At 40.4% G+C, this 104,220-nt stretch overlaps 5 protein-coding genes and 2 pseudogenes across 5 annotated transcripts; 6 read left to right on the top strand and 1 right to left on the bottom strand.

Annotated features, from left to right (window-relative positions):
- The first annotated feature begins 39,337 nt into the window (after nt 1-39,337).
- On the top strand, nt 39,338-40,634 carry LOC140853470 (uncharacterized). Its single transcript, XM_073248188.1, has 3 exons — nt 39,338-40,143; nt 40,231-40,421; nt 40,498-40,634. The coding sequence occupies exons 1-2, from the start codon at nt 39,472-39,474 to the stop codon at nt 40,264-40,266; spliced, it is 708 nt and encodes a 235-aa protein (XP_073104289.1). The 5' UTR covers nt 39,338-39,471; the 3' UTR covers nt 40,267-40,421; nt 40,498-40,634.
- Nucleotides 40,506-41,861, top strand: LOC140853469 (rust resistance kinase Lr10-like; annotated as a pseudogene).
- An 8,218-nt stretch (nt 41,862-50,079) lies between these two features.
- Nucleotides 50,080-52,664, top strand: LOC140853383 (rust resistance kinase Lr10-like). The gene is made up of 3 exons (XM_073247941.1): nt 50,080-50,942; nt 51,030-51,211; nt 51,285-52,664. Exons 1-3 carry the CDS (start codon nt 50,095-50,097, stop codon nt 52,412-52,414), a joined length of 2,160 nt encoding a protein of 719 aa, XP_073104042.1. The 5' UTR covers nt 50,080-50,094; the 3' UTR covers nt 52,415-52,664.
- Nucleotides 52,665-54,179: 1,515 nt separating this feature from the next.
- On the top strand, nt 54,180-56,920 carry LOC140850970 (rust resistance kinase Lr10-like). The gene is made up of 2 exons (XM_073247942.1): nt 54,180-55,112; nt 56,712-56,920. Exons 1-2 carry the CDS (start codon nt 54,392-54,394, stop codon nt 56,756-56,758), a joined length of 768 nt encoding a protein of 255 aa, XP_073104043.1. The 5' UTR covers nt 54,180-54,391; the 3' UTR covers nt 56,759-56,920.
- Nucleotides 56,921-63,107: 6,187 nt separating this feature from the next.
- Nucleotides 63,108-65,678, top strand: LOC140853382 (rust resistance kinase Lr10-like). Its single transcript, XM_073247940.1, has 3 exons — nt 63,108-63,956; nt 64,044-64,225; nt 64,299-65,678. Exons 1-3 carry the CDS (start codon nt 63,109-63,111, stop codon nt 65,426-65,428), a joined length of 2,160 nt encoding a protein of 719 aa, XP_073104041.1. The 5' UTR covers nt 63,108; the 3' UTR covers nt 65,429-65,678.
- A 1,507-nt stretch (nt 65,679-67,185) lies between these two features.
- LOC140853210 (rust resistance kinase Lr10-like) lies at nt 67,186-77,230 on the top strand. The gene is made up of 3 exons (XM_073247338.1): nt 67,186-68,127; nt 75,479-75,511; nt 76,057-77,230. Exons 1-3 carry the CDS (start codon nt 67,407-67,409, stop codon nt 77,127-77,129), a joined length of 1,827 nt encoding a protein of 608 aa, XP_073103439.1. The 5' UTR covers nt 67,186-67,406; the 3' UTR covers nt 77,130-77,230.
- A 5,163-nt stretch (nt 77,231-82,393) lies between these two features.
- LOC105056414 (L-ornithine N5-acetyltransferase NATA1-like) lies at nt 82,394-85,789 on the bottom strand (annotated as a pseudogene).
- Between the last annotated feature and the right edge of the window lie 18,431 nt (nt 85,790-104,220).

Genomic DNA, 104,220 nt, shown 5'->3' with positions numbered 1-104,220 from the left:
CGTCACATAATACTTGTTGAGGAGCATCTGCTACATTATGATATAGATAAGAAATATACTTGTTGGATATGGCATGGGAGGGTGATCCGAATGAAGTGGTGCACGACGATGACAATACTGAAGATGATAGTGATGCGGCTGGACCTGTCGAACATAGTGGTATAGGAGAATTATTAGATGATTTACATCAAGGTGCTTGTTCAAATATATGTATGAGTACTACTGCATCTGAAAGCAATTCTGATCATGAACATAATATCCGACTTGAGATAGAAGGGACTTCTGAACAGTTTGTAAAGCTTGTAAGGATGCACGAGAGCCACTCTATCCAAATTGTATAAAATTTTTTAAGTTAGAGTTTTTGATAAAATTACTTCATATTAAAATCGTGAACCGATGGAGTCAGAAGTCATTCGATCAAATTTTAACATTGATTAAAGCAGCTCTTTCCAATGGAGAGAGACTTCTGAAATCATATTCTGAAGCAAAAATATACATGCGGGAATTGGGACTTGACTATATTCCTATACATACCTGCAAAAATGACTGTATTTTATTTTATAAACATAACGAACAAGCAACTGAATGTCCAAAATGCGGTGAGCCTAGATACAAAATCGATAATAGGAAAGCAAAGAAGATACCTCAAAAAATTTTGAGATATTTTTATTGATTTTAAGACTTCAAAGATCATATATGTCCACAAAGACAGCTGAAGAAATAAGATGGCATTATGAGCAGTGGGTTCCAAAGGAGAACATGACTTAGCCATCCAGCCAACTTTTTAGTGTGAAAAGACTTTGATGCAAAGCATCCGCACTTTGCGAGTGACCCGCGTAATATCTGGCTTGGTTTAGTGACAGATGAATTTAATCCTTTTAACAATCTGAGTACCTTTTACAGCATGTGGCCTGTGATGCTAGTTATATATAATGTGTCACCTTAAAAGTGCATGAAAGAATCATTTATTTTTATGTCACTATTGATTCCCAGGTCCGAAAGCACCAGGTAATAAAATTGAAGTATATCTATGACTTTTAATCGATGATCTGAAGTAGCTATAGGAAAATGGGGTACAGACATATGATTCTGTGAGTCGAAGTAATTTTAAGTTGCATGCTTCGATTCTATGGATCATAAATGATTTTTCTACATATGAAAACTTATCTGGATGGAGTACAAAGGATATCTTGTATATCCAATATGCAAATAAGGATGCATCCTTCTTACATTTAAAGCACAGATAAAAATATGTTTCATGGATCATCAGTGATTTTTTCCTAGTAATCATTCTTGGAGAATCCATTATAATCAATATTTTGATAGTAAGTCCGACCGACATCCACCACCTAAGGAGTTAAGTGGAGCAAAAATTTTAGAACAACTTGAAATCATTGAAAACGTTCAATTTGAAAAAATATCGAGTACTCGCAAGTGAAAAGCGTAGTAAAGCTGAGCTGAATTGGATGAAGCAAACATCTTTTTCGAAACTACCGTATGAAAGCAGCTACTACTTCGTCATAATCTAAATGTAATGCATATTGAAAAGAATATTTATGATAATATCATCGGTACTGTATTGAACATCCTAGAAAAAATAAAAGATGGTACAAAAGCTCGTCTTGATTTACAGGAAATAGAAATCTGATCAGAGTTGCATTTAGTTCATCGAAGTGAGAGATTTTTTATGCCACCTACATGTTATTCATTGTTTGGTGAGGAAAAAAAAAATTTCTGTAGATGGTTCAAAATCGTAAATTTTCTGATGCATATGCTTCAAACGTATCACGGTATGTTGGAAACAACAACGATAATATCTCTGGCATACAAAGTTATGACTCCTATATGATGATGCAACGTTTGCTTCTTGTGGTCATATGTGACTATTTGGATGGTGATGTTCCAACTGCATTGATTGAGCTGGGAGTGTTCTTTCGAGAACTGTGTTGCCGAAAATTGAAGATTAACTTACTTGAGAGATCTGAAAAATATCATACTCATTCTTTATAAGTTAGAAAAAAAATTTTCACCATCATTTTTTGATATTATGGTGCATCTGACTGTTCATCTTTCAAAGGAAGCTCTTTTGACCGGACCGGTATATTATCGATGGATGTATCCTATTGAAAGATAAAAAAATTATACGCACTTTATCATATTAATTATAAGATGTAAATATATTTTTAAATTTTAAATTTATTTTTATTTATAGATTTTTATGTACTTTAAAAAAATATGTGCACAATAAAAAAAGGCCTGAAGGGTCTATAGCAGAAGCATATGTAGCTACGGAGTGTGTCACATTCTGCTAGATGTATCTTAACGATATCAAAACAAAATTCAATCGTACAGATCGTAATGCAGACCATGAATGGGGTGACAATGAACCGATGTTGTCTATATTTAAACAAATGGTTCGACCTATTGGTGTAAGGAGATATAAATTTATAGATGTGAACGAGCTATCCAAGGTATACTTTTACGTTCTAAATAATTATAAAAAAATTAAAGATTTCATTGAGTAAGTACCATCTTAGCATACTGTTAATATTTTAGTAAATTTTTCATATCGATGTAAAATTAAAAATCATAACTTGTTGCAGTGAGCACAAGAGTATACTATGTAGAGAGAATAATACGGATGCCAATGATCGACATAAGAGAAAATTAGTAAAAATAATTCGGTAATCTTGTAAGTTACATTAGTGATACGTTATTTATTTAATTATAAATAATATTATTTGAACCAATATAATTTTTTATGTTATGGTGTAGATGAAATATAAGTATTTCAATAAAGAAGTGAGTGCGATCAATGAGTTGTACGATTTAACATGTGGTCTCGATCGAAGGGTTAATCACTAAGCATCCTGTATCATTGGAGGAATAAGATTTCACACAAGGGAGCTTGAGATGCAATGATAGACCCAAGAATAGTGAGATTGCTACAATAGAATATGAAGGAGAAGAAGAGATTGAATATTATGGTGTATTGATAGATATCATAGAACTGAAGTATGGGTCCAATAATTCTGTATTCTTGTTTCAGTGTGAATGGTGGGATATTGTAATAAAAAGATCGGTATTCATATTGATTCACACTTTATTAATGTAAATTTTGCACGAATATAGTATCAGAATGAGCCATATATATTAGCAACTCAAGCGAAATAAGTAATATATTTGAAGGATCTAAAGTATTAAGGTAATTGGCATGTTGTATAAAAAATAACACCTAGAGGCATATATGACATACCAATCCGATTAGAGATGGATGAAAATTCAAATTTATATGAAGAGGAAGCTTTTCAGCAAGAAGAACAAATATTAGCTGAGCTTTTTATTGATGAAGAACTTGTAACGGCACCTTTGAATAGGGCTGATCTGCCGTCCAACGAAGTTGAAGCTAATTTTGTATTTAATCTTGATGAGTTGGAGGATGACGATCAGTTCATAAATGACGATGAGATAGAAGATGACACATATATCGACTATTGTGATTTGGAAGAGGATCTACACATAGAGAAAAATATGAATATTGATGAGTAGATCTATATTCTTCGTTCAATCTTCTCTTGCAATAATGGTATGCGATATAATTGTATTCAATAGAATGTTATTTATTTTCCATTATTATTATTCAACATTATATTTATTTATATATCAATTATTGCAGATATGGCACTAGGAGACAGACGACGACGTTCGCATTCACAATCTACCTCGGAGGTTAAGGCTCCTTCACCGATCTTCATTGCCACACCGGCTCCATTATCAAAGGGTCCTACACTGGCAGGTCCCAGTGAGGTGGGTCCCAGTGAGGCGAGTCCGAGTGAGACAGATCCGAGTGGTATTATTATATTTTTTATATAATAAAATTTGATTCTTTTATTTGGATCATACTAATGATTTATTTATTATTGTTTCAAGTCAGTCTTTATCGGTAGTGAGGTAAGGGTGAGGTCCATCAAAGAACCTCGCTCTAGAGCATTGGAGATGTGAGCACCCGAGACAGCATCTCCGTATCGAGATACTAGCCGGCTACACCAGGCCCATTAGGAGATGGTGCGAGCCATGGCAGACTGAGCTGGGCATCATATGTCGCAGTTATGCCTCCGTGACGCTCTTCGATTGACGTCACGTTCTACCGACTCAGAGAGAGATTTTCTACATCCACTTACAAATAAAATAAATTATATTATGAATATTTAATTTGCATAGTATTCTTTTAATATTTGTTATTGACAGGGTGTATTCGACATCATTGATTTTGAATAAAATCATGTGAGGCAAGCTGTGGACACTCATTTATCATTGCATTTCAAGGATTATCGCCATCACATGCATCAGCATTAGTACCATGTAGTGCAGGATCATGGAGAGGAAGCAGCATGGCAGCAGTCTTATGACAGTATCATTATGGATGATTGGACTGTCATATGCCGGCATTACGAGGATCCGGCATATCAGGTTATACATCTAAATTTTTTTTAGAGTTTAATGACTGAATCATTTATTCTTAAATTAAATTTATTATTTATTAATTTGATTGGTAACTGTACAGAGATAATGTGCCCAGAATATCGCAAATTGGATGAGACAGATCGTACCATATTATGGGGCTTCAAGATCGTTCACTCATCACATGGAGCACATAGTAGGTAATTTTTAATTTTTAATTAGCATATAATTCTCTAGTTATTTAATTTTTTTAATTAATTCTCAAATTACAGAGAGATGCTTAGAGTGACGAGCTTCCTGGTAGGATCGATATCTACCAGCGGACCCACCAGTGACGGTCAGGGGAGTGGACGATAAGGAGCCAGGAGCTCTTTGTATGTTTTTTTAATTATTTTTTTATTCATGATCTAATTTTTATTATAAAATTAAAATAACTATAACTTTAATTTTCAGGACCGTATGATAAATATGAGATCCCAGCCTACCCCTGAGGGCTCGACCGCACCCACAGATGGTGAGATATGTGATCGAATGCTTAGTATGAGATCTTGTTATGTTTAGGGTCTAGGGTATGGGATCATTGCTCCCTTATCCTCATGCTCATCTAGGACTGACATCCATTCTGCGTGCGAGACTCCACTGATGGAGGTGCAGAGGCAGACTGCCAAGGATCGACAATAGGCTATCATGGATCGACAGTAGACTGAGTAGCGAGCTTAGGAGTTGGCTGCACACGTCAACAAGTATCAGCAGCTTCAAATCCAGATAATGGAGCGGATGGTGCAGATGGAGCAGATGATATAACTGATGAGGCAGCAGCAGGTCGGTCCGAACTTTGTCAAGTGCTCTTCTTCTCCAGCTCATTTTTCATATGCCGATGCTTGACGACTTTTTCATGTACTTTTTTATTTTTATTTTAAATCTCTTATAATTTTAATTTAATATAATAAAATAATAAAATTTATTTATCAATTTATTATATAAATTTTTTATTTTAATTTTTTATTTTTAATTTATAAAAAATATTTTAGATATAAATTAAAAATATATATTCATAAATTATTTTTTAAAAAAATATGATTAAATTATTAGTGATGAAATTATTTTTGATGAAATATTGGTTGCAAAAAATATTTTAGTATGATAATTTAATTTTTCAATAAATATAAAACTATTAAAATTTTACATATAATTAATAGTGATAAAAAATTATTCATCTCAAATAATTATTAGCAATGAAAATTTTTATCGAAAATTATCATATTTACGATGTAAGCTTTTCATCACTAATATTATTTAAATTTATTATTTAAATTTTTTTTATTAAATTAATAGCAATGAAAAGTTTTCATTGTAAAAAAATATTTTTTGCAATGAAAATTTTTTATCGCTAAAAATTTTTAAAAAAAAATATTTTAAAAAATATTTTAATTAAATTAATAGTGATAAAAAAAATTTATCATTATTAATTTTTTATTTGTTAGCTATGTTATAATTCATCGTAAATATTTTTTTTATGATTAACATTTTTCATTGAAAATATTTTAACGACGAAAATTATTCATCGTAAATATCTATTATTAGTGATGAAATTTTTTTTTCATCATAAAATATTATCAACAATGTGATTATTTATGATGAAATATTAGCAACAAATATTTCATCGCTAATAACTATTAGCGATGAAAATAGATTATTAGCGACCAAAACTTTTCGTCGCTAATAACCTATTTTGTTGTAGTGGTAGTTAGTGGTGGCATAAAATCAGAAAAGCAAAGCAAAAAAAAAAATTGATTCCTCCTCTCAATTTTATTTCTTCGATCTTTACTTATCTTGCCCCTATAATTTTGTTTGTGTAAGTAATACCATGTTGGGTATAAAATACCCCCAGCTGAAGTTCGTAAGAAGCCAACCGTACCGGGACTCTTTCGACTTCCAACTTTGTGCAACATCTTTTCGGACTTCTCCAGCAGCCGAGCTTCAACAATGTTCCCGAACTCCTCCGACGGATGAACTCCCACAATGCCTTCTACAAGTGTCGACCGAACTCTTCTGACCGTCCGAGCTTCCATAATGCTCTCCGGACTTCTCCAATGATAAACTCCTTCAATCGTCTATCAGACTGCTCCAAGTGCTCTCTGGGCTCCACCATCAGCTGACCTTTCACGCGATCGACTGATCTTCGAATCTCTTCCGAACTTCTTCCAGCCACGATCAACTCTAATCCGAACTTCCACTGAAATTCATCAACGGCCGAGCTTCCCCAACAGCAGATTTCTACAACAATCAGACTCCATCCAAGTTTCTACGACGGCCAACCGCCTTTTGGACTTCACCCGAGCTCCTGTGAGAGCCGGACCTCTACCCCAAACTTTTATTGCAGGTAGGCTTCATCCGAACTCCTATAAGGGCTTGGCCCCATCCGAACTTCTACAACGAACAGGCTCCACTAGCAGGATCTCTACTCCGAACTCCTACTACAAGCGGTCTACTCCGAACTCCTACTACAAGCGGTCTACTACGAACTCCTACTACAAGCGGTCTACTTCGAACTCCTACTACAAGTGGTCTACTTCGAGCTTCTACTGCGAGCGGCCCACGTCGGATCTCTACTGTAAGCGAATTCCATCCGAGCTTCTACTATAAACAAATTCCTTCTGGACTTCTGTTACAGGCGGACTTCAGTCGAGCTTCTTCAATAAGCGGTCCCCATCTGGACTTCTACGAGGATCAGACTCCGCTTGAACCTCCACAACGGATAGGTTCCAGACGAGCTTTTACAACAGACGGGCTCCAGCAGTTAGATCTCTACAACGGCCAACCGCCTCCGGTGTCGGCCATGCCTCCCCAGTCATCCACCTCCAATAGTGTCAGTCGGACTTCAACAACGTCAATCGGATTCCCACAGGATCCTCCAGACTCCTCCATTGGATGAACCTCTACAACGTCATCCGAAGTCCACTGCCAGTCAGCCTTCTACCAGATTTCTCATGAAGCCAAACTTCACCAACAGAAAGTCTCCGTCCGAGCTCCTACAGCAAATGACGTCTGCCTGCAGCATCAAAGCCCAAGGCGCCCAACAACCATGGGCCCGTCAGCAACCTCGAAAACATCCGAGCCTCACTTAGACAGAAGGCCACCCCGCTCCACTAGATACCTCAACCGAGCTTTAGCCAATAGGCCCGAACTCTCTGGCAAGTCACGACAATGGCCACTACTCTGCTCCACTTTCTGTAACAGATCCCATGCAGCTCCACCACTCTTTGGCAAGTCACGACAATGGCCACTACTCTGCTCCACTTCGTGTAACGGATCCCACGCGGCTCCATCACACTTTGGCAAGTCACGACAATGGACATCACTCCACTCTTCATAACAGACTCCACGTGGCTCTGAATGACCCCTGACACCACTACTCTCTGTAACAAACTCCACGTGGCCCCGAACGGCCCACTATCAAGTGGTTACAGACGTCGCTGTCAATCAGTTACGCTCTCCGTCTATTAAAAGAGACCCCAGATATGTTTTTCTCTAAGCTCAAAACTTTATCTCAAAACTCTGCTAAAATTCTCTTTCGAGCACTCCATTTTTGTTGAGGCAGAGTACTGACTTGAGCGTCGGAGGGTCTTGTCGGAGTACCCCCAACTTCGGTTGAGACTTCCTTTGCAGGTCTCGACGGTGACCGCGACTCCCTCGACTCCAGCTTCTCCGATGCCGGTGAAATTTTGCACCAACAGGATTGGTGCTAAAGGAAGGGCCCTGTGTCTTCGCAGTACCCTTGTTCTTAAAGGAGTGCTCAACGAGACCGTCTCCGATCATCCTTTCCGATATCCTCTTCTCCAATCTCCTGTCAGATCTCCACCTGATGCCTCCCCAAAGGGCATCCACCAGACAATCCACGGCCTCCGCGGTCAGATCTCAGCGAGCTCCGCAAGCTCCGGCCTCATCTCCGATTTCCTAAGCTCCTCTTCCTTCGGCAACGACAATCGACGTGGAGCAGTTCGACTTGCTGGTTCAGCAGGTCAGGGGCCTCATCGGAGCAGTGCATGCCATGTAGCAGCAGCCGCAGCAGCCGCAGGCATCAGTGCGGCTGGGAAGAGCATCACCAGAGTTTTCGAATCCGACGATCAGATGAGCCACTTGGGCCAGCCGCCCTGTCTTCTCGGGAAAGGAAAAGCAGAAGGTGGAGAGCCCTCCGTCCGATCATGATTCCACCCCCGGAGAATCCCTACCTCTGCCCTATCAGAAGACTCTCGAGGCTCGCAGTCGAGAGGACCTCCTGGATCAAAGATTCCAGGAGATGAACCGATGGATCGAAGAGCTCCGCCGCGCTCCCACTGCTTACGGTGAGGACATCTGTACTGACCCTCCTTTCTCTCAAATAATCATGTAGAAGCCAATCCCGCCGAGCTTCAAGCTCTCCCAATTCGAGAGCTACGATGGGACCTCGGATCCGATTGACCACCTGGAGGCCTTCCAGACCATGATGCTGCTCCATGGCACACCAGACGCCATCCTGTGCCGAGCTTTCCCGTCTACCTTGAAGGGAGCAGTAAGGAACTGGTACTCGACACTGAAGCCGGGTACAATCTTCTCCTTCGACCAGATGAGTCACCAGTTCATAGCTCATTTCATCAGCAGCTGGCGTCTCCGGTGAGGTTCGGAGTCCCTCATCAACATCAAGCAAAAGGAGAGAGAGTCCATTCGAGCTTACGTCAATCGCTTCAATGCTGCCGCCCTGGAAGTCCGAAACTTGGACCAATCAGTTGCAATGGCCGCCCTAAAGAGCGGCCTTCAAAAGAATGACCTCCTCTTCTCCCTGGAAAAGAAGTATCCCACGGACTTCGCTGATCTGCTGGCTCAGGCCGAAGGATATACCCAAGCAGAGGAAGCCTTCAAGCTGAAGGACAAAGAGGCCGTGAAGGAGCATCAGGCGGATGACTCCAGTAAGCTCGTAGTCGAAAGAGGGTCGAGTGAAGCTCGGCCACATTCTCAAACTCCCTTCGGACACAAGCACGTCCAGACTCCTCCCCGAGTGTACTGGCAGAGAAGCCCGGACCACAGAGTTCGGTGGGACTCTCCCCCAGGAAGATTTCACAGCTATGCCCCTCTCAATACATCAAAAACCCAAGTACTGATGGAGGTCAGAGAGTAGCTGCCAAGGTCGGAAAGGATGCACACACACCCCAAAAAGCATAACCCTAACAAGTTCTGCCTCTACCATCGTGACCACGGTCACGACACGAAGGAATGCATTCAGCTCCGAGACGAGATCGAGGAGCTCATCAGACGAGGTCGGCTTGACAGATTTATTCGACGTCGGCCTGAAGGTAGGGAAGATTGGCCAAGGGCCCTATCACAACCAGAGCCACCGAGGAGGGAAGAGCCGCCTGAAGATCAGCCTCCAATCAGGATCATCAACTCCATCTTTGGAGGACCTCGATCGGAAGCAGGCCTTCCACAACTATGGGATTCAAAAAATCTATGAATGTATTACTAATAACTTTTCCTTAAATCAAAGTTCCTTTCATATTAGCGTATCCTTCCTTTTTGCATGAACTTGTGACAACAGGGAGTAACCCCTTCAGACAATCGAAACACAGCCATATTAGGAATAGGAGGAGAACCTCATCCTAACATGAGCAAAGTCGAAGGCCCAGTTATAAAGAGACCGGATAGGGGGAGAGGCCCTTACAACGGCCCTTATGTGCCCCCACAGCCATATTAGGAACAGGAGGAGAACCTCGTCCTAACATGAGCAAAGTTGAAGGCCCGGTTATAAAGAGACCGGATGGGGGGAGAGACTCTTGCAATGGCCCTTATGTGCCCCCATAGCTATGTTAGGAACAGGAGGAGAACCTCATCCTAACATGAGCAAAGTCGAAGGCCCGATTATAAAGAGATCGGATGGGGGGAGAGGCCCTTACAATGGCCCTTATGTGCCTCCACAGTCATGTTAAGAATAGGAGGAGAACCTCATCCTAACATGAGCAAAGTCGAAGGCCCGGTTATAAAGAGATCGGATGGGAGGAGAGGTCCTTACAACGGCCCTTATGTGCCTCCACAGCCATGTTAGGAACAGAAGGAGAACCTCGTCCTAACCTGAGCTGAAATCGACTACGTCAGGAACAGAAGTAGAACCTCATCTTGACATAAATGAAGGTCCGGTCATCCAAGATCGGATAAGGAAGAAAGCCTCCTCTGCGGCCCCTCTACACTCCCACGACCCCACTAAGAGCAGAGGGAAAACCCTCACTCGAAAAAAAAAAGAGAGAGAAGAAAGAAAAAGGGGAGGAGATTAAAAGGGTAAGCGACGAACCACACTAGTGATAAATGAAAAACAAACTATGCCAAAGACACAAGAGACCTCGTCTCAACGAGGAAGGAGATTCTTATCAAAAATCCTCAGTCTCTAAGAGGGAACTCAACACAGGCCAAGGATAAATCAACTTTCTCGAGATAACGAAAAGTTCGGACCCCCGAGCTCGAGCACCGGAAGGAAGCGTTAAACTCAAATAGCCTCGGAACAACCTACGGCCATAAACAAAAAGGGCAAATCGACACGGCGACAACCAGGAACCACTAAACAATGACGACATCAAACAAGACAAAAGACAAGAGGAATTCAGTAAACGACAACTTGATACAAAAATGGACAAGATAATGAAAAATCTCTTTTTTATTTCATTAGCGAAGTATACATTATAAAGCCCTGGGGGCCAAAAAAACAAATACATAGAAGGACGAAAGTTAAAAAGGGCTCTAAGGAAGCTCGGTTTCTTCCAACTTCGAGCTCTCGGTTCCAGTCCTTACTAGAGACTGCTTCAAGTTTTTGACTTCTCCTTCTAGCTTCATCTTTCTTAGCAGCATCTCTCGGTACATCTGGTGGAACTGCTGGCTTTTGCCCTCTGACTCCTGAAGCCTCTTCCTCAGAACCTCAGACTTCGCCTCCGCATCCTTGACCGCATGCTGCTCGTATGTCAGCTGAATCTTCAACTGCTGCAGCTCGGCCTTCCCCTCCCCAAGGGCGATGGATAGCTCTTCCATGGTTTTCCTCAAAGAGCGGACCTCGTCGAAGCCTGATGCAGAAGCAAGCTAGACTCTCTTCGACAACTGCCTCCGAAGGCGGGCAACTTCGTCGGTCGCCATCTTAAGCTTCCTCCGATAGTCCTCTACTTGCCCGCACCAGCCGGTCCGATAGGTATTGTAGTTTGCCTCAGCATCCTGTAGCTACTTTTGAAGGTTGGAGAATTTTTTCGACTAGTCTCGATCGCGTTCGGCCTGAGTCGCGAGCCAAGACGAACTCCTTTCCAGCTGGCTGATCTTCTCCCCTGCAGCCGCCAGCTCCGCTTCAAAAGAGCTGATCTTGGAAGCCTGAGTCCAAGATCGATCGCTGGTGCATTTTCGAAGTTCCTCAAGCTCCGCCACGAAGTCGGCCTTCCTCCGAGTATACTCCATGACTCTTTTTGTGGAGGTTCCGAAAGTGAGTGGCCTCCGCGGTGACTTCCGAATGGCTCTTCCTCAGCTGGTGGAGCTCATCATCCAGCTTCTTGGATTTCTCCATCAAGTGACGAACTTTCCTTCTGAGGTCCCGTATCATCAACTTTAGAGGGATCCCCTGTGGTAAGGGAAGCACTTCGACAGGGTACTGTCATTGGGAGATGAGAGCACCACAACTCAAATCAGTGCAGTAAAACGAAAGAGAAGGAAAGGATTGCGGAAGAAGAAAAAGAAGCCCTCTGTAAAGAAGATCTGATTTCATTAATTAAATGAGTTTTGAGTACAAGAGAAAAAAAAATAAGAAAAAGAAAAAAGAAAACCGCTATGAAAGAAAAATATAAAGTTAGAGGTCTCGAACCTCTGGAACAGAAGTGGGGGAGCTCGGCTCTCCTAGAAGGTGGGCTGCGGTGGCTGCTGCAGTAGAAGAAGGCCCAGCTTCATCTCTGGATGCCTCATCCAAGAAGCTGAGGTCGAGCTCAGAAAACTTCTCGACCATCTTCTCCTGGCAGAGTTTGAATCCTTTGATGAATGCTGTTTGGCTGAATTTGACGTTCAGGTCCCTCATTTCGGCAGAAGCCTTGAACTCCTCCACCGCTTGGACCCTGGCCTCTGAGACCAGGGTTGGAATCTACTCTGTCAAGTCGGCAACTTCGGCCTCTGCCTTCCTCACCATCTCCTTCGAGGCGGCCTTCAGTTCCGTCGAAGCCAGCTTCTCTCTCTCAAGTGCCTCTCAGAGATTGGCTACCTCGGCGGTCTTTTCCTTGAGGCGGGCAGCATCAGCCTGACGACTTTCCTCTGCCTGGGCCGCATCCTTCTTCGCCTTGTTCATCGCCTCAATGTTGGCGATGAGCTGGTGTCCGATCTGCAAGAGTGGCCAGGAGGTCAGTATGAAGGCCGAGAAGTTAATTGAATGGAGAAGTGGAAGGAAGAAAGAAAATAAACCGGCTTACCTCGAGAAAGGATCCCAGAGAGTCCCAAACTCGCTGTTCAAGGTCGGCGTGGATGATCCTATCGACAACTTCGGACAGGACGCACCCATCGACCATTCTCTTTATCAGATCTCTGTTGTTAAAGGGATTCTCCCCTAGCTCCTCTTTAGAGCCATGGGACTCTTCGATAGCAGCTCAATGGCCGCTGATCTTGCGGGCCACTGTTTTCTTCCTCCTCCTCTCAACCCCTAGCACCTCCTCGGGGCAGGCCTCCGGAGTGGAAACTTCGGTGGGAGAACTCCGTGAAGAGGCTTGGGGGACTGAAGGCTCGGCGTCTGAAGGGACATCGACGGTAAGGACCGCCTGGACAGGCGCGACTGAGTTCGTCTCCTCTACCCTAGCCTTCTTCGCTGACCCGAAAGCTGCGGCACTTTTTCTTTTGTGGGCCTTAAGGCCTCTGGCAAGCATCTGAGCTGCTTCGACATCCATGCCTACAACAAAAAAAAAGAGAGAAAGAAAGAAAGATCAGTAATGAAAAAAGAAAAGGAAGAGATGGCGATCGCAAAAAAAAAAAAGAAAGAAAAGAAAGAGAAAGGAAAAGAAGAGATGAAGTACTGGCAGGATCCAGGGGACTCAGGCCGATGTTGAACAGGAGCTGCTCCTTCAGAAGGTTGAGAAGGGAAGGAGTTGGATAATTGATGAGTCTCTGGGAAGCTTGAAGGTCGTCCTCCCTCAGGCTAGAAGCCCGGCGAGCGGAGTCCCTTAGGGAGCCCCAAGGGGGCAACCCCAACCTCAAGGTCAGATATTGGACATAGAAATACTTCCCCTTTCAGTTATGAATAGAAGAGGGGGCACCTTTCAGTAATCCCTTTGTACCGAACTGAGGGGAGAAGTACCACCAGTCTTTTGCCGAGGGGTGACGTTTGAAGGTGTAGAAATACCTAAACAAAGAAAGGGTTGGTTGAACTTCGACTATGTGGCAAAGGAAAAGAAATCCTATCAAAAATCTAAAAGAGTTTGGTGCGACTAAAGCCAAAGAAATGTCTAGAAAATGAAAAAGAGTGACAACGAAGGACGAAAGTGGAAGCCGAAGTCCGGCATGGAAGGCTTCCTGGTACAAGCAGAAACGGCCAGGAGGAGGGGCGCTGGCCCGGTCGGCTGGACCAGGAAACTCCAGCTCGTACTCCGGAGGAACTCCATACTGAATCCTTATCAGTAAGAGTTCGTTCGGAGTCAGAGAGCAGGGAATGGCATCCGGTGCAAAGATCGGATGAGGTTCAACCCTAACTATGGGTTCATCTATGGTACTAGGATTCTGGGAGACTGAGGCAGACGAACTCCTAGAACCGCTAGAGGAGGAAGTGCTAGAAGACATTTTGAATCAAGAAAAAATCCTAAAAACCTCGAAAAAATTGGGAGAAATAAGAAATAAAAAGTTCGTGGAGAACTAAACAGGTGGAATGTGACTGAAGAAAAATGAAGAAGAAAGAACAGCAAAATGACAAGAGAAAGAACCAAGAGGGGAGTTCTGGTACTAACCTAAGCTGCTCCGAAGGATGTGGAGATGCAGAGATGGGGATGACTCGAAGAACACCTAGGGTCGAAAAGGATGCTGAGGAGGGTCAGAGCTCTCAGGAAGAAGAAAGGCACCAACAGGACTCTCAGGCAAAGTGAAACCCCTGGAGGAAGGAAGGCGGGTTTAAATAGACCCCGGGACCCGACGCAATAATGATCGTAGATCTCCTCTGATCGACCTATATTCACCGCGTGTCCCACTCACCACAGCAGGCGGCTAAAAGTGGCTAACAGCTGACAGAATCATTTTTGCACCGTACCTAGAGCAACACTCCAGTGGGAATTTCGAAAAAATCTTTTCGAATCGCCTTGATTTGAAAAGGCTCCAGCACTCACGCGCCAAATGCCAAAATATCTGAAAATGGTTATGCACAAAAATTGAGGGAGCAACTTCAACTGTGGAAATTTTTCTGTACTTCCTTCATTCGAAATCCGAACTCGAAAGTAGGGGGACTGGTGTTGGGTATAAAATACCCCCAACCGAAGTTCGTAAGAAGCCGACCGTGCCGGGACTCTTTCGACTTCCGACTTTGTGCAACATTTTTTCGAACTTCTCCAGCAGTCGAGCTTCAACAATGTTCCCGAACTCCTCCAATGGACGAACTCCCACAACGCCTTCTACAAGTGTCGACCGAACTCCTCCGACCGTTCGGGCTTCCATAATGCTCTCCGGACTTCTCCAATGATAAACTTGTTCAGTCATCTATCAGACTGCTCCAAGTGCTCTCTGGGCTCCACTATCAGCTGACCTTTCACGCGATCGACTGATCTCTGAATCTCTTCCGTACTTCTTCCAGCCACGATCAACTCTAATCCGAACTTCCTCCAAACTTCATCAATGGTCGAGCTTCCCCAACAGTAGATTTCTATAACAACTAGACTCCATCCAAGTTTCTACGACGGCCGACCGCCTTCTGGACTTCACCCGAGATCCTGCGAGAGCCGGACCTCTACCCCGAACTTTTATTGCAGGTAGGCTTCATCCGAACTCCAATAAGGGCTTGGCCCCATCCGAACTTCTACAATGAACAAGCTCCACTAGCAGTATCTCTACTCCGAACTCCTACTACAAGCGATCTACTCCGAACTTCTACTACAAGCGGTCTACTCCGAACTCTTACTACAAGCGGTCTACTTCGAACTTCTACTACAAGCGGTCTAGTTCGAGCTTCTACTGCGAGCGGCCCACGCCGGATCTCTACTGTAAGCAAATTCCATCTAAGCTTCTACTGTAAACAAATTCCTTCCGAATTTCTGCTACAGGCGGACTTCAGTCGAGCTTCTTCAATAAGCGGTCTCCATCTGGACTTCTACGAGGATCGGACTCTGCCTGAACCTCCGTAATGGATAGGTTCCAGACGAGCTTTTACAACAGACGGGCTCCAGCAGTTAGATCTCTACAATGGCCAACCGTCTCCGGTGTCGACCATGCCTCCCCAGTCATCCACCTCCAATAGTGTCAGCCAGACTTCAACAACGCCAATCGGATTCCCACAGGATCCTCCAAACTCCTCCATTGGATGAACCTCTACAATGCCATCCGAAGTCCACTGCCGGTCAGCCCTCTATCAGATTTCTCATGAAGCCGGACTTCACCAACAGAAAGTCTCCGTCCGAGCTCCTACAGCAAATAACGTCCGCCTGCAGCATCAGTACCCAAGGCGCCCAACAACCGTGGGTCCGTCAGCAACCTCGAAAACATCTGAGCCTCACTTAGACAAAAGGCCATCCCACTCCACCAGATACCTCAACCAAGCTTCAGTCGATAGGTCCGAACTCTCTGGCAAGCCACGACAATGGCCACTACTCTACTCCACTTCCTGTAATGGATCCCATGCGGCTCCACCACTCTCTGGCAAGTCACGACAATGGCCACTACTCTACTCCACTTTCTGTAACGGATCCCACGCGGCTCCACCACTCTCTAGCAAGTCACGATAACGGACATCACTCCACTCTTCATAACAGACTCCACGTGGCTCTGAACGATCCCTAACGCCACTACTCTGCGTAACAAACTCTGCGTGGCCCCGAACGACCCACTACCAAGCGGTTACAGACGTCGTTGTCAATCAGTTACGCTCTCCGTCTATAAAAAGGGACCCCCAGATACGTTCTTCTCTAAGCTCAAAACTCTATCTCAAAACTCTACTAAAATTCTCATTTGAGCACTCCATTTCTATTGAGGCAGAGTACTGACTTGAGCATCGGAGGATCTTGCCGGAGCACCCCCAACTCCGGTTGAGACTTTCTTTGTAGGTCCCAACGGTGACCGCGACTCCCTCGACTCCAGCTTCTCCGATGCCGACAGAATTTTGTACCAACATACCATATCAGTGGTATCAGAGCTTGTACAATGAATACCTCGACTCAAATCTCAGTTCCTATCTTAGATGGAAAAACTTATAATCATTGGAGTGTTCAAACGAGGGTGATTTTCGATTACCACAAGTTGCTAGATGTCGTGGAAAATGGTGTTGTTGATCTCGCAAAAAATACAACCGATGCACAGAAGAACACCCACCATGAGAGCAAGAAGAAAGATAAGAAGGCATTATATTTCATTCATCAAGAGGTGAATGATGAAGTTTTTGAGAAGATTGCAGGAGCAACCACATCAAAGCAAGCTTGAGATACCTTGATATGATGTCATACAAAGGTGTGGACAAAGTTAAGAAGGTGAGACTCCAAACTCTGAGACGTCAATCTGAGTCTTCAGAAACTATTACTACTTATAGTAGTTGAGTTCTTGCTTTGACAAATCAAATGAAAATATATGGAGAGGAGTACAAGGAGCAGGCCAAAGTGGAGAAGATTTTACAGTCACTCACTTCCAGATTTGAGCATATTGTGATGGTGATAAAAGAAGCACATGATCTTTCTTCAATGACTGTTGAGGAATTATCCCGCACTTTGCAAGCCCATGAACAATGCATGAATGAGAAGAAAGTTGAGAAGCCTATTGAGAAAGCTCTTCAAAGCCAAGTCCCCATCAAAGGTGATCAAAGTGGTAAAACAAGCCAAAAGCCTGGTGGTTCTCGTGGCAGAGGATGAGGACGTGGTGGCTATTACTACAATAGAGGTCATGGTGGTCATAATAACAATCATAGAGTTGGAGGCAATAACCAAGAAAAATCAAATACTAGCCATCAACAAAACTCAAGAGGTCGTGGCCGTGGACATGGTAGAGGAAGGTATGACAAATCCAATGTTGAGTGTTATTCTTGTCACAAACATGGCCATTATTCAAATGAGTGCAGATATAAAGATAACACTTAGAGGGTTCATTGTGTATAAGAAGATGATGATGATTATGGTGGCGACCATTCACTCTTAATGGTCACTGCAGCTGGTGAAGCACCAAACTACCACACATGGTTTCTTGACACTAGGTGTACCAATCATATGTGCCACAAAAAGGAGCTATTTGCTGATATTGATGAGTTATTTTGCACCAAAGTTAAATTTGCCAATGACAGTACCATACCAATGACTAGAAAAGGACAAATTCTTATTAACTTGAAGAATGGAGGTCATAAGTATATTTCTGATGTCTTCTATGTGCCAGGCATGAAGAGTAATTTGCATAGTATAGGTCAGTTGGCAGAAAAGGGGTATGCTATGAACCTCTATGGCAACCAACTTTCCATTCTTGATAAAAAAGGTACACTCATCTCAAAGCACCTTTGATAAAGAATCGTATGTTTCAAGTTGATATTTCCAGTGGTGTTTATAATTGTCTCAATGCCATAAATGATGAGTCTTGGCTTTGGCACCTTCGCTTTGGACATTTAAACTTTAGAAGTTTAAAAATGCTTGCTAGAGAAAATATGGTGAAAGGCTTGCCTAGTATTCATCATCTAGAACAATTATGTGAGGCTTGCACTCTTGCAAAGCATCATAGATTGCCATTTGCAGCAGAACAGCAGTGTGCAACACAACCACTGGAGCTTATTCATTCCGATGTATGCGGCCCAATGAATATCTTGTCAAATGATAATAATAAGTACTTTTTGATATTTATTGATTATTTTACTTGAAAATTTTAAGTCTATCTTTTGCAAAAGGAAGTCTGAAGTTTTTGATTGCTTTAAGAAGTTCAAGATGCATGTTGAAAAGCAAAGTGGTTATTCTATTAAAGTTTTGCGAACTAATGGTGGGGGTGAATATACTTCCAATGAATTTAATAAATATTGTGAAGAATAGGGAATAAAGCATGAAGTCACTTTTTCTTACACTCTACAGCACAACAGAGTTGTCGAAAGAAAAAATAGAACTATAATGAACATGGCGAGGAGCATACTAAAGGTGAAAGAAATGCCCAATTCATTCTAGAGTGAAGCTGTTTCATGTTCTATTTACTTGTTGAACAGGTCTCCAACAAAGAGCGTCCAAAATATCACCCCTATAAAAGCATGGAGCGGTTTCAAGCCGAGTGTGAAATATCTTAAAGTATTTGGTTCTGTTGCTTATGCACACATTCCGGTAGAGATGAGGACTAAGCTAAATAATCGAGCAAACAAGACTATCTTTGTTGGATACAAGCGTGGGGGGTACAAGCTGTTTAATCCCATGACAAAGAAGGTGATTATCAGTCGAGATATAATTTTTGCTGAAGAAGAAGCTTGGAAATGGGATTAGGATACCCATAAAGATTCTCAAATATGTGTTATATATTTCTATTCTTGAAGAAGAAGCAGAAGCTTCTATCACAAATAAAGAAGCCTCATCAAGCTCTGCTTAAGAAATTTCTTTACCACAGGCTGTTTAAGAAACTTCTTTGCCACAGGCCCCAATAGAATAAGGAAGGCCAAGGTGGCAATGCCAACAATCAGTACACTTACAAGATTATGAGGTAACTCTTGATAATGAAGTTGATGATGATGGAGAATTGGTGCACTTTGCTTTCTTTGCAGATAGTGAACATGTGACATTCGAGGAGGTGATCCAAGATCCTAATGGATGAATGCCATGAATGAGGAGATCAAGGCAATTGAAAGAAACAATACATGGGAACTTACTGATATCCCACGAGGTCACAAAGTAATTGATGTAAAATGGGTTTTCAAGACAAAGGTGAAGTCAAATAGTGAGGTGGAGAGACATAAAGCAAGATTGATGGTGAAGGGATTTGAGCAAAGGCCTGGCTATGATTATCAAGAGGTTTTCTCTCCTATTGCTTGAATTGAAGCAATTAGATTTCTAATTACTTTAGCTGCCCAGAAGCAGTGGAAGATCCATCAAATGGATGTTATATTAGCCTTTCTAAATTGCCCACTTGAAGAGGAGGTTTTTGTCCAGCAACCGCCTATATTCATGAAGCAGAAAAATACAGATAAGGTGTACAAATTGAAAAAAGTATTGTATGGCCTCAAGCAAGCCCCACGAGCATGGAACAGACGAATTGATTCTTTTTTTTATAAGGCCGGTTTCCAAAAGTGCCCATCTGAACATGCTTTCTATATGAAGATTAATGACTTTGGTGATATACTGTTGGTGTGTCTTTATGTTGATGATCTAATATTCACAAGCAATAATCCTAGAATGATTAAAGATTTCAAGAAGTCTATGATGCATGAGTTCAAAATGATAGATCTTAGTCTCATGTCATATTTCCTTGGCATCGAAATAGTTCAAAGAGAAGATGAGATTTTTATTTGTCAAAAGAGATATACTACTGAACCCTTGAAGAAGTTTCATATGCAAGATTGTAATTCTGTGAGAACTGCTGTGGAGGTTGGTAGAAAATGGTCCAAGAATGGAGAAGGGATACATATTGATTCCACTTATTTCAAACAAATTGTTGGGAGTTTGAGATATCTCACATGCACAAGGCTAGATATTTCTTATGGTGTTCGTTTGATTAGCAGGTTTTTGGAATCTCCTCACCCATCTCATATGCAGGTGGCCAAAAGAATCATACGATACCTAAAGGGGACTTATGATCATGGTTTATTCTACTCCTCATCTAATAATTGTGCTCTTATAGGTTACTCCGACAGTGATTGGGGTGGAGATTTAGATGACCGTAAAAGTACCTCTGGCTAGTATTTTATTTTTGGTGCTACAGCTTGTTGATGGTCATCAAAAAAGCAACCCATAGTTGCACTTTCAACTTGTGAAGTAGAGTATGTAGCTGCAACTTCAAGTGCATGTCATGCAATATGGTTGCTCCATATAATGAGACAAATCCATGCTCTAATTGAGGGGCCAATGAAGATCTTCATTGACAATAATCCTGCAATCAACTTGGCAAAGAATCCTATCGCACATAAAAGAAGCAAGCACATTGATACACGCTATTATTTCTTGAGAGATCAAGTTGGAAAAAAAGCAATTGAGTTAGTGTATTGCTAGTTCGAAGACCAAGTGGCAGACATTCTCACTAATGATGCCTTTACCAAGTTAAAGCATATGCTTGGAATGATGGCTTCTTTTCCGAATCAGGATTAAGGGGGAATATTAGCTGTTAATCCCGATTCTTTGGCTTTATTATTTTTTATTTGAATAAGTCTTGGTGAGTTTGTTAGTCCAGATTAGTTTGTTGAGTCTATATCTCTTATTACTATGGAATGTTAGCTGCGTATGCCTAGTCTTTATCTTGTAGTTAGTGGTGGCATAAAATCAAAAAAGCAAAGCAAAAAAAAAAAAATTTGATTCCTCCTCTCAATTTTATTTCTTCAATCTTTACTAGTCTTGCTCCTATAATTTTGTTTGTGCAAGTAATACTACATCAGCAGGAAATTGAGTTCATGGTCATTTTGGTGACTATGCAAGATTTGAGCTAAATGCAAACATGATCATGCGAAAAAGATCATGTCAAACTAATTCATATAAAATATAAATTAAATAGAATGATTAAAGATTTTTTTTGTCAGAATATTTTTCTTGCTTTCTGTAAAACATGTTCTTAGGAAGCAAGCAAACAATATAAAATTCCTGCAAAATATTTGGATCTAAATAATCTCAAAAGTGTCATATCCAAATTTCTCTTCCTCTATAATAGCATGTTTAAAACATCAATTACTAAGTATTATAAAGTACAGATTATGTTTGATGCTCAAAAAAAAAAAATCAACCAGCTATGTAAATTCAGTAGATTATTTGCTTGTTTCCATGCAAAGTTTCAAGCACCAGGGTTCCTCTCGCACTGAGGCCTGGTATGAGATTACCTCCATGCCACCCAAGTTAAAGCAACCACATCTACTTCTATGCACATCAATCCTAAAGTATCGATTCTTCCATCGCTACATCCTAATCTTGTCCTTTAGATCTCAGGTTTGGATAATTTTAAGTCCTAGTTCAAATGATATATCAGAAAGAGATTAGCACAAGCTGTAGCCTTTCTTGTTATCAGATGTTTTAATTATTTCAAAATTCTTTGCAAATGTTCATTTTATTGAAAGCAGTGTCATATTTTTTTTTTAAATATGAATAGGAGGTAGAAGGATGCTACCCTTTTTTTTTTAATTAAATAAAACCTACACAATACAGTTATAGCGGTGATGCTGAGTTGGCACGAGTTACGGCAGTGATGCTACCCCTTTTTTATTTTTTTTAAAAAAAACATACGACGAACAAGGATGATTCTTGATTCGATTGTGCATCGCAGGATTGTACGCTTCTTTCACTATCCTAATCCATTGAGCAATTTGCCTTTGGTTGCACATGACTTCTTCCACCATCCTAATACATTGATCGTGGCAATACAGCATCAACCAAGATGGACGTAATTAAGGGGGAGTACAAGGCCTCTTCCACTTCTGACACCAAAAACCTCGTGTTGGTTACCGAAAGAATAAAAGGATGAAGATAAGACCCATTAACGTACCAAAAACTAACAAATATGGATGGCTATCAAACGACAATCTAGGTGGCTTTCGTTTTAGCAACCACCCCATATCTCTGAACTTCGACTTCCTTGAGATCAAGCATGGCTGCGTCTTCGTGAGCGTGGAACAAGGGGCCACACTTCTCTCCAATAGCCTTGATACCGCCTAGCGTGAGGGAGTTTACGAAGAAAACGTTCGGTCGGAGGATCGTTTCATACCGCCTGCGTCGTAGCACGAAGTCTATAGTTCTTTCGTACGAGACTTGATCGATGTGACAAGTCATCTTCCTTATCAAAGCTATGATTTTTCCTCTTATTTGTCTGAACCATGCCATGCCCAAATAGACCATCCAAATCCCCGGTGGACAACATACCACAGTATTTCACGAACTTCCGATTATGCATTATCCACCATGAATATGCTTCAAGATTTGTGTGGATCTACCAGAGCATGGTCCAGGCAATAATTTCTCATGATTTTCCAAGCACGGTTGCACTAAAAACATGGAACAACCTATGCAAAATTTTTGATTCCAAATGCCTAACAATCTCAAATCAAGCCAGAGATGAAAAATCAGATTTTTAGATATCTTATTTTATCGTTGATATCTATATATATAACCGTGGGCTCCATATGGAACTTATGTGTTTAATTGTATATATATTTTTTGATGAAAACATATATATATATATATATATATATATATATATATATATATATAACCCCGAACTTGGTTCCATCAAATCTTAACCACGTGGTGCTGTTTTTCGCTGCGGGAGGACTGCATCCTATTTCTCATTTTCTTCTCTCTCTTTTTTTTGTACCATTTTTTTTTTTTTAATAAATTTGTTTAGCTACTCTGTGCCTATTGTGCTCTCAAAACAAATTTCGTTAAGTAAAAAGTGTGCTCCAAACATTCTAAATTCAACAAGAAATAGGATAAAATAGCAGGATGTGCCAATCATTTCAAGCTTTTCATGTAGTTGGCTTTAAAAATTCTCCGAGATTGATGCAAGAGTCCACCAGCAACCATAATGAAGCCGCATCTTGCTCTCTATTCTCTCCTCACATGTCTCATCTCCACTGTTGAATTAGTTAGAGGCTGTTCTCCTTTATCTTGAGGACAACTCCGAGACATCAGATACCCTTTCCATCTAAAAGGCGATCCAGCTGAATGTGGGGATCCAAAGTACCAATTTATCTGTGAAAGTAACAAAACTAACTTGGACTATCACTCAGGCAAATACCATGCGACCGAAATCTCATACGAGTATGAGACGATTAATATCTTTTTTGAGAAGCAAGGAAGAAAGGGATATTTCCCCAGGGCGATGTATTATATTTTAATATTTAATATTTACATATTTGTTACAGATTGTAGTTTAGAAGTGCCCTCAGCACCAAACGCCCGAGAAACCAGTGGATGAATACAAAAGGGAGGTAGAAAGATAGAACAGCTACATTATAGTTTTAATGGCAGATTTCTTCTTATCGATCTCTCACCTGTCCTGTCGTTCTCCCTGATAGAAGATCCAGCTGCCCATATGTTTCTCCAATTCGAAGCGTGCTCCTGTATTCGTTTTATCTCTTCATAAAGCTTTGAGTTTTTTTGATCCTCTTGAATCCTTAGTTCTCATTGTCCATTCTTCAAAGACCTTGATAGATTTCTTTGCTGTTTTCAAAACAGAGTATGCTTCGAACCGGAAGATTCAGTTATTTCGTTCTTTCCAGATTATCCAGTGTGAAGTAAGGAGAAGTGAGACAGAGGCTCTACCTTGTTCTTTGTATGAGATGATTAATATTGTCGGTGCAAAGTTGGCAAATGTTAGTTGTCACTTCCCCCTCGAGTCTTGGTCAGCATATGAGAGCTCCCAAGACTTGTACTTCTATTTGGCACGGGTATGGGCTAGTTTTGTGAACCGTACTCGGGCAACGCACAACCTAATGTATTGGCCTGTTACATGCCTGAACCGGAATAGTACATTTGTCTATGTCATAGTAGATAAACAAGCATATGCAGTGAAGTATCTTGAGCCCTACTGTAGACCTTTAGCTATGATTCCTACCGTGCATGATGCTCTTGTCATGAATTCAACAAATATTTTTGTACTCCTACAGAAGGAATTCACTGTATTATGGGAAAGGCGTAGCAGATTCATAAGTCTTGATATCATCCACTCCAGTCTTACAAAAGTATCAAGATACATAGCCATCATTTATATCCATCTATATCCACATTAATCATCTAAAATTGAGCTGCCAGATAATAACCCACAGATCATCTTTACTCTCTTTCATTTTAGGGCCTGTTTGAATAAATGGGTTGAAAATCTCATTAGATTTGTTGAATTAAGCCAATACAATCAATTAGAAATAGAATTATATGGACTAGGCTATACATATCCATAAAGAGAAATTCTTTGTGCACTGCACATGGTGCAGAAAATCTACGCCGTGCACGGTGATTGGATCACGAATGCCCGGGGAGGGGGGAGGGGTGGTGGATGTAGGGGGGAAAGAATTTTCCAATCCACAAATACTCTATATTGGTTTTGTTAGTGGGCCGGTCGAACAGAAAAGGACCTACATTTTGTTATTCCTATGTGATTTGGACCGGCCCACTAACCAAACCGATATTGGGTACTTATGGATATGGTCTAGCCCAATCTATAAGTCTATTTGTAATTGGATGTCAGCCCAATCTAATAAATCCAATGGAAATTTCAACCCATTCATCCAAATGGGCTCTAACTTTTTCATTTTTTTTTCAAGGAACGTGTGTAATCTTATCCATCTCCTCATTTGTTTCCTTCATATGAAATGCAGAGATTTTTTCAGTCATTTTACGAGCAAACAGATCCTCTCTTTGGTCTTCTTCGTAAAACAAAGTGAGATTAATTTCGTTAAATGTGCAGATTACAAGGCAACTTTTACTTCTGTCTATTGGATCACACTTGGCCTGGTAATATTGATTGCGATTATACAGTTCTATATGGTAAGATCCCAAATGATCTTGAGGCTCATAGTTCAAACTATTTTGCTTACTTATCATTATAAATAACTACTTACATCCAAAATCTTTATAGAACTTCTGCTTGCAGTGTTGGCAATAGTGAGTAGGTTTGTATTTGAGCCATTAATTTTTGGCCTTTTTCTCGCCTGCAAATTTTGGAGAATGCGGATGCCGGTCAATATTTCTTAGAAATTTCTTAGAAATCAGAGAACTCTAACCCCAACGAGGTATGCCTACGCCGACATCATTGCAATCACAGGCAACTTTAAAGAAAAATTAGGTCAAGGAGGCTTTGGGTCTGTTTTTCAAGGGAAACTCCCTGATAAACAACTGGCTGCCGTTAAGTTGTTGGGGAATTCCAAGTGCAGTGGAGAAGAATTCATCAATGAGGTCTCTACCATCGGTAGGATTCATCACATAAACATTGTGCGGCTGATTGGATTCCGTTCAGAGGGATTGAAGAGGGCTCTCATCTATGAGTACATGCCTAATGGATCACTTGATAAGTACATCTTCTCCTCAAATGGAACAAGTCATCATTGTTGGCTTTGTTTACCAACTTGATGAGATTTGGGTGGAGATTGAAGTGGAAAATGAGATGAAAAATTGGGGGAGAATATATAAATCTAGGGTTTTTTCTTTTTTATTTTCTTAATACATAAGGCCTCTTATGTGTGAGGCTACAGCATCCTACAAAAGTTCATACATCAATATATAAACCACTATGATAACATGAGCCCAACCATATATGAGCCCATACATAAACCCAACATACAACTAAACCAAAAACTCACATAACTTAGAAATTAAAAGAACAAACATTACATTTTAACACTCTCCTTTAATAGTTATTCTTGAATACCCATGAGATCTCTAAAGTAGATGAATTTCTCTTTGGATAATATCTTGGTAAAAATATCCGCCACTTGGTCTTGAGTCCTCACATATTTTACTTTAACTTCTTTTTCTTCTACCGCATCTCTTATGAAATGGTATTTGATTTTGATATGCTTCGTGCGGTTATGATAGATAGGATTCTTTGTCATAGAGATGGTAGACTTATTGTCACAAAGTAGTATAGTGACTTCTTCTTGCTTCTCACCTACATCTTCTAGTATTCTTCTCAACCAAATTATTTATTGTACCGTCAAGATAGTTGAGATATATTCGGCTTCCGTGGATGACAATGCCATAATGTTTTACTTCTTTAATGCCTAAGATATGACACCGGATCCAAAAGAAAATGCATAGCCTGATGTGCTCTTCATATCATCAATGCTTCCGGTCCAATCACTATCACAAAATCCAAATAACTTCACATGGTCGTTTATGCTTCTTTCATACATGATGCCATAATCTTTGATGCTTTTGATATATCTCAAGACTCTTTTTGCCACCCCAAAGTAGATTTTACTTAGCTTTTGCATGAATCTAGAAAGTAAACTTGATATAAACATTATGTCCGATCTTGTAGTTGTGAGATACAATAAGCTTCCAACAATGCTTCTATATAGTGGTGCATTGGCTTCACCACTTTCATCTTCTTTCATGAACTTCTCATTTACCACCAAAGGTGTTGCCACAACATTGCAATTCTCCATTTTGAACTTTTTGAGAATGCTTTCTACATACTTCTTTTGATACATAAAAATGCCATCTTCTCTTGGCTTAATTTCAATTTTCAAAAAATAATCGAGCAAACTCATATTATTCATTTCATATCTTCTCATCATATCACTTTTGAAAGCTAAAATCATATTCTCATTGTTACCGGTAATGATCAAATCATCAACATAAAGAGAGACAATGAGAATGTCATTACCTTGCTTCTTCACATAAAGTGTTGGTTCACTTGGACTTCTTTGGAAACTTTTTCCATTGAAGTAGATATCAATTTGAGAATACCATGCTCGGGGTGCTTGCTTCAACCCATACAATGCTTTCTTCAATTTGTACACTTTGCTTTCTTGACCTTTGATGATGAAGCTTTAAGGTTGTTCTACAAAAATTTCTTCCTCCAATACCCCATTTTAGAATACCGACTTTACATCAAGTTGGTGTAGTTTCTAACCTTTGTGTGCCGTCATAGAAATGAGAGTTCTAATTGTGTCATGTCGAGCAATCGGTGTAAAAATTTTTTGATAATCAATTTCGGATAGTTGAGAGTACTCTTTGGCTACCAATCTTACTTTGTATCTTTGAATGGACCCATCCGGATTATGTTTTGTCTTGTAGATCCACTTCAAGCCGATGACTTCCTTATCATTTAGTTTCTCCACTAGCTTTCAAGTTTGATTTTTTTCAATCACATCAATTTCTTCTTGAATTGTCTTGTTCCACACTTCTTTATGTATAGCTTCTTCAAAAGTTTTAGGCTCAATCATGCAAAAAGTACAAGTGGCATAAATATCACTTAAGCTTCTCATTCTTGTGAGAGTGGAATTTGGAAATGAGCTTGAGCTTGAAGTTGGTGATGGACTTACACTTGAAGAAGTTTGTGGTGAACCTTCATCCTCATTTTCTTCATTTTGGGCATCATGAATTTCTTCATCAAGAGTAATAATATTTTTTTCAACTTTCTTATTCTTTCAATCTCAAGTAGCCTTCTCATTAAAAAGAATATCTCTTTTTATGATCATCTTGTTGTGCTTCAAGCTAAAAAGTTGATAGCCTTTTGATTTAGAACTATAGCCAACAAAAATATATTTTTCACTTACTTCATCAAGTTTGTGCCTCCTCTTCTTTGGAACATGTGCATAGCATACACATCCAAAGACTTTGAAATGCTTCACCGAAAGCTTTCTACCGGACCAAGCTTCAAATAGTGTCTTATTTTGGAGAGCTTTTGTTGGACATCTATTCATTAAGTACACCACCGTGTACACTGCTTCTATCCAAAAAAAATTTGGAAGGCCTTTATCTTTGAGCATAGATCTAGCAATCTCAAAAATAGTATCATTCTTTCTTTCAGCAACTTCATTTTGTTCCGATCTGTAGCCAATGGTCAATTGTCTTTGTAAACCAACATCTTCACAAAACTTCTCAAATTTATTTGAGTTATATTCACCATCTCTATCACTTCTTAGCACATTGATGTAATGCTCATTTTGTCTTTCCATAAGATTTTTGAACTTTTTAAAGATGGTGAATGTCTCGAACTTATGTCTCATAAAGTACACCCATGTTATTCTTGAGTAGTCATCAATGAAGGTAATGAAATAGATGTTACCGACATGAGAAAGAGTTTTCATAGGTCCACATATGTCGGTATGAACAAGCTCCAACGATGCTTTGGCTCTCCATGCATGCTCTTTTGGAAATGCCTCTCGGTGTTGTTTTCCAAGTACATATCCTTCACAAATTTTTTTCTTATCTTGTATTGTCAGTAGACCATACACCATATTCTTTTGATGTAGACTTCTCAAGCTTTGAAAGTTCAAGTATCCATACCTTTTGTGCCATAGCCATAACTCATCATTCACCTCCATCTTTCATGCAACATTCTTTGCATAGTGCAAAATAAGAGAAAAGCTTCTATTTTTCTCGATGTTGATATTTGCCATAAGTTGCTTTTTCTTCCCTTTATCATATATCTTGCATCCATTATTTTCAAAGTGCACCATGTGCCCATGTTCAATCAATTGTCCAACACTTAGAAGATTTTGTGTCAAGTCCGGAATAAGTAAAACATCATGGATGAACTTCCTCCCTTTCTTTGTGTCAATTGCAATTGTCCCTTTACCTTTTGCTTGGACTAGTGCACCATTTTCCATCTTGACTTGTGAGATTGAAGAACTATCAATGTCAACAAAGATGGACTTGTCACCGGTCACGTGATTGCTACATCCACTATTAAGATACCATATATCATTTCTTTGCTCTTCCACGGTTTGATATGCATAGAATGTGCTTTAGCCATCTTCATTTTCTTTGAAAAAGTGTGCTTGCTCACTTGTTTGGTATCTACAATCTTTTTGAATATGGCTAAACTTTTTGCAATTATAACATTTGGGTTTCCCTCTAAACCAACAATCTTTTTCAACATGAGAAGACCTTTTACATATATTGCACTTAGGTTGAGTGCTCTCATCATTTTGATTTCTTGAAAAGTTACTTCTTCCCCTTCCTCTTCCTCTTATATTTCTTCCTCTTCCTCTATTTTGGTTTCCACTTTTAGATGACTCTCCTTTAATTTGTACGTGACTAGACGGTTCTTTTTAAAAATTTTTGTCAAACACCTTGAGCTTAGATTGAAAAGTACTTTCTAATGATGATTCTTTGTGCCTAAACAATCTTTGCTCATGAGCTTCAAGAGATCCCATCAACTCATAATTACTTAAAGTAGAAAGATCTTTAGATTCTTCAACAATAGTAACTATGGTATCAAATTTTAAAGGTAAACTAGCCAAAATTTTCTCACATATTCTTTGCTCAGTGATGGTTTCACTATAGCTCTTCATTTGATTAACAATCTTCATGATTTTGGAGAAGTAATCCTTCAATTTCTCATTTTCTTGCATTCTCAAATTATCTAACTCTCTTCTTAAAGTTTGAAGTTTGATAGTTCTCACCTTGATATTTTCTTGAAATTTTTCTTGTAAGATGTCTCATGCCTCCTTTGATTTGGTGGCTCTAATGATTCTTGAAAAAATCTTGTTGGACACCGCTTGTTGGATGAAGAAGAGGGCTTTGGCATCCTTTTTTTTGTAGTCCTTCATTTGCTCTCTTTGTTGGTTAGTTGGAGTGGATGGCTCTTCATATTCACTCTCCATCAAATCCCAAATCTCTTGTGAAATGAAGAGGACCTTCATCTTGATGCTCCAATAATCATAGTTTTCTCTATCAAAAATAGGAATAGAAGGTTGATTGATGCTCATATCCATTTGCTTGAACTTGCCATGGAGATCTTCTTGAATGGTGCTCTTTTTCCTACTTATTGTCTTCAAACTGAAATCTTGTTGATCTTTCTTGCTCTGATACCACTTTTGTTGGCTTTGTTTACCAACTTATGAGATTTGGGTAGAGATTGAAGTGAAAAATGAGATGAAAAATTGGGAGAGAATATATAGATCTAGGATTCTTTCTTTTTTGTTTTCTTAATACATAAGGCCTCTTATGTGTGAGGCTACCACATCCTACAAAAGTTCATACATCAATACATAAACCACTATGATAACATGAGCCCAACCATATATGAGCCCATACATAAACCCAACATACAACTAAACCAAAAATTCACATAACTTAGAAATTAAAAGAACAAACATTACATTTTAACAATCATCCCTTCACTTGGGATAAACTCGTTGATGTAGCCCTAAGAGTGGCTTGAGGCATCAATTACCTCCATCGGAGATGTAATATGCAAATTCTACACTTTGAGATCAAGCCCCGCAACATTCTCCTGGACCATAATTTCATCCCAAAGATAGCAGATTTTGGGCTTGCAAAGTTGTATCCGAAGGATCATAGCCAAGTGTCCGTTAGTGCTGCCAGAGGGACAATAGGATACATCGCTCCTGAATTAATGTCGAGGAACTTTGGGGTTATATCTAACAAATCTGATGTTTATAGGTTTGGAATGTTGCTAATGGAGATGGCAGGGGGGAGAAGGAATGTGGATCCAAGAGTGGAGAACTCAAGTCAGATTTACCACCCCTCATGGATATATGATCAGCTCACTCAACAAGAAGGGCTCGAAACTGGAAACATCGTGGAGATTAGCGAAGTGGAAAGCAAGCTATCTAAAGTGGGTTTATGGTGCATTTAGATGAAGTCAACTAACTAATCGCCCCCATGAGCAAAATTGTTGAGATGCTCGAAGAGGATAAAGATAACATGCAAATGCCACCTAGGCCTTGTTTTTGCTCACCACAGCCAAAGTCTACGAGACAGACTTGCACCAACTCACTGTCCACTGGATTATCAATCATTTCAGAGCATTATGACTTTCCCTGACAAAAGCACGGGTCTATCAGATTGTATTTCTTTTTGCAATAAATACATGGCATTGTGCATCCTGTTTTATGCATGCAAAATTATGGAACCTTGCTTGACCTTGTTTCTGAATTTTTTTTTTTAATTTGCTACACAATATGAAAGACGTTTTTTCGAAAAAATACTGATTAAGTACTTGTGCCTATTACTTTCATGAATTTTATTATCTTCACTTTCCCTAGTCTGAATAATATTTGTATTGTTTGCACTGCTCTCTCTCCCATGTACCCCACTCTGCTGGTAAGCCTTACGATAGAAGGTGATGAGAGCGTTTGCTTCTTCCGTGGGAAGGCTCGATAAATTTCTAATAATATAATGACCAACTAGTTAATTTTGGAGACAACACATGATATAACGCTAGAACCGGTGAAAGAATTGTATTTACACTACCCTAGGCCAGCTAGCCTCGCATAATAAACCGTGGCCAATACAAAATCTTGACATTTGTTACGATAAACAGGAAGAATAATAAAACAAAAAGAAAAAGAAAAATAATAGGGATGAATAATATTTATGTAGTTTGGTATGTTGAGCTAAAGAATTGGAAATTATAGAGTCCAAGATTTTGTTTCAAACTCTAGCTCTTAATATATTGGATCTCAAAATACTCAATTTTATTTTATTTTTTTAATTTTATATATTTAATAGAGTAAGTTGATTTGGACTTAAATTAGAGTACATCATTTCACTCATTGCACTATGCTCCCGCTCTGCTTTGAAAAAGGATTCTTTTTTGCCTCTCTAGATCTTATAAACTCAAGGCATATTCCATATTATTAAATTATAAATGTAGCGGACTAACGAGATTATGGTTATTTATATCACATTATTTGAGTAGAATATATTAATTCCTCTCTTCACAACTATTTACCAAAAACATCATTGAGAAATAAATATACAATACACATCCCGTTGTTTATTGCCTCTTTTCCTTATCTTCATGGTTTTCTTGGGTATTCCAAATCAGTTGAATTCCCCAAACTACTAGACTCGTTTTGAAAACAATACCGTATATAGAAGTCTCGATTAACTTCAGTAAATAAGCAATCATGGCAGTAAATTTTAACAAATCATCACAACCATTTCAAAAATTAAACCCTTTAACTCAAGGATCTCTAAGGCCAGCTAAAAGTCTACAATTTATCCTATCTTACATTATGGAGGACCTACTAATTAACCACCGCGACATGTCAAACTTGGATTCCCTATTTTAGATGTCTTCAAATGAAGACTCACGTTCACCAAAAAAAAAAAAAAAAAACCAAAGAGCTGTCATAGATAGTATTCGAACAACCCATGATTAATTCTCCAATCCCTGAGGTTCTGATTCCCATTTATCATAGGATTATTCTCTATTGATCTATCTCCATTGAGCTACCTCTTAGTCTAGATCCTTAACCAAGTTGTTTAACCTAATCAGGTGGCCTCACCTTGGGGATGAACGTATAAGAATTAATCGGTATACAAGAGACTGCTCAGGCTTTGGGGATTTTTTTTTTCATCTTTTTGTTTCGAGTGTTGTTGGATGGGGAAACCATGTGAGTTTGTTTTGACATGGCTTAAGGGTTTCAGCACCAAGTATTGTATATTAAGAAAATGAAGCGGTTTTACCTATTTTATAAAAGAATAAGGATCCAGGTGCTTGGTTTTATCAGGAATTAACCACGTTGCGCCTTTTTGTTTTTTTCCACTGAGTCTGGAAGGACTACTACATCCAGTTCCCAATTTTTTTCTCTTTCTGTCTCATTTAACCAGCTTATTTTTTTCTTTAAAGAATTTGTTTAGCCACACTATGCCTACCATTATCTCAAAACAAATTTTTGAGAGCAGGTCTATTATGAAATACGAGAAGAAATAAGACAAGATAGGAGGACAAGTATCAATCCTTTCAAGTCTCTCATATGGTTGCTTTGAGCGAGTTAACACAGAGTCAAGATGACAATGACTAACTCTTCAATAGAAAAATGGCAAATCAATGTTGTGATAGATGTGGCTTGCTCTTCAAAGCTACTTTCTTTTTGAGAGAACAAGAAGCATGGAGTGTTTAAAAAGATTTTTAGAAAATAAAGTGTGATCCACACATTCTAATTGCAAGAAGAAATAGGATAAGATGGAGAAAAATATTCAATTCTTCCAACAAAGAAAAAATTTGGAGGGGCAGTAGAAATTTAATCTCTACCATTCATGTGGTTAGCTATTGAAATTTCTTGAAAGTGAACACGGGAGTCAAAATAAAAGTGATTTGCTCTCTAATATAAAAAGAAATATTCACAGCAGATTACTAGTGTGAGGCTAGATAGACGTGACTAGCAATGTCACTTTTCTAGATCTTCCTTATCAGATTTATGATTTTCTAAACGTAGCCAGGTTAGACCAAAAACACTGAGCATCCTGTGCAATATTTCTAACTCCAAATGCCCAACAAGCACAAATCAAGCCAAAGATGGGAAAAATCAAATATTTATAACCATCTTGTTTTATTGTTGATGCAATATTTCTGATGAGAGCCTGAAGACTTTAGAGTTATGAGACTTTATTTTAGGAGAATGAGTCAAGGGTGTCCTAATGTTGCAGCTTTTGTTTATTTTCTGTTTCTCTTCTTTGCTTTTTTGCAACCCTATTTATTAAAATTTTCTGCAGGCTTTTTTATGCCTATTGTGTTGTGGAATTTCTGATGTTATCTTGAATGGCTCATTTTGTATTCTCTATAACATTGTGACATGCTTAAAATTAGTTCCATTTTGGAATCAACAACAACTATGTTGAAGAAGAATCTTGCTTTCCATCCTTTTATGGTTTCACACAATCCTTTCACCATCAGTTCTTTGTTTTGATACCCTATACTCTCAACTATTGGAGTAGATATGCACCCTAAGAATTGACTTATTTAAATGTTGAACGGCTTGCCCAAGCCTAGAGCATTCCGAACGGATCTACGCCTGAGACTAAATTTTAAGTCTAATGGACCAAATCGGGTCTACAATTTGAGCCCACCCATTATATGGAGTTTAGATCCACTCAGCCCAAGTCCTATCCGATCCAAAACTTATGTGTGCATCTATATATAACCCCCGGCTTGGTTTCATCAGGACTTAACTGAGTGGTGTTTTTTCTTCCACTTAGTCTGAGAGGATTGCATCATGCTCCCCATTTCTTTCTCTTTACTTCTACTTATACTAGCTTTATTGTTTTCTTAATTTAATAAGTTTGTTTAGCCACTCGGTGCCTACTATGCTGTAAGAATAAGTTTTGAGAGTAGATCTATTATGAAAGTGTGGTCCACACATTCTAAATTTAAGAAGAACTGGAACAAGATAGTAGGATATATCCGATTCTTTCAAGCCTTTCATATGGTTGGCTTTAAGAATTTTTCAAAATTGATGCGAGAGTCAACATGATACTAACTTGGTTATTCAATAAGGAAAAGTTAATAGCAAATTAATGGTGTGAAGTTGGATGGACATACTTGCTTTTCAAGTGCTATTCTCTTTTCGAGAAAAGAAGAGGTACGGAGTGTCTAGAAAAATTAATTAAAAAAATAAATAATGGTCCACACATTCCAAATGAGAGAAGAAATGGGATAAGATAGGAGAAAATATTCAATTCTTTGAACAAAAGACAAATTTGGAGGGGTGGCAGAAGTTTGGTTTCAATCTTTCATATGGTAAGTGTTTGAAATTTATTGAAAGTTGACGCAAGACTCAAGATAAAAGTGACTTGCTCTCTATGCAAAAGAAAAATTTCATGACAAATTGCTGATGTGAGGCTTGATAGATTTGACCGGTCGTATTATTTTTCCACATATTCCTTGTCGGAGCTATGATTTTCTGAGTGCAACTAGGTTAGAGAGGAAATACAGAGCATCTTATGTGATATTTCTTGACAAACTCAAATCAATTCTGAGATGAAGAATTAGACTTTTAGGCATCTTATTTAATTGTTGATGCAACACTTCTGATGGGAGACGTGAAGATTTTAGAGATATAAGACTTTTCTTTAGAAGAATAAGTCAAGGGTGTACTAGTGTTGTGCCCTTTATTTATTTATTTATTTTTTTTTTTTGTGTAATCCTCCTCATTAAAATTTCTTTAGGCATTTTTTTTGCCTATTGTTATCTAGAAAAAAAAAAAAGAGGAATTTGATGATATCTCTTACAACTTATTCTATGTTCTTTCTAATTAAGATTAATTTAATTTTGGAATCAACGGAAGCTATGTTTTAAAGATTCTTATTGTCCATTATTTTAGGGGTTCACTAAGTCCCTTTACCTTCTATTCTTTGTTTTGATGTCTCATACTCTTAACTATTTGAGAAGATATGCATGCTAAAAATTTATCTATTTAAATGTTGCACAATTTGCCCAAGCTTAGAGCATTTCAAATAAGCCTGAAATATTAGTTTGGTGGGCCTAACTAGGCCTACAATTTGAGCTCCCCATTGAATGATAGTTGGATCTGCTTGGCCCGAGCTTGAACTTGTCCGAAACTTATATGTGCGTCAATATATAAACCCCAGCTCGATTTTATCAAGAGATGTGTAGCTTTTTTTGGATCTGCATGGCCCGAGTATAACCCCTGATTTGGTTTCATTAGGACTTTAACTTCGTGATGGTTTTTTTTGTGCGGTTAATCTAGATGTACAACCTCCTATTCCAATTTTCTTCTCTTTACTTCTACTTGTACCGGCTTTAATTTTTTTCTTAAAATTTGTTTAGCCACTCTGTGCCTACTATTCTCTAAGAACAAATTTTGGAGTAGATCTATTATAAAAGTGTGGTCCACACGTTCTAAATTCAAGAAAAATGGGACAAGCTAGGAGGACATGTCTAATTCTTTCAAGCCTTTTATGTGGTTGGCTTTAAAAATTCTTTCAGATTGATGTGAGAGTCAAGATGACACTAACTAGCTGTTCAGTAAGAAAAAAAAATTCATAGCAAATTAATGATATGAAGCTGGATAGATATGACTTACCTTTCAAGTGTTATTCTCTTTTTGAGAGGATGAGGCACAAAGTGTCTAAAAAAAATTATTAAAAAAATGAAGTGTGGTTCACACAATCCAAATGCAGGAAAGAATGAGATAAAATAAGAGAAAATATTCAATTCTTTCAATAAAAGATAAATTCGAAGGGGCTGCTGAAGTTTGGTTTCAGCCTTTCATATGGTTAGCTTTTAAAACTTTTGAAGGTTGACGTGAGAGTCAAGATAAAAGTGACTTAATCCTTGTGCAAAAGGAAAGTTCATAGCAAATTACTATTATGAGACTTGATAGATGTGACTAGTCATGCTATTTTTCTATATTCCTAGTCCGAGTTATGATTTTCTAAGTGCATTTAGGTTAGACTTGAAATACAGAGCATCCTACACTGTATTTCTGGATGGACTCAAATCAAGCTCGAGATAAGAAATCAGACTTTAAGGCATCCTGTTTTATTGTTGATGTAACACTTCATGGGTGACTTGAGGACTTTAGAGCTATGAGACTTTTCTTTAGAAGAATGAGTCAAGGGTGTACTAGTACTATTGTAACCTTCATTTATTTTTTTTTCTCTTCTTTCTTTCTTTGTACCCATGCTTATTAAAATTTCTTTGGGCTTTGTTTTATACCTATTGTTTTCTTTAAAAAAAATTGAAAAAAATTTGATGTGGAGTTTCCAATCCCGTCTCCTATGACTCATCCTATATTCTCTTTGACATTGCGGCATGCTTCACATTAGTTTCATTTTGATATAAGCAGTCTTGATGTTGAGAAAGAATCTTGCTTTCAATACTTTCATGGGTTTGCCCAACATACTTGTCAATTCTCTATTTTGATGCCGTCAATAGCTATCTTTTATTTTCCTTCCAAAAGTAAAAAAAGTGCCTCTTTTTTTTATATTGATATTTCATATGATGACGTAGATTTTTTTTTTTTTAAAGGAAACGTATGAGAATATAGAGGTTAATATCGTTTGATTCTTGCTTGGTGGCTAGTCAAAGAATATTATTCAGATTTCTTGTCCCTGCATCACTAAAGATCTTTCTAGCATATAATCCATATGAAACTAAATACACACCCATACGGTTTCCTCCATAATCCTCTCATTTGAAACCTAGCATCCTTATTAGGCTAAAAATTCAAATTTAATTAAATCTAGTAAAAAAAATATCAAGATTGGCCTATAGTTAGTCCAAATTGGCCAATATGATGTATCCTAGCCTGCATAGGCCATGAACTGCATTCTTTCTAATGCCATTTATCATGACACAAATAATACCTTTCAATTAGTATTTTTGGATAAAAAACTGAATTGTTGTAAATGGTGTCAGCGTTTATTTAGTCCATGGTCCATATATACTAGTAGATAATATAGTATGGGGTCATTTGGATTAATATTTGGACTAACCACAGCTGATCATGATATTGTTAATTGGATTTATTTGAATTTGGACTCTCTGCTAAGCGAGGATTCTAGAGCTAAAATGGAGGACATATGAGAGCCTATGCACATACTTGGAGACTTATACAAATAAAAAAAAAAAAAAAAAAAGGCTCTAAAAGGACATTCTACCTAGGCTTTTTTTTTTGCGGGCGGGGGGGGGGGGGGGGCGCGGGGGTGCGGTGGTGTGGGTGGAATGTGGGGCGCGGGGGGGGGGGGGGGGCGGTGGTGTGGAGGACGTCTTAGATTGTTAGAGCTTCCAGCAACATGCTTTCTGCCGGAGACACCCAAGAGAAGGCTTCAATTAATGTGGCCTACCGGAGTTTCAACGAACACTTGATGGTACAAGAAGATGCTTTAAGGTTCTTTTAGGTGTGCTTCATGATGTTGATGGCAATTATTGGCTTCTGATGGTGGACTGGACCAAAAACACAAATGGAGATGATCTTCATTGATTCTTCCAATCGGGTTGCACTTTTTCATGGGAAATGCCGGTGTCCCTCCCTGAGTCGAAATACCATCGGATGTATTTAGATCATAGACTCTTACATGGGTGATACACTTTTCCATGTGACACGATGCCGGTGTCTCTCCCTGATTAGAAATCTTAGACGATCGATCACACTCCGACAAAAGCATCACGATGAGCGGCCATCGATACATCACTAATCTACTTTCCACAATGAAGTACCTCTACTGAGGCTCTTGGCGATGGACTTCAGCTCTTCAACGCTTTCAACGCATCCGGCAGTCACATATCAAATCTATAATTTTGAGATTTTCTCCCCCCCTCTTTTTGAGGGAATGTACTAATGCTATTGTGACCTTACTAAATTGGGATAAAACTCCGGAAAAGCTTTACAGACGCATGCCTGATTCTAGTTTGTTTAATCCCAAGCCATGGAGGATACTCTTTGATCATTTTGACGGAAAAATCTAAGATGTAGGTTGAATAAAGCACCACCGGCCATAACAAAATTCTGGGCAAATGTACTTCCCCTGTACCCAGTTGTATTATGTCAATTAATTCGGCCAAAATGAGTCCCAACAGCAAATGAGTTTGGGGATGAATTAATTAGTTGTGCCGTGAACACAAAACAGGGATCAATGACCCAGGAGGTCATGAGCTCTAATTATTTTTCTAATCTTAAATTCTGAAAATCAACGAAAACAAATAAATATTGGCCTGAGATTTCGTAAAATCTACTTTAATTTTCCTCAAAAAACCTACTTTAGTCTAAAATTCATCAAAATATGATCCAAACAAATTTTAATCTAAATTTGCTTATCTCGCCTTACTTGCATGATTATCATGGAACATGATCCATGTTCTGGTATTGCATATATGCATATAGTGATGCATAGGGTGGTTGTTCTCATAATCAAAGAACAAGTTTGATAATGTTAAGGAACAATACTCAATATTTCATTAATTACTCAAACAAGATTACAAGGAGCCTGTTAGTCTCCTCTGGGCATCTATTGCCACTGTTGCTACCAAATGTCTGGTTTCAGTTGCTCCCTACGTCCCCATCAACTAGGAGCTCGGAATTTTTCCAATGATGTCAGTTTGACTGGTGCGGATCTTTATTCTTCTTCTTGTTTAGACATGCTTGTGCTCGCCTCATTTCCAACCATTTCGGCCGTGGAGAAGAAGTTTGCTCTCCATCCCGTTAGGGGCACACACCAAGTTTCATCCATCTGTTCTGTGCTTTCGTTTCTCCTTTTCTTCAGTATTAGACTAGCTATGGGCCTCGCAGAGCGAAAAGGTTGTTCTTCCTCCTGCGGACGGCAAAATATCAGCTACCCTTTTCGTTTAAATGATGATCCAGCACGTTGTGGTCATTCATCATGGTACCAACTCATTTGCGAAGGTAACAAAACTATCTTGGATATCCAATCAGCCAACTTCTATTATGCTGACGATGGCTTAGCCTTCCATTTTCTCAAGAAAACAAGATATTATGTCACTGAAATTTCATATGACCAACAAACAATCAATGTTGTTGATTTTGGCTTGGCAAGTGGCCGTTGTGGTCTTCCCACTCGATCTTCGCCATTTGAGCTGGATGATTCTGAAAATTCTGACGATGACTTTTGGTTATCATTCCCGTACTGGTTAGCATATCCGAGTAATTGGGCTACTTTCATGAATTGCACGAGGCAGATTAAGAACGACACGTATCAGTTCATCCCTTACCTGAGCCATAACAACAACACATTTGCTTATGTCGTTGTTGGAGAAGACGCAAATTCGTTGCAGTTTCTTGAGCCTTCCTGCAGGTTTCTGGCTGCGATTCCCACGGCTGGTTCTCCTGAAATGGATTCAACGACTGATGTTTTCAAACTCCTTCAGAAAGGCTTTGTTCTTTCATGGTTACCTATGAACCCCATTCCAGTACTGTCTGGACGAATTACGGTGACCAGCCTCAAACTCTCGATCTCTTTCCCAAGCTTAGAGGTGAATGTTCCTAATTTGTTTTCTACATCTTCGCATGTCATACAGGTGGCAGGTCCGTTATTTAAGGTGGCAGTTCCGTGATTTAAAGGCAAAGGAAATTCCCGCTGGGATGTTCGCTGCCTATGAAATGAGCATATTCTTCTTACCCTGCATCGTCGATCCATACACTCGAAGTAATCCTCCCCGTATTCGAGTAGCCTTGTGGATTTTAACATTAACGGTGGAGCACTTGATAAGTAAGACCATCCATCGATCACAAACCATTTTTCTTGCTTGTATACACCGTACCAGCTAAACACGTCTGTTTTGCAGCACTGGCAATGCTAGGCAGGCTTGCATTTGCACCTTTTCCTTGCCTACAAATTTTGGAGCACACGAGCATCCATCGACGATGTGGAGAGGTTTCTGCGGAACCAGCGAACACTTGTACCAACGAGGTATGACATCGTTGCCATCACAAACCACTTCAAAGAAAAAATAGGACAAGGAGTTTTGGGTCCGTCTTCAAAGGGAAACTCCTTGGTGACCATCTGGTCGCCATCAAGATGTTGGGCAATTCCAAGTGCGACGAGGAAGAATTCATCAACGAGGTCTCCACAATTGGCAGGATTCACCATGTAAATGTAGTGCAACTTGTTGGCTTCAGTTCAGAAGGATCCAAGAGGGCTCTTGCATATGAATACATGCCCAATGGCTCACTCGATAAGTATATCTTCTCGTCAAGCGGCACGAGACATCGTCCTTTTGATTTCACTTGGGATAAACTCAATGATATAGCACTAGGACTGGCGCGAGGTATCGATTACCTACATCGTGGATGTGATATGCAAATTCTACACTTCGACATCAAGCCTCAGAACATCCTTCTTGACAAGAATTTCACCCCAAAGATTTCAGATTTTGGACTTGCAAAGTTATACCCGAAGGAATATGGCCTGGTGTCCATGAGTGCTGCCAGAGGGACGATAGGATATATAGCTCCTGAACTGATATCTAGGAATTTTGGGGTGATTTCTGATAAGTCGGATGTTTATAGTTTTGGAATGTTACTCTTGGAGATGGCAGGAGGAAGGAGGAATGTGGATCGAAGGGTGGAGAATTCAAGTCAGATTTACTATCCTTCAAGGATCTATGATCAGCTTGCACCGGGGAAAGAACTCGAAATCAATAACAGTATAGAAATTGGTGATGCGGAGAGAAAGCTATGTATGGTGGGTTTGTGGTGCATTCAGATGAAGTCATCTAGTCGTCCCTCGATGAGCAAAGTTACAGAGATGCTGGAAGGTGATGTCAATAGCCTGCAGATTCTACCCAGACCTTGTTTTTCTTCATCGCAACCAATCTCTACCAGACAGCCTTGCATGGACTCTTCTCTCACGGAATTGTCGATCATCTCTGAGCATGATGAACTTCCCTGAATAGACCACTACCGTGGATCCTGCTAGAATGTGATGACTCCCAACTCTCGAAGGCCTTGCAAGACCAGTTTCACAATGCAACCTACTTTATTTTGAGTCCTAGCATTGATATTATGTTTTCTTGAATTAATATGTAGCCATCATATTATATCGTGTAATTAGTTGGATATTTTTATGGCCCTATCTATGGAAAATTTCTTGGTAGGTCAACCATGGATTGTAAAACCAATTTGAAAGATGATTATCCTTTGGCTTTTACTGGAGGGATAAAACTTGCATAGTCGGACCGATCATGAAAGGAATTATGGTCGGATCGTCATCGCCTGTCACATCTCCTAAGCATGCCACGCGCTTATGCGCGCCCATTAAAATACTAAGAAAATAGAAATGGATAAATTTTAAGAGGTTATGTGATGTTTGTCAAAACTATTCAAATATCTTAGGATTTATCCATTCTTATTTACTTAGTATTTTAATACGCGCATGTAAGCACATGCGGCGTGATTCGGAGATATGGCAGGTGATGACGATCCGACCATAATTCTTTCTATGGTCAGTCCGATAATAGAAGTTTTATCCTGGAGCATGTATTCTTTTTCTGCTACAAATATTTCTTTCTATAAAAAAGGTGCAAGGTTTTTTGATGGAACAAAATCAAAGATGCGAGTTGTGCATATCCCATCTTTGGCCATTTATAGAGTGATATGCCTCAAGGTGATGCTGAATTTTCAGTTTTCTTTGCTTCTATTCTGATGGCAACCAGCGTTCTCTGGGAAGAAGCCCGCAGACTACCTATTCAATGAATTGCATAACAGAGACGAGAAGATGTTGGGTCATAAGGCCAATTATAAAGGTTATTTTAAAACTGTTTAGCATTTTTTTTTTAATTACAAGGTATAGCCTACATACTAGGAAGCCAAACATGTCGCATTTTTGCTTTTTTTTTTTTTTTATGATAAAAGAGTTTAGAAAAGATAAAAATAAGATCCAAAAGAAATAAAGAACTTAGCTAATGGCTTCCCTTACCTTAATGTGAGAATTGAGTGAGAACATTTCTTTATTCCATAATCAGATAGCGCAAAAAAGACACGGATGTGAATAAATAATGGAATGTATATCGAATTCGTACAAGGAATGAATACCAAGAATAAAAATTATACACCCATGTAACATTTAGTGATGCGTTATATTTGATCACATTCCTTCTTTGATAAATTTATGTCAAAAATCTTCAATACTTCAAGTAGAAGATTTCTGGCATATTTTGGACAACAAAATAGTTTGGGCTTCAAACTTTTCTACACACATCTACTTCTTGTAGTTTCGTTCAATGAGCATATGTTCTTAAATGCGAACATGCAGCTACAATAACGCCAGTATCAACAGGGAGAAAGGAGAGCGACAGAAATGGGCAAATCTCAGAGCATATGCACGGTGGATAACGCGCAATCGGAAATTAGTGAAATACAACGGACAATGTGGCGTGTTATCCACACCATGGGATTTGGTGTGTTCCGTTGGACCTGGTTCAAGTAATAATTAGACCCCAAAAAAAAATGGTTATCGATAAAATCTCAATTTACAAGCTGCACAAGCCCCATTACTGTCTCCCTCTTTTATCTTTTTTTTTTTTTTTTTCCTCTCTATTACATTTTTGGCTATTGAAGTTTACGTCTCATCATTTCATCATGTTGAGGACTCGTGCGAGCATTTGGTTTGGATAAGATGACACGGGTGTAAATGGCATGTATTTTGATGTAGAATAGAAATTACCTTCCGATCTTGTAAAGATAAATTTGCTTTCAGTTGCATCATTTTTTTTGTTTACTTCCATAATTTCTTCAAATGCTCAGTGACTCTGAGAAGATTCCGTATGAACGTCTTCTGATAGCATTGTTTACTATCTATTTGAGGCAGACCACTGGTTACGCGCATTTCAGTGGATCGACGACCGAGTCAATCACTTACTAGTCCAATCTGGTGCGGTCAATGGCGTTATATAATTTCAATCCCATAAGCCGTAGACTACTACATCCAGTTCCGATTTTCTTCTCTTTCTTTCACATTTAACCAGTTTATTTTTTCTTTAAGAATTTGGTTAGCCACAATATGCTACCATTATCTCAAACAAATTTTTGAGAGCAGTATATTATGAAATACGGGAAGAAATAAGACAAGTTAGGAGACAAGTCCAATCCTCTCAGCCTCTCATACGGTTGTTTTGAGTAAGTTGATGCAAGAATTAAGATGACAATTATGATAACTCTTCAATAGAAAATGCACATCAATGGTAAATAAATGTGGTTGCTCTTCAAGAGCTATTCTCTTTTTGAGAGAACAAAAGGCACAGAGTGTCTAAAATGATTTTTAGAAAATAAAGTGCAATCCACACATTCCAATTGCAAGAAGAAATAGGATAAGATGAGAAAAATATTCAATTCTTCCAACAAAAAAAATATTTGGAGGGGCAGTAGAAATTTGGTTTCAGACATTCACACGGTTAGCTTTCGAAACTTCTTAAAGTGAATATGAGAGTCAAGATAAAAGTGACTTGCTCTCCAATATAAAAAGAAATGTTTATAGTAGATTGCTGGTGTGAGCTTGATAGATGTGATCGTTAGTGTCACTTTTCCAGATATTCCTTATCAGATTTATGATTTTCTAAGTAAAGCCAAGTTAGACCAAAAACATGGAGCATCCTGTGCAATATTTCTGGCTCCAAATGCCCAGCAAACTCAAATCAAGCCAAAAATGAAAAAATCAAACATTTATAGCCATCTTGTTTTATTGGTGATACAACATTTTGATGGGGGCCTAAAGACTTTAGAGCTATAAGACTTTTCTTTAGGAGAATGAGTCAAGGATGTCCTAACGTTGTAGCCTTTATTTATTTTCTATTTCTCTTCTTTGCTTTTTTGCAACCCTATTTATTAAAATTCCTTCAGGCTTTTTTATGCTTATTGTTGCTATGGAATTTTTGATGTTGTCTTATATGGCTCATTTTGTGTTCCTGTAACTTTGTGACACGCTTAAAATTAGTTCTATTTTTTAGAATCAACAACAGCTATGTTGAAGAAGAATCTTGCTTTCCATCCTTTCATGATTTCACACAACCATTTCACCATTAGTTCTTTGTTTTGATATCCATACTCTCAACTATTGGAGTGGATATGCACCCGCAGATTTGACTTGTTTCAATGTTGGATGGCTTGCACAAGCCTAGAGCATTACGAACAATCTATGCCAGAGACTGAATTTTAAGTCTAATGGGCCAATCGAGCCTATAATTTGAGCCCGCCTATTACATGGAGTTTAGGTCCACTCAGCCCAAGGCCTATCCAGTCCAGAACTTATGTGTGCATCTATATATAACCTCCGGCTTGGTTTCATCAGGATTTAACTAAGTGGGGCTTTTTCTTCCACTTAGTCTAAGAAGACTACATTCTGCTCCCATTTCTTTCTCCTTACTTCTACTTATACTAGCTTTATTTTTTCTTAATTTAATAAGTTTGTTTAGCCACTCAGTACCTACTATTGTCTAAGTTTTAAGAGTAGATCTATTAATGAAAGTGTGGCCACACATTCTAAATTCAAGAAGAAATGGGACGTTAAGATAGTAGGATATGTCTGATTTTTTCAAGCCTTTCATATGGTTGGCTTTAAAAATTTTCAAGATTGATGCGGGAGTCAAGATGATACTGACTTGGCTATTCAATAAGAAGGAAAAGTTAATAGCAAATTAATGGTGTGAAGCTGATAGATATACTTACTTTTCAGTACTATTCTCTTTTTGAGAGAAGAAGAGATGCGAAGTGTCTAAAAAAATTAATAAAAAAATAAATTGTAGTCCACACATTCCAAATGAGAGAAGTAATGGGATAAGATAGGAGAAAATGTTCAATTCTTTCAATAAAAGACAAATTTGGAGGGGTGGTAGAAGTTTTGTTTCAACCTTTCATACGGTAAGCGTTTGAAATTTAGTGGAAGTTGATGCAAGATTCAAGATAAAAGCACTTGCTCCCTATGCAAAAAAAAAATTTCATGACAATTGCTATATGAGGCTTGATAGATGTGATCATCGTGTTATTTTTCCACATATTCTTGTCGAAGCTAAGATTTTCTGAGTGCAACTAGGTTAGAGAGGAAATATAGAGCATCTTATACAATATTTTTGGACAAACTCGAATCAATTCTATATGGAGAATTAGACTTTTAGGCATCTTATTTAATTATTGATGCAACACTTCTGATAGGAGATGTGAGGATTTTAGAGTACGAGATATTTCTTTAGAAGAACGAGTCAAGGGTGTACTAGTGCTGTGGCCTTCATTTATTTTGTTTTTTCCTCCTTTTTTTTGATAACCCTACTCATTAAAATTCCTTTAGGTATTTTTTTTGCCTATTGTTATCCTAAAAAAAAAAGAGAATTTAATGAAGATTTTTATGATATCTCCTACAACTTATTTTATATTTTTGTAATGTTGTGTCATGCTTAAGATTGGTTCAATTTTGGTATCAATGGAAGATATGTTGAAAAAGATTCTTGCTTTCCATAATGTCAAGGTTCATCGAGCCCTTTTACCTTCTATTCTTTATTCTGATATTGCATCTCTCAACTATTTGAGAAGATGTGTGCCAAGAATTGATCTGTTTAAATACTGCACAACTTGCACAAGCTTAAAGCATTTCAAATAGCCTAAAATATAAATTTGGTGGGCCTAACTAGGCGGGCCTACAATTTGAGCTATCCATTGAAGAATAGTTGGATCTGCTCGGCTCGAGCCTGATCTAGTCCGAACTTGTATGTGTGTCAACATATAAAACCCGGCTCGATTTCATCAAGAGACATGTTGCCTCTTTCGGATCTGCATGGCCCGAGTATAACTCCTGACTTGGTTTCATCAGGACTTAACTTTGTGATACTTTTTTTTGTGCGGTTAATCTGGATAGATAACCTCATGTTCCAATTTCCTTCTCTTTACTTCTACTTATACTGTTTTTAATTTTTTTTCTTAAAATTTGTTTAGCCACTCTATGCCTACTATTCTCTAAGAATAAATTTTTGAGTAGATCTATTATGACAGTGTGGTCCACACATTCTAAACTCAAGAAGAAATGGGATAAGCTACAAGGACATATCCAATTCTTTCAAGCCTTTTATGTAGTTGGCTTTAAAAATTCTTCGAGATCGATGTGAGAGTCAACGTGACACTAACTAGCTGTTCAATAAGAAAGAAAAATTTAGAGCAAATTAATGGTGTGAAGCTGGATAGATATGACTTACTTTCCAATGCTATTCTCTTTTTGAGATAACAAGAGACACAGAATGTATAAAAAAATATTTAAAAAATAGAGTGTGGTTCACAAAATCCAAATGCGGAAAAGAATAGGATAAAATAAGAGAAAATATTCAATTCTTTCAATAAAGGACAAATTTGGAGGAGCAACTCAAGTTGGTTCCAGCCTTTCATATGGTTAGCTTTTGAAATTTTGGAGGTTGACACGAAAGTCAAGATAAAAGTGACTTAATCCCTATGCAAAAAAAAAGTTTCATGGCAAATTACTAATATAAGACTTGATAGATGTGATCAATCATGTTATCTTTCCACATATTCCTTGTCGGAACTATGATTTTCTAAACACATCTAGGTTAGACTTGAAATGCAAAGTATCCTACACCATATTTCTGAATAGACCCAAATCAGCTGGAGATAAGAAATCAGACTTTAAGCCATCCTTTTTTATTGTTGATGTAACACTTTACAGGTGATTTGAGGATTTTAGAGCAATGAGACTTTTCTTTAGAAGAATGAGTCAAGGATATATTAGTACTATTATAATCTTCATTTATTTTTTTTTGTCTTCTTTTTTTTTTTTTGTAGCCGTGTTTATTAAAATTCCTTTAGGCTTTGCTTTATACCTATTGTTTTCTTTAAAAAAAATTGAAAAATTTTGATGAGGAATTTCCAATCCCATCTCCTATGACTCATTCTATGTTCTCTATAACGTTGCGGCATGTTTTACATTGGTTCCATTTTGACATAAGAAGTCTTGATGTTGAGAAAGAATCTTGCTTTCAATATTTTCATGGGTTTGCCCAACACACTCATCTATCCTCTGTTTTGATGCTGCCAAAAGCTATCTTTTATTTTTCTTCCAAAAGCAAAGAAAGTGCATGCCTCCTTTTTTTTATATTGATATTTCATATGAAAACATAGAGATATATATTTTTTTTAAGGGAACGTATGATAACATAGAGATCAATATCATTTGATTCTTACTTGGTGGCTAGTTAAAGAATATTATTCAGATTTTTTGGCCCTACATTACTAAAGATCTTTCTAATACACAGTCCATATGTAACTAAATATATGCCCATACAGTTTTCTCCATACTCCTCTCATTTGAAACCTAGCATCCATATTGATCTAAGAATCCAAATTCGATTAAATCTAGTAAAAAAAAAAAAAATCAAGATTGGCCTATAGTTAGCCCAGATGGGCCAATATGATGTATCTTAGTCTACGGAGGCCATAAACTGTATTCTTTCTAACACCATTTATAATGACCCAAATATATGAAAAGTCATGCGAGCATGTATTTAGTTTTATGATAGTTATACATTTGAAAAATCTTAAATATTTGTATAGGGTCAAAGAATCAAATAATACCTTTTGTTTAGTATTTTTGGATAAAAATCTAAATTGTTGCAAATGGTATCAAGGTATATTTAGTCCATGGTCCATATAGACTAGTAGATTAACATTTGGACTAACCACAGCTGATCATGATATTGATAATTGAATTTGGTTGAATTTGGACCCTCCATTTGGTGAGGATTCTAGGGTTAAAACAGATAATATATATGAGAATCTATATAATACTTAGAGACTTATACAAAAAAAAAAAAACTCTAAAAAACATTCTAACTATGCCTCTTTATTTTTTTATTTTTATTTTTATTTTTTTTTTTATTTTATTTTTTGTTTTAGGGGGGTGGGGTGGTTGTGACGCCCTTAGATTGTTAAAGCTTCCAGCAATATGCTTTTTGCGAGCCGATGCACCTGGATGCATATAGATCATAGACTCCTCCAATAGGGGTGCACTTTTTCATAGGAAATGATGCCGGTGTCCCTCCCTGAGACGAAATACCCTCGGATGTATTTAGATCATAGACTCCTACAAGAGTGATACACTTTCCTATGTGACACGATGTCGGTGTGCCTCCTTGATTAGAAATCTTAGGCGATCGATCACATTTTGATAGAAGCATCGAGATGGGCGGCTATCGATACATCACCAACCTACTTTCCACAATGAAGTCCCTCTACTTAGGCTCTTGCCGACAGACTTTAGCTCTTCAACGCCTTTAACGTGTCCGACAGTCACATATCAGACCTATGATTTTGAGATTTTTTTTTCCCCTCTTTTCGAGGGATGTACTAATACTATTATAACCTTACTAAATTGGGATAAAACTCTGGAAAAGCTTTACAGAGGCATGCCTGATTCTAATTTGTTTAATCCCAAGCCATGCAGGATATTTTTTGATCGTTTTGATGGAAAATCTAAGATGTAGGTTGAATATAGCGCAACTGGCCATACCAAAATTCTGGGCAAATGAACTTCCCGTGTAGCCAGTTCTATTATTTCAATTAATTCGGCCAAAATGACTACCAACAGCAAATGAGTTTGGGGATGAATCAATCAGTTGTGCCGTGAACATAAAACAGGGATCAATGACCCAGGATGTCATGAGCTCTAATTATTTTTCTAATCTTAAATTCCGGAAATCAACAGAAACAAATAAATATTGGCTTGAGATTTCATAAGATCTACTTTAATTTTCCTCAAAAACCTACTTTAGTCTAAAATTCATCAAAATATGATCCAAACAAATTTTAATCTAAATTTGCTTATCTTCCCTTACTTGCACGATTATCATGGAACCTGATCCATGTTGTGGTATTGCATATATGCATATAGCGATGCATAGGTGGTTGTTCGCATAATCAAAGAACAACTTTGATTATGATGAGGAACAAATACTCAATATTTCATTAATTACTCAAACAAGATTAAAAAGAGCCTGATTTGGAGGTGCTCAACATAATATCTACTCACTTTATTATAAGAAATGAACCTTCATAGATATTTTTATAGACCCTACGGACTTTTATAGAGTGATTATTCAGTTTTTGGACTTCATTTAATATGACTTTTTTTGTAGGTCTTCACGCCCGTTTGAACTTTCTGTTTCTCGATCGGAAATTGAAGCACAATTGTTCCAGTGTGGAAAAACATTGTCTATTGGAACTATCTTTCCCAATTCTTGCGTGTCTCCCTCCTCAATTTTTAAACTTTTTGTTTTCTAATTATCACGGATATATTTCATAGTTCGACTTACCAAAAAAAAAAACACATTATCAAAAGTCTACCACCCTTGGCCTGTTGGTCTCCTCTGGGCATCTATTGCCACTGTTGCTACCAAATGTCTGGTTGCAGTTGCTCCCTACGTCCCCATCAACTAAGAGCTCGGAATTTTTCCAATGATGTCAGTTTGACTGGTGCGGATCTTTATTTTTCTTCTTGTTACATGCTTGTGCTCGCCTCATTTCCAACCATTTCGGCCGCGGGGAAGAAGCTTGCTCTCCATCCCATTATGGGCACACACCAAGTTTCATCCATCTGTTCTGTGCTTTCGTTTCTCCTCTTCTTCAGTATTAGACTACCTGTGGGCCTCACAAAGCAAAAAGGCTGTTCTTCCTCCTGTGGATTACAAAGAATCAGATACCCTTTTCGTTTAAAAGATGATCCGGCAGGTTGTGGTCTTCCATCGTGCCAACTCAGTTGCGAAGGTAACAATACTATCTGGAATACCCAATCAAACAGGTACTACGTTACTGCAATTTCATATGAGGATCACACAATCAATTTAGTTGAATTTGGCTTGGCAAGTGGCCGTTGTGGTCTTCCCTCTCCACCTTTTTCTCCATATGATGATATTTACCAAGCCGGGTGGCCCCGACTCAATTTTTATCCTTCGTCAAATATCTGGGCTACTTTCATGAGTTGCACGAGGCAGATTAAGAACGACACGTATCAGTTCATCCCATGCCTGAGCCACAACAACAACACATTTGCTTATGTCGTTGTTGGAGAACACGCGAATTCGTTGCAGTTTCTTGAGCCTTCCTGCAGGTTTCTGGCTGCGATTCCCACGGCTGGTTCTCCTGAAATGGATTCAACGACTGATGTTTTCAAACTCCTTCAGAAAGGCTTTGTTTTTAAATGGTTCCCTATGAGAACCCCATTTCAGCAGTGTCTGGACGAATTATGGTGACCAGCCTCAAACTCTCGATCTCTTTCCCAAGCTTAGAGGTGAATGTTCCTAATTTGTTTTCTTCATCTTCGCATGTCATGCAGGTGGGATTTCAGTGATTTAGAGATCATCGAGGGATCACTTCCCTCTCCCTCTCAGATTTTCGCTGCCTATGAAATCAGCATATTCTTATTACCCTGCATCGTCGATCGATACACTCGAAGTTATCCTCCCCGTATTCAAGAGGCCTTGTGGATTTTAACATTAACGGTGGAGCACTGGATAAGTAAGACCATCCATCGATCACAAACCATTTTTCTTGCTTATGCAGTACCGACTAAAGACGTTCTGTTTTGCAGTACTGGCAATACTAGTCAGGCTTGTATTTCCACCTTTAGCGGTTTACCTTTTCCTTGCCCACAAATTTTGGAGCACACGAGCATCCATCGACAGTGTGGAGAAGTTTCTGCGGAACCAGCAAACACTAATACCAACGAGGTATTCATACACCGACATCATTGCAATAACGAGCCACTTCAAAGAAAAAATAGGACAAGGGGGTTTTGGGTCCGTCTTCAAAGGGAAACTCCTTGGTGACCATCTGGTCGCCATCAAGATGTTGGGCAATTCCAAGTGCGATGGAGAAGAATTCATCAACGAGGTCTCCACAATTGGCAGGATTCACCACGTAAATGTAGTGCAACTTGTTGGCTTCAGTTCAGAGGGATCCAAGAGGGCTCTCGTATATGAGTACATGCCCAACGGTTCACTTGATAAGTATATCTTCTCGCCAAGCGGAACGAGACATCGTCCTTCATATTTCACTTGGGATAAACTCAATGATATAGCACTAGGAGTGGCTCGAGGTATCGATTATCTCCATCGTGGATGTGATATGCAAATTCTACACTTCGACATCAAGCCTCAGAACATCCTTCTTGACAAGAATTTCACCCCAAAGATTTCGGATTTTGGACTTGCAAAGTTATACCCGAAGGAATATGGCCTGGTGTCCATGAGTGCTGCCAGAGGGACGATAGGATATATAGCTCCTGAACTGATATCTAGGAATTTTGGGGTGATTTCTGATAAGTCGGATGTTTATAGTTTTGGAATGTTACTCTTGGAGATTGCAGGAGGAAGGAGGAATGTGGATCGAAGGGTGGAGAATTCAAGTCAGATTTACTATCCTTCAAGGATCTATGATCAGCTTGCACCGGGGAAAGAACTCGAAATCAATAACAGTATAGAAATTGGTGATGCGGAGAGAAAGCTATGTATGGTGGGTTTGTGGTGCATTCAGATGAAGTCATCTAGTCGTCCCTCGATGAGCAAAGTTACAGAGATGCTGGAAGGTGATGTCAATAGCCTGCAGATTCTACCCAGACCTTGTTTTTCTTCATCGCAACCAATCTCTACCAGACAGCCTTGCATGGACTCTTCTCTCACGGAATTGTCGATCATCTCTGAGCATGATGAACTTCCCTGAATAGACCACTACCGTGGATCCTGCTAGAATGTGATGACTCCCAACTCTCGAAGGCCTTGCAAGACCAGCTTCACTATGCAACCTGCTTTGTTTTGAGTCCTAGCATTGATATTATGTTTTCTTGAATTAATATGTAGCCATCATATTATATCATGTAATTAGTTGGATATTTTTATGGCCCTATCTATGGAAAATTTCTTGGTAGGTCAACCATGGATTGTACAACCAATTTGAAAGATGATTACTTTTAGCGTTTACTGGAGCATGTAGTCATTTTCTGCTATAAGTATTTTCTTCCTTTAACGGAGATGCAAATTTTTTTGATGTAACAAAAACAGAGGGGCAAGTTGTGCACCAGAATCTCATCTTTGGACCATTTATAGAGTGATATACTTCAAGATGATGCAAAACTTTTCAGTCAAGCACGTTGCCAAATTTCTTTTCTTCCATTCCAATGGCAACCAGCATTCCCTGAGAAGAAGCCTGCAGGCTACATGTTCGATGAATTGCTTAATAGGGACGAGAAGATGTTGGATGATAAGGACAATTATAAAGGATACTTGAGACATGTTTAGCATTTTTTTTTTTATTACAAGGTATAGCCTACTTACTGGGAAGCCAATCATCTTGTTTTTTTGTTTTGTATTATAAGAGAGTTTAGAAAAGATAAAAATAAGGTCCCAAACAAATAAAGAACTATAGTGAATGTCTTCCATTACCTTGATGTGAGCATTTCCCTTTTTTTTTTTCCAATGATGCGAACAAGAGGTAGCAGGAAGCTATATCCCCATTTTATTCAATTAAGGAATACAAAATGCTCTATAACAGAGCTCTCAATAGAGCCCAACAACAGAAAATTTCAGCTTACGGTCACATTGATGAATGGGAAAGAGAAGCAAAACAATAAGAAAGATGCATTTAGCTGCAGGGAGGGTGGGCCAAATTTCTGTACTCAATAATCAGATAGCACAAATTTCCATGTATAAAACAATAAGAGAGCGTTTCTATATTCAAGAATCAGATAGCACAAATTTCCATGTACAAAACAATAAGAGAGCATTTCTATATTCAATAATCAGATGCGACGACAAATTTCCCCAAAAAAAAATCAGATAGCACAAAAAAGACACACTGATGTGGATTTGTACATGGAACGTTCGTCAATTCATACAAGGGAAATTCGATCATGTTCCTTCTTTGATAAATTTATTGCATCACTCTTTATTGCTTCAAGTAGAAAATTTCGGGCATAGTTTGGACAACCAAATAGTTTGGGCTTCAAACTTTTCTATGGATATCTACCTTTTGTAGTTTGGTGATATGAGCATCGTTTCTATTCAAAAAAAGATGCCATTAGCATCGATACCGAGAGAATATGTTTAAGTGTAAGCATGCATCTGTAATACAGCTCATTATTGAAAAAACATAAAGTTAACAGTAAAATCTCAATTTACAAGCTGCACGAGTCCCGTTTCTGTCCCCCTCCCTTCTTTCTTTCTTTCTTTTTCTTTTTGCCTCTCTGTTATATTTTTAGCCGCTGAAGTTTATATATAATCACTTTATCATGTAGAGGGCTCCTGTGAGTACTTGGTTTGGATGACGCTGGTGTAAGCAGCGCGTATATATATATGTTGATATATACTGGAAATACTTCCAATATTGTAAAGATAAATTTGTTTTCAGTTGCTTTTAAAAAAAAAAAAAAAAAAAACTTCCATTACTTCTTCAAATGCTCATCATTGACTCGGAGAGGGAAGATTCCATAGGAACGGTCCTCCTGAGAACAGCGTTCACCATCTACTTGCGATAAGACTCACTGGTTACGCGCATTTCAGTGGATCGATGACCAGGTCAATCACTTACTAGTCAAATCTGGCTGTGGTCAATGATGGCATAATAATTTCAGTCCCCATAAAGCCGTAAGGGAAAACTGATCAGATATCTTCTGGAGCTGAAAGTTCTCGCTTATGCTCGTTCATGGCGGTGTCCGGGCTCCTCAGTGCGATCTTTCTTCTACTCTTCCAAGTCAGAAGCAAGATGACACTGGGCCATAAAGAAGAAGATTTTTTCACAGCTTGCCCTCCTTCCAACTGTGGAAAAGGAGGCCTAGATGTCAGATACCCTTTCCGAGTAGAATCCAGTCCATCACACTGTGGTGCCCCGGGCCTCGTTCTCTCGTGCTGGGGAAACGAAACCCTCCTCTCCCTACCCGACTGGGGCTCCCATAAGGTGATTGACATCGACTACATAGAATCCTTCATAACGATCAGGCTTGAAGACCCGTGGTCTGGCTGCCAGCTACAAAACTTCAGCTCCGCCAGCCTCACCACGACAGTTTACAAACCTCTTGTGGCATCGGCCAGTTTGGTGAACTGTTCAAAAGCATGGAATTACGGGAGCCGGACCTTAAGAGAGGCGTATGACGTGGGACCGGTCTCATGCTTGAGCAGTGCCGACCATTTTGTTTATCTGGCTGAAGTCGACATGCCTGTGGTCCTGCTACCTTCGGATTGTGTGGTGGTTTCAAATAATCTTGTGATTCCAGGATGGGGAACAAGTGTGCAAAGGGGAGAGGTGATGCTTCAGTGGGACCTTCCCGAGATCGGCGACACATGCAGCGACTGCGAAGGTGCGGGAGGACGTTGCAAATTTGACTGGACAATAAACCAAGCTTCCTGCAGCTTTTCCGAACAGCCTGGTGAGCTTCCATATTCCTTCCTTCTGTGGATGGTTATTTGCTAGCTCACGGTGGTGAGCTGTGGCGATGCCAGGGTGTCCATCATACTCGCACCAGGCCATCACCATTCACACTCAGGTGGCACTCGCCACCGGTGGCGAGCCATATTTTTTCCAATTGCTAGTCCCTTTGGTCTCTGTTTACGCTCGGCTATTTGGATGCCGGTCTAATTACTCGTGGATATGTTAGACATTCACTTACCACAGGAATGAGTTAAAAGGGGAGGAAGAATTCTTCCGATTTGACAGAAACTAAGATCCTAAAAGTATTTGGATATAGAAAATTACATGATCTCGCTCATCCAAGAATAAACTATATAAACTTAGATCTAGGCCTGCTTATCGGGCAGGTCAGACTGGGCTCGGACCAGGGGACGGCACTTTGTATTACTAATACGACTCAACCAATTCTCAAACTAAAATAGTTTCTATCCGTATTACTTTTAACATGGTTGGAATATGCAATGATTTTCAGTAGTCTTTAATATTGCATAGTCCATGCTGACAACAAGTCCAAAATCGAAATTAAGTATGCTATAAATCCACCACCCATCATGCAAAAATTGAGCATGATCAACAAAATGTGTGCATTAATTATTTAACAAGTCAATTAGCTTTGTCTCAACCATTTTGGCATGACTCCTCTAAGTGCTAGTCCTCAGGAGATGTGATTTTAGCATTAGCGGGAACAAGGGTCATGAAGAATTAAATTACTTATTTGTTAAAAAATAAAAATTAAAAAAAAAATACAAAAAAATTTACCAAAAAAAGAAAATAAAAGAAAAAATCTCACAAATCGTATTTTAAAACAATATTTTTGCTTATTTAAAATGAATTCCTTAAAATACGGCTAAAAATAGTCCCATGATATATATATTTTTTTTTTGGTAACAAGTCCGATGACATTTAATAGGCACAAAAAGACCGCATCTCTTCTTTCTGTCACATTTAGTAATACCCATAAATGACCCTTCTTCACCACTTGTATTCCTTGCCTAAATAACTTCAAAACTTTCCATTTCATGTTAATTTCAAACAAAATGTGATACATGTGCACGTGATAGGATACAACATTGCCGATAATTGTGGAAATGCGAGAGCTTCCACTAATACTCTACTATGGAGTTTGGGTTATGTAGTGGAATTTATGCTTATTTGTCTTCAAGTTATTTCATTTCATCCATAAATTATGTTTCGGCTACTTAGAAAATCATATCTTGGCATTTGCTTATTTGAAAGTATTCTTTCAAATCCAGGCAAAGTCATAAATAATCCTCATGGCACTTAGTAGTAGGTATTTCTTATATTCCAACGAATTGGAACCTACATCATTAGGGGTTTGTGCAAGCTATACTCTTGGATGACCTTTTATCCGACTTGTGCTGATTGTGTGCGAAAGCTCTGAAGAACTTCATATAATTTTCCTATATTTATATGCTTCTCATATTGCATTCAATGTTAATCAGATCATTCTTTTCTTCTATATTGTTTTAACTAATTTAAACATCTCTATAATTTAACATCCAAACAAATTCATCTTATCTGTCAATCTTTTGTGCAGGTTTAGATTCTTCAAACAAAAATCACACTGCAGGTGAGTCCCTATAAACTGTTTGCAAATTTGTATAAAAAAGCACTCAACTGAACTAGTCATGTAAGATAGAATTTAATGATACGTGACAGATAAACCAGTCAAGGATTCAGCTTGACTGGGGAATTCTAAGTAGAGCATTGTCTCTGCTATGGAATATAGTTTAATGATTTATTCAATCTTACTGGTATGTAATCTAATTAGTATTCTCCCTATTGTCCTTCTTACCACTTCTGTCTTCTTTACTACATCCTATATTTATTTCTTCATAAAATTGGATGGAAATTAGGGCTAAAATCAGATCAGATACAGATCGAATATTAGCATATCCATATCCATATTTGTTTTGTCTGATGAATACAAATATTATTTGTATGCAAAAATTCATATCCATATTTGTTTTAAACGAATAGGGATATAATTCGAAATTTGTAAGTATGGATATAATGACAGATATAACTTAAATAATTAAATTTTATAACTACAAAGTCAAAGATATGACTAATTAGATGATAAATCAAGTTAATAATATATTTATATGGTTGTATATTTTTTTAAAAAACTTAATAAATATTATATTAAATTATATAGGGTTACATGTAGATTCGGATATTCGGATACAAATTAGATAGTTGTCCACCGATATTAATATCAATTTTTCTTTGACGGATATAGATACGGATGCGGATATTAGTCGAATTCTCAAATTTTTGTCCATATTCGGATTGATTCGGATATGGAAACAGATTCGGACAGATAATATCCATACCATTTTCATCCTCAGTGAGAATGAGATAACTCTCTCTCACCATCATAAAAATAAAAAAAATAATAAAAAAAGCAAAAAGAAGAGCATGTTATCAACATTAAGCTTATTTATTGAGGTGATGAATGCTACCACACATGCACGGTAAATATGAGGACATGCATCATGCGTGCAACCCGTCGTTACTATTCACACTCGGGTGGCATTAGCCACAAATGGCGAGCCAAACCTTTTATATGCTAATCTCTTGGGTTGAGTCTTTACATGCTTTGCTATTTAGATGCTGGTATAATTATCAATGGACTCAACCAGTCCTAAAACTAACATGACTTCATTGGCATAACTCTTAACAACACTGGAATATGCGATGATTTTTACTACTCTTCATTGCATGGTCTATGCTAGCAACTCCTAAAAACTACACTAAGTAGGCCATCAATATTTCACAACTCAACCCACCTTGTCTCAGCTAGTCGGCACCACTCTCTTAAGAACTTGCTCTTGGTTAAGGTTTAGGGGTTCAAATCAAAAGTAAAAAATCAAAGAAAAAGAAAAGAAGAACTCTCGTCAAAGAAAAAGAAAAGAAGAACTCTCGTGAATCACATTTTGACTTTTGCATGTTTTATTAATCAACAAGACTTGTTTAATGGCCACACATTCTAAATTCAAGAAGAAATGGGACGTTAAGATAGTAGGATATGTCTGATTTTTTCAAGCCTTTCATATGGTTGGCTTTAAAAAATTTTCAAGATTGATGCGGGAGTCAAGATGATACTGACTTGGCTATTCAATAAAGAAGGAAAAGTTAATAGCAAATTAATGGTGTGAAGCTGGATAGATATACTTACTTTTCGAGTACTATTCTCTTTTTGAGAGAAGAAGAGATGCGAAGTGTCTAAAAAAATTAATAAAAAAAATAAATTGTAGTCCACACATTCCAAATGAGAGAAGTAATGGGATAAGATAGGAGAAAATGTTCAATTCTTTCAATAAAAGACAAATTTGGAGGGGTGGTAGAAGTTTTGTTTCAACCTTTCATACGGTAAGCGTTTGAAATTTAGTGGAAGTTGATGCAAGATTCAAGATAAAAGCAACTTGCTCCCTATGCAAAAAAAAAATTTCATGACAAATTGCTGATATGAGGCTTGATAGATGTGATCAATCGTGTTATTTTTCCACATATTTCTTGTCGAAGCTAAGATTTTCTGAGTGCAACTAGGTTAGAGAGGAAATATAGAGCATCTTATACAATATTTTTGGACAAACTCGAATCAATTCTGATATGGAGAATTAGACTTTTAGGCATCTTATTTAATTATTGATGCAACACTTCTGATAGGAGATGTGAGGATTTTAGAGCTACGAGATATTTCTTTAGAAGAACGAGTCAAGGGTGTACTAGTGCTGTGGCCTTCATTTATTTTGTTTTTTCCTTCTTCTTTTTTTTGATAACCCTACTCATTAAAATTCCTTTAGGTATTTTTTTTGCCTATTGTTATCCTAAAAAAAAAAAGAGAATTTAATGAAGAATTTTTTATGATATCTCCTACAACTTATTTTATATTTTTTGTAATGTTGTGTCATGCTTAAGATTGGTTCAATTTTGGTATCAATGGAAGATATGTTGAAAAAGATTCTTGCTTTCCATAATGTCAGAGGTTCATCGAGCCCTTTTACCTTCTATTCTTTATTCTGATATTGCATCCTCTCAACTATTTGAGAAGATGTGTGCCAAGAATTGATCTGTTTAAATACTGCACAACTTGCACAAGCTTAAAGCATTTCAAATAGCCTAAAATATAAATTTGGTGGGCCTAACTAGGCGGGCCTACAATTTGAGCTATCCATTGAAGAATAGTTGGATCTGCTCGGCTCGAGCCTGATCTAGTCCGAAACTTGTATGTGTGTCAACATATAAAACCCGGCTCGATTTCATCAAGAGACATGTTGCCTCTTTCGGATCTGCATGGCCCGAGTATAACTCCTGACTTGGTTTCATCAGGACTTAACTTTGTGATACTTTTTTTTGTGCGGTTAATCTGGATAGATAACCTCATGTTCCAATTTCCTTCTCTTTACTTCTACTTATACTGTTTTTAATTTTTTTTCTTAAAATTTGTTTAGCCACTCTATGCCTACTATTCTCTAAGAATAAATTTTTGAGTAGATCTATTATGACAGTGTGGTCCACACATTCTAAACTCAAGAAGAAATGGGATAAGCTACAAGGACATATCCAATTCTTTCAAGCCTTTTATGTAGTTGGCTTTAAAAATTCTTCGAGATCGATGTGAGAGTCAACGTGACACTAACTAGCTGTTCAATAAGAAAGAAAAATTTAGAGCAAATTAATGGTGTGAAGCTGGATAGATATGACTTACTTTCCAAATGCTATTCTCTTTTTGAGATAACAAGAGACACAGAATGTATAAAAAAATATTTAAAAAATAGAGTGTGGTTCACAAAATCCAAATGCGGAAAAGAATAGGATAAAATAAGAGAAAATATTCAATTCTTTCAATAAAGGACAAATTTGGAGGAGCAACTCAAGTTGGTTCCAGCCTTTCATATGGTTAGCTTTTGAAATTTATTGGAGGTTGACACGAAAGTCAAGATAAAAGTGACTTAATCCCTATGCAAAAAAAAAGTTTCATGGCAAATTACTAATATAAGACTTGATAGATGTGATCAATCATGTTATCTTTCCACATATTCCTTGTCGGAACTATGATTTTCTAAACACATCTAGGTTAGACTTGAAATGCAAAGTATCCTACACCATATTTCTGAATAGACCCAAATCAGCTGGAGATAAGAAATCAGACTTTAAGCCATCCTTTTTTATTGTTGATGTAACACTTTACAGGTGATTTGAGGATTTTAGAGCAATGAGACTTTTCTTTAGAAGAATGAGTCAAGGATATATTAGTACTATTATAATCTTCATTTATTTTTTTTTTGTCTTCTTTTTTTTTTTTGTAGCCGTGTTTATTAAAATTCCTTTAGGCTTTGCTTTATACCTATTGTTTTCTTTAAAAAAAATTGAAAAATTTTGATGAGGAATTTCCAATCCCATCTCCTATGACTCATTCTATGTTCTCTATAACGTTGCGGCATGTTTTACATTGGTTCCATTTTGACATAAGAAGTCTTGATGTTGAGAAAGAATCTTGCTTTCAATATTTTTCATGGGTTTGCCCAACACACTCATCTATCCTCTGTTTTGATGCTGCCAAAAGCTATCTTTTATTTTTCTTCCAAAAGCAAAGAAAGTGCATGCCTCCTTTTTTTTATATTGATATTTCATATGAAAACATAGAGATATATATTTTTTTTAAGGGAACGTATGATAACATAGAGATCAATATCATTTGATTCTTACTTGGTGGCTAGTTAAAGAATATTATTCAGATTTTTTGGCCCTACATTACTAAAGATCTTTCTAATACACAGTCCATATGTAACTAAATATATGCCCATACAGTTTTCTCCATACTCCTCTCATTTGAAACCTAGCATCCATATTGATCTAAGAATCCAAATTCGATTAAATCTAGTAAAAAAAAAAAAATCAAGATTGGCCTATAGTTAGCCCAGATGGGCCAATATGATGTATCTTAGTCTACGGAGGCCATAAACTGTATTCTTTCTAACACCATTTATAATGACCCAAATATATGAAAAGTCATGCGAGCATGTATTTAGTTTTATGATAGTTATACATTTGAAAAATCTTAAATATTTGTATAGGGTCAAAGAATCAAATAATACCTTTTGTTTAGTATTTTTGGATAAAAATCTAAATTGTTGCAAATGGTATCAAGGTATATTTAGTCCATGGTCCATATAGACTAGTAGATTAACATTTGGACTAACCACAGCTGATCATGATATTGATAATTGAATTTGGTTGAATTTGGACCCTCCATTTGGTGAGGATTCTAGGGTTAAAACAGATAATATATATGAGAATCTATATAATACTTAGAGACTTATACAAAAAAAAAAAAAACTCTAAAAAAACATTCTAACTATGCCTCTTTATTTTTTTATTTTTTATTTTTATTTTTTATTTTTATTTTTATTTTTTTGTTTTAGGGGGGTGGGGTGGTTGTGACGCCCTTAGATTGTTAAAGCTTCCAGCAATATGCTTTTTGCGAGCCGATGCACCTGGATGCATATAGATCATAGACTCCTCCAATAGGGGTGCACTTTTTCATAGGAAATGATGCCGGTGTCCCTCCCTGAGACGAAATACCCTCGGATGTATTTAGATCATAGACTCCTACAAGAGTGATACACTTTCCTATGTGACACGATGTCGGTGTGCCTCCTTGATTAGAAATCTTAGGCGATCGATCACATTTTGATAGAAGCATCGAGATGGGCGGCTATCGATACATCACCAACCTACTTTCCACAATGAAGTCCCTCTACTTAGGCTCTTGCCGACAGACTTTAGCTCTTCAACGCCTTTAACGTGTCCGACAGTCACATATCAGACCTATGATTTTGAGATTTTTTTTTTCCCCCTCTTTTCGAGGGATGTACTAATACTATTATAACCTTACTAAATTGGGATAAAACTCTGGAAAAGCTTTACAGAGGCATGCCTGATTCTAATTTGTTTAATCCCAAGCCATGCAGGATATTTTTTGATCGTTTTGATGGAAAATCTAAGATGTAGGTTGAATATAGCGCAACTGGCCATACCAAAATTCTGGGCAAATGAACTTCCCGTGTAGCCAGTTCTATTATTTCAATTAATTCGGCCAAAATGACTACCAACAGCAAATGAGTTTGGGGATGAATCAATCAGTTGTGCCGTGAACATAAAACAGGGATCAATGACCCAGGATGTCATGAGCTCTAATTATTTTTCTAATCTTAAATTCCGGAAATCAACAGAAACAAATAAATATTGGCTTGAGATTTCATAAGATCTACTTTAATTTTCCTCAAAAAACCTACTTTAGTCTAAAATTCATCAAAATATGATCCAAACAAATTTTAATCTAAATTTGCTTATCTTCCCTTACTTGCACGATTATCATGGAACCTGATCCATGTTGTGGTATTGCATATATGCATATAGCGATGCATAGGGTGGTTGTTCGCATAATCAAAGAACAACTTTGATTATGATGAGGAACAAATACTCAATATTTCATTAATTACTCAAACAAGATTAAAAAGAGCCTGATTTGGAGGTGCTCAACATAATATCTACTCACTTTATTATAAGAAATGAACCTTCATAGATATTTTTATAGACCCTACGGACTTTTATAGAGTGATTATTCAGTTTTTGGACTTCATTTAATATGACTTTTTTTGTAGGTCTTCACGCCCGTTTGAACTTTCTGTTTCTCGATCGGAAATTGAAGCACAATTGTTCCAGTGTGGAAAAACATTGTCTATTGGAACTATCTTTCCCAATTCTTGCGTGTCTCCCTCCTCAATTTTTAAACTTTTTGTTTTCTAATTATCACGGATATATTTCATAGTTCGACTTACCAAAAAAAAAAACACATTATCAAAAGTCTACCACCCTTGGCCTGTTGGTCTCCTCTGGGCATCTATTGCCACTGTTGCTACCAAATGTCTGGTTGCAGTTGCTCCCTACGTCCCCATCAACTAAGAGCTCGGAATTTTTCCAATGATGTCAGTTTGACTGGTGCGGATCTTTATTTTTCTTCTTGTTACATGCTTGTGCTCGCCTCATTTCCAACCATTTCGGCCGCGGGGAAGAAGCTTGCTCTCCATCCCATTATGGGCACACACCAAGTTTCATCCATCTGTTCTGTGCTTTCGTTTCTCCTCTTCTTCAGTATTAGACTACCTGTGGGCCTCACAAAGCAAAAAGGCTGTTCTTCCTCCTGTGGATTACAAAGAATCAGATACCCTTTTCGTTTAAAAGATGATCCGGCAGGTTGTGGTCTTCCATCGTGCCAACTCAGTTGCGAAGGTAACAATACTATCTGGAATACCCAATCAAACAGGTACTACGTTACTGCAATTTCATATGAGGATCACACAATCAATTTAGTTGAATTTGGCTTGGCAAGTGGCCGTTGTGGTCTTCCCTCTCCACCTTTTTCTCCATATGATGATATTTACCAAGCCGGGTGGCCCCGACTCAATTTTTATCCTTCGTCAAATATCTGGGCTACTTTCATGAGTTGCACGAGGCAGATTAAGAACGACACGTATCAGTTCATCCCATGCCTGAGCCACAACAACAACACATTTGCTTATGTCGTTGTTGGAGAACACGCGAATTCGTTGCAGTTTCTTGAGCCTTCCTGCAGGTTTCTGGCTGCGATTCCCACGGCTGGTTCTCCTGAAATGGATTCAACGACTGATGTTTTCAAACTCCTTCAGAAAGGCTTTGTTTTTAAATGGTTCCCTATGAGAACCCCATTTCAGCAGTGTCTGGACGAATTATGGTGACCAGCCTCAAACTCTCGATCTCTTTCCCAAGCTTAGAGGTGAATGTTCCTAATTTGTTTTCTTCATCTTCGCATGTCATGCAGGTGGGATTTCAGTGATTTAGAGATCATCGAGGGATCACTTCCCTCTCCCTCTCAGATTTTCGCTGCCTATGAAATCAGCATATTCTTATTACCCTGCATCGTCGATCGATACACTCGAAGTTATCCTCCCCGTATTCAAGAGGCCTTGTGGATTTTAACATTAACGGTGGAGCACTGGATAAGTAAGACCATCCATCGATCACAAACCATTTTTCTTGCTTATGCAGTACCGACTAAAGACGTTCTGTTTTGCAGTACTGGCAATACTAGTCAGGCTTGTATTTCCACCTTTAGCGGTTTACCTTTTCCTTGCCCACAAATTTTGGAGCACACGAGCATCCATCGACAGTGTGGAGAAGTTTCTGCGGAACCAGCAAACACTAATACCAACGAGGTATTCATACACCGACATCATTGCAATAACGAGCCACTTCAAAGAAAAAATAGGACAAGGGGGTTTTGGGTCCGTCTTCAAAGGGAAACTCCTTGGTGACCATCTGGTCGCCATCAAGATGTTGGGCAATTCCAAGTGCGATGGAGAAGAATTCATCAACGAGGTCTCCACAATTGGCAGGATTCACCACGTAAATGTAGTGCAACTTGTTGGCTTCAGTTCAGAGGGATCCAAGAGGGCTCTCGTATATGAGTACATGCCCAACGGTTCACTTGATAAGTATATCTTCTCGCCAAGCGGAACGAGACATCGTCCTTCATATTTCACTTGGGATAAACTCAATGATATAGCACTAGGAGTGGCTCGAGGTATCGATTATCTCCATCGTGGATGTGATATGCAAATTCTACACTTCGACATCAAGCCTCAGAACATCCTTCTTGACAAGAATTTCACCCCAAAGATTTCGGATTTTGGACTTGCAAAGTTATACCCGAAGGAATATGGCCTGGTGTCCATGAGTGCTGCCAGAGGGACGATAGGATATATAGCTCCTGAACTGATATCTAGGAATTTTGGGGTGATTTCTGATAAGTCGGATGTTTATAGTTTTGGAATGTTACTCTTGGAGATTGCAGGAGGAAGGAGGAATGTGGATCGAAGGGTGGAGAATTCAAGTCAGATTTACTATCCTTCAAGGATCTATGATCAGCTTGCACCGGGGAAAGAACTCGAAATCAATAACAGTATAGAAATTGGTGATGCGGAGAGAAAGCTATGTATGGTGGGTTTGTGGTGCATTCAGATGAAGTCATCTAGTCGTCCCTCGATGAGCAAAGTTACAGAGATGCTGGAAGGTGATGTCAATAGCCTGCAGATTCTACCCAGACCTTGTTTTTCTTCATCGCAACCAATCTCTACCAGACAGCCTTGCATGGACTCTTCTCTCACGGAATTGTCGATCATCTCTGAGCATGATGAACTTCCCTGAATAGACCACTACCGTGGATCCTGCTAGAATGTGATGACTCCCAACTCTCGAAGGCCTTGCAAGACCAGCTTCACTATGCAACCTGCTTTGTTTTGAGTCCTAGCATTGATATTATGTTTTCTTGAATTAATATGTAGCCATCATATTATATCATGTAATTAGTTGGATATTTTTATGGCCCTATCTATGGAAAATTTCTTGGTAGGTCAACCATGGATTGTACAACCAATTTGAAAGATGATTACTTTTAGCGTTTACTGGAGCATGTAGTCATTTTCTGCTATAAGTATTTTCTTCCTTTAACGGAGATGCAAATTTTTTTGATGTAACAAAAACAGAGGGGCAAGTTGTGCACCAGAATCTCATCTTTGGACCATTTATAGAGTGATATACTTCAAGATGATGCAAAACTTTTCAGTCAAGCACGTTGCCAAATTTCTTTTCTTCCATTCCAATGGCAACCAGCATTCCCTGAGAAGAAGCCTGCAGGCTACATGTTCGATGAATTGCTTAATAGGGACGAGAAGATGTTGGATGATAAGGACAATTATAAAGGATACTTGAGACATGTTTAGCATTTTTTTTTTTATTACAAGGTATAGCCTACTTACTGGGAAGCCAATCATCTTGTTTTTTTGTTTTGTATTATAAGAGAGTTTAGAAAAGATAAAAATAAGGTCCCAAACAAATAAAGAACTATAGTGAATGTCTTCCATTACCTTGATGTGAGCATTTCCCTTTTTTTTTTTTCCAATGATGCGAACAAGAGGTAGCAGGAAGCTATATCCCCATTTTATTCAATTAAGGAATACAAAATGCTCTATAACAGAGCTCTCAATAGAGCCCAACAACAGAAAATTTCAGCTTACGGTCACATTGATGAATGGGAAAGAGAAGCAAAACAATAAGAAAGATGCATTTAGCTGCAGGGAGGGTGGGCCAAATTTCTGTACTCAATAATCAGATAGCACAAATTTCCATGTATAAAACAATAAGAGAGCGTTTCTATATTCAAGAATCAGATAGCACAAATTTCCATGTACAAAACAATAAGAGAGCATTTCTATATTCAATAATCAGATGCGACGACAAATTTCCCCAAAAAAAAATCAGATAGCACAAAAAAGACACACTGATGTGGATTTGTACATGGAACGTTCGTCAATTCATACAAGGGAAATTCGATCATGTTCCTTCTTTGATAAATTTATTGCATCACTCTTTATTGCTTCAAGTAGAAAATTTCGGGCATAGTTTGGACAACCAAATAGTTTGGGCTTCAAACTTTTCTATGGATATCTACCTTTTGTAGTTTGGTGATATGAGCATCGTTTCTATTCAAAAAAAGATGCCATTAGCATCGATACCGAGAGAATATGTTTAAGTGTAAGCATGCATCTGTAATACAGCTCATTATTGAAAAAACATAAAGTTAACAGTAAAATCTCAATTTACAAGCTGCACGAGTCCCGTTTCTGTCCCCCTCCCTTCTTTCTTTCTTTCTTTTTCTTTTTGCCTCTCTGTTATATTTTTAGCCGCTGAAGTTTATATATAATCACTTTATCATGTAGAGGGCTCCTGTGAGTACTTGGTTTGGATGACGCTGGTGTAAGCAGCGCGTATATATATATGTTGATATATACTGGAAATACTTCCAATATTGTAAAGATAAATTTGTTTTCAGTTGCTTTTAAAAAAAAAAAAAAAAAAAACTTCCATTACTTCTTCAAATGCTCATCATTGACTCGGAGAGGGAAGATTCCATAGGAACGGTCCTCCTGAGAACAGCGTTCACCATCTACTTGCGATAAGACTCACTGGTTACGCGCATTTCAGTGGATCGATGACCAGGTCAATCACTTACTAGTCAAATCTGGCTGTGGTCAATGATGGCATAATAATTTCAGTCCCCATAAAGCCGTAAGGGAAAACTGATCAGATATCTTCTGGAGCTGAAAGTTCTCGCTTATGCTCGTTCATGGCGGTGTCCGGGCTCCTCAGTGCGATCTTTCTTCTACTCTTCCAAGTCAGAAGCAAGATGACACTGGGCCATAAAGAAGAAGATTTTTTCACAGCTTGCCCTCCTTCCAACTGTGGAAAAGGAGGCCTAGATGTCAGATACCCTTTCCGAGTAGAATCCAGTCCATCACACTGTGGTGCCCCGGGCCTCGTTCTCTCGTGCTGGGGAAACGAAACCCTCCTCTCCCTACCCGACTGGGGCTCCCATAAGGTGATTGACATCGACTACATAGAATCCTTCATAACGATCAGGCTTGAAGACCCGTGGTCTGGCTGCCAGCTACAAAACTTCAGCTCCGCCAGCCTCACCACGACAGTTTACAAACCTCTTGTGGCATCGGCCAGTTTGGTGAACTGTTCAAAAGCATGGAATTACGGGAGCCGGACCTTAAGAGAGGCGTATGACGTGGGACCGGTCTCATGCTTGAGCAGTGCCGACCATTTTGTTTATCTGGCTGAAGTCGACATGCCTGTGGTCCTGCTACCTTCGGATTGTGTGGTGGTTTCAAATAATCTTGTGATTCCAGGATGGGGAACAAGTGTGCAAAGGGGAGAGGTGATGCTTCAGTGGGACCTTCCCGAGATCGGCGACACATGCAGCGACTGCGAAGGTGCGGGAGGACGTTGCAAATTTGACTGGACAATAAACCAAGCTTCCTGCAGCTTTTCCGAACAGCCTGGTGAGCTTCCATATTCCTTCCTTCTGTGGATGGTTATTTGCTAGCTCACGGTGGTGAGCTGTGGCGATGCCAGGGTGTCCATCATACTCGCACCAGGCCATCACCATTCACACTCAGGTGGCACTCGCCACCGGTGGCGAGCCATATTTTTTCCAATTGCTAGTCCCTTTGGTCTCTGTTTACGCTCGGCTATTTGGATGCCGGTCTAATTACTCGTGGATATGTTAGACATTCACTTACCACAGGAATGAGTTAAAAGGGGAGGAAGAATTCTTCCGATTTGACAGAAACTAAGATCCTAAAAGTATTTGGATATAGAAAATTACATGATCTCGCTCATCCAAGAATAAACTATATAAACTTAGATCTAGGCCTGCTTATCGGGCAGGTCAGACTGGGCTCGGACCAGGGGACGGCACTTTGTATTACTAATACGACTCAACCAATTCTCAAACTAAAATAGTTTCTATCCGTATTACTTTTAACATGGTTGGAATATGCAATGATTTTCAGTAGTCTTTAATATTGCATAGTCCATGCTGACAACAAGTCCAAAATCGAAATTAAGTATGCTATAAATCCACCACCCATCATGCAAAAATTGAGCATGATCAACAAAATGTGTGCATTAATTATTTAACAAGTCAATTAGCTTTGTCTCAACCATTTTGGCATGACTCCTCTAAGTGCTAGTCCTCAGGAGATGTGATTTTAGCATTAGCGGGAACAAGGGTCATGAAGAATTAAATTACTTATTTGTTAAAAAATAAAAATTAAAAAAAAAATACAAAAAAATTTACCAAAAAAAGAAAATAAAAGAAAAAATCTCACAAATCGTATTTTAAAACAATATTTTTGCTTATTTAAAATGAATTCCTTAAAATACGGCTAAAAATAGTCCCATGACATTTTTTTTTTTTGGTAACAAGTCCGATGACATTTAATAGGCACATAAAGACTGCATGTCTTCTTTCTATCACATTTAGTAATACTCATGAATGACCCTTCTTCACCACTTGTAGTCCTTGCCTAAATAACTTCAAAACTTTCTATTTTATGTTAATTTCAAACAAAATGTGATACATGTGCACGTGATAGGATACAACATTGCCGATAATTGTGGAAATGCGAGAGCTTCCACTAATACTCTACTATGGAGTTTGGGTTATGTAGTGGAATTTATGCTTATTTGTCTTCAAGTTATTTCATTTCATCCATAAATTATGTTTCGGCTACTCAGAAAATCATATCTTGGCATTTGCTTATTTGAAAGTATTCTTTCAAATCTAGGCAAAATCATAAATAGTCCTCATGGCACTTGGTAGTAGGTATTTCTTATATTCCAACGAATTGGAACCTACATTAGGGGTTTGTGCAAGCTATACTCTTGGATGACCTTTTATCCGACTTGTGCTGATTCTGTGCGAAAGCTCAGAAGAACGTCATATAATTTTCCTATATTTATATGCTTCTCATATTGCATTCAATGTTAATCAGATCATTCTTTTCTTCTATATTGTTTTAACTAATTTAAACATGTTGGGTGGATGTCTGGCCAGGACACCACCTCCCAAGATCCTTTCAGTACCACACGATGCAGCAGGAAGAAAGAAGAAACAAAACAAAAAGAAAACAATCAAAATACGTGGATCAGCCACAAAAGGGCTCGTCTCCATGGGGCATGCAAACTTCACTATGAAAAAGAAATTTTACAAGAGGAGACCTCACCCTCAACCCTTGTACACCCAATTCTCTCTCACCTGAAGTTCTCCTTTCAAAAGCTCTCTCTTTCTTGGAGACCCCCCTGAACCCCTGAAGTGCCTGGCGACCGCAGTCCAGAAGCCTTCTGCTCCTTCTCTCTCAGTGCGTCCGCCTCTCTCTCTCTTCAATCGGGTTCGTACGGCTCTGTACGGCGAGAAACCCGAACCCCTGTTCTCTGTTTCACGATCAGGGCATTTTATAGACCTTAAACTGGCTTAAAACTTAATTAGATTAGGTTTAGGTCTCCTAAACAAGCCAAATCAACCTCCTGAACCGTCGGATCGTCATCGCAATCTCCCTGGGCCGTCCGATCGCGACCGGTCCATGGAATAGTGCCATGGACCGCGTGAAACGCGTGGGAAACGCCCACGCGGTCCACAGGCCCCGCCCGGTCCACGGTGGACCGGGGCAAAGGGGCCGCGGGCCTGGGTCGCGCGTCCCGCGCAGGCCTGGGTCGCGCGTCCCACGCGCCGCCGCCTGCTGCCACCCGCCGCCGGTCGCCGGCGGTTCTCCACCACCTCGATTCTCGTGCCGACTTCAAAAGCTCGTATCTCCTCCATCCGAGCTCCGTTTCAGGTGATCTTGGTCTCGTTAGACTCCATTTTTCACCACGAACCTTACTGTGGGCTCAATGTGGGCTGAATCTCGAGGCATCAAATCCTAACAATCTCCACCTCGACTCGATATTCGGCCTCCTCCAAACTCCGAGAGCTTCTGGATCTCCTCGCCCCCATACCCTGGGGCAATCGCCTGCTGATCATGGATGGGCAAACATGAGAGTCAAACCAGGCTGCTCGATCCCATCTCCGTCGTATGCTGTGCTCCTCCTGACCTGAGACCTGCTCGGGGCATCATCCTGCGGCAATAGGAATCTCACCTTGCGACGTCGCCTCTCGTCCTCTCGAGTCTCCTGTCTCGTGCCCGATCCACCTCCTGGAGCTCCACCTCGCTCTGGGCTCCACCTGGCTCCCGAAGCTCCACCTCGCACTGGGCTCCCCGCCAGGTAATAATGTCCTCTGCTCCCTTTCTTCCCCTCCAGCACAATCCTATTGCCGCGTAGCACCTTCAGGATTCCTCCACCAGCTACCGTCCTGTAGCCTCTCGAATCCAGTCTGCTAAGTGAGATAAGATTTCGCTTGAAATCGGGTATGTATCGGATCTCCCCCAATCTCCTCACTGCACCGTCATGTGTTCTCCAGCTGACCGTCCCAATGCCTCTGATCGCACAGCTCGATCCATCCGGCAAATATACAGTGCCCTCACTGTTCTCCAAGAAGTCAAGCTGCTCCTCTCTGCAACATACATGATAGGGGCATGCAGAATCTAATATCCACTGTTGGGAAGAAGTAGATACCTCGTCAGATATCTCCAGGACATCTCCATCTGAATCACTGCCGGCCATCGCTACAGCAGCCACCGTCCGATTTTTCAGTTGAGGGCAATCTCTGGCTAGATGCCCCAACTCCTCACACCGGTAACACCTAGTTTTGCTCAAGTCCCTCCTGGACTTAGACCGCCCTCGTTGCGATCTCCTGTCACTCCGTCTACCGCCTCCTGCACATCCAGAAGCCACCAAAGTTGAGCTACCGCCACCTGAGCTCAAAGCTGGGTTCTCCCTCCTGAGAACCTCATTCTGGAGTATCGCCGCGGTGACCTCGTCCATCTTGATAGTGCTCTTCCCCACTAGAAGAGCAGTCACCAAGGACTCGTATGAAGGGGGAAGCGACGCCCGCAAAACCAGCGCCCTGGTCTTCTCCTCAACGTTCTCGCCAACGCTGAGGAGGTCGGTGAGGATCTTCTAGAAGTGGCTTAGATGCTCCTGCACGCTCTGTCCCTCAGTCATCCGCAGTTGGTAAAACTGCCTCCAGAGGAAAAGAGTGTTGGTGAGAGACTTCGCTATGTACAACTCCTCGAGCTTCGACCACAGTACCGTCGGAGAAGTCTCGCTCAGCACATGGATCATCACCTCATCTGCCAGGTACATGCGGATGGTACTCACCGCCTGCATCTGTAGCCGTTTCCAATCCCGTACCTCTATGGTGGTCGGCTTCTCATCGCATAAGAGAGCATCGATCAACCCCTATTGGATGAGCACGTCCTTCACCCTTGCCTGCCACAAGGAGAAATTGCTCTTACCATCGAACTTGTTGATCTCCATCTTGATTGTTCCTGTCTTCTCCATCTTCAGTCTTACTCACCACCGCTGCAATCTGCGTCTTTGTACCGTCTTTCTCTGATACCACTTGTTGGGTGGATGTCTGGCCAGGACACCATCTCCCAAGATCCTTTCAGTACCACGCGATGCAGCAGGAAGAAAGAAGAAACAAAACAAAAAGAAAACAATCAAAATACGTGGATCAGCCACAAAAGGGCTCGCCTCCACGGGGCATGCAAACTTCACTATGAAAAAGAAATTTTACAAGAGGAGACCTCACCCTCAACCCTTGTACACCCAATTCTCTCTCACCTGAAGTTCCCATCTCAAAAGCTCTCTCTCTCTTGGAGACCCCCCTGAACCCCTGAAGTGCCTGACGATCGCTGTCCAGAAGCCTTCTGCTCCTTCTCTTTCAGCGCGTCCGCCTCTCTCTCTCTTCAATCGGGTTCGTACGGCTCTGTACGGCGAGAAATCCGAACCCCTGTTCTCTGTTTCACGATCAGGGCATTTTATAGACCTTAAACTGGCTTAAAACCTAATTAGATTAGGTTTAGGTCTCCTAAACAAGCCAAATCAACCTCCTGAACCGTCGGATCGTCACCGCAATCTCCCTGAGCCGTCCGATCACGACTGGTCCATGGAATAGTGCCGTGGACCGCATGAAACGCGTGGGAAACGCCCACGCAGTCCACAGGCCCCGTCGTGGACCGCCCGGTCCACGGTGGACCAGGGCAAAGGGGCCGCAGGTCTGGGTCGCGCGTCCCGCGTGGGCCTGGGTCGCGCGTCCCGCGCAAGCCTGGGTCGCGCATCCCGCGCGCCGCCGCCTGCGGCCGCACCGCTGCCGCCCGCCGCCGGTCGCCTGCGGTCCTCCGCCACCTCGATTCTCGTGCCGACTTCAAAAGCTCGTATCTTCTCCATCCGAGCTCCGTTTCAGGTGATCTTGGTCTCGTTGGACTCCATTTTTCGCCGCGAACCTCGCTGTGGGCTCAATGTAGACTGAATCTCGAGATGTCAAATCCTAACAAAACATCTCTATAATTTAACATCCAAACAAATTCATCTTATCTGTCAATCTTTTGTGCAGGTTTAGATTCTTCAAACAAGAATCACACTGCAGGTGAGTCCCTGTAAACTGTTTGCAAATTTGTATAAAAAAGCACTCAGCTGAACTAGTCATGTAAGATAGAATTTAATGATACGTGACAGATAAACCAGTCAAGGATTCAGCTTGACTGGGGAATTCTAAGTAGAGCATTGTCTCTGCTATGGAATGTAGTTTAATGATTTATTCAATCTCACTGGTATGTAATCTAATTTGTATTCTCCCTATTGTCCTTCCTACCACTTCTATCTTCTTTTCTACATCCTATATTTATTTCTTCATAAAATTGGATGAGAATTATGGCTAAAATCAGATCAGATACAGATCGAATATTAGCATATCCATATCCATATTTGTTTTGTCTGATGAATACAAATATAGATACAAATATTATTCGTATGCAAAAATTCATATCCATATTTGTTTTAAACGAATACGGATATAATTCGAAATTTACAAATATGGATATAATGACAAATATAACTTAAATAATTAAATTTTATAACTACAAAGTCAAAGATATTACTAATTAGATGATGAATCAAGTTAATAATATATTTATATGGTTGTATATTTTTTTCAAAAAATTAATAAATATTATATGACATTATATAGGGTTACATGTAGATTCAAATATTCGGATACAAATTAGATAATTGTCCACCGATATTTATATCAATTTTTCTTTGACGGATATAGAAATAGATATGGATATTAGTCGAATTCTCAAATTTTTATCCATATTTGGATTGATTCGGATACGAAAACAGATTCAGATAGATAATATCCATACCACTTTCACCTTTAGTGGGAATGAGATAACTCTTCCTCACCATCATAAAAATAAAAAAAATAAAAAAAAAAAAGAAGCAAAAAGAAGAGCATGTTATCAACATTAAGCTTATTCATTAAGGTGGTGAATGCTACCACACATGCACGGTAATGCGGGGACATGCATCATGCGTGCAACCTGCCATTACTATTCACACTTGGGTGGCACTAGCCATAAATGGCGAGCCAAACCTTTTATATGTTAATCTCTTGGGTTGAGTCTTTACATGCTTTGCTATTTAGATGCCGGTATAATTATCAATGGACTCAACCAGTCCTAAAACTAACATGACTTCATTGGCATAACTCTTAACAACACTGGAATATGCGATGATTTTTACTACTCTTCATTGTATGGTCTATGCTAGCAACTCCTAAAAACTACACTAAGTAGGCCATCAATATTTCACAACTCAACCCACCTTGTCTCAGCTGGTTGGCACCACTCTCTTAAGAACTCGCTCTTGGTTAAGGTTTAGGGGTTCAAATCAAGAAGACATAAATCTTCTAAAGTAAAAAATCAAAGAAAAAGAAAAGAAGAACTCTCGTGAATCACATTTTGACTTTTGCATGTTTTATTAATCAACAAGACTTGTTTAATGGAAACAAATTCCATAAAATATGGCTAAAAATGGACACGGGACATTTAATAGGCATATAAACCTCACATCTCTTCTTTCAACCATATTCCAACTGCCCATATGGGTAAATCCAATCAGCTAAATTAGTTGTACTCTTGAATGACCCTTCTTCACCGTTTGAATTCTCTTCAAACTGAAATATGATGCATGAGATGCGCAAGATGGGCTACAACATTGCCGAGACTTGTGGACACAAGTGGGAGCTTCACAAACGCCCTGCTACAGAGTTTGGGTTCTATCATGGAATTGATGCTTTTCTGTTTTCAATTTAGATCATAATTTTTAGTTTCATAGACACATCATATTTTGACTGCTAAGAAATCACAATTTTGGCTTTTGCTTATTTGGAAGTATTCTTTGAAATATAGGTAAAACCATAAATGCAGGTATTAGTTATATTCCAATTGATGGCTAGTATTTCTTTTTAATTGGTTCTTTCATCCCTTGATCTTTTCTGTGATAATCCTCTTTTCTATTTTATTTGACACTTTGTTTCCTGTGGGAACTTCTTAAGTTCCCGTAAGGCACACTCGGTAATTGCTTTTTTAATAAAATTTGGGAGGAGAGTTTCACTCCCTCCCACTTCTCAAAAGTTATATTATCGGAATTTATATCCATGTGGATTCATTTAATCAGCTGGCTTAGTTATACTCTTGAATGACCTTTAATCCAACTTGTGCTGATTGCGTGCTAATTCTCTATAGTGCTCACATAATTTCCCTACATATATATATATATGCATCTCATAGCTAGGTCAACCAATGCTAATGAGATAATCTATCTTGTTTTAACTAATTTAAACATATCTATTGTTTTACATCCAACTAATTCATGTTATCTGTTAATCTTAATTTTCTGCAGGTGCAGATCCTTCAAACGTCAACCTCATCATAGGTGAGTCCCTGTAAACTCTTAGCAGACTTTCGTAGGAAAGCACTCCACTGAACCAGTCATCTAACATAACATTTAATGATAGATGACCAATAAAACAGTCAAGATGTGGCTTGCATTCTCTCTTGCACCCCCAACCTAATTTGTTCTCTCTCTCTTTTATCCTTCCTACCTCCTCTTCTCTTTTTTCCAACATCATAAATTTATTCCTTCATAAAATTGCATGGAAGGGGGATAACTCCGTCCCTTTTTATAAAAAATAAAAAATAAAGTAAAAAGAAGGGCATGGTATAAACAGTTTATTCATTAGACCTCATCTATAAAATTTCCATGTGACTTTTTTAAGTATTCGAGATAGAGTGACTATTAGGAGGAACCGCATGGCATTGGTAAAAACTACAGCCGGACTTGGTCCATATATGGCATACGAGGATGAGAGGCCTTCTCGTTGACATATAATAATCATTTGACCATTTTTTCCTCTTCTCACAACTGAGTGTGGCAGGACAAATTGTGCTAACTAGCACTCTTGCACTGCTTTTCTTCAGGCACATCTGTTGGTGCATTGGTCGTACTTGTATCGGTGGCGTGCATTCTAGTTTACGTCTTTAGAAATTATGGCAAGGAAAAACAGGTACGTTTAAAGGTAGAAAGGTTTCTTGCAACCTACAAGGCCACAAAACCCACGCGGTACTCTTTTGCTCATGTTAAAAAGATGACCAGGCATTTCAAGCATAAATTAGGCCAAGGTGGTTTTGGAACCGTATATAAAGGGGAGCTACCAAATGAAATTCCAGTGGCGGTTAAGATGCTGATGAAATCTAAAGGGGAGGGACAAGACTTCATCAATGAAGTAGCCACACTTGGAAGAATCCACCATGCCAATGTGGTTCGTCTTTTGGGATTTTGTTCAGAAGGAACATGGCGTGCACTTATTTATGAATTTATGCCAAATAAGTCACTAGAGAAGTATATTTTTGATAAAAAAAACAAAACAGATCATCAACCATTGGATATGAAAAAGCTGCAAGAGATCGCTATTGGGATTGCTCAGGGTATCGAGTATTTGCATCAGGGATGCAGTCAGCGCATCCTACATTTTGACATCAAACCTCACAATATTTTGTTGGACCATGACTTCAATCCAAAGATTTCAGATTTTGGTCTTGCAAAGTTATGCTCAAGAGACCAAAGTATTATCACGATGACTGCTGCGAGGGGAACAATGGGCTACATTGCACCCGAGATCTATTGTAGAAATTTTGGAACGGTGTCTTGTAAATCAGATGTCTATAGTTTTGGAATGTTGGTGCTGGAAATGGTGGGCGGCAGAAAGAATGTTGATCCTGAAATCGAGAAAACGAGCGAGATATATTTTCCAGAGTGGGTATATGGCCGGATAGTACAAGATCATGATCTAGGATTGGTGATGCAGAGGAATGGAGTTGAAGAAGATATTGCCAAAAAGCTTGCTATAGCAGCATTGTGGTGCATACAGTGGAATCCAATGGATCGACCCTCCATGACAAGAGTGGTTCACATGCTGATGGAAAATTTGGAGAGTTTGGAGATACCTCCCACGCCTTTCGTCTCCTCCACTAGTCAAGAGAATGACATGTAAACAAAATGCAGATTTCAAGAGCAGACTTGGTTGATATATCACAGAATACTATAAATATTCTACCCTATCAATACTATATAATGTTATATTTGTACTTTTCATATCTTACTCCTACGCTGTGCCAAGACTCCATCCATCTTCTACCTAGCTACCATGACTTCCTGTAAGTGATTTTTGTAAATAATGCCTTGAAATAATTCAATAAAAAGATTGATTGTCCCTCAAGATGAACAGTAGCTAGTAGAAAACCTTAAAACAATGAAGGGTAATAAAAAGATTCAAATTTAGTGACACATGCACCAAAATTGTAACTAGTGCCGGCAATCTATTTGCCAACGTGGTCAGACTCAAAGTCCAAAACCCCTAAAATGAGTTGATAGGCATTCTGGTGACTCGACCAGATATGGGCCAAATTCAAACATGATCGTGCCAAAAAAAATCATATTAAATAGATTCATATAAAATAAAATTCACTAGAAAATTTGAATAATTTTTTGCCAGAATATTTTCATTGCTTTCTGTAAAGCATGTTTTTAGGAAGCAAGGAAGTAATAAAAACTTTCCGCAAAATATTTTGATCTAAATAATCTTAAAAGTATTATATCTAAATTTCTCTGCCTCTATAGCCTGTTTAAAACATCAGTTGCTAAGTATTATGAAGTATAGATTATCTTTTATGCTCATCAAAAAAAAAAAAAAAAAAAGAATTCAACCTGCCATGTAAATTCAACAGATTATTGATCATTTTTTCAAGCACCAAGGTGCCTCTGGCGTTGAGGCCTGGTATGAGCTAGCCTCCATGTCGCCCAAGTTGAAGCCACCCCATCTGCTTCTATGCACATCAATCCCGATCGAGGTCATGGATTCTTCCATCGCTACATCCTAATCTCGCCCTTTAGATCCCAGATTCAGATGATTTAATTCCTAGTTCAAATGAAGGAAAGAGATTAGCACATGCTGTAGCCTTGCTTGTCATGAGAAATTTTAATTATTTCAAAATTCTTTACAAATGTACATTTTCTTGCAAACATTGTTTCCTTTTCAATTTCATTCTCTTCCAAAAAAAAAAAAGGAACAAAGAAAAAGGAACAAAGAAAAGAAGCAAAGTAGCAAACTAGAAAAACAAAGATGTTTCTAGATTTGATTGCACGTTATCCAGTCATGTTCCTGACAATCCAGAGTCCTGCGAATCACACTATAATTTGCATGCTAATTTATTGTGTTATATTTTCCTGCTGGCATTACTTTGTTGGTTTCCTAGGCAGGAACATGTTATTGGAATTTTTTGCCTGAGGATGTAAAAAGAAAAATTAGAGTAGATAAGATATAGGAGCGCCACAATCTCTAATGCATCAGCCTGTAGTCTTAGGGAACCCTCTGTTGATACCTTTCAGCACCACACACTAATAATTTCTTCTGATTTCCTCTCGGAGAAGACAGATGTCTTCGACAAGAGAGCTGCTATTTTAAGACAAACAGGTCTCACTCCTTCCCCTCATCCAGATCAGCATCCAGGTCCGATCCCAAAAGCTGTCCCATGAGCCATTTGCAGTAGCCCAACGAGGAGGTCGAACTGGATGTCACTTTGTGTTATTGTATATCATCAAGATTGAAGTTCTATATTTCATCAGAAAAAAAAAAAAAGATTGAAGTTCTATATAAATGGATGGCAGTTTACTAAATAATCTGGCAAGGCACATATTTGTTTCGTTTAGGCTTTTGTCCGTTTATTCTCTTTATCTTTAGGTCAATTTTTTGGGATATTTGTACCGGTATAGCTTTCACTTTTGCTTGTCCAAGCAACTCTTGCCTTAACATGATCTGGGATGGCATGCTCCCTTTTTTTTATTTTTTTATATGATGTCATGTTTATTTTGATGAAAAGAGAAGGAAAACCAATCCAAATTTATTAAAAAAAAAAAAAAGAAAGAAACCAATCCAAATTTATTAAGAAAAAAAAAAGTACAAAAGGGTCCCTAAGAAAAGAGGAGCCCCCCATCACCACTGAAATTTAAATTTCAAATTCTCCCCAACATCCAATCAATATTTAAAATTCAAATTTCCCTATATAAATAAAAATACTAATTTTTAAATTCTAAAATTTGAATTTCAAGAATAAGAGACCTCCTTCATGCTGCCGACAGGGGTGGAGCATTGCCAACCATTAGAAAAAAATCATCGATTCAACTTGTCTCAAGAGAGGAGAGGAAGATCTAAACCCAGTCTGCAGCCCAGCAAGGGAGGTCTGGCAACTGTTTAATGGCTGGATCTACCTGCCAACCTAGAGAGGAGAGGATTGCTGATAACACCAAAACTCCGAAAGAGAAGATAAAGAGACTTTCGGATGGAGGAGATGGTTATCTGCCGAGGGGGTTTAACCAACGCTAGAGAGAGAAGAGAGGAGAGAGAAACGAGAAGAATTTCCATGACTCATTTAGGCACGGCACCAAAAAAGAAGCAGGAATCTAGCAATCGGGGAAGAGTGGGAGCCGGCCACAACACCATTAGCATTGGAAAAAGGGAGAGAAGCACAGAGAAGGCATCCAGCATCCGACATCCGGAAGAATGAGAAGTTGAGAGAGAGGGAAAGAAGAGGGGCTTCCAGTGGCAGGCCCACTACCGAGAAGGGCTGGCGAACATCCTGATCCCGATGCTTGGAGACAAAAGAAATGGACTACCTTAGAGGAAGGAAAGAAGATGAAGGAGAGAGAGAGGGGGAAGGATTTAGTTCCCAATCAAGGAAGATAGAGATCCTCAGAGCCAAAGGAAAGAAGCAGAGAAGAGAGAACGGGGGAGGAATGGGGGGCCCGACCAACCATACCGCAGGTGAGAAATCTAGCACCAAGAAAAGAAGGGAGAGAAGGGAAACCAAGTGCAAATTCCAACGATTGACCCACCATCGAGGAAGGCCAGTGATAACCCATGAAAAGTCCAATAGGAAAGAGAGGATAAAGGGCTCAACCAAGGGGTGGGGGGGTGTGGGTTTCCAACAGCAAAGAGAGAGGGAAAGAGAGCAAGGGATAGGGAGAGAGATAAGAAAAAATCGGCTCCCAGTCAGAAATGGCCTCACCAATCGTCAAGAAAAACCAATGAAGAGATAGAAGGAGAGGATGGGGGAAAGAAGCTCGACTACTAACCGAAAATGCCCAAACTCACCACTGAAATGGGCCGGTGAAGATAGAGAAATAGAGGATGAGGGAATAAGTTAGCATCCAACCGAATTGGCCGACCAACGTTGGAAAAAGAGGAAGAGGGAGATAGAGAAGATAGGGAGAGAGAAGAAACGAGAAAGTGGGGAGGGAGGGAGGGAAACACTACCAGAAATTAAGGCTTCATAGATGAACAATTCCATCAGAAAAATTCATAAAATCTATCAAAAAATGTGTTTCTGACAGATTTTCTGATGGATTCTCATCTATCAGAAAAATCATATCAGTAATTTTTTTATGACAGATTGTATCCATCAAAAAATATTTTGATAGATTTGTGACAAATAATCTCTTAGAAATATACTTTCCACATTCTCCAATGCATGTTTTTTTTAACAAAAAAATATAATTGTGATAGATTTTTTTGATAGATAATTCATCAGAATTTTTTTTAACAAACTATCCATCAAAAAATCTATCACTATTGTATTTGAATTTCTTTCCATCCACTAACAAATAATTCGTCGCAAAATTTACTGATAAGAAATCTATCAAAAATCTGTCAAAAATTTATAAATCTTAAATGAATATCAAATTTAACAAAACAAAATATTGAGATTCACCCATTAATATTCAACCAATTACATATATTTAAGATCTAAAGTTTACCATCAATTACATTAAAATATATCAAATACCATAAATAAAAATTCTTCGCATACTTATAAAAGTGCATTATATATATAAATGTTAAATCCAAAATATTAAATGTCTAGTCAATCAGCAACTAGAGGATCATTATCATCATGAGGAGAAGGTGAAAATTGGCCTAAAGATGGTACCTTCATGCCCTTTGAATGTGTCTAAGCTTCAAACAAGTGAGGAATCTAAACCATCATCTAAGCTACAACTCGTGTCTTTATCTTGACTGTCCCTACCAACACGCGCTCCTCCATCCATTTGTTGAGCATCTCCTCAACTTGCTCCTGTGTCCAATTAGACTGAAATGAAGAGCTGTCTGACTGTGCAGGAGTAGGATGCGGAAGGACCTCCTAGTATAGATATTGCTCCTACAACTTATAGAAGAGAAATACTAAAGCAGCCAACTTGTGAAGCAAATAAATTGGAGCAAAGATACAGGATATGTAGAGAGATCCATAAGTTACCTGCAACTTATAGAAGAGAAGATCCATTTGGAAAGAGAGCGATTGACCTTATTGACCTTGCGAGATGGCCATCTGGAGATTCCATGGTGCCTATAGATATGTTTCATGGTTGTAATGCAAACTGTGAAACCATAAAATAACTAGTTTCAGATACATGATGCTCCACCATAACATATATAAAATGAAAAATACATGATTATCTGTTTTGAGATTGCAAGTGCAACAAACAAAGGTAGAATTTTCAGAAAACTAGCATTATGCACATGCAATGTATGTGACCCTACATAAATGGTTGATGAGCATTGAGGTTCTATAAAGACTCACTATTGTATGTTAAGAAAATTAAAAATTTGAAAACAGTTGAATCTAGTGGTTGAGTCAACATCCCAGGACTTCCCGTTATACGAGTAAGAAGATAAACAAGCAGAGGCCAATTGTACATCATGAATTGCACTGAGACAACAGAGGAGGAAAAAAATAATGATGATTATTTCGTAAAGGCACATTGCATTAATGACATTATTTAAAATCCATAAATACTGCAAAGTAAGAGCTTATAAAAAAGACTGGAGGCATCAGTTGCACGCTTAAGCTTCCCTCCAAGGCTTTTGCAGGATCTTTCAGGCTCCCAGCAAAATACTGTTGGAGAACCTCTAGACTAATTGTTTTCTCAGCTTTACCTTGTCTCCTTTCAAGTGGCCTATTATTTTTATTGACCAAGGAAGAACAAGGAGTTCCAGTACCACTTGAATCAACAACAATCTTTTGTATTCCTTTCATCATTAGCATCTGTCAGGAAATGTTGTTCTGACAACTCAGGAATTGCATTCTTCTCTTTCTGCATCTCATTAAGGCCCTCAACAGGATTACATTCAAGGAAAGTATGAAGACCATTCTCATGGCTTCAAATACAGATTGGTTTAGGTTCCGATCGATTTTTGACTCTCAATTTCAAGCATGTCAATAACTTCAAGAGATGATCCTTCTTGTAGTTCTACATCAGTGATAACTTTTAGGATACAAAAACATTTTTCCATCATGGTTGTCATTGACTACAACAATGCCAGTTGTTCACCAACATTCTTGCAGTCAAGAGACAGGAAGAACTCGAATACATAATCATCATGTCCAGTCTGAGTAGTCTGTAAGCATAGAGCAAAACAGCAGGCCAATCCAAACATTTGAGCATAATGGACCAGAGGATACTCAATTTTGGAGAACTGAGTAATATCTTTAAAGAAACATGGCCTCCATGATGTGAATGCCCTGCCTGCGACACCTTGTCCCTTTTGAAGATGATGTTCCACACGTCTCCCTGAATCCCCACATGTGAGCATCAATGACATGAAATGCCACATCAGTTGTTGACATGCAGACTTGTCCCATGCAAGTACCATCAAAGCTGGAGCAATTCTTTTCCAAACCACCACCATGTGCAAGAATCCTACGATGTCTGCAAAGAACCCATGTCCAAGCCAAAGGCAACTTACTTGCTTCACAGACCATGGTGAGGATTTTCAATATTTCAGCCAAAGCAGCTTGGCGTCCCTCATTGCATATCTAGTTCAGGAAAGAGAGAATAACATGTACTTGAGAAGAAATCAAATGAAATAATTTAAGCTGCTGTTGCAAAAATTTATAACTCACCTAAACATTCGGATGGTCAAGAAAATCATAACTTTTTAGATTTACTGCAATTATGTTACTGAAAGGAGAGTCAAAAGGAAAAGGAAACAACATAATGAGACATCCTTCAAAAAATCAACCACTTCAGTGAACGGGCCAACAATGAGGCCACAACATGGCTCATCTTTCTTTTTAAGTCAAGAATGTTTATGCCTCATCATAGATATACCCAGATAACATTTTGATTGGTACCAACAGTTCATAACTATCCTCAACATTTAAAAAAAAAGGTACTTCCTTCATTTTCTTGCTAACTTAAAAATAGAACTTCGTTAAATTATAAATTACATAGTCAAATTTAAAACACTACTTTTCTGAGCACCTAAGTAATTTTAAATATGTAATCATTTTTAATTAATGTGATTACAGAAATTACCATAAGCTAATTTCAGTTATAACAGAGACAGCATTCTTCTCTTGATAATTTGGTGTCGCTCATCATCCACTATCCACCCCCCAACATGCACATCAAAGAACAAGAAAACAAAAGCTTCTACACTTGATATCTGTCTGTCCTATTTAACTGTCCTCAATAACTTTGATTGGGATAGTGTCTGTAATTGGGATGCTAAGCATCAATGACCCCATATGTAGCTAATCTGGATGATCACCAGCCAACAATCAGCCACATGAAACTGAATGGATTCTGACAGTGAGCCAGCCCAGTGGCACAGTAAATCGAATTGTTTGAGACCTGAGTAGCCAAAGAAATTAACCTGTTCTGGAACCTAGATTTCAATCATAAAACTTGTCATTGAAGAAAAATATGAATGAGGGTTGAAATTATTGGTCCAGAAATCTCACATTAGCTGGCGTTGCTTTTCTTGTTCCAAGACAAATAAGTTGGATCACCACGGGGCTTGCAAACAGAAATCATAAGAAAGGATAACATATACTTAAACCTTAAGGGGAGACTATGACTTAATGTATTGCTATACAGCATAATTGCACTAGTTAGAAAGTCACTGCTGCAAAACCAACTTGTTATTGACATGATAAACCGAATGCTTCAAACATAACATATTACAACAGAGATACAGAAATTACAAGAAAAAACAATGGATAGGAATGAAGAGATCATCCTGATATGCAGCTGTTATCAACATTTTGAAAGTACGCAATCTTTCAAGACACGTCATTATGTTAAAAGGAATGCTATCATGCCAGTGCAGAAATTTACTTTGGGTATTTCACATGAATCAAAGCAAACAAGACTGAGATCAGAATGAAGGAGGTGCCTGTGGCAATATAGGCCATCCCAAGGAAACCATTTTTGCCTCCCAGCCAATTGGATGTAGTAAGAACAATCTTTTTCTTCCCCTCAAAGCTGTAAGTATTGTACTTGTTGACAAGATGTACTATTATGATCTCATCACCATCTATTTCCACTTCAATTATACCACACAGTGTCCTGAAGGTAGGCAGAGCAGCAGTACGCATCCACACTATGAGATCCTCTGAGTCGCTCAACTACTTGCAGGAAACAAAATGTAATCCAGCAAATTTTCTTGAAGCAACAAAAACAAATGCATACATGCAACCACGGGACTTGGGATGTGCCTGAAAGCACCCATAGAACAGGAATGTCTATGAAAGCACATCCCAAGGAAATGACGGCAATCGGACACACCCACCCAGTCCTAGCTTACAGGAACAAAAAGGCATTTTCTAATCATCAGAAGATGGGAAAAGGGAGGGAAGGAACCCTAGAAAACAAAAATAGAAAGGAAAGGCAAATCCATCAGTGCTCTGCTCCTTTTCTTAAAAAAAAAAAAAAAAAAAAAAAAAAAAAAAAAATCAATATTCAGAAGGAAGTAGCGGAAAAAAGATAGAAAATTAGGAACTTAACTCGCTCTAACTCCGGCCACCACCCTCCGCCCCATAACGCTGAAGGGCCTCTCCAGTAAGCCGGCAGATCCGCCACTGTGGCAGCACCTCCACCCCCCTCTCCTCATGGAAGCTAATCGCATTCACGTTCCAATCGAGCACGCACCAGTCCACCCTCCCCATCCCCATCTTCGCAGCCTGCGCCGCAACCACCGACAGCAGCATTCGACCAAGCTCCCTTCACCACCACGCCGCCCTCACAAATATATCATCCACGTACAGCCCCAGCTTCGCCAGGAAGGTTGAGTAGTTCGGGAAACACAGCACGAACCCGACCACCACCGCCCCTCCGCCGCGCGGCGACGCGAACTCCACCGCCTTCGGGTCCTCCACGACTTCAGTTCCACCCGCCGAACAATCAGGCAGAAGAGAGAGGGGTTCGCCGCGTCTTTGTGCTCTTCATCGCCTTTGGAGAAGAGATTCGGGAATCGCTCGAGGATGAGCACGGTAAAGGACAGGAAGGCTGGAGGTTGGGGAGAGGGGAAGAGGGTGGAGGAGAGGGAGGGCTTGATGGCGGAGAAGAGGTGGGTCGGTTTCTCGAACTCCACCATCTGGTGGATGAGACAGTGGATGTGGGGGATGTCCCGGCTGTCGGCGAGACGGATCCGAGCCCACACAGCGGCTGGTTGATCAGGTGCGGCAGCAGTGGCGGTGGAGGAGAAGAACATGGTGAAGTCACGAGGGTTTTGAGGAAAGGGGTTTGGGATGTGGGTTGCTCAGGGGATGCGGCTGCTAGGGTTCATGAACAACCAAGCAACCTTTAAGTATAGTTTAGGCTCTCCATTAATAACATTCTAACTAATATTTTTGGATATTGTTGGTCACATTAAAAACTATCAAAGCTTACTAATTTCATAGGCTATATTGAGTTTTTTTTTTTTTTTTTTGGTAGAAGGGCCGAAGGTGTAACAGATACTATATTGAGTTTAATCGACGGGAATTGGCCTCATGTCTATCAAAATTTGCATTGTAGTCACTCAAGCTTCATAAATTTTAAGTAAAATCAGTTTGACCAACTTACGAGAAGAATTAATTGATATGATAATATCTATATGTAAAAAAATTATATAAATATAAATTACATAAAAAATAAATAATTTTATTATAATCTATTTTATAATAAATATTTACACATACTTAATAATACATAGCCAGTTAGTTGCTTCATGCCCACTAGAGTGCAATTAATCATCCATTACTTATTAACAAATTATGATTTATAAATTAAAAATAAACTAAGTCAATATACTAATCATAGCAATTTTTTGATATTGTATACGTATAATATATTTTTTGTGACAACATCTTATATTGTCATAACTAACATACGAATCATAATAATATTATAGTAACGTATTACATATCGTCATAAAGAGTACTTTTATATAATGATATTTTATATTATTATAAATAATATATAAATCATGATAATTTTTTAGTAATACTATATGTTGTCATAAATAATATCTTTTTGTGACAATATAAATTATTATCACAAATAATATACTATTAGTTATGATTTTCTAGTAATGCTTATATGTTGTCATAAATAGTATAACTTTTATGACAGCACATAATGTTGTCACAAATAATATGTTATTTATGATGATTTTTTAGTGATAAATAATATATCATCGCTATAAATTAATCTATTATGACAACATTATATGTTATCACTATTATACTCAATATTAGTGACAAATATTAATATCGTCACCAAAGACTTAGCATAGTGATAACTTTTCATATCGTTACTATTATGCCGCCATTGTTACTCTCGATTCTTGTCATATTCTCTTATTTCTATCTGATTTTTTTTTAACTTTTTCTCTGATTTTTTTAGAATTTTTTATTTATTTTTCTTCTACTTCTTTCATCCTCAAAAACCTCAATCAAGTGAAGGAGCAATCGAACAGAAAACATGGTGGCCAAATAGGGAAGCTTAGTTGATGGGAAAATAAGGGTTTTGAGTTGGATTTATATAGAAGGGTTTCAATAGTATAAATAGTTTATCAATCATGATATAAGTATGTCTTGGTTAGATTTTGGTGGCTAAAGTAGTGAATAAATTATCTAAGGATTTAGAGTTCAAATCCTTCTATTTATCCATCACAAAATTTCAAACTTATGTAGTTAATTTCTGACAGATTATCCATCACAAACTTATGATGTTAATTATTGACTAATTATCCATCACAAAATTTATCGTACTTATGATGTTACTTTTTAATAAATTATCTGTCACAAAATTTACTTCAAATTTCTGATAGCTCTTCTATCAAAAATAAATATTTTAATAATTTAAAATTTATTAAAATTATGTTACTGATGAAATTTTTGGTTAGAAATGTTACAGATAAATAATTTGTCACAAAATTAGTCACAAATATTTTTTATATTATTTAGACTTTTTTAAAAAAATTCAGACAAATGTTTTAATAGATGTTCTGATGGAGTTGTTTCTGATAAATAATCCGTCAGAAATTTGTCAGAGATTTTGAGATATGTCAATTATATTTTGTCCTCCTTTTTTGACATAAATCTATGAGTGATCCGTCAAAAATTTCTAATAGATCATGTCCGTCAGAAAATTCCATTAGTGAAGCCCTTATTTCTATTAGTGAGAGAATGAGAGAGGGGGGGAGGAAAGTGCTGGAGAATGCAGGCGATTTCATGCATGTATTTCAAAACTTTCAAAAAATTATAGTAGAAGATCATTAGATTAATCAAATTAATCTAATATGTATATGATCTAATCATCAAATCAACCTACTTTAGGATCTATGACATGTTATGTTACATATAAAATTTGAAAGATACTGAAGATAAAATCAGCATGCATGCATGTGAGTAGTAGATCACATCTACTTCTAATCTGAGTTCAGAACTCCATACCTGATCATAGATCGATGATCTCCACTGCTAAGAGACATGATAGAGAGGATCTTTGTTGATTGCTCACAGCTGCACACGCATCCGGCCTTTACGAAAAATCCACTCGAAGTCCCGATCTAATCGATCTTCTCGGGAGTACTAGCTCATGCGAAGATCTTCTTCTTGATTGAACTGGATCTTTTCTACAAATCTTTAAAACTTTTTCAAAGATTGAAGATGTACTACTAGAGGAGATGAAGAGATAAAAAAAAAATGAAGGAGAAAATAATTTTTCTCTAATTTATTCTCTCTTCCAAACCCTTAGAACCAAAAACTTAAAATTTAGGTTTTTGCACATACCCAAGAGAGAGGACCCTCCTCTTCATTTTTCATGCTATGAACCATGCCCAAACTTCTATCACATGAAGAGCTCTCTTTTGGTATCTTACACATACAAAAAAAATCACAAAAGCCCCTTTTATAGGTGTGTAAGGAGGTGGATTGAAGAGTCCTAGTGATCTTAGACTCTTACAGGATTCTGCCTTTCTTCATAATTCTATATCTCAAAATATATCAAAAAAATATAGAACACCCCTTCTTATATTTTTTTATAGTAAATAAATTCTCCAACTGATCTCTCACAAAAAATCTCTTCAAAATATCAAACATATAAAGAGAAAAAAAATTATTGGCATGGAGAGGTTGATCTGGATGAGAACAGATTCTCCTGATAAGGAATATTTTGAAATCTAATTTTAGAACCTTTCTTTTATCAAAACTAAATTATATTTAAATATAAGATAGATAAGAAAAATTACTCTTTGGTGTGAAAAAATCTCACACAAAATAATTTTATGTGTGGAGATATATGGCGTGCAATCTGGATTGGCGTAGGGAGAAGAGTCCTATTCCAATGAGGACTCCTAATTTCTTTATTTGAATCCAAACCAAATCACATCTGATTTAGTCCAAATAAAATGTATGAAACTCAATCTAATTAGGTTCATAAATTCTTAATCAAATTCTAATCAAATTAAAAATTGATTGAATCAAAGTCCTGATCAAATTAAAAATAATTCTTCCTTAGCGATTAGATCATCTTATTACCTAATCGGATCAAACATAATTGAATCTAATTCAATTAGATTTTATTTAATCCTCTTTGCTCAATCAAATTGAGCTAATCAGTAATCTAATTATTAATTAATTCTTTATTAATTTACTAATATTTGATGAATTAATTTATTATAACTTTTGTATAAGGTTAATCATCAATCGAATTGATGATTAAGCCTTTAAATGATTCTCAATCGTTGATCAGCCATATGATCAGTCAGAAACTTCTTTTGAGTGTGACCCTATAGATTCGAACCTAAGCCGATAGCACAGGAATATCTTCCTGAACTAATCGATGTAACCATCTATCAATGATGGTCCGACGTCCGGATAGATCAAATGATGGCGAAGCAACATTCAAGAATCTATTGGCGTATGGTTATCGTATTATTCATCTTTTTGACCCTAATGCTCAAGGATGACCTAGGATTTAATTATCAATCTTAGATAAGTCATCCACATTATATTTTAATTTTTTTTAAATCCATCACATGGATTATCTGAATCCAGGTTTTGCTAAATTAAAATACATTGATATATATCTCCTACTAATTCGAAAGGGTCAATCCCATCTTAACTCACGCACTGACTTGATAAGTACTTGACTATATCCATAAATCTTTTATCACTGAATTAAAAATTTAGTTAATCCGACATCAAAGTATAGTGAATTGCTTGTAAGTCACCATAGTGATCTCAGGTCGGAGGGACACTTATACCCATATCCTTCGCGAGCTACCCTTGACAGTAGAGTACTCCACAGTTGGTCACGTTCAGTGATGATGTACCCCTATATCTCACCTGCATGCTATACCAGTATCTCTATACCATTTAGTTACAAGGACAACCAACGCATATGGCACACAACGATCTACACTTGATATCGCTATCATCCTAGTAATAGCGTATCGTTCGGTTGCGAACCAGTTTAAGGACTACGCAATAAATCTTTCTTTATCGATCAAAGTAGTCCTAAGAATTTCATCACAACATAGAAGTTCGTTAGAAAATATAATCTTATGATAAAAAATATCATATAACTTTTATTATTGATCAATTCATATACATTTATAATCAGCACAATCGTCAAACGATTGATTTTATGACATAATTTTCAACAACTCTCACTTGGACTAAAGTCAATCAATATAGTATTATATACCCATCTTCGATTTATCATCTCAGAACTCTTAGATACCGAGGCTTTAGTAAATAGGTTGGTCAAGTTCTCTTTTCCGTCGATCTTCCAAAGATTGACGTCATCTTAACAGATTTTCTGAATAAGATGGTAGCAATGTAGAATGCTTGGTAAGCTAATGGGACTTCAGCTCTTTGACATGAGCTATGGCTCTGGTGCTGTACAATATAGCAAGACCATCATTGGAGGGTACTACTCTTAGCTTGTCAGTGAACCTGTACAATCGCATAGCTTCTTTGCAAGCATTGAATACTGCAATGCATTCTGCCTCGTAATTTGAATTTGGCTATATTTTTTTGCTTGGAACCTTTCCAACAGATTACTCCATTATTTAAGGTAAGGATATATTCCGACATATTCTTGCTATTATTATGTCCAACTAAAAATTGAAGTCATACTCCATAAGTTTTAAGTCAGATTCTCCATGATCGAGTCACCAGTTCTTAGTATTTTTCAAATATTTAAGGATGACCTTCCAGTGATTCTTACTAAGATCTTGCAAATATCCACTCACTATCTTAGTGAGTATACCATATCCGATCTCATATATAGTGTATATGATAGAACAAATTCTACTTGTAAATACCCTATGTATGTTGGACTGAAAAAATTCAAACAGCCTCTTAGATCTATCTCTACAGATCTTAATCACTAGGATGAGAGATATTTTTCTCAAATCTTTTATAGAGAACAATAATAACAGTGAAATCTTTATTCCCTGTAATATAAGGAATGTCATTTTTGATTAAGTAAATTTTATTCATATACAAAATAAGAAATACATTCACAGAACTATTAACCCATTTGTATTTGCAGGGTTCTTCTTCATTCTCAATGAAGCCATACATTTTGATCACTTATCGAAATACATGTTCCAACTCCAAAATATTTAATATTGCCACAAGAGAAAATATCTCGTTATGGTCAATACCATAATGTTGACAATATCCTTAGGCAACCAGACGAGGTTTGTAGGTCTCCACCTTCTTATCTATACTACTCTGATCCTATTGAAGATCCACTTACACTCTATGGGCATTACTCCTTCGAGTGGATCAACGAGTGTCCATACATCGTTGACCATTATAAACTTCATTTCAGACTCTATGGCTCCAAGCCATTGATCAGAGTTGAACCTCTGCATGGCATCCATGTAGATAATTAAATCCTTGTTGTTCTCATCGAGTTCAACAGGATCACATCCCAGAACTAGATATCGAAGTATCTATCCGACAGATGTGATACCCTACCAAATCTCCTTAATGGTGCCTCTATAATGTGTTTCAAGTTTGATCTGATCAAATCCGATTCTATAGGTTCACTAGATTTTGTCGGTTCTTCTACCTGTCGAATTTCATAAGTTTCATATTAAAGGTATCAGTACCTTCACCAAAGTACTCTTTTTTCTAAAAAAATGTCGAACAATTCTTGTTCTTTAGCATGGTAGAAGTTATATCTCCTAAATTCTTTGGGGTTATCCTATAAAATAAAATATATAGGATCAAGATCCAAGCTAATCGATCCACAAATGTTTGACATAAAATAAACACTCCCAAACGCAAGGTAAGAAAGTATCGGCTTATGCCTAATCCGTATCTCATATGGAGTCTTTGCAACTGATTAATTCAAAATCTAGTTCAGAACATAACAAGCAGTCTTAAGAGCATTACCCTAAAAGGAAACTGGCAGACTTATAAATCTGATCATGGATTGAACTATATCTAACAAAGTTGATTTCAATAAGAAAAAATCCTTATTCTCTTCTAAATATATTAAAAAACTCACCGAAAGGGCATTGTCCTCTTTAGTCCGACTGAAGAGTTTCAATGCTCTTTCCAATTTATTTTTCTATCTTATTATGAAATTGTTTGAACATTTCAAATAATCTAAATTTATGGCAAATATGTTCGTAGATCCAATACATCAGTATGTATCAGATTCAGAATATCATTGGCTCATTCACTTTTTCAGCAAAAGGTGATTTGGTCATCTTACTAAAGAGATATGATTGACAGATTGACAATGATTCACAATCATTGACCTCAAAAATTATCGCCTATTGATCCTATTCTTATTTATATGATCGAGCCTAAATTGTCAAAGGTAGACTTTCATGACATTATCTACTTTAGGAAGTTTGTTTGATTATGTACAATACACTAGTAGGCTATAATTATTCATAAATATCATTTCTCAATTTTTCACATGATTTTGACATCATTCATAATGATATCATAAAATCATTAGACAGTAGTGACAATTACTAAAACAACAATGTTAGAATTGAAAATAGGCTCGACGATTCTTAAAATCAGAATTGGAACATAACTTCCATCTCTAACATTCAGAAATCTCTTACTATTTTCAATCTTTCTACTAATCTGAAGTCATTGCAATAATTTACATAGACTTCTAATATTCAATACCCAAGTAGTAGTATCACAGATAGAGAAATCACAAGGTATTATCATATAAGTACCTTATTCAGCAATCTTTTGCTGATTTCTCTTCCTTAACCTGTTTGGATCAAGAGACTCTGCCATACCAGATTAACCTTAGACTCTTTTGTCAGTTCGAGCTCCTCAGCCCAAGCATGACTTTCTTGCACATTCTTTTTTTTTTCAAAAGATTATTTTTTCACTGAAGATACATTTTCAGAGATACGAAAGAACTCTTTCAACATTTGAAGAATTTTCTTCCACTGAGCATCATCGAATTTATAACTAAATTCGTATTATTTGCTGCTCACAATAACACCACACGATGATATGATCTGATAAGTGCATTTGATCGCATCATATGTGTTGGATGTGAGAACTTCAGATGCTAGATCCATAATCATATGTAGGATCCATTCATGCTCTAGAACTATTTGCAACTTTCGATATCAATTATCGAAGTTGGATCCTATAAATCAGTCACTGTCAAATAGTGAATGTAGCAACGTACATCTAGCTATAACTGAAAGAAAAAATACAAGACCTCTATGTTTATGAATTGATTAAGCCTAAAGACTTGGACTTTAGTTTTAAAGTTTTTTTCACTATTTTAGTCGAATTGGTAGCCTCTACCTTTAATCCAAAGAATTATCTTAATTTTTTAGCGGGTACTAGAATCCACACAGACTGCATACAAGTCCAAGGATGGCTCGGTCAACCCATATGCATCTATGGGTAGGTTCTCAATCAATTATGTTGGTGCAAAAATCTGCCTGCGCCGGAGAAGCTGGAGTTGAGGAAGCTGCGGTCGCCGCCGGGACCTGCAAAGGAAGTCTAAACCGGAGGTGGGGTTGCTCCGGCAAGACCCTCCGACGCTCAAGTCAGTTCTCTGCCTCAATAAGAATGGAGTGCTCGAACAGAGAGTTTAGCAGAGTTTTGGGATAAGGCAAAAGAGCTTAAAGAATAATGTATCTGAGTCCCCCTTTTATAGGCGGGGGAGGCAACGGACTGATGGCGACGTTTATAACCGCCTGATAGTGGGCCGCCCATGGTCAGGGGAATTGATTGCGAAATATAATGGAGCAGATACGTGGGCATCACCTCGACCCGCCACGTGGAGTCTGTTATGAGGGGTGGAGCAGCGTCCGTCGTCAGGAGAATCGCATGGTATCCGTCGCAGGAGGTGGAGCAGGTTCGTGGCCGTCACTGTGGCCTGCCAGGGGATAGTGGAGCTGTGCGGAGTCTGCCACAGGAAGTGGAGCAGGGCGGCTATGGCCACTGCGGCTTGTCAGGGAATGATGGTACTGCGCAGAGTCCGCCACAGGAAGTGGAGCAGGGTCGTGGCCATTTTGAGGGCCTGTCAGGAGGCACGAATCTGTCGATTGGAGCTCGGTAACGGCCGGAGTCCGGTTTCTGTAGGAGTCCTGACGGAGCAGTAGTTGATACCGAGAGCGGAGCCCGGCTCCCGTGGGAGTCCGGGCGGAGCTGCGCTGATGTCGACAGTGGAGCTCGGCTCCCGTAGGAGTCCGGGCGGAGCTGCACTTGCTGATGACGGTGGAGCCCGGCTCCCGTAGGAGTCCGGGCTGAGCTGCACTGCAAACAAAGTTAAGGGTGAAATCCGGCTCTGATAGGAGTCCGGATTGAGCTTACCAGTCGTTGATACTGAGAGCGGAGCCCGGCTCCCGTGGGAGTCCGGGCGGAGCTGCGCTGATGTCGACAGTGGAGCTCGGCTCCCGTAGGAGTCCGGGCGGAGCTGCACTTGCTGATGGCGGTGGAGCCCGGCTCCCGTAGGAGTCCGGGCTGAGCTGCACTTGCTGGTGGCGGTGGAGCCCGGCTCCCGTAGGAGTCCGGGCTGAGCTGCACTTGCGGATGGCGGTGGAGCCCGGCTCCCGTAGGAGTCCGGGCTGAGCTGCACTTGCTGATGGCAGTGGAGCCCGGCTCCCGTAGGAGTCCGGGCGGAGCTGCACTACAAACAAAGTTAAGGGTGAAATCCGGCTCTGATAGGAGTCCGGATTGAGCTTACCAGCCGTTGATACTGAGAGCGGAGCCCGGCTCCCGTGGGAGTCCGGGAGGAGCTGCGCTGATGTCGACAGTGGAGCTCGACTCCCGTAGGAGTCCGGGCGGAGCTGCACTTGCTGATGGCGGTGGAGCCCGGCTCCCGTAGGAGTCCGGACTGAGCTGCACTTGCTGATGGCGGTGGAGCCCGGCTCCCGTAGGAGTCCGGGCTGAGCTGCACTTGCTGATGGCGGTCCCGTCGTGGGTTCCGGCTGTGGGTATTTTATCCCAACACCAGTCCCCCTACATCCGAGTTTTGAATTTCAAATGAAGGAAGTACACAGAAGTACAGCCGGAACCGTCCCTTCGAATCCCGCGCCCCGCCGCTCCCAGATATTTTGGCATTAAATGAGCGCGTGCCGGAGTCTTTTCGAATTGGGGCGGTACGAGAGGATGCTTCGAAGACCCTGCAGGTACGCTGGCCTAGGTACGGCGCACTTATGACCCTGCCAACCGCCAGCCGCCTTCAGCCGTCTGCCACGGGGAGTGGGACACGCGTCGGATGCGGACTGGCCTGGGGGGATTCGAGATCATTATGGCGCCGGATCCCAGGGCCTATTTAAACCCGTCCTCCCCCCTTCAGGCGCCCCACTCTGTTTCTGATTTCTTGCTGGCGTCTGTCATCTCCCCGACAGTCCGCTCTAACGAACGCCCTCTCGAGCCATAGGCGCCCTCCGTTTCTCGCTCCCCAGGCCTCCAGAGCAAGATAGGTTAGTGCCCACCTTCTTCTTCTTACCGCCTAGGGTCCTCTCCTCCTTTCACTTCTTTTGTATTTTCTCCTGAGTTGACCTCCGGTGTCTCCCTCCCCTCTCGTCTTGCTTTTCTAGGGTCCTTTAGGTTCTCTCCCAAAGAAAAAATGTCTTCCGATTCTTCTGCCCCCGCAAGTTCTGGGAGTTCTTCTGCTTCAAACCCCCAGGCCCCTGTCTCTGCGGACGAACCCGCGTTCGGGGCAGGGCCTCGCCCGGTTTTCGCACCGGGCGCCATTCCTTGTTCGTCGACTCCGGACGAACTTCTCCTGATAAGGGCTCGGTACGGGGTCCCTTCAGAGTACGACCTGGAGCTTCCTGGCCCTTCTGACCGGGCCAGCGCTCCCCCTCCTGGTCGCTTTTGTTTGTACCAGGAGGCATTCCGTGTCGGACTCCGGCTTCCGCTTCCTGCTTTTGTTGCCGCCTTCTTTCGTTTCTTAGACATTTCTCTCGCCTCTGTTGCCCCGAATTCCTTTAGGTTTTTGATAGGGTTTCTCTCTCTCTGTCATATAGCCGAGGTCCAGCCTTCCCTCTCCCTGTTCAGACATTTCTACACCTTCAAACGCCATCCTTCAGCGAAGGACTGGTGGTATTTCTCCCCCCAGTTCGGCAAGAAGGGGTTGCTGAAGGGCGCCCCTTCTTCGATTCACAACTGGAAGGGGAAATTTCTCTTCATTTACTGTCCGACCCTGGAACTGGGCCTGCCCCCTTGGGGGTCTCTGAGGGATTCCGTCCGCCGGGCTCCCAGCCTGGGAGAGGACGACCTTCAGGCCGCCCAGAAGCTCCTGAGTTACCCCGCTCCTTCCCTTCCGAACCTACTGAGGGAGCAGCTTCTTTTCAACATCGGCCTGAGCTCTCAGGATCCAGCAAGTATATATCTTTCCTTTTCTTGTCTTCTTCTTCTCTCTCTTTCTTTCTCTCTCCTTTTTTCCTCTTTTCTTTTTCCACTTTTCTCTTTCTCTTTTTCCTTTTTTTTTTTTTTTTTTTTGACTCTGGACTGATCGATGCCGCTTTTTCCTTCTTATTTTCTTTTCCTGTTTTTTTTTTTTTTTTTTTTTTAGCAATGGACGCCGAAGCCACACGGATGCTCGCCAAGGCCATGAGAGCCCAGAAAAGGAAGGGCGCGACGACTTCTGGCTCGGCAAAGAGGGCCAGGGTGGAGGAGACGAGCTTGGCTGCCCCCGTCCAGGCGACCCCGGCAATCGACATTCCTTCGGATGCCGAGCCAGCGGCCCCCCGGGCTCCCTCAAGGAGCCCGCCGACCGGGGTCCCCATTCCGGAGGTCCGCCCCGCGGAGGCGCCCGCCGCGGGGAGGAGGAGAAAATCGGTGGCCCGCCGGCCGAGCAGCCACCGAACCGCTGCAGACGAGTCCGTCTGCTCCGAAGGGGGATCGGAGAACCCCTTCAACGACAAGGCTCTGATCCGTCGGCTGCTCGATGGTTGCATTCTGTCCGATGTCGTGGAGAGGATCGACCGTGCCGATCCTGAGCAGCGGGCCTGGGACACCTTAGGGTCCTTTCTTGAGGTAAGCGGATTTTTACTGGCACAGTTGCTCGGTCTTCGTTGTGATTCTATATCTGTCTCTGCAGATCGGGCACCAGCTCTTCGCCTATGTCGAGGCATCGGGCCGCATGAGAAGGGATCTTCTTCGGGCGGAGGAGCGCCGCCAAGACGAGGTTGCTCGTCTTCAAGCGAAGACGGCCGAGGTGGCCGCCCTCCGGGAGGCCCTGGAGAGAGAGAGACAAAATCGGGAAGAGGAAAGACGAGTCCGGGAGGAGGAGAGGCGAAGCTTGGAGGGTCGGCAAGGAAGGCGGAGGCCGAGGTCGCCCATCTGGCCGAGCAAACTCCGGTTCTGGTCTCGGAGGCCAGGACCCTTGCGGTGGAGGAGTTCAAGACCTCCGCGGAGATGAGGGAGCTGAACGTCCAGTTCGGCCTGGAGGCGTTCACTAAGGGGTTCGAGCTCTGCCGAGAGAGGGTGGCCAGCAGATACCCCGACCTTGAACTCGGCTTTCTGGAAGAGTCTGACGATGAGGCCGCCCCTTCGTCCGCCGCTGCCGCAGTCGCACCTTCCGCGCCGGGCTCTCCACCCCCTGCCCCCGAGGTCTGAGACGTCTGACCTTGTACCTTTCTTTTGTCGCCATATTTCCTTTCCGCTTGTCTTCAAAATTAATCAATAAAGTTGAATTTCTTATTGTGGATGGTCTTTCCTTCCCCTTGCTCCTTCTTTTCTGCCTTTCTTCTTGTGATGAGCTGGCCTTTGACGTTTGCCTTTTCCGATAGCAGCGCCCCGCCGAAGCACTCCCCTTGCCCCTGGGGGTCCCGCTGAAGTCAACTATCCAACGGCTCAAAAAGGAGGTCCTCCACCTGACAAAGAAGTTGAAAAGGTCGGAGGACGAGCTCCGCAAGTCGAAAAAATGCTATTCCGAGGCCGCCGCTGAGGCCGCCCACTTCAGGAGTCTCCAAGTGAAGGCAATCATGGACTACAGCCGGAGGAAGGCGAACTTCGCAAAGGAGCTCGAGGAATGCACGAAGAGCGCCAGCGACCGAACTTGGGCTCAAGAAGCCAGGATCAGCGCCCTTAAGGTGGAGTTGTCAGCTGCGAAGAGGAGGATCGGCCAGCTGGAAGGGAACTCATCCCGGCTCACAGCGCGGGATGAGCAGATATGGTCATAAAAAGTTTTCGACCTCCAGAAGCAGCTTCAAGATGCCGAGGTGAGCCACGATGTGCAGCGGGCCAGCTGGCGCCGGCAGGTAGAAGAGTACAAAGGGAGATTCCGTCGGACGGCGGACGAGGTCGTTCGTCTCCAGAGGCAATTGGTTACTAGGGCGCAGCTGGCCAACGCCCAAGATAACGAGGAGCTCCAAGCCCTGAGAGGCACTATCGACGGAATTTTCGTCTCCCTTGGAGAGAAGACAGCCGAGCTGCAACAAGTAAAAATCCAACTGGGGCTTGAGCGGAAGGCCGTCGCGGATGCAGAGGCGGAGTCCGAAGTTTTGCGGAAGTGGCATCGGGAAGCGGAGGCTGAGAACCGGTGACTTCGTCAGGCGCTCTAGGATATGCTGCAAAAGAAGGAAGAACTAGAGGAAACGGTGGGTAGCCTGAGGCAGTCCTGGTTGGGGATGGAGGTGATCACCCTAGGTTAGAGGGAGCAGGACCTCCTTAGAGTTCTTTTGTAGTCACCCCCTTTTTGTAGCTGCCCCCCCCCTTTTTTTTTGTTGTTTTGTCCCTCTTTCTCTGGCCGTCCTGGCCCTGTAGCACATATATCGGAAATGAGGAAAAAATACTTTGTGTTACCTTGTCCGCGCGTAGCACCAATATTGTCGTTCGTTGACCCTTTCTCCTGTTTGGCTTAGAGGTCGTCGTGGGAAGGGGCTCTTCCCTTCCATCCGATCTCGTCATGTGGCCAAGCCTCGCCACCATTTTTAACCCTTGCTGGCGAAGTAGCGGATGGAGCCTGACTTTCTTAGGAGCCCGGGCGAAGTCTTTCTTGGCGGCGGAGCCCGGCTCCCGTAGGAGTCCGGGCAAAGCTTATCTTGGTGGCGGAACCCGGCTCCCGTAGGAGTCCGGGAGGAGCCTTCCTTGCGGCGGAACCCGACTCCCGTAGGAGTCCGGGTGGAGCCTCCTGGCGGCAGAACCCGGCTCCCGTAGGAGTCCGGGCGAGCTTCCCTGGCGGCGGAACCCGGCTCCCGTAGGAGTCCGGGCGAGCTTCCCTGGCGGCGGAACCCGGCTCCCGTAGGAGTCCGGGAGGAGCCTTCCTTGGCGGCGGAACCCGGCTCCCGTAGGAGTCCGGGTGGAGCCTCCCTGGCGGTGGAACCCGGCTCCCGTAGGAGTCCGGGCGGAGCTTCCCTGGCGGCGGAACCCGGCTCCCGTAGGAGTCCGGGCGAAGCTTACCTTGGTGGCGGAACCCGGCTCCCGTAGGAGTCCAGATCTTCCACATTGCTCATGTCAGGACGAGGTTCTCCTCCTGTCCTGTCAGGGCCGTGGGGGCACGTTAGGGCGTTGTAAGGCCTCTCCCCCCATCCGGTCTAAAAGAATCGGCTTCACTTGCTCATTAGGCGGTTCTCCTTTCTCAGGCTGGGGGCACTTAGGGCGTTGTAAGCTCTCCCCCCATCCGTCTAAAAGAATCGGGCCTTCGACTTTGCTCAAGTTAGGGCGAGGTTCTCCTCCTGTCCCTAACAGGGCTGTGGGGGCACGTTAGGGCGTTGTAAGGCCTCTCCCCCCATCCGGTCTAAAAGAACCGGGCCTTCGACTTTGCTCAAGTTAGGGCGAGGTTCTCCTCCTGTCCCTAACAGGGCTGTGGGGGCACATTAGGCGTTGTAAGGCCTCTCCCCCCATCCGGTCTAAAAGAACCGGGCCTTTGACTTTGCTCAAGTTAGGGCGAGGTTCTCCTCCTGTCCCTAACAGGGCTGTGGGGGCACATTAGGGCGTTGTAAGGCCTCTCCCCCCATCCGGTCTAAAAGAATCGGGCCTTTGACTTTGCTCATGTCAGGACGAGGTTCTCCTCCTGTTCCCGACATGACCGTTGTTTTTGGAGGGTCATATCCAGTCATAATACATCCGCGTTAAGTAGGAGGAGCGCGTTAGCTAGAAAGAAAAGTAGATTCAAAACGAAATAGTAAGCAATACATTTACAGTTCTCCCGCTCCTCCTTGAGGTCCTCCGGTGATGGAGTCGATGGTCCCGATAGGAGGCCGGTCCTCGGGCTGCTCCTCCCTTTTCTGCAGTTCGGGCGGTGGGAGGGCTCTTGGCCGGTCTCCTCTACCCTCAGGCCGACGGCGGATGAATCTGTCGAGCCGACCTCGCCGGATGAGCTCCTCGATCTCGTCCTGGAGCTGGATGCACTCTTCGGTGTCGTGGCCGTGGTCGCGGTGGTAGAGGCAGAACTTGGGGGGTTGCGCTTCCCGGGGTGCGTGCGCATCCTCTCCGGCCTAGGGAGCAGCTCCCTGACCTCCATCAGTACCTGGGCCTTCGAGGCGTTGAGGGGGGCGTAGTTGCGAAACTTCCCTGGCGGGGAACCCCGCCGAAACCTGTTGTCCGGGCTCTTTGCCTGCGTGCCCGGGGGGAGTATGGGCGCGCTTATGCCCAGGAGGGGATCGGGAGCGAGGCCGGGCTTCCTTTGGCCTCTTCTCAACTGCGAGCTTACCAGAATTTCCCGCCTGGCGCTCCCTCGCAGTCTCTTCATCTTTCATTTTGAAGGCCTCTTCGCTCGGGCGTATCCTTCAGCCCGAGCCAACAGATCAGCGAAATCCTGGGGTACTTCTTCTCCAGGGAGTATAAGAGATCATTCTTCTGAAGGCCACCTTTCAGGGCGGCCATGGCAACCGACTGGTCCAAGTTCCGGACTTCCAACGCCGCGATGTTGAAGCGGTTGATGTAGGCCCGTATGGACTCCCCTTCCCTCTGCTTGATGTTGATGAGGGACTCCGAACCTTTTCGGGGACGTCGGCTGCTGACAAAATGGGCCACGAATTGGTGGCTCATTTGGTCAAAGGAGAATACGGTACCCGGCTTCAGAGCTGAGTACCAGTTTCTTGCTGCTCCCTTCAAGGTAGACGGAAAGCCCGGCACAAGATGGCGTCAGGAGCACCGTGGAGCAGCATCATCGTTCGAAAGGCCTCCAGATGATCTACCGGGTCCGACGTCCCGTCGTAGCTTTCGAACTGAGGAAGCTTGAAATTCGGCGGGATCGGTTCCTGCATAATCATTTGGAGAGAAGGGAGGGTCAGTGCAGATATCCTCACCGTAAGCGGGAGGCGCATGGCGGAGTTCTTCGATCCGTCGGTTCATCTCCTGGAGCCTCCGGTCCAGGAAATCCTCTCGACTTCGAGTCTCGAGGGTCCTTTGGCAGAACGGGGGCAGGGATCTCCCAGGGGTGGAGTCGTGGTCCGATTGAGGGCTCTCCACCCTTGGATTCGCCTTCCCGGGAAGGACGGGGCGGCTGGCCCAGGTGGCCCGCCCACCGCCGGGTTCTGGCATTCCGGAGATGCCCCTTCCGGATGCGCCGACGCCTGCGGCGGCTGCTGCTGCATTGCCTGTACGGCCTCGACGAGGCCTTTGACCTGCTGCGCCAGCAAGTCAAACTGCTCCCGCCGACCGCCGTCACCGGAGGGGGAGGAGGAGCTGGCTGAGAAACGGGAGGGGAGGCCGGAGCCTGAGATCTGGCCGCGGAGGCCGTGGACCGCCGGGTGGACGCCCTGCGCGGAGGCATCGGGTGTCGATCTCGCTGGGGGAGGATTAGGAGTAGATGACGGAGAGATGGCCGGAGATGGCTCCGTTGAGCGCTCCTTCAAGAACAAGGGTGCTGCGAAGACACAGCCCCTTCCTCTAGCGCCAATCCTGTTGGTGCAAAAATCGCCTGCGCCGGAGAAGCTGGAGTTGAGGAAGCCGCGGTCGCCGTCGGGACCTGCAAAGGAAGTCTAAACCGGAGGTGGGGTTGCTCCGGCAAGACCCTCCGACGCTCAAGTCAGTTCTCTGCCTCAACAAGAATGGAGTGCTCGAACGGAGAGTTTAGCAGAGTTTTGAGATAAGGCAAAAGAGCTTAAAGAATAACGTATCTGAGTCCCCCTTTTATAGGCGGGGGAGGCAACGGACTGATGGCGACGTTTGTAACCGCCTGGTAGTGGGCCGCCCATGGTCAGGGAATTGATTGCGAAATATAATGGAGCAGATACGTGGCATCACTCGACCCGCCACGTGGATCTGTTATGAGGGGTGGAGCAGCGTCCGTCGTCAGGAGAATCGCATGGTATCCGTCGCAGGAGGTGGAGCAGGTTCGTGGCCGTCACTGTGGCCTGCCAGGGGATAGTGGAGCTGTGCGGAGTCTGCCACAGGAGTGGAGCAGGGCGGCTATGGCCACTGCGGCTTGTCAGGGAATGATGGTACTGGCGGGAGTCCACCACAGGAAGTGGAGCAGGGTCGTGGCATTTTGAGGGCCTGTCAGGAGGCGCGGATCTGTCGATTGGAAGCTCCGGTAACGGCCGGAAGCCCAGTTTCTGTAGGAGTCCTGACGGAGGCACAGCAGTTGATACGAGAGGGACCCGGCTCCGTGGGAGTCCGGGCGGAGCGTGCACTGATGTCGACAGTGGAGCTCGGCTCCCGTGGAGTCCGGGCGGAGCTGCACTTGCTGATGGCGGTGGAGCCCGGCTCCCGTAGGAGTCCGGGCTGAGCTGCACTGCAAACAAAGTTAAGGGTGAAATCCGGCTCTGATAGGAGTCCGGATTGAGCTTACCAGCCGTTGATACTGAGAAGCGGAGCCCGGCTCCCGTGGGAGTCCGGCGGAGCTGCCGCTGATGTCGACAGTGGAGCTCGCTCCCGTAGGAGTCGGCGAGCTGCACTGTTGCTGATGGCGGTGGAGCCCGGCTCCCGTAGGAGTCCGGGCTGAGCTGCACTTGCTGGTGGCGGTGGAGCCCGGCTCCCGTAGGAGTCCGGGCTGAGCTGCACTTGCGGATGGCGGTGGAGCCCGGCTCCCGTAGGAGTCCGGGCTGAGCTACACTTGCTGATGGCGGTGGAGCCCGGCTCCCGTAGGAGTCCGGGCGGAGCTGCACTGCAAACAAAGTTAAGGGTGAAATCCGGCTCTGATAGGAGTCCGGATTGAGCTTACCAGCCGTTGATACTGAGAGCGGAGCCCGGCTCCCGTGGGAGTCCGGGCGGAGCTGCGCTGATGTCGACAGTGGAGCTTGGCTCCCGTAGGAGTCCGGGCGGAGCTGCACTTGCTGATGGCGGTGGAGCCCGGCTCCCGTAGGAGTCCGGGCTGAGCTGCACTTGCTGATGGCGGTGGAGCCCGGCTCCCGTAGGAGTCCGGGCTGAGCTGCACTTGCTGATGCGGTGGAGCCCGGCTCCCGTAGGAGTCCGGGCTGAGCTGCACTTGCTGATGGCGATCCCGCCGTGGGTTCTGGCTGCGGGTATTTTATACCAATAAATTATTTTTCTAAATAATTTTTAGTAATTAATTTTATCCCAGATTTTATTTCAGTAGATGATGGGCCTCCACTAAAAGTTTCGATTAAGTCAAACCATTAACATGAACCTACTCAGTATTTCTAACTAATGAATGATCAAACCTGAGGATGGCTCGATTAACCCAACCATCATCAGATAGTACAACAAAGTCATCATATGATGAATGATAATTTCATCATTGAGAGAAAATACCAAACGGATTGGCGTCTACAATGTCAATCAAAAATAATGGACCCATTATCATTCATCTTAATGGGATGCTATGATCTAATTATCTCTATAACTAGCTCATTTTATGGACCTAATAATTTAGAGAATTTAATTTATAAGTCAAGAGAAGAGAAAAAATTAACCAATAAACCATAATAAGTCATTAAATTGGATCAAGATCATGCTAGTTGAACTGGCACCTAGATCAGTCATACTGATCAACCTTAATGAATAGGTCAACTCAAATCACTTAGCAGTCTAATCAAAATATAATCCATCAAATTGGTCAAATAAGTGAGATCGATGGAAGGGTCTGCTAAGCTTACCTTAGACACCATCGAAATAGCCAGATAAGCCGCTCTCAATTAAAAACCACCGATCGAAATATCGAACTTATCTTAGACACCAATTGATTAATTAGTTTCGATTTGACCAACCTATGATTCGGATTCAACCACTGAGTCATAATCAAGATCTATTTGATCTAATCAAAGATATAGACTTGACCATCTACAACTATTGTATTGGTTCTAGAGAAATTCTGATTTAATCTAATTCAATATTTGGTTAGATTTAATCAATTTCTCTGGTTAGTTCATTAATTCT

The sequence above is a fragment of the Elaeis guineensis genome, chromosome 13, assembly GCF_000442705.2.
Source record: "Elaeis guineensis isolate ETL-2024a chromosome 13, EG11, whole genome shotgun sequence".
Lineage (NCBI taxonomy): Eukaryota > Viridiplantae > Streptophyta > Magnoliopsida > Arecales > Arecaceae > Elaeis > Elaeis guineensis.
This window is presented reverse-complemented; position numbering and strand designations above follow the sequence as displayed.

Excerpts from the sequence above, each read along its gene's own strand:
- LOC140853470 (XM_073248188.1), top strand. The coding sequence starts at position 39,472 with ATGGGCCTCGCAGAGCGAAAAGGTTGTTCTTCCTCCTGCGGACGGCAA. Across the intron at positions 40,144-40,230 it reads TACTGTCTGGACGAATTACG|GTGGCAGGTCCGTTATTTAA; the intron begins GTGACCAGCCTC and ends CATGTCATACAG.
- LOC140853383 (XM_073247941.1), top strand. The coding sequence starts at position 50,095 with ATGTCTGGTTGCAGTTGCTCCCTACGTCCCCATCAACTAAGAGCTCGG. Across the intron at positions 50,943-51,029 it reads CAGTGTCTGGACGAATTATG|GTGGGATTTCAGTGATTTAG; the intron begins GTGACCAGCCTC and ends CATGTCATGCAG. Across the intron at positions 51,212-51,284 it reads AACGGTGGAGCACTGGATAA|TACTGGCAATACTAGTCAGG; the intron begins GTAAGACCATCC and ends TCTGTTTTGCAG.
- LOC140850970 (XM_073247942.1), top strand. The coding sequence starts at position 54,392 with ATGGCGGTGTCCGGGCTCCTCAGTGCGATCTTTCTTCTACTCTTCCAA. Across the intron at positions 55,113-56,711 it reads CAGCTTTTCCGAACAGCCTG|GTTTAGATTCTTCAAACAAA; the intron begins GTGAGCTTCCAT and ends TCTTTTGTGCAG.
- LOC140853382 (XM_073247940.1), top strand. The coding sequence starts at position 63,109 with ATGTCTGGTTGCAGTTGCTCCCTACGTCCCCATCAACTAAGAGCTCGG. Across the intron at positions 63,957-64,043 it reads CAGTGTCTGGACGAATTATG|GTGGGATTTCAGTGATTTAG; the intron begins GTGACCAGCCTC and ends CATGTCATGCAG. Across the intron at positions 64,226-64,298 it reads AACGGTGGAGCACTGGATAA|TACTGGCAATACTAGTCAGG; the intron begins GTAAGACCATCC and ends TCTGTTTTGCAG.
- LOC140853210 (XM_073247338.1), top strand. The coding sequence starts at position 67,407 with ATGGCGGTGTCCGGGCTCCTCAGTGCGATCTTTCTTCTACTCTTCCAA. Across the intron at positions 68,128-75,478 it reads CAGCTTTTCCGAACAGCCTG|GTGCAGATCCTTCAAACGTC; the intron begins GTGAGCTTCCAT and ends AATTTTCTGCAG. Across the intron at positions 75,512-76,056 it reads AAACGTCAACCTCATCATAG|GCACATCTGTTGGTGCATTG; the intron begins GTGAGTCCCTGT and ends GCTTTTCTTCAG.